The sequence below is a fragment of the Anolis carolinensis genome, chromosome 4 (genome assembly GCF_035594765.1).
Source record: "Anolis carolinensis isolate JA03-04 chromosome 4, rAnoCar3.1.pri, whole genome shotgun sequence".
NCBI classification, from domain to species: domain Eukaryota; kingdom Metazoa; phylum Chordata; class Lepidosauria; order Squamata; family Dactyloidae; genus Anolis; species Anolis carolinensis.
Window position 1 is genome coordinate 174,275,429 of NC_085844.1, and position 144,179 is coordinate 174,419,607.

Consider the following 144,179-nt stretch of genomic DNA (forward strand, 5'->3'; position numbering starts at 1 on the left):
ATTCCCCTATTGATGCAGGCCAGAATCCCATTGGCTTTTTTAGCAGCCGCATCACATTGTTGGCTCATGTTTAACTTGTTGTCCACGAGGACTCCAAGGTCTTTTTCGCACACACTGCTGTCAAGCCAGGCGTCCCCCATTCTGTATCTTTGATTTCCATTTTTTCTGCCGAAGTGAAGTATCTTGCATTTGTCCCTGTTGAACTTCATTTTGTTAGTTTTGGCCCATCTCTCTAGTCTGTCAAGATCGTTTTGAATTCTGCTCCTGTCTTCTGGAGTGTTAGCTATCCCTCCCAGTTTTGTGTCGTCTGCAAACTTGATGATCGTGCCTTCTAACCCTTCGTCTAAGTCGTTAATAAAGATGTTGAACAGAACCGGGCCCAGGACGGAGCCCTGCGGCACTCCACTTGTCACTTCTTTCCATGATGAAGACGACGCATTGGTGAGCACCCTTTGGGTTCGTTCGCTTAGCCAATTACAGATCCACCTAACCGTAGTTTTGTCTAGCCCACATTTTACTAGTTTGTTTGCCAGAAGGTCGTGGGGGACTTTGTCGAAGGCCTTACTGAAATCCAGGTACGCTACATCCACAGCATTCCCTGTATCGACCCAACTCGTAACTCTATCGAAAAAAGAGATCAGATTAGTCTGGCATGACTTGTTTTTGGTAAATCCGTGTTGACTATTAGCAATGACCGCATTTGTTTCTAAGTGTTCGCAGACCACTTCCTTAATGATCTTTTCCAGAATTTTGCCTGGTATTGATGTGAGGCTGACCGGACGGTAATTGTTTGGGTCGTTCTTTTTTCCCTTCTTGAAGATAGGGACCACATTCGCCCTCCTCCAATCTGCTGGGACTTCTCCCGTTCTCCAAGAACTCTCGAAGATAATTGCCAGTGGTTCTGAAATAACTTCCGCTAGTTCCTTCAGTACTCTTGGGTGTAGCTGATCTGGCCCTGGGGACTTGAATTCGTTTAGAGAGGCCAGGTGTTCCTGGACAACGTGTCTCCCTATTTGGGGTTGGATTTCCCCCAATCCTTCGTCCATTCCGTGTTGCTGAGGTTGAAGATGGCTTTCTTTTTCTGAGAAGACCGAGGCAAAGAAGGTATTGAGCAGTTCTGCCTTTTCCCTGTCCCCTGTCGCCATCACCCCATCTTCTCCTTGCAATGGCCCTATCGCCTCCTTTTTCTTCCTTTTTCTACCAACGTAAGCAAAAAAGCCTTTTTTGTTGTTTTTTATGTCCCTGGCAAGCCTGAGCTCATTTTGCGCTTTAGCCTTGCGAACCTTTTCCCTACAGGTGTTGGCTATTACCCATGTGACATTTTCTGTTCAAAATTGCCAGTCTTGAATTTTGTGCAGAGTTAAGTCTTGAATTACAGTAGAGTCTCACTTATCCAACACTCACTTATCCAACGTTCTGGATTATCCAACGCATTTTTGTAGTCAAAGTTTTCAAAACATCGTGATATTTTGGTGCTAAATTCGTAAATACAGTAATTAAAACATAACATTACTGCGTATTGAACTACTTTTTCTGTCAAAGTTGTTGTATAACATGATGTTTTGGTGCTTAATTTGTAAAATCATAACCTAATTTGATGTTTAATAGGCTTTTCCTTAATTCCTCCTTATTATCCAACATATTCACTTATCCAACGTTCTGCCAGCCCATTTATGTTGGATAAGTGAGACTCTACTGTACCAATATTATTTGAAAACGGTGCAATTTTTCTCAGTTAGAATGAAATTGCTAAAATTACTTATTGCTGCCTTTGAGAACAGAATTAGCAAAGGATTACAACCATTCAAAATTCTCCTCACAGTTTGCCAATTTTTTTTCTGCTCAGAGACAGCAGCCAGGGTTGTGAATGAGAGGTTGATGTTGATACTATAGTGACCTAGATTCTTTGAACTTGAGAAGGAGGGTATTTTTAAGGTCAGCCAGAGACATTTCTACTTCTTCAACAATAGTTAAATAAATGTCTTTGGTGTCTTACCTCCAAGCCCACTTGCTTTCCATAAACAAACAAAAAAGGAAGCTGCCACCCAGCTAGGCCTTTTAAATGGACCACATGCTAAGCACACAAATCTCCACATAGAAAAGCAAGCACAATTCTAGCATTACTGAAGAGCCATCTGTCAGTGTGCCCTCCAACAATTTGAGCTGTGTTCCTTACATAGCATTTGTGATCTCTCTCTCTTTAAAAAAAAACACATACACACACACACACACATATATAAACACACAGAGAGTTGAATATGATCCATGAAGGTCAGATACAAGGAAGGAAGGACTGATGAGTGAGATGAAAAATCATTGATTCTCAAAATGTATAGCAAGGAGATGTAGATGTTTGAGAAGGAGAGCACAAAATCTTATCTTACATTTTCTCTTACCTGCTTCTCAGAATAGGATATGCTAGTACCCTCACTGAATACAAAAACATCTGCAAATATTCTTATATTCAACAAGAAGTGATTTCTCAAAATACTCCATCAAAACAAAGGAAGAGCAATATTTTTTGTTTTTATATTTCAAAACTTTCTAAATTTTTACAAATAATTTTTGTATATCCCCCATACATCTTTCTGTAAAATGCAGCATTTCTGCCCAGAAAGATCTTTCATAACATATTTACAAACAGTAAATGTAAAACATTTTTTAAACAAGTGATAATACACAAAACCTATCGTAATCTCATCCAGTGTTCAATGTCTTCACTCTTGGGTGCAAGAATGATCGTAGTTAGGATTTAAATCCCTAATATGTATCTTCCCATGTAAAGCAAACAAATGTGTATTTTCTGCTGTGTCCATAGTGGAACACCCTCCGCAGCAACATTCAGCAGATTCCAACTCTCCTGGGCTTCAGGAAAGCCTTAAAGACATGGTTGTGTACGCAAGCATTTAATGAATGAGAACATCGATTTCACATGGTCTGGATTAAGACTTACGTATGAGGATTTTGGACGAATGGATTTTAACTTGGATATGTTTTAAGTTTTGTATAATATGTTTTTACTCTGCCATGTTATTTGTTTATATGAACTGCTGTTTTAGTGTATTGTTTTCAGGCATTGAATTTTTGCCTATTTATTGTAAGCCGTCTTGAGCCCCCTCAGGTGAGAAAGTTGGGGTAGAAATACTGTAAATAAATAAATAAATATGAAAATAAGATATTGGTTTTTGGGAGCCATATGACTAAATATGCTAGAAGGCCACGTGTTCCATCCATGTTTTTGTGCCTATTCATGCCCAAATCAAGCACTGGTACATGCATGTGTACCAGTGCTTGGAAAATATATCTATGTACATTACATGTCTCTGAGTCCAAGCCATGCTGTAAAAGAAATGGGAGTTAAGTAAATTCTCCAAGGCATGAAGTTACTATTAAATACTATTGCATTCCATGGCTTTACTGTGAGGTACAGATTAATGTCACCGCCCTCCATAGGCCAAATGACATTGTGGTGGGTGTTTCCACTCCTGACATCATTGGCTATTTGTTGGCTCATCACTGGCTCAAAAGCTGGGATCTGGTTTCATTCATGGAATCTCTTCCTCACAGGAAAAAAAATGAGGTGCAGATGAAACCCTAACCAATCTGGACAGCTTACTTCAGTCACATAGCTCACTTGGGAGCTGCCTAGAATTGTCAGATCTCATGGCCTGGACCTTGATCTCCTGTCCTCAGTTAGGGGAAGGAATCTCCGGGTGATAGCACTGCTTTGAAAATGGTGTGTACATGCATATGTGTATATTTTCCTTATTTGAGTGGCATATTGTACAACTATTACTGATGCTTAATGTATCACCAGAGACTTTCCCTTGTAACATCTCCTTTAAACGTTACCAGAGTCTGCCTCCTGTGGAATCACAAAGGGTCAACCTTAGTTTTGAACCTGGAAATCTGATGATCTGGTTTTAAAGTACACACATCAAAGCGAATATAGAGATATAGAAGCTCCAGATGAGATGTGTGGCTCCAAAAGCTAGCAGCAGAAAGTTCTTTCTTTAATTCTGGAGGTGGTCAGATTGAGTATAGAGACGTGAGAGTTCCCTTTTCTGTTGATAACTTTGGAAAATCAGCTTCTTGTCAATGTAAATATAACATAAAGCATGGAACAAAACAAGAAAAATGTCGGATAATGTAGCAAAATCCAAAGCGGCAATGCAAGGTAATTTTTTTCCTAAAACTTACTTTACCTGTATCATAACACAACTCATGTTAAGTTGAGCTGACTATCAGGTACTGAAAAAAAAACTTTAGAAACACCAGTTTAGATACATCTGTTCGTTTATCTAATGAAATGGGAAAAATACAGAAAAAATCATAGAGATAAGGAAAATACATAAATGTAATAACATTATTGTTTATCAGACAAAATGCAGTGGGAATGCTTTTGAAAATATAAGCTTCGGTTCTGCTCTACCAATGGTGATATAATTCCTGCATATACTACTAGTTGTTTCCAAATTAATTCTATCACAGAAGCCTACAAAAAGGTTCTTTTACAGGTATTCACATTTATCTCAGCCAGACCATGGCATAATAGGGCAAGGATAGTATGGTGTTCAGATCCAAAGGGCAAAAATAGTAATCACTTTTAAGAAAGAGAGAGAGAAAGAGAGAGAGAGAAAGGAGTAAAGGGAAAGGAAGGGAAAGAGAAAAGAAAACCCAAATCACTGGAAAGCTGAGGAATTTGGAACTTTTGAGTGGGTTGTGATCCTGTAGGAGAAAGATATTTCCATTCTTTTCTGTCTACACCAAGTAGGAACAATGCTGGATGCTTATGTGAACCAGCTGCTATCCGTTTTGAATATATGTTGTCATTCCTATGAATTTAAGTATGAAACAAGGACTGTATAATGCTGCGTAAATAAATAGAGGGTGACTAATCTTTCAGTCAGGAGGGCTGGAACCCTTTATTTACAATTCGAACCACAAAGGTAATATGAAGTTTGGCGTATTGGGAATAACATGATCTGACAACTATTGGTCCAAGGGAGCTTCTTTCTGCTCACTTGGCAAGTGTGGTATAAAAAGACCATGGCTAACCAGTGCCAGGTAAGGTGGGCTACACATATACCCAATGCATCAAACAATCTGCAAATGTCAAAGCAAACTGCAGTTTGGGAGGTTGATGAAAATAGGCAAAATTGAAAACTAAACATAGCCTGCTTGATTCCTTCCCGCTGAATTTCCCAGGAAGCATGGAGACAGCAAAGATGTAGCAATGAAGAGGACTGGCTAGACTATGGATTAGTCAGCTCCTATTTGATAGAAGAAGGAGCCCCGGTGGCGAAGTGTGTTAAAGCACTGAGCTGCTGAACTTGCAAACTGAAAGGTCCCAGGTTCAAATCCCGGGAGCGGAGTGAGTGCCTGCTGTTGCTCCAGCTTCTGCCAACCTAGCAGTTCGAAAACATGCCAATGTGAGTAGATCAATAGGTACCGCTCCAGTGGGAAGGTAACAGCGCTTCATGCAGTCATGCCGGCCACATGATCTTGGTGTCTACGGACAACGCCGGCTCTTCGGCTTAGAAATGGAGATGAGCACCAACCCCCAGAGTCAGACATGACTGGACTTTAACGTCAGGGAAAACCTTTACCTTTATTTGATAGAAGAGCTTCACTTTCAGAAGCCATTGCCAGAGGAATCCTGCTTTCAAAATCCTGCATTGCTCTCTTCTCTAATTTTTCTTTTTTTAAAAAAACAAAAACAAATGTTAAGAGCTTTAAGTGACGCTTAGGGTGAGAAAGGCTGAAAATAAATGAAATGCTGTTCTCAAATCCAAGCAAAAAATAAACAAAACCATAACATTAACATGCTTGTTGCTACTATTGGATATGTTTGGATTTAGATAGGGATCCTTTCCAGGTTGTGCTGATGTCAAAGTTTTAATTTATTGTTTTATTTTTTTAAAAAAAATTCTGGGCCCCCAGGGACCAAGGCTCAGCAAAGGTCAGGGTACTGGGAATTTTGGGCCATGTTGCCCTTTCTTCTCTTGACCACAAGGATGGAATATAAGCAAATTGCCCCTTCTTCTCCCAAGGCACAAGGATTGCGTATAAATAAATGAATATAATAGCAGCAGCAGCAGCAGCAACAACAAGTATATCAAAAAAAAATTTTTTTGGCATGACTTGTTTTTTAGAATCCTGTTTTTTAGAATCACAGCATTCCTTTCTAAATGATCTGTTCATATTATTTGTTTACCTATCCCAGAACCTTTCCTGGTACTGACATTAAGTTGACCAGCCAGCACTTGCTTAAGCCATGTTCCCTATACCCAATGATGCTTTTTCAGATGGAACTACATTAACCCTCCTTCAGTCTGTTTAGTATTTTCCTGTTTTCTAAGATATCTCAAAAATGATTGACAGTAGCTTTGAGATTACATCTGTAAATTCCTTTAGTACTCTTGCATGTGATTCTTATAGCCTTGGAGACTAGAATTCCTTTAGAGTAGCTAGGTATTCATTTACTAAAATGAACTGTAGAAAGTTATCATAATGAATTGAGCCTGTTGCAGAATTTACTATCAAACTTCCATTCATCCACAATGGTGGTGAACCCATAGCCCTCCATCATCCCTATTAGGGGTTCCAGCTAATGCTGGTGAGAGTTTGAGGATAACAACATTACTACACCAAAGAGTATGTTTTTTAAAATTATCCCTGATGTACTTCTTTCCAAAGGGGCCGTGGTGGCACAGTGGGTTTGACTGCTAAGCTGCAGAACTTGCTGACCGGAAGGTCAGTGGTTCGAATCTGCAGAATGGAGTGAGCTCCCATTGCTAAACCCAGCTTCTGCCAATCTAGCAGTTCGAAAACATGCAAATGTGATCAGATCAATAAGTACCACTTCGGCTGGAAGGTAAGGGCACTCCATGCAGTCATGCCAGCCATATGACTTAGGAGATGTCTACAGACAATACCAACTCTTTGGCTTAGAAATAGACTACAGATCTGTGTGATAAGGAGGGGCTGCTGGTGGATGATTTCGCCTGTCCAGGTAAATATCTCTAGGACAGGTCATGTGTTTTGAATTGAGCAACCTGGAGCCTGGCCCCAGTGGAGGCAGGAGGTCTTTCCTCCTTTGCCCCCATGGTCTATCTATTTTGCTTGGCAGCTGAAAGAGCAACTCACGAGGAGTCCAGCTTCTTCTCCTGGCTTGCCCAGTGGCACTTTTGAGTCCTTCAAGGAATGGTGAAGAATCTTTAAAAATGGTTTCAATATTTGTATATCATATTATTTTCTATGAAATTCACAATTTTTTTAAAAAAAGTGGCAAATAATCACACTACTGAGAAAGGCAAAACATATGCAAAAGAGCCCTAGTAATTTGTACATCTCCTCTCCTAGCCCTGGTCAGCCAACTGTGCTCACAGAGCCCAAAGGATTCTGCCCCAGATTTCTGAAGAAGGCAAGGAAAAAAGTCATCCTTTACCACCCCAGCTTGAACATTTATCATACAATATGGGCAGAGAGTTTAAAATCTCACATACTTTCCACACATTGTAATTCCAACATCTCTAGGTGCTATAATCCATTAGGTGACCAATCAGTCCTATCTCCTCCATTCATATATTATTATTATTATTACAAAAACTCTTTATATGTTCTACCTTTTTGCATTTAGAGAAGATTCCCAGGGAAACTGGCAAATCATGGCAAAACATGACCACAAAATTGCAGTGTATCTGTCTTTTCTACCCACAATGGGCACCTTCAATATTTTGTGGTTCTCCTGCCCTCAGTGTTATGTACATCCAGGAAGTCACTGACCATAAATCCTTTTATTTATTTTTTAAAACCCATTCATCCTCCACCTTCACTTTACAAATATACTTCTGTGTATGTCGGTTGTCCTATGTATATGAAGAAGCAAAGAAACAACTATATTTTTGTGTGTGTCTGCATAATACTGGGAGGTAACATGTTTGTATTATCTTCTTGTTGGGGAGCATTATTCGATACTAGCCTATCTGTGAATGTGTGGAAATACTACAATGTCTCTTCTCCCTTTTCTCCTTCAGTGGCAGCAAAGGCATTGAGCATATCTGGGTCTTCCTTCTAGGGCTGGCATGAATCACCAGATATGGATACCTCTAGTGCTTTATTATTCTCTGGAAAGGAACAAGTGCTGCCATCTTTTCTTTTTATGTCTAGGCTTGTGTGGAGTGTGGGTATCATTGCTACCATTTGCTCTTCCTCTGATGGAAAATAGTAGCGAGAGGAATCACACTACATTTTAGGACTGAAGGAAATCATCCTGTAACAGCATTTGTGCAGACACAGCTTCTCCAGTCATTCATATATTGCAGATTTGGGGAAAATGAAATACTTCTTTGTGTAAGGAAAGAGCATGCAATGGAACATCAATATATGGATGTTTCAATTCGAAATCCTTCCAATTCCAGTTGGAAAATAAGTATTAATAGCAAAATATATTGACACTTTGTAGGATTCTATTTTTCACTCACTTGGAGTTTACTCCATTACTTATATTTATTTTATCTTGGGGCACTTCCAGGCAGGCCCTATATTCCAGGATTTGATCCCAGGGTGCCTGTTTATTCCATATTATCTGGCAGTGCTTACTCATATAATCCTGTTTAAAGCAGAAAACCTGGAATCATATCCTGGGATATAGGGCTTGTCTGGAAAGGCCCTCAGTTACTAGCTTTGGGTTAGGCTGGCAACAACCTTTAATGTTTTAAGGGCACTCTGGATAAAACCCCGAGGGCTATTTGATTATATCAGGCACTATATCATCATTTCTTCACTCTTCCTGAACTTGATTGTTGCATATATAATCAAATTAACAATCAATACAAATAGTTGGAAGGGAAATTTTAGCAACTGTTATACGCTATTCCTGTGGCAGTTCAAATATTTTTCTGAGTGAATTGTTCAGGAGAGGCAAGGGCCTATTAGTTTTACAGAAAACATATTCCTAATGCAGATGTAAGATGCTAGAAATTGCTTATGCACACACACAACACAGAAACACATACACATTTATGGGTCAACACAGCTGCCTACATTTGTGGATTCGCCTTGAGAGTGTCACTATAGTGGCTGTACTTCTGCAATATGCTATACATTGGGCTAACTGTGTAGCAAGTTCGAAACTCCAATTAGTTCAAAATGTGGCAGCCAGATTGATACATTTAGGAATAATCATATTACACCTATATTAAAATCACTCCACAGGTTGCCAGTCAGTTTCCAGACAATGTACAAAGTGTTTGCTATAACCTTAAAAACTAAGGTTTCCTATGATATCATCTTCTCCCTTATAATCCCCGCCTACACACTCAGGTCTAGGTTGGCAATGGTCACCCAGAGGACATTTTTTTTCAGCTGCTTTTCCTATTGTACAGAGGAAGTGTCATCCAAATAGAGCAGAAGCATCCTGCCTCCATTGGAGCTAGCACAACATGGGAGGCCTCTCAGGTTGCGAGAAAAGCTCCCGGCGTCATTTTCATGCTGGTTGGGGGTGAAACCATCATGTGATGGTTGCCGTTCAGCTTCATCCCTGAAGAAGGATCTAAGCATCTTACGATGCTTTTTTTTTTTTTTTCATCAATGTGATGAGGTCCTTATACAAGAGACACTCAGAGGTGGGTCTGCAGATTTCTTCCTCTCATATATAGACTACAGGACCTATGGTAGAACATGCAGATCAAGAATAGGTCTCTTCAGCCACCTAAGAACCCATCCACAGGACCCCATGTCTGGAAGACCATCATCCTCAAACTACGAGGGATCGCCTAAGTAAGTAACAGGACCTAGTACTGGTTGGCAGTCTATCATCCAAGTACTAACCAGGGCTGATCCTGCTTAGCTTCCAAGATTAGGGAGGATATGGTAACTTTAAGTCAGGAGTGTCAAACTCATTTTCACTGAGTGCTATGTCAGTCTTATGGTTGCCTTCAAGGGGCTGCTGAATCCATGGATGGAGAATCTGTGGATACAGAAGGCCAGTTATATTTTTGTATACGTAGTGATTGGTGCTGTTTAGTTTTTACCCAGCTTGGATACCCAGATGTTATTGAATTACAACGTCTATCATTTTTATTATCCACCATACAGACTGGTTATAATGGAAACTGCAACCTAATAGCACTTGTGGCTCTGAAGTTGTGGAAATTTTAATGGATAAACACCATTATGTTGACTAAGCAGAACAAACTGCAATTTACCAGATGTTACTATATCTAACTCCCATCAGCTCTAGTCATGATGTTTAATGATGAGGAATACACGAGTTGTAGTGCAGCATCTGGAGGGCAACATACCATGGCATAGTGCACAGAATTCGGCCTTGTGTTTAATAGGTAAAAGTAAAGGTTTTCCCCTGACATTCAGTATAGTCGTATCCGACTCTGGAGGTTGGTGCTCATCTCCATTTCTAAGCCGAAGAGCTGGCATTGTCTGTAGACACCTCCAAGGTCATGTGGCCAGTATGACTGCATGGAATGTCATTACCTTCCTGCTGGAGCAGTACCTATTGCTCTACCCACATCTGCATGTTTTTGAACTGCTAGTTTGGCAGAAGCTGGGGCTAACTGTGGGAGCTCACCCCGCTCCCCAGATTCGAACTGGCGACCTTTTGGTCTGCAAGTTCAGAAGTTCAGTGGTTTAACCCACTGCACCACTGGGAGTTCCACAGTTTAATACATTTGCTCTGAGTTTAATACATTTGCTTTAAGGTATTTAGGCATAAGAGACTTGTCCAAATCTATTACAATCATTTCTTTTTCTCCATGAAAAGTGGCACCAGTTTTGAATGTCTTTTGGTTGGGTGGAATTTACTGCATCACTATGAGGAAAGGGAATTCTTTTTTCTGCTTTTTTCTTTCACACATCTCTCCATCAGTCTGCAGCCTCCTGACTACTCACATTGCTCAAAAAAGCCCTGCAAAAGAAGAGTTACCTCCTGAGGTGTTCCCCTGGGCCTGAAATGAAGTGTGGGAAGCTGGGGTGGCCACGGACCACTGGAGAGAGGAATGTACAATGAAAGGCAGGACATTGACAAACAGCCCTAGACTATTTAGGGGTCAAGCAAGAACCCACCAATCCATCCATGAGAATTTTGCCATCTCTTTCTGTTTTGATTTAAGTCCTCTCCAATGCAAGTTCTTTTCCAAAAAAAAAAATGAATGGTAGTTTGCAAAAATAAAAACCTGCTGAAGACATGTTTAGCACAGAATTAACTATCAATACAACCCCCTCCAAGTCTACTCAAAAACAAATCCCACCAAATTTTATTCTTAGGTAAGGGTGCTCTGGTTTGCAGCCTAACAACTGTTTACTTTTGTTTGACATTAAACCAAGCAGCTATTTTCATTAAATCTTACAGGCATCCACTGGGATTAGGTGGGGGTGGGAGCCTCTTATCATTGCCTAATTCCATGATTTTTGGAAACAGGAACTCCATATGTTTTCTCAATAAGCACTTCTCCTCCTGACAGGGCTCAATCTTTAATAAACACGGGCAAGAGTAACCTCTGGATGCTAGCCTGCAGCAGTGAAGTATGAAATTTTGAATTCTACGGGTCACTGTTTCAGCTGCAGCCAGATGTGGATAAAAGGCAATGGGTGTTTTATTGTTGTTTTCTCAAGAAACAGAGAAAGGTTTGTACTGAGACGTGTCAACTTTCTCCTTCTTGTGAACAGGCTTTGAACAAGAGAAAGGGGAAGGGGAGGGGGGAATCCAAGTAGCCAACATGTGGCTTGAATATGGCCATTTGCCATTTCAAAAGATGAAACTTTAAAAAAAAATATTTTGAATTTAAATATTCTTGTCTGCAGCTAATAAAATATATTTTGAGTCTAAATTGGATTTAGAAAAACACATAAAGCTGCTGCTAAATTCATGACAATCTGAGTGTTAACAACATGACTGACATTTCTAATTGGTTATGGGCTGGATTATATATTTATTTATTTTAGAGTATTTATACCTTGCTCTTTTATCGGGCTGGATTTGCTAGTCATGGTTATCTATTGTTTTATGGGAAAACCACTTTGAAATAATGACAATCAATAGAAAAAACAGCAGCTGTCTACTGCCTTCTTGTGTTCATGTTGTTAGTGATCTTGTTGGTACAGAGATGGTTACCTATTACCAATATCCTCTAACAAATAGAATACAGGTTTTTCATATTAATCTAATGAGGGATTGGATGGTGGTGGGGGCTCGTACGTCTCTGTGGCAAAAGCCTATGTTGGTGGTAGCAGTGCTTCTAGTAGAATTTCCATGTCAGACAAACACAACTAAAGGTGCCAGACGGCTACCATGGAGCAGTAGTAGTGAAGGATGATACTTGCAAAAGATATCTCAGGGACAATGGCTATGGCACCATTGATAACACTAGCTAGTATTTTGTAGGAGGAGGCACCAGGAAACCCATTTTGAATGTCATTTACCATTAAGATCTAATCATGAGAGAATCCAAAATAAAGTAAGAGATAGTGCCAGAATTTGGGACTCCCAGATTGGAAGGCACTCAGTGAACTATCAAAGAAAAGCAGAGGACAAGTATGAGTAATGCTGTGACAAATGATGCAATTGGATCAAACTGAAAGAACATTCAGTTGTTGGTATGGAAGACCAGTTTGAAGCTGCACATGAATGGATTCAGACAAAGAAGCCACAACCCTGAATTTGTTAGGTTGATGGGTTGATCTGGAGAGTGGTTATTCATTGGACCATTTTAAGTTGAAGTCAACATGACTATAGGCTCCTGAATATTAATGGACTGGAACTACCAGCATTTTATACTGTTTGCTATATTTGTTAGAGTTATAGTTCAACAACATCTAGAACATTGTAATTCTCTCACTCCCTTCCCCGTGTATTCTCCCCATTTCACCACGCTGATGAAATGGAGCCCCATGTTGACCATCACATTATCCAGGGCAACTTTTAGAGGGAGTCCTAATGGCACAAAGCATAGAAACACAAGGGAAGGCAGACTTGAAGGGGGAAGGATGTGAGATGGCAGAAGACAGACCTGAATGGGAGGGAACAGAGTAAGTATACCCACCTTACGTGTAATAATAATAATGTATTTATTTGACCAGTCATATGACCATTTCAAAGTACAACACAAATAAAAACATGGCAGAAAGGAGGGGAGGATAGGATCACCTTACATGTACTGTGTCAACATTCCTACAGCACTCTATGAGAATTTATTTTTGAACCTCCTAATGCACATGCATTGTTGTCAGGGTTATTATTGCCAATTGCAATGATGCTTCAAATCATGTGGTTTCCTCTGCATGTATTTCCAGTATTTACTATCATTTTTGTTGCTTTTTTAAAAAAAAATGTAGTTGCTGATTTTGTGGGGGTTTTTTTCCTGGTATTGTAGCTATAATATTGTGATCTGGTCTGATTTGGGAGGAGAGATATACAGATGATACCATGAGTTAACACATTGCATAACACCAACTCTAGTGACACCACTGATCATGTGAAATCTCTGGGCCAAAACCTAAAATCCTGAGAGCATCTACTGGTGATGCCATGATTTCATTAAATATTACACGTTAAGCAGTGGCCACACTTGCTCACAGCTTGGCATTCAAACACAGAGGTAGTGTTGGGGGTGATGGAGGTAGAACATGTTTTCCTAATTTAAAATTAAGTGCCTATTGCAGTATTTGATTAACCAACTATTCTTTACAAAGAATAGCAACCTGCATAGCCAACAAGAATGCTTTCTGCCTGTCTGGAGATTTGCATGAAGCTTTTTCTGATCCCCCAAAAAACTGGTTAAGTTGACTCCCTATCTGTTACTCAGGATGATCGAGTAAATTAATTTATTCTAGGTACAATTTTGGAACCTGGATTTTCTAGGGGCAGAACATGAGATTGCATGGGAACATGCAAAGCATATGGTATTCTATCGAGGTTAGGCAATCGTCTTCTGCTTGCTTCATTTAACTTGGGGTAGCATCTGAAATGAAGCATTTTGAATGTCCTTGTATTCATCAAATGCTACTCAATAGACACTGTAAAGTCAAACATAAACATGCTACAGGTTTGTCTTGCCATGCACTGTGAACACAAACATGGGAGAGCTGTTGCTTTTTAGGGAACAATATTTTACTAAGGATATTGGAGCCTTTCCCCAGGATTTCATCTTTGAATTCTTCAACTGCATCTGTATAAACTCTCCAGGTTGTGTTTATGAAATGTTCTATGATGACTGACATTTGAAAAGCAAAAAGCTTGTTTTACAAAAAACAGGCTGCAGAATAACTTTTATTTACAAAACAAATATAAACACACACAAAGTAGTATCTCATTGCTTTTTTAAACCAGTATCCAAACTTTATTCTTGCATTCTACCTTTTCATTCTTAATTTCTATATTATTCGTCTATACCACTCAAACACTAGACCAATGAAATAAACCTTCTGTTAGCTTGTAGAGTTTCTTAATTTTGAATGTATCCTGACAGGACTTTTTTCTTCCTCTTTCATTTTTATTGGTGGGAAGAGGACAACAAGGACAAACAATCTTGGAAAAGTTCCTTTTTTGTCTAGATTGCTAGTGAATTTTGACATTTGGAATCTCCACCCCCCACCCCCTGGCAAATAAATAGAACTTTTCCAAGCTTTTGAGAAAGCCCTCTCCACAATCCTGACAAGCAGTGGATTCTGAGATTTTACATGTTTGTACTGAAAAACCTCTTTAAATATAGCATCTCAAGAATGGTACATTTAGAATTTGTCTCAATTTGTCAGATTTCCTGTGGCCAATCAGAAGCATTATTACAGCAATTTCAAGAAACACTGAACTGCTAGGCTTCCTGATATAGTTCCAAACTAAACTCTTAATCTAGAATAGATTCTGGGTATTTAAAATAGGACTATGTAAACCTGAAATTTAGAGGGATCATCTGGATTAGTTTTTGGTTATTTGAAGTTGCAGCCCATTTTATCTCTTCTTTTGATGCAGTTTTGTAGTCATTTTTGTACCTCCAAAGATTTATTTATTTATTTATTTACAATATTTATATTCTGCCCTTCTCACCCCGAAGGGGACTCAGGGTGGATCACATTATATACATATAGGGCAAACATTCAATGCACATAGAACCGAGACAGACACAGAGGCAATTTGACCTTTTCCTGAGGGGATGTCCGATTCTGGCCACAGGGGGAGCAGCTGCTTCATCATCCACTGTGACAGCACTTCCTCATTCAAACGTTGTAAATTAGTTAAATTTGCCTCCCCACTTTATAAGTGGTACCTTATTTCCTACTTGATAGATGCAACTATCTTTCGAGTTGCTAGGTCACCAATGAGCAGGGGCTTTTTTTAAAAAAATTGACAGGTGCTCACCCCGCCACGGGCTGGCCTCGAACTCATGACCTCAAGATCAGAGTAATTTATTGCAGCAGGCTGCTCACCAGCCTGCGCCACAGCCCAACCCCAAAGATTCTTTAGATATGTGGAAATAAAACCCAGCCTTCCTGATGTCGTCCTTTTGCACACCTCAACTACTTTGTCTCTCTTTTTGGCTTTTCCTTCCCCTCCTTTGCTTTCAAATTCTATATGAAAATTGGATGTTGATATTTTAAAAAAATAAAACTCAAATGCTCTAGCGCAATAGAGCTACTTACAAAAAATCAAGCACTCTAGCACTAAAACACTAAATTAATGGTACATGGTGGGAACATGAGCCTTCTCAGTGGCTGCTCCAAAACATTGTAACTCCCTCTTCTAAAGAGACAGTGGTGCCCCCCATCCTTGTTCTTCCTCCATTGGCAGAACATTTGTGACATTGAACTTTCACAAACAGACTGACTATGCAATTCTGTTTTTAAGGTAGTATCCACATAGTCAACCATCTATGGTTTGCAAATATCCTTCTCCATAAAAAAATCCAAAAAGCAAACTTTGATTTTGTTCTTTTATATCAGGGACCATTTTACTGCACCATTATATATAATGGGACATGAGCACCTATAGATCTCGATATCCACTGAAGTCCTTGAATCAAACCCAAACAGATTCTATGGGTCACTACACAGCTTTTCAATAAATACCAACATTTTGATGTTTTTACTCCACAAACTGTTTAATTTATAATCTAATATTTGCACTTGTATTAATTGTTTTGTAGAGTTTTTAATGTGTACTGTTTAAAATATTTTGTTAGCCACCTTGGCCATTATTAGGGAAAGGCAATATATAAAAGAAGGAAGAGGAATTATTTTTAGTAGTTGGAAAACTTATTTTTTAAAAGAAAATAAATCTCAAATTCCCTGTATGAGTGGGGGAAAATTCACAATAGCGTATAGTACTGGGAGTAAAGTAAAGAAAAATAAAGAGAAAAGAAAATGGGGGAAATTGGTTTTAGCAGGTAAGAAACAGGAAATTCTCAAATGGAGCACGAAAGCATAAAACGTTAACACCATAGCTCACTACTACACATAGAAATCATTGCCGAAATACAAAACAAACTGGAATGTGACAATAGATGGCTTGTGAATTTGAAATAAACTGGAATGTATTAGGATAGGAGAAAGTGCCACATTCAGGAAGGGCTTAAATAGTGGTTCTCAATCTGTGGGTCCCCAGGTGGTTTGGCCTACAACTCCCACAAATCCTAGCCAATTTACCATCTGTTAGGATTTCTGGGAGTTGAAGGCCAAAACATCTGGGGACCTACAGGTTGAGAACCATTGGCTTCAAAGTTATGTAGTTGAAGGAAATTGTCACCAAATATAGTAGAACATGAAGCATGTTATTTGGATTTCAAAAATAGCACTAGCAAATTCAGCAATTAACACCTCAAATTCTCCACACATTTGACCAGTCCAGAGAAACCCAGAGAGTCTCATTGTGGCAACATGTGCACCCATATTAACTGTATTTTCTATTTTATTCATCTTTTTCCAATGTATACCTCAGATCTAGAGCTAATCTGAAGGTCACAAGTTCAAGTCATCTGAAGTTTCCTTGTGAAAACCTTTGACAGCCATGTACACCAGGGCTTCTTTTCACTATTTAGCACATTGCTGCCATGAGCTGGCCTTTGATGGGACACATCAGAGCCAATCTATAAATAAACAGAACCAAGTGAAGAGCACATGTAGACCATGAACTCTCCTGTTGCATCTTGCACTTTGCTCAGATATGTTAATTCAGCTTATCTCTGTAGGGATTGGTAATGGCGGAGCCTTCTTGCTTATTTTTATTTTGGAGATACTTGGCAAGAATTGGAACCAATTAAATACTGTTATTGAGTCTTAACCAAGGCTCTTCTCCATTAGACAACATCAACAGCAATGACATCCTTTGTAAGGGCTCAACTCATACAATGAGTAATCCGTTTTATCACTAGCCAGTTCAGTACAGTAGTTTACTCAGATGTTTAAATGTTAAGTTGTAGGGAGGTGGGGTGATACCCATATCCCTCCAAAGAAAACTTCTACTTTTTTCTTTCACTTTTTAGGATTGCAGAGAGTGAGATAGTGAAAACTGTTCACACTTGCTGTATGTCTTTCATATTTACTGTGTTTGCATTCTCTAGGTAACATTGCCTACTCCCATTTTTCAAATGCTGAACAGAAGTTTTAAGTTAATGCAATGCTAGAAACTTAGGAAATTTCATGGTGTGCATATGCAAAATTCTTATTTAAGAGGCGGTATCCTGATTTTGCTCCTCAGCTACACTTCTGTATGCAGATTTCAACTTAAACCCTTCTTAAGATTTGCAGGGGGGAAAGTAGAAGCCTTGGAGAGAATTTCATACACTTTAAATGTTATCAAATTTATTATGACCCAAGTGTTTAAAAACTGCAGTCCACTTCAGAGGTAGGAAGCATGCTATAATAAGTACATTGGAGTTTAGGATGCTACAATAACCTTTCTATCTTTTTTCAAAATACAGCACTTTTCTACACATTAACATGATCCAGTTTCTAGTATATAAACTTCTAAATGTCATGGAATGTGACTAAACAAGAAAGCATGTGTGTACGCATGAGAAAAATTCACAGATGTGTTGTATATGTACAAACTGCAGTCAATTACAATTGTGCAGTTTTCAGTTTTCCTTTTATGAAAGCCCTGGGACCAGGTGAGTTCTTCAAAACTCTGTTTTGAAAATGGCTTCAAAATAATGAGCTAATATTTCTGATCTAACAAACAGTTTTCAGTGCCTTCCAACCATATGATGCTCACTGGATATATGAAAAGGCACAGAAAGAGTAATATTTTTCAACGCAGTGTCCAACATATAGTATAACCTCCATATCAGGAGTCCCCAAACTAAAGCCCGTGGGCCGGATGTGGCCCTCCAAGGTCATTTATTTGGCCCCCACCCTTAGTTTTAGACTTAGGCTTGCCCAAACTCTGAAACGACTTGAAGGCACACAACAACAACAATCCTTGTTAACTTGACTATCTCATTGGCCAAAAGCAGGCCTATACTTCCCACTGAAATCCTGATAGGTTTATGTTGGTTAAATATTGTATTGTTCTTTCATTGTTATTGTTTTTTGCACTGCAAATAAGACATGTGCAGTATGCATAGGAATTTGTTCATTTTTTTCCAAATGATAATTCGGCCCCTCAACAGTTTGAAGGATTGTGGACTGGCCCTTTGTTTAAAAGCTTGAGGACCCCTGCTCTATATGTATGGAAACAGCAAACCATGGATAATAGAGAACCCTATTAAAATCAACAAATTCTGCCAAAAGTTACCATAGAGCTGCTCTGGAGGACTTAGAAAATTCCTAGAGAAGTATCCTAGCAGTGTCCAACTGCATTAATTCTGCAGTGTGGATGCATCCTAGGAGAGCTATGCTGGCAACCTAGACTTTAGCTCCCAAATCTGCTTAGAGCTGCAAAAGGGAACCATACGCAAATCACATGGAAAACTCACACATACTGGAAGGAATTCTGGGGACTAAATACTTCAAAGACAATCACCTCCCTTCCAAAAAAAAAAAAAAGGATTTAGAGACTGTGCCTGTAGGATTTTGGGGCTTGTAGTTTAAGGAGGGGTTTCAAATTCTCAGCAAGAGAAGTCCTTGCTGCACTGAATTACAAGCCCCAGAATTTTGCAAGTTTTAAAGTGGAACAGGAAAATCCTATCTGATCTTGAAAATTATGCAAGTTCAGTACTAGTTAATCTTTGAAGGAAAGACCCTCAATGGTATTTCAGGGGAAGGAATTGGAAAAAAATCACTTTGTGGGGCCCTGTTGGGCAACAGCTTCTGCCTCCTACCCTCCCTCTCCCTCTCCCTCCCAGCTGGGAAGAAGGCTGGGCTTTGAAAGGTTTGGCTTCATCTTTTGACTCTCCTCTCTCTTTCCCAGGGAAGGAAAGCAGCTCCATTTCTCCTTTGTTTCCCATGTTAAGAGACCGGGGAGAAATGGTCTTGGAGGGAAATGGGTGCAGTTTCTCCTCTGTTCTCAACTTGGGATACGAAGGAGAAATGACTTGGGGAGGGAAAGTGGTGTCTTTTCTCCTCAATCTCTCAGCTGGGAGACTAAGGAGAAAGGCTTGGGAGGGGAAGCCCCTGCTCCACCATCAGGCGGAGGCTGGCAAGGTTGCTAGTCTTAGCCTGATGGAGGGGCAACGGCACCTTTTGGCACACAATTATAATGTGCAATCCAATCTAATGCACATCTCAATTTTGGCTAAGCACTTAAGCCAAAAAGGATGCACATTAAGTTTGAGTAAATAAATATGGTATTTGTTGGATGTGAGTAGATGAAGCCATGAGTACTGATCCCGTGAGTATGGGGATCATATCATAATTATTGCTTACAAAAGACCCATGGAAAATGCTAGGTAGACTTACCAGATGATTTCCCCAGATTTTTTTAAATATAAGCTTTGCTAGATTTTTAAAAAAGTAAAATATTAGCCTTGTCAGATGCACGCAACACTCTATGGTAGATAACTAGTTGTAGTGTTGGACTACGATTTTGGGGAACAGATTTCAGATCCCTGCTTGGCTATGACACTCACTAAGCAACCTTGGGAAAGTCATACACTCCTAGGCTTTCAGCCTCATTACACGAGGAAATTTCAGCATCCTAGGATACTTCTGCCTCAGAGCCCCACACCACCTATCACATGGCATAGCCCCACCTCTACGGCTCACTTCGGGTAGCAGCATCCTCCAATGCTGCACTGCCAACATAGGAGCCTCCCTGTGTTCCATTAGGAACAATGGGAATATCACAGAGGGAAGCTGTGTGGTGACTATTCCCCATGTGTGATGGGGAATCAGTGCTGCCGGAAAGGTGGGGTGCAGGGTACCAGGATGCCCCCGCTGCCCCCTAATTTGCCACTGAGGCTAGCAAATCGATCCAGAGGACCTGGTCATCTTGCCAGACTACTCCAGAAAACATATAAATAAAGCATGGGCTTCCAATACTTTGAATGCTTTGAAATAAATTATAGTTTGCTCTCAGATTATATTCTGGGATTTCTAAAGACAGAGGGAATAAACTAGAGTACTAGATTATGGCATTAGAATAAACAAATCAAGAATCAAAGGTCCCTTTTCCTCCAACAACTCTCTCTTGCAGTGAAAGTAGGTGCACTATTGCAGTATTCAAAAACAATTAAGTCAGACATCCCCTTCCAAATTGGCTTGCCATGGTAAGCAAACTAATCCACAGATTCCTGACATCTTATCAAAGGCAAAATGTCTGACTGACCCCTCCAAGATAGGGTTTTTCAGACAGTTTTTCTTCTCTACTTAAAATAACCCGTTTGTTTCAACTCAAGCAAATATATGGTTAATTGCTTGCAATGTGATACATACATTCAAGTAGCACTTAAAAATAAACCAAGTGATACACAAACCTGCACAAGCAAATCTACCATATTATATGATATTTGATTACTGCACAAAATCCCATCATGGTTTTTGTGGGTCCCCAGAAGTTTTAAGTGTATATATAAAAAAGGCTTAATCCAAGAAAAATGACATGGAATCAGCAGTGAAGTCATTCATATATTTTTAGCTTTTGGTGGAGAGGGGCAAATGTATTATTCAAGTTTACAATTGATTAGTAGTGTGTAACAGTTTAATATGTATTGCAGTGACCATTGTAAAGTTAATTGCTGCAGCATGATTCAGTGTAGTTGGGGTTAAGGTTGGATGTCTCATTGTCAGCCAAGAGAAAGACTTCAAGTGTCTTTTCTTAATTTCCATATGACATTTAGCTATCAATGATATGATTGTTCCACTCCACTAGTTCTTTTTCTGTCTCAGTATGTTTGCTGTGCCAAGTGCTGGGGTGAAAAAAGAGCTTGCCAGTGTCCTTAAGGATTGCAGTTTTGTCAGGCAGAGCCATAGTCTGCGAGCCACTGGATCCAGCTGAATTTCCCAAAGCAAATTTGACTGGGTTTTTATTCTTCTTTCTACATTAAATAAACAAAAGAAATTGATAAGGCTGGGTTGGATAATCCTATGTTTTCCAACAATGGGGAAGGGAGGTAGATTCTTGAAAATGGATGTGCAATTTCACCAGGGTGGAGGCCACATTGAAGCATGCTACAACCCACTAGAAGTTACACTTCAGGTATTTTTGTGTAGGGAAAAGAACCTGTATCTATACTCAAAAATAAGTCTCCTGGGCTGGTTGTAGAGAACCTATGAGTGTATCTACACTACAGTTACACCTTTTGATGCTGTTTTAACTATCTTGGCTTCATCCTATGGTATCTTGGCACTTGTAGTTAAGAAACTTAGATTTTTCTTTTGTTGTAATTTTGGGTGGGACTAGAGATCTCTAGCAGATAATTCTAAGTACTTCAGACTACTAAAAAGACACAAATCTACGAATTGGAATCAAACTATTATACAGTAGAGTCTCACTTATCCAAGCTAAACTGGCCGGCAGAAGCTTGGATAAGCGAATAACTTGGATAATAAGGAGGGATTAAGGAAAAGCCTATTAAACATCAAATTAGGTTATGATTTTACAAATTAAGCATCAAAACTTCATGTTATACAACAAATTTGACAGAAAAAGTAGTTCAATACGCAGAAATGTTATGTTGTAATTACTGTATTTACGAATTTAGCACCAAAATATGACGATATATTGAAAACATTGACTACAAAAATGGCTTGGATTATCCAGAGGCTTGGATAAGCGAGGCTTGGATGAGTGAGACTCTACTGTAACTGTGCAGAATGGGGGCACTATTTGTTTCAAGTTCAGAACACAGATCATATAAGGCTCTTTGTTTCCTTCCAGACTCCAGCTTAGCAGAAAAAGAACATTTCAGAGTGAAGACCAAGTGGCTATTTAATTCAAAACCCTGAATCAGCCAATCATTTTCAAGTGGAACATGGAGACAAGACTGCCCTGTTTTTGTGCCCCAACATTTAGTAATCGGAGAAATATTGGAAGTTTAATGGGTGTTTTCTAAGTTTATAAATGCCTCTCCTTTGGCAAAATATGAAGGCAAGGTTCAGCACTATTTTTCTTTATTAACTTTTTCATTGAAAAGAAATACAGTCTATCCCTCCCCCCTTCCTTTTCCTGTGTAGTATTATCTACTAATCTCATCACGTAACAAACTTTATATTCAAAATTCTCCAGGCAGTTACTTAGCAACTCTTAAACCTGCCATTAAACTGTTTCCTTATGCTACCATAATCAGCTGTTTGAAGTCACAGAACAGTTTTGTTTTGGGGGAAGGGGACTGTAATGAACTTTGCTTCCATATGATTTTAGTGTTAATACATGTGGCAGGTTGCAAGCAACTACTGATGCACAATTTTGAAAGCATCAGATAAAACAAAATATATAAGCCGTCTTCATTCCTGAGAGCTTAGAAACTAGGGGAGGTAGGAATGTGATCTGGAAAATGTTAATGCTGCTCAGGCGCTTGGGTTTTAAATAACAGCAAGAGGATCTATTTTTTTTTAAACCAAAAAAGAAGCTTATTGCTGCCTGTGAAGGCTGTAAGCCCCTTTGCACCTTACTTGGGAGTAAGTGCCACTGAACATAGGTTTATTCCTGGCTCAACATGCATAGGATTGGGTTACCTGTGTTTTTTTTTCAAGAATGTAAGCAATGGAAAAGAGCTGTTGATGTTGGCTTGCTACCCAAGAGTTGGCTGCCCTCACAAGCCATTTGCCTCCCATTGCTGTCAAGGTTGGCTTATCAGGAGGTACACAAAGCAGCTTGTGGCATCTGGAAGATGAAGATATGGTTGTTTTTCTGGTGCAGACTAGCTTGGCTACCCCTTTGAAAGGGATCAGGGAGGTATCACCTATTTTGTAGCTTTGCCTTTAAGCTAAAATATGAACCCAAAAATGCTTCCCAAGTGAAAGACTTCAATCCTTTGGCACAGAAGAAGGGATGTGTGGCTTTATTGTTGCTAGGCATGTTACTGAAACTTAAGAAAAAGATTTCTAACTTTTATGCCCATGTGAAAATAGTTCTGTGCCAAGTTTGTAAAACTTACTGTTTTGAATGAGAACTATGATAATCCCTCAGCTAGATGGCCACTGAGTATTTTGAGAATTACTCTCCAAAAAGGAAAATTTACCAAACTCTGATCATGTGTCATAAAATTTTCTCTTCTCTTACACAGTTGTATTTATAGGTGGAATCCTGTGATTATAATAGTCTGGCATAACTATATTAGTATAAATGACTGTGCTAGGAGAGGGGAAAGTCATGAAAAAGAGGTTTAAATCTATATGAAGTTTGTATGGGTTTTACTAGTTTTCTTCTCCCTATGAGAAAATCATTCAAAAAATTCAAACCTCCAATTTTTTTTCAAATATACACTCGTTTTTCTGCACAAAAATGAAAATTTTTGCATATAAATGATGGCTGGGATCTTATTGATTATTCTCACTTAAAATAAACTTATTTGATTACCTGCTGAATGTCAGTGCATTGGTAAATCCCATTGATTCAGTAGGTCTACTCTAGGCAGAACTAGCAAATCATGCTGTTATTTTGAGGGCTTTTTTTGTTTTCTGTCTAGAAATTTTATTTTCTGCACAAATATTTTTCCAGGAAAATGGTGTTTGTCCAGAAAAATGCTGTTTCATACATTTTTCACACAAATTCTGTGTGAATGTCATTTGAAGCTTGAGAAATACCATCATTCAAAAACAAATGCATAATTTTCAAATCAACATTCATGCTTTTTCTGCATTAGCCAGCCAGTTTTTGAACAGAATCACAAACACAAACCAGAATCATATTCAGACAAAATTTAGATAAAATAGTTGAATTGGTAGTAGGAGCATACAAAATAGGGATGATATTAATTCTTGTCATTATCCAGGCTAAACGTTTATTTCTTTGTCGGGGCTAACTTGATATACTTGGCCATTCAATAGGACACAAAATGCAGCATGAGGTTGAAGTTGAAGCCAACTTGATAGCGGTTAACATAAATTCCTAATTTACTGCAGAAATTGGGAAAGCTACTCTTTTGGACTACATTTCCCATAGCCACTGCTGACTAGGAGATTTTGTCAACTATTGCATAAAAACAACTCTTTCAGGCTCTGATTCAATGTCAAAGATAATTTATTTAGCATTCCATAATGAAACTCCCCTAACCAGTTGACAGTGAAAGACAAACTCTGTAGTGTATAAACAAATGAGAGATGGTTGACACACCCTTTCAGTTCCTCAAGGCTCCATTACATGGGGCAAAAGCCCCCCCCTCCCCAAAACATGACTTGTTCAGATCACCTAATACTTTTGTTTTGGAAAAACCTGCAGAAATGTTTCCTTTACTGTCTCTTAAACTCACTGTGTTTTTTTTCTAAATATTTCAACTCAGTTTAATGAAGGCATTTTGATGTGGCTACTTCAAATCAAAACCAGGAGTGTTTTTCCTCTGTACATATCCCATAATATGCCCTGAACACCACTGATTCAGAACTATCTAAACAAATCTGTTTCTTTAACAGATGTTAACTTTTCCTCTGCAATTCTCCTTTTCCTCAACATTGTTTGTGTGGGAAAACATTCTTTGTATGGATCATCTAATTTGTTAAGAAACTGTTTTTAAAGGTTCTGCATGGAAGAAAAAACATGTGTAAAAGGCTCTGAAAACATAGCTTATGACTTTTTTTCCTTGTGAAATTTCAGAGGTGTTACAAATTTCCTGCCATGAATTCTTTCACATAAATGTACTTGGACCCGGGGCAACAGATTATAACATCTTTTCCACCATACAAAAGCAAGTTCCTTCTTGTATATATTGCCAGTAAAAGACTCACACCCAGCCCTATCCGTGTCAGCTTGGAAGCAAACTCTACAATGTTTAACTGGATGTATTCCTGTAAGTACTACACATATGCATACCGTTGTAGCCTTAGGCTACAAGATCACTCAGGGTTCATCAAATTAAGAAAGCTTCTTCCAGATAAACATGAAGTATAAATACCATCTGCTGTAGGCTATACAGTAAAACCCCTGTATCTACAATGGATATATTCCTGGACTCTACATAGACATGCAAAGTCAGGGATAACAGCGAACTCCATTGAAATGAAGGACCTCTGTGCCAAGAATACCATAGAGACATACTAGATGACATAAAAATGTCTAGAGAAGACATATTGGATCAGATGTGGATAAATGAAACCATGGATACTGGTTCTGTTTGAATATGGAATTGTACCATATTTCAGAGGAAGAAACTGGTAAAACTATTTCTTACGACCTCATCAGATGGGACAAATTGCTCATCGTACACCAGTTCATCTTCACTTTTGCCACAGAGCCCACCGGCTCCTATCCCACAATGTACATCTACTTCTGGTGGTGCTCTGTGGCAAAAGTGAAGAGGAACCAGCATATGCCACAGTGGCAGCAACACAGAAGGCTTCCAGTGGCAATAGTGGGGGAAACCGGGCAGTGGACGCTTCCCTCTGTGGGATGGGGTAAAGGGGAAGCTAGGCAAGGTGGGGTATGGCACAACAAATTCCCCACACCCCACACCAGGCCCCAATGGATTTTCTACAATCTGTGGCAAATCCTTTACTTAATGTGATAAGGTCCTTCATATTCCTTGTCTAAGATAATCCTATGAAAATCCTATGAAAATCATGTTCAGCATACGTTGACAGGTAATAGAATAATAGAATCACAGAGTCAGAAAACATCTCAAGGACTATCCAGCCCAAACCCCCACCATGCAGGAACACATAATCAAAGCATGCCCAAAAAGATGAGTTGAAGGCACATATACACAAAAAATGTACTGTATATACTCGAGTATAAGCCTAGTTTTTCAGCCCTCTTTTTAAGACTGAAAAAGCCCCCCTTGTCTTATACTCGGGTGAGGGTCCTGGTTGGCTTATATTTGGGTCAGCTTATACTTGAGAATATATGGTACATTTATTATTTTTCTCTATTATTATTGGTATTATTACATTTATTATTTTTCTCTATTATTGTTGCTATTACATTTATTTTACTCTATTATTATCATTATTATTATTAATACATTTATTATTTCACTCTGATCTTCTTCTTCTTCTTCTTCTTCTTCTTATTGCATTTATTATTTTACTCTATTATTACACGTATTATTTTCCTGTATTTATTATTATTATTATTACATGTATTATTTTACTCTATTATTATTAAAAGGATACATAAGCACATTTACGTTGAAGAAGATGAGAATAATGATTTGATCATAGTTGGACAGTCTTATCTTAAATTTGAGATTTATGTAAATATTCAAAAACATTTAACCTGCTGATACCTCAATTAATGTAATTTTATTGGTATCTATTTTTATTTCTGAAATTTACCACTCTTGGCTTATACTGGAGTCAATGTTTTCCCAGTTCTTTTTTTTTTTTTTGGTAAAATTGGGTGCCTCAGCTTATATTTGGGTTGGCTGATACTCGAGTATATACGGTATTACTTGCAGATGGATGTGAAGTACACTTGGGCAACCAATGCATGGCAACAACATGCCACTTGTTGAATACTTTACTTATCCCCATTTCCTTCTACTGCCATCAAGACAACAAATTTTGCAGTGAAAGCTCCAACTGCTCCTGGGAAGATCCTCTCTGAGATTGAACAAGAGCTAGGCACTCCTCCTGCAGCAGTCTTCCTGTTTCCAATTTTGTTCATTTTTAAGGAGCTACTGTGGTCCACAGTCTGTGCTTTGTGAAATGTTCCCCAGACAACACTCTGGCAGCTGCACTCAGAAGACAAGAATAAAAGGCAAAGCATTCACTTTTTTCTTCTTGTATTTGCCCCCCAGAACTGCTAAAAAGAACACTTTAAAAAAAATGCAGTGTAGTTTAACTGTGAGGGCCTTTCGACACAGCCATACAATGCAACTGCAAGTGGCATAAAAATATCAGTTCAAAGCTGTGTGGTATCCACATCAGGCTCCCCTAAGCCCGCTCTGTGGTGGGAGACCAGCCAGCCAGCCCAGATGTGCTGAAGCCGGTTTGACAGGTCCAGGGATCGGCTGCCATTCCTACCCTCCCTGCACCCCCATCCGAACAAAGAACTACAGAAAAGTCTGCCTTACCATTGTTGCAGGGCCTTTCCTTCCTGGATCTGCATCATTAAGCAGGGAGCAGGAAGTCCCTTCTCCTCCTCCAAAGCTCCCATCACATTCTACATGAGCCAGATTCAGGAAGGGAGTTAAGGCACACTTAATGCAGTACAAAGCAGACAACCTGTGAGCAGATCCTGGAATATAAGGACAGTGTAGAAGAGGCCTATCTTTAATGGCAGTGTAGTTTTCTTCCATATTATGATCACCTTGGTTTAATCCTATGGGTAGTCTGGGGGTCCATCTACACTGTCATTATAATGCAGATTGAACTGCATTATAAGGTCAGTGTAGACTTATATAATGCAGTTTAACTGTATTGAACTGAATTATATGATGATTGTATCGATCTACAATTCAATCTCAGATAGAGTAGATACACTTATTAATCAGCACAAGGGTAAACCTCATTGTGGTAATAAGTTGCTCTAAGTGAGACTAACCATAAGCTCTTCTTTCCCCTTGTTTACCTTGAGTCCATTTCAGTTGTTCTCTTGGTCTGCTTTAGATTCTAAGTTAGGGAGCAGTTATGCACTATATCAAACAGCAAGAACTGCTAAGAAAATTTTCATTGGAAAAATGTCCACCACACTCATATTTGACACTCTGTTATCCAATCATCTTCACCGCCACTACTGCTACTACTTCTGAGGGAATAAAACCCTCAGTTGAAAAAAAAAGCCCCAATCCTGTATGCAGAGAAACAAAACTAAACAAGCAAACCCTGTTAATTCTACATATATATTTTTCTTTTTCACATCTCATTTTTCAAGATCAGTCGCCCATGCACTTTAAAGATTCTGCCTGGCAAGCTGGTGTTTCTGCTCCACCATCTCTTTTGAAAGTAAATGCTTGAGCAAACACTCATGTGAGATGCTTTTCCAGAGTGGCATGCACCCTGACTGCCAAAAGGGCTTTAATGCATTCCCTTTGCTGTGGCTTTGAAATGATGTGTGGATAATACACATATGTGTTTCCCTCCTAAGTACTCTTTGTTTTTACTTCTTGAATTTGATTCAGCACAGCTGTAAACCAGAGTTTTACAGGTGCTTGCTGATCTTTATTAGATTATTCATAACTGTTTTTACTTTTTTTTAAAAAAAGAGGCAATTATAACCATGTGGAAAGGAGCGATTGTGATGACTGGAAGTTCTGCTGACACCTATTTCCAGGTTATAGTTGTCAGTGTTTTCACTCAAATTATACAAAGTGGCACAGGTATATTTGTAGTCTGCTGCTTCTAGATGTGAGAAGGGATATGCAAATGCCACCACCAGGCAAAGGAACCAAGAGGTAATTATTATTTGCCTGGAGCATAACAGAAAAAGTATGTCTCATTTCCATGAAATTAACCACAGAATAAATAATAACTTATTGCTCTTGCTACTGGTGATAAATGTCATTAAACTTTTCCTCCAGAGGTTCCATGTGAATAGACAACCAAACTGATCCTACATTTTCTCTAAGACACTGTAGCACACTTGTAAAGAAAGCATCATCAACCAAACAAGCTTACGTAGGGAGTTCCTTAAGAAAAGACTGTGAATGTGAAAGCATTTGTTTTAGTTTTAAATGGTATTCACTATCTTTTTGAGCAAAATTATTCAATATGTTATAGAAAGCTTATGAGAAACAAGAATAAAACACAAGCCTAATTTGCATGGCTCTGGTTTGCTTTTTTAATTAGTGCTAGGGTTTGATCAGCTAAATTTCTACTTTTAAAAAGAAGATTATATTTCTTTCTCTATGTTGCATTTTAACAGATTTCCTGCCTACTCAGTAGTTGGGAATCTTCACCAGTTTTTGGAATTATTGGTTATTTTTTTAAAGAAACATGCAAATATTATTTAACATCCCTTTGTTTAACCAGGAGGTTAAACCGCTGAGCTGCTGAACTTGCTGACCAAAAGATCAGCGATTCGAATCTGGGGAGTGGGGTGAGCTCCCGCTGTTAGCCCCAGCTTCTGTCAACCTAGTAGTTCGAAAACATGCAAATGTGAGTAGATCAATAGGTATTATTGTGGCGGGAAGATAAGAGTGCCCCATGCAGTCATAACAGCCACATGACCTTGGAGGTGTCTACAGATAACAGAGACTCTTCAGCTTCGAAATGGAGATGAGTACCAACCCCCAGAGTCGGACATGACTAGACTTAATGTCAGGGGAAAACCTTTATTGTTTACCTGTCTTAATAGGTTGTGGCTATTTCTCGCAATCTGGACACTACACTCTTTTTCATTCAACCTAGAAGTCCACTGGCTTTTTTTGGGGGGGGGGGGGTTACACAGCACATTGACTCATGTTTAGCTAATCATCTTCCAAATTATTTTCATATGTGTTGTCGAAACCAGAAACAATTTTCATATGTACTGGTTTCAAGCCAATTGTCACCCATTTTATATTTGTACATTTCATTTTTCCTGCCTAGCTTAAAACAATCACTGTTGAAATTAATTTTGTCAGTTTTGTCCCTGTTCTCTAAACTATCAAGAGCATTTTGAATTCCGATCCTGTCCTTTCACCATCAACTCTCCCTCCACACCCTTTGCTTGTCTACAATGGGAGGGGAGGTCTTCAAGGCCATTATCTGAGGTTACAGAATTTGATGTATCAAATTAAAACACTCAAGAAGTTCAAATGAATCTAACATTAGTGATTGAGTTCTACATTTCATTTGAAATTTTGCAGGCAGAATTTTAATTCCTTTACAATAAATTGGCAATTAACTCTTTTTTCCCTACTGACATTCAGTAGGATTTATGGGCTATTACTTTGTACACTGCTTTGACATATTCCTTGAATAAAGCACACAACATATGTGGATATGTATGCACCTTATTCAGTTATTACTCTCACTCTCTGTCTCTAGTGTGTGTGTGTGTGAGAGAGAGAGATAAATTCACAATTTTATAGGTTTCAGGTTGAACTGTTTGTTTTGTGTTGTCGAAGGCTTTCATGGCTGGGATCACAGCGTTGTGAGGTATGGAGAACTAAGCAACCTCTGAGGATGCCTGCTGTAGAAAACAGCCCAGAAAACATACAGCAACCCTGTTTGTTTTGTAACTCCAGAGTAGAAGGTATTTATTTCATTTTGTTGAGATATTGCTGAAAGCCTACACACCTATTTGCTTGCATTCTGTCTTTTCACATCAATCAGAACCAACAATTAAAAGAAGAAAAAGATTAAAAGAAAAAGAAAAAACTGGCACACTTTAATTAACATTTTCTATAATATCAAAGTCCAGCATCCGATTCTATGTGCCTGCTCTAGTTCAGATTAAGGACTGAGGTGTCATGGGAGTATACAAAAAGACATACCTTCTTTTGTTGTTGTTTCTTTGCCCTCAGGGCAGCCTTTGGCAACCCTATGAGGGAGAGACCTCCAAGAACCTGTGTCTCAATCTATCTGTAATGTGTTTCCACACTTATTTATTTATTTATTTATTTACAACATTTATATCCCACCCTTCTCACCCGAAGGGACTCAGGGCGGCTTACAAAAATTGGCAAAATTTAATGCCCTGAATACAATCATAAAAACAAAACAGTAACAGATATATTAATAACATTGTTAAAACACATTATAAAACCTTAAAAACGTATATATAATTAATTCCATTCGTCCGAGATCCTCATTCTTCATCCTTAAATCAGTCCTTAAACATTACAAATTTGAAGTGTGGTCTCTGTTCTCCTTGCCTTATCAAGCACAGGTAGAAATGAAAACAATTTTTCAACCAGACAACAATCTGAGAGGCACTAAAATCAGGTAAGGTTACCGTGTTTCCCCGAAAATAAGACAGTGTCTTATATTAATTTTTGCTCCCAAAAATGTGCTAGGTCTTATTTTCAGGGGATGTCTTATTTTTCCATGAAGAAGAATTCACATTTATTGTTGAACAAAAATTGAACATTTATTATATACTGTACAGTAGTTGTCATCACAAACCAGCATAACCAGACAAACTGTGAATCCTATCAAGAATTTCTTGTTACTACCATTATTTCTATGTACAACTGGTATGTACATTTACCAATCCTGCATGCACTGGTGTTCTGTTCGGTAGGCATGCTTCCAAACAAAAACTTTGCTAAGTCTTACTTTCGGGGAGGCCTTATATTTAGCAATTCAGCAAAACTTCTACTAGGTCTTATTTTTCGGGGATGTCTTATTTTTGGGGAAACAGGGTATGATATAGATATATTTTTGTTTTGTTTTTCTGTAAAAGAAAATGGCAAACATGCTAAATGATTGAAAAATAAACATTACAAAGTAACAGAAGAAGTGCTTATGGATAACCAGGATACTGGGAGTGTGGTGGGTGGAGATCAAAGACTTTATGAATGTATCATTCCTTGAGTGGGAAGTATGTCAACATCTCCAGAACCCTTACAACACTGACTTAAGGATGGATTACAATCTGTCGTCCCAAGAGAAGTAATTGCTTTGGTCTATTGCTGATTTGTCTATCTGTATTCTGTCTTAGCGGTGGGTGGTCAGGTGAGCATTTAAGGGTCCACTTGTGCAATGATGAATAAGCTTGTAAAAAGAGGATTGGGAACTTTGCATTCTTGCCTGATAGTGCACAGGCTCCATTGATAGCATTTCAAAAATGCGATTTCACCAATAGACATGTTCAAGTTCTGTTTCCTTCCTTTGATTTCTATCAGTCTGATAGATTGCTATCAGCAAGCCCTCTTCTGTTGCTATGAATGAGACACTGTTATTTGCCACAAGTCCTTACCATCCAGGAGATACTGAAGTTGATTTGAGAGCTGAATTATTTTCCTCCCACCAATCCCACTCAGAATTAATATTACTGAACAACTTGACAGATTACCTAAACTTGGGTACATTGATTTATTTCCTCCAAGAGTGTGGGTTAAAACCACATGGCCAGACTTCACGAATATTTCATTTAGGTATTCAGTGATATTTGGCATATTTTTATATATCCTTAATGTGCCAAATGTTGGAGAGTCACCTTTTTGCTTCTGTTTTCAATGCAATATGAATGACAGTACCTCCGGTTTTTCTGATTGATAATACTGAGTTCAATAGGCCAATTACTCATTCTTCAGAAATGTGTTACTTCTGGTGATCCTTCATCTTCACAGCACAATGTAAGCTTACTATTGCATGCATACATAGAATGATAAAATGTGGACATTTAAATAAGGGGTTTAAAAGTGTTGCATATCCTCTAGCATTTCACAGATGAAAACTGGAACCCATCTGGCCAAGCAACATCAGAGTGAGGTCATGATAGTGAAAGTTATTAATGGGAAATAACACATAAACTGGGAGAGGCTATAACAGTTTGTTTTTTGCAATATTACATTTTTCTCTTTTTTCCTCTTCTCTCCCCTTACTGATACATCTGTGTGCAGACCACATCTGTAGTTTGAACACAATTTACCGTAACTGAAGAAAGTTGAAGACAAAGGAGGAAAATGGGAAGAAGAAAGAGAAACTTGACATTTTAAAAAAGTGTGATGCTGGTTGGAAGGATAGTGTTGATATGTTAACTTCCATATGTGTAGATGGAATAATATATTGATTTACAGTCTGCATTGGCTCAGTTCCTATTGTATTTCTCTGAGGTTCGGGCTAAAGGTCTTAGCGCCAACATGAATCCATGAGACCAAACTTGAACTGTGACTGATAGAAGCCTTGACAACTAACTTACATTTACTTCTGTTGATGCTTTTGGAAGGATGCTTCTCTATATCTGGATAGGTTATATTTATGCCACATAATCAGAGCATGTGACTCAATTAGTAAAATAGAAAGGAAATGTACACAGTGATGGCACCTTGGAAAATATGATTTCTTTTTTTAAAAGTAGAGTTAAATAAATTTGGTAGGATTCCCCAGGGACAACAACCCCATAATTCTTTTGTATCCATATTTACAATTGTGACACCATTATCATGATTGAAAATATTCCTAAAATCCACCTTAAGAGCCAGTCAGCCATATCAAGCTAAGGAGTTCTGTGAGCCTATGAATGGGATGCTGAAGGATAAGACATCCAGCCTCCTCCCACCAGCAAACTGAAATAATTGCAAAGAACCCCACAGAGTGCTTTGTTTTTGAATATGAAATTATTACACAGGAATAAAACTATTGGAATTTTAAGCTAAAATGCACATTTGATGGATATTTTCGGAGTACTTTAAACAAAGAAAAGAAATGTGCTTTCTGATTCACATATTACTTTGGGAATTGTGAGTCAGATCTGTGAATTTTAAAAATCCAGACTAAACGAAATCCTACAGCATCCCTAACTGAAGATACAACTGAGACTGACTAGTTCTTGCATCTATACAAAAACATAAACAGAAGAGAGCAAAACCAGAAGCATTAACGAAACAGGAGACCAAATAATTGAGTCAAAGTGGATGTAGATGTTACAGAAAGTGACACAGGAAGAAACATGAACTTATGTTTTCAATCTTAACAGAGAGATGAGAATATTGAGTAAATCGTCTCTGTTTCATTCCTTTATTATTCCTCGAGACCTGTGTTTCAGTGCTCCTGAATTCTATTTTCACCTAGAAAATGACAAAAATTAATTGTGGAGTCCTAGCATATGATAATGACAATGAAGATGATGATGTATGATGATGATTTCTTACCCTTCTCTCCCCAAAACTCAAGGAAGGCTACAACTTAGATTAAAATACAATATATAACAAAAAAACCCACTTAAAATACAAAATTTTAAACCCATATATTGATAAACATTGTAAATAAAATAATATTTGACATCAGTGTTATTTTCATACATTGTTTTACTTTTGTATGTTGATAAAACACCAGAGAAAAAGAATTTTGAAGTACATTTGCTGCCAATTTCCACTGTACTCAACCCTCAGTGGTGAGGTGGGGAAAGAAAACTGTACTTTGACAAGTAGAAATACAATAATGCGTAGTAGAGCAACTTGCTATCACCTAGAGAAAGATGTGGAAGATGCTCATTAACAGCATTTTCTGTTGAATATCATGGAACTTGTAATTTCCAAACTATCTACATTTAAACTCCATGCCATAATCACTAGTGGCTTCAGGATGTAAATGTGGAGCAATATTAGAGGGAACCTATACAACATTGGTTTAAATACAATTAGAATAGGCTTATGGAGTCAGTGGGAATTTACTTAAAATTTATGTTTTATTTATTATATTTAAATATTATATCATACCATTTATATCCATAAGATTTGTCTATATTGACAAAAACATATTTGAAACAATGTTAAACAACATTAAGAACATTTTTAAAAAATTATATGTAGTATCAAACAAGAAAAAAAAACATATCCAAGGCAAGAACTTTACAGTTTTGGAGGTTCACTGGCCTGTTTTGATTGGTACTTATTCATTGGCCTGTTTTGATTGGTACTAACAAGTGGATATATTATTAAATGTATAATGTAATAGATAACTGAAGTTCTATTCTATCTCTAACACAAGGAAAAGAGTCTAAGGACACATCCAGAAGGAAGTACTGGAAATTACCAATTCTGTTTCTTTTTATTTTACTTGTATATTCTCAAGTCTGCATTCAAACTCTTTCTTGAAATATCTTGGATTTCTCTCACTCCCATAAACCCTGAATTGAGTGTATGAAATGAGGTGGAGGAAAATCAGATGTGGCTGAAGTAAGAAAATTCTGGCATTTTGTAACATATTACAAGAATTTTCATGCAAAAGATATGCTCTTTGGTATAGAAGCTAATTTTCAATGAGAACTAGATATCTTTATGGAATATATGTCTTCCACCTGAAGACAATTAGCATGGGAGAGCTAGGTATACCAGAACAGCAGAAATGAATGCTGTGAAAGAGATCAATAGTGAATGCAGTAATGAATTTCTCTAGGTTTTAATCTGAACTTCAATGTAGCTATCCAAGGTGCTGAATCTGGCCCATAACATAAGTTAACCTGCTGACAGAAGAGTAATTAGCAGTCTTATTATTTTTTTCAATCTAGGAGAATAATTTATGTCCTAAACAATTCTTTGCATAGGAGTGCCTTGCACAGGAACAATGTATAGACAAGTCATAGACAGCCTAAAAAGATGTAGGGAAGATGTGGCTCTCCAGGTTTTCTGGACTGCAAACTCCTGCTCACCATTGGCTGCATAGCCTAGTGGTGCTGGAGCTGCAATCTACAATGTCTGAAAGGTTTTCAACCTCCCTTTCACTTCACTATTGCATTTCAGTGTTTCAGTGATTTGTTGCAGGTATTAGGTGTTGGACTACATCTCTGGAGACAAGGGTTTGAATCCCTGCTCAGTCATGGAAAATGACCAGGTGATCTTGGGAAAGGCTCACACTCTCAGTTTACATGAAAGTAATGGCAAACCTCCTCTGACAAATCCTGCCAGAGAAAATTCATAATAAGATTGCCTTAGGTAAAGGTTTTCCCCTGACATTCAGTCCAGTCGTGTCTGACTCTGGAGGTTGGTGCTCATCTCCATTTCTAAGCCGAAGAGCCGGCATTGTCCGTAGACAACTTCAAGATTATATGGATGGCATGACTGCATGTAGTGCCATTACCTTCCCACTGGAGCGGTTCCTATTGATCTACTCACATTTGCATGTTTTCAAACTGCTAGTTTGGCAGAAGCTGAGGCTAACAGCATGAGCTCACCCTTCTCCCTGGATTCGAACTGCCGACCTTTCAGTCAGCAAGTTCAGCAGCTCAGCAGTTTAACCCGCTGTGTCACCGGGGGCTCCTTAAGATTGCCTTAGGGTGGGCATAAAAAGATTAAAAGCACACCACCATCACCACAGCAATAATATATCTGGCAGATGCTCCATCACCAATATTTTCAAAGGTGTGGCTGTATCTTTCAGCATGTAGTGGGAATGATCAAGAAGAAAGCATTTGTACCTGCCCCAAAGAATCATCAGTTTAAACATGGAAAAGATTTGATAAACTTTAGTAAGCACATTAGGGCAGCATTCTTGGAATTTAAGGGTTGCTGTTCTTTAAAACAAATACAAAACGTTTGCATAAAACTCAACTGATTCATTTCATTTCCTTACACAAAGGGCACTTGCTATTTGTCTTTTATTCATGTACATTTTGGGATTATATTCAGTACCTTTATCCAGCTTTTCTGAAAAGCACTCAGCATACTTACTTTCTAGTCTATTCCATGCCTATATTTGTTTTCAAACTGTTCTTCAGAATAGATATGTTTGCCAAACATTTAGTAATTCCTCTTTGCTAAAGGGCATATTGGAAAAAAGGAAAGCAATTACAACCTTTTCTTGTTTAAACAATTAAGAGAATTTCATACTTGTTATTTAGCAATGCAAAAAAATTAAAAAGAGGGTGTATTACTTCTTTGAGAGCTTGAGGGACAATGGAATTTAAATTGAAACAAGACTTCAGAATGAAATATATTACTTCCCTTTAGTTCAACACTGCACACATTAGGGTCAAAACAGGCCTTGTTTAAGTTTGTTTGTTTGTTTTTGATAGCTATTCAAGAATGTATGCTCCATGGATAAAATTATTTGCAAGAGATTCAGAGTGCAAAAAAGGAAGCATTTCTTCATGGAACATTTACTTGATATGTAGAACTTGTTGCCACAAGACATTGCAATGATCACTAGAATAGTACTGGGCTATTTGTATGTGGAGACTGTCAAATATTATGCTTCCATTTTGCAAGGGACTGTCACTATTTTTGTGGAAACAGGACCCAGCAGTATGTAGCAGCATGCATTTGTGGAGCTCTTCAGCAGTAGGATAGGTGAGCCCAAGAAAAGCAGTCCTCGGGAGCCAAGGCTGCTGCCCCTTCTTGCCTGTTGGAAGAGCTGTTTATCTTTCTCCTTCTCTTTCCTCTTCTTTATTCTTGCAGTGGCTCTCCCAGATTGAGGACAAATTAGGCCATGTACTGGTTAAATTATGAGGCCCCTAACTTGGACCCTGAAGAAGGTAGGCCCACTCCCTGTTTTGTGGCACACTTCTATAGACCATCAACTCTATTTTGTCTAGAATCGCTCCAGAACAGAACTTCAAATTTAGAATTGCACCACATAAACAAACTCCATCATAAGTTTATTTAGCAGAAAGATGGGCCTCCTTAGCCAATGTGGCCCTGTGCTTAAGCACACCTAAGCACAATGGTAAATCCGACACTGGTAAAGAGGACTGAATACCACTCTGCCATTGGGAAGTGACACCAGGGTATCCCCAGCAATTGTCTACCCTGAGAAATAGTGGGAACAGCAAGGGATTTCACATAGTTGCTGAATCTTGGAGTGCAATCATGGTGTGTGTGTGTGTGTGTGTGTGTGTGTGTGTGTGTGTGTGTGTGTGTGTGTGTAGATATGGGCATTGCCCTACCCACAAAAAGAATTTTGACCTGTCAATGAACTTTTCCTTCAGTCCTCAAATCTCTAAGATCATAGTAATTAACATGTTGGTTGAACATGTTTAGGCATCCAGAGGAAGGGGGCAGACAATAATATCCAATAAAAGTTTGTAGTATGAACAATTACCCGTGTCCTACTCCCTGCAACACTAAAGATGTGGGTATTGAAAGAAAGTGTCGTGGAGAGGGGGGAAAGATTATTTCTTAATCTTTAATCAAGGTAATTGCCTCACTTTGCTTCTTTTTATAAACTGCTTATTTGAGATGAGTAAAGAGTGGAATAAAAGGCTGACTTGGAAGAAGGCTATGGCTGTGGAGCAGAAGGGGGAGAAAGACAAACTGAAGACGTGGGAGGAAAGGATTCATAGCTGGGGCTCCTTCTAAAGACAATATGTAATGGTGTTGTCCCCAGTATTGCTTTTTATCCTCCTCCCTTCCTTTGTAGTAGCCCATGAAGGGATGACTCAGGGTTCCCACTCACTCCCTCTTCTTTTTCTTTCTTTCTGCCATGTCTCCACCATCTTGGCTATCACCTTGTTTGTGCTGTCAAAAGTAGTCTGCATGCGAAGAGTGGTGCTTTTCTTCCAGCTTCAAGGGTGGGTGGAGGTGAATCTGGATATTCCCGTATGATGGATATTTGCTATGGTAGTTTTGCACTTATTCTAAGAGAGATCCGAGTCCTTTTCTCATCCACCTCGCTGTTCTGTTTTGAGCCTTTAGAAATAAGACTGTAAGCTCTTTAGATACTGAAAAGTTGCATATTTGTTGTATTATAGCTCATTCCTGGTCCAACTGTTCTTCTAGCTTTCATAAACTAACAAGAGAAAATCTGGGGGGAAATGATCCATGCCTCTTCCATACTATTGTAACAAACCTGGTCTGGATAAAGAAATTTGTTTGTTGCAAATATTATACAATAAAATCCCTGGGACTGGTATCTATAGTTTCATCTATCCACATCTGACAAAATATGTCCTCTTTAGGCATTTTCTAGGTCCTCCAGCACAACTCTATGGTCAAAAGTCTTACATTCAGTAAGTTGTGCTAGTGCCCACAGTTTTGCATATTCACATGAAGTCCAGGAACACTCCTGGACTTATCCAGGGGTCATACTGTAGTACTTTTGTCCTGCTTGTTGATTTTAATGATTGTTTTTATTGATGTTGATGTTTTTTACTGGGATAATTGTTTTATTGCTTTGTTACTGTTATTTGTTTGTTTTACCGGGCCAGGCCCCATGTAAGCCACCCCGAGTCCCTTCGGGGAGATGGGGCGGGGTATAAAAATAAAGTTGTTGTTATTATTATTATTATTATTATTATTATTATTATTATTATTATTATTATTATTACTTTTGCCCAGAACTTTGCAGTCATGAAACAACAGAAAAATTTTCACCAGTTGAAATGGTTCATGCCTTTGCACTGAAGGAGAAGGGAGATGTAACCCTAGTTTATATTCAGATTTATTTATTTATTTTATTTATTTACAACATTTATACCCCGCCCTTCTCACCCGAGGGGACTCACAAAAATTGGCAAAATTTAATGCCCAAAATGTAATCATAAAAACAAAACAATATAAACAGATCCATTAATAACATTGTTAAAACGCATTATAAAAACCTTAAAAATGTATATATAATTAATTCCATTCATCCGAGATCCTCATGCTTCATCCTTAAATCAGGCCATGTCAACTTTGTCATTTACCCTCAATTTTTTAGTGAAAACCTTAATGTATGGACTTAGGACCTTAACACACATGCCACGGGAAATGTCTTTCAAATAGGTAACCTGTGGTTTAAGAAGGCTCCATGTGGACCTGATACATTCTGAATACATACAAACCCATCACACCTGTGGTTCTCTCCTTCCCATATCTAATTAAATATTGCACTTTGACTCATCACATGATAGAGGGATGACTCTTCCCAATCCATCCAATATTGCCCTGTGTCATTGTCTTCCCTTATTTTTGGATTTGGGCTTTTTTGTCTGATCTTTTGCAAACACCCAAGTTTGTAACCTCCATCCAATTGGAGAAAGGTAAAACATATTTTTGGTCCAGCGGAACTGTGCCATTCCCCACAATCTTTTACATCATTTCTATCAAAGCATACCCCCACCATCTGTTAAATTGTAGTAGTTGTTGTTGTTGCTGCTGCTGCTATTGTTGTTTCAAAAGGGAATCCCATGATCTGTTACATCACTTCTGGCAAGGCAAACCCCATGATCTGTTAACAGAGAGTGAACTGCAGGTGACTTGCAGACAGTTGCACCATCACATGTCAAAATTGCACCTCTGATATGCACAGCGATGAGTGAATATGATTTCCAATCCTTTTAACAAAAGGTACTGTCTGTAGATTATTTGCCTAATAGTGCCTACAGTTTACCTATGAAAAGGACTTTGCATCATGTGATAGACTCATAGGTGCCAGTAGGAAAAGGTGTCAGACACAGGGTAAGATACTGTAATTTTTAAAATTTATTTTCACTAGTTTTATCCAGAATGTATGGTTCAAATCCATCTAAAATTGATTAATGTTAGGGTTCACTGAGGCCAAGAAGACATATTAATTTTGGCAAAGTTCCATTGCTTTCAATAGGACTTAGTCAAGCCTGGCTTTAGTAGATAAGGGTGCCTACTTCTTGTTACAATGAGGACTGAAATTCTTATTCTAATAACATCCCAAGGGTCTTGCAAATTGTATATGGCCGATGGAAAATAAATGCTTTAGCTCAGCCCTGTTATTAATACACAAACAGTTCCTTAAGAGAAGATTTATTTCCCTGTTCTATTTGTAGAAATAGAAAAGTAATGTAGGAAATATGTTTTTAATAGTAATGTCACTGATAAATGTCAAGGAACAAAAAAATGGCCATTAAGCAAAGCAAGGGAAGATTGGAATGAACATCATTTGTCTATTGTCAATTTCTTTCAACTGGCTTGAGTTTACTAAAGATGGGGGGAGGGGAGTAAGAGACACTGCCTAATTCATTGCAGTTCAGGTAACAGTGAAAAATATTCACTGTCAGCAACAGTTCTATGAATAGATAATATTATTTTCTAAGAGCTGAGTTCCTATTTTCTGCACCATGCACAGCATCCTTGTCCTTTCTGTAGAATCTCCTTTCTTAAATAATTCACATATGTTTTGTGGGGGGTAGATTCAGTAATATTCCATCTGTTGTCCTTATAAGAAAAAGTCATGATTTACAGAGTCTGTTTCATTTTATTGGAGTCATTGCATTTTCTTCACCAGTTGCTACACAAGACATGGATCCATTATATCACTGATGGAGCAATATTGAAGGTCCTGTTGTAAAAGGATATCTAGAGAAGGTCATATTTGGAGAGGGATTAAAGAAAATATACAGAAGTTAAGTAATGCCTCATGTGAAACCCAGTAGCCTTCATTCACAGTACCTCAGTAACAAAGAAGAAAAGTTTGATGGCCTCAAGCTTAAATGTAAAGAATATATATGGGTGTATCATAAAAGCCTTCTGTTGTCTGGACCAGTCTCTTTTGTTTGAAAATGTCTGCTAAGTATCACGTCACCACAACCTCCTTTCTTACCCATTGTGAAATGCATATATGAACATATCATATAAATTGTTTGTTGTACATGGGTCTGTGTGGTCTGTGACATAACGACAGCTGAAACATCACCAAGAAACACCATGAAGAAACAGAGGTGGCCACTGCTACCCACTCAAGCAACTCTATGAGAGGTATTTACAAGCTTGCATTTCTCAAAGCATGGAGATAATTCATTACAAACCGTGCATTAGAATAATAGAATCATAGAGTTGGAAGATTCTAGGGACCATCCTGTCCAACCCCCTGCCATTCAGGAAAAATACAATCAAAGCACCCCTGGCAGCCATTCAGATTCTGCTTAAAAGTCTCCAAAGTAGGAGCCTCCACCACTCTCCAAGGCAGAGAGTGGAACAGCTCTTACAGTCAGGAAATTCTTCTTAACGTTCAGGTAGAATCTCCTTTCCTGTAATTTGAACCCATTGCTCCGAGTCCTAGTCTCCCAGGCAGCAGAAAACAAGCCTGCTCCCTCTTCCTCGTGACATCTTTTCACATATTTATACATGGCTATCATGTCTAGTCTCAACCTTCTCTTCTGCAGGCTAAACATTCGTTAAGCTGCTCTTCATAGGGATTCATGCTCTCCAGACCTTTAATCATTTTAGTTGCCCTCCTCTGGACATGTCCCATTACTTGTAATTATGATTGTTCCCAAATGACAGTAGTATCATTGTGTTCCATTATCATTAAAACTTTAAGAGGGATCAAACCTCTCTTTTTATGTTATAACTATAGCTGTCCCTCCACGTTGACAGTTTTGACTTTTGCAGATTATTCACAGATTTGATTTAAAATATTTAGGATTCTTTAGGTCCAATATGGTGTGATTCCATGGTTAACTCTAAGATGGAGGACTTAGAGATTTACAGAGAGAATAACTCTCTGGGAATCGCTAGGTCCTGCAATGTGATTCTATGTTCACCTTCCAGAAGAAGTTGATCTTAATGTTGTGCAAGAAATTCCTAGAGGTGTTATTTCAAGTAAAAAGAAAAAAAGCAATTTCTTTTTTATATATAGTTTTTCACTTTTACAGGGGTCCTATGCCCAGCAAATGTGAAGATATGATTATATAATTTTTAGATATATTCATAGATGCAGAAATGTGAATGGTGGAGGAGAAATACAACATAGTTCAAGTGACTTTTGCTCTTGGCTCCTGATGTTGCATCATGGTCTGTTATGGGTATTGAGCTTCATTGCTTTTGTAAGATGGGAAAATATAGTTACTTTTAAATGGTTTTAAACTGATTACTTTGGCCATGTACCATTAAAGTTATATCATAAGTCAAACTCAACCTTATGGCACATAACAACTCCTAGTACTTTGGAGCTTGGAGCTACAATGATATTCTAGCTCTGGAATATATTTGCTTCTTTTTGCTATCCCCTGCTAACAGAAGAATGACACCAACAAAATTGTATGTTCATATATTTCAGTTGGCAGAGAAGCCATAAAACAAAAACTCAGCACGCCTCCTTGCTAATAGGTGACCCTGAGGCCACACTAGGTTCACAATGACTTTCCAATCTGCTTTACAAGGTTTTGTCTATTTCCATCAGCACTGCCCCTTGGTCACTGTATTGTATTCTGTCAATTCTGACAGCTGCCAGAATTCCAGTCTAGGCCCACATGTTTCCTTATGATATCACATATGCAGGCTGAGTCCACATACACAGGAAAAGGAACAGTTCCCATGGAGGGGCACTTAAGTAATGGGATGCCCATCCCATAATTAATTGAGTAATAGTGTTCCCAATGACAGATCTGAGCAATCAGGGAGTGGGCATGTAACTTCCCTGCCAAAATAAAAAGGCAGCATTTAATGTGCACTGAGAATGATCTCAGAATGCCCATCTGAGTGCTTAGATCAAAGTTTATTACAGACATGGACTGAATGTAACATTTAAATAATTTGATTGACACTTCTCAAATCCAAAGCTTAATACCCCTAGTTTTTACTCTTTTCTGCCTAATTCTGCCTAATGATAATTATGATTTACAGAAATAGCACATCCCATTATCTCATTCAAGGGCTTGGTTAATCTTACAATAATTGCAATCTGGTCTGCTTTCACATCACACAATGTTATTACTTCAATTCCCACAGCATGTAGAATCCTGGGATTTATAGTTTAGAGTGGAGTGTTTAGAATTCCCAGCAAGAGACCTCTAATGCTTCCCCTAATTATAGGATACAGCCATGACCATTAAAATGGAGTCAAAACTTCTGTAATTGTGTGGCCCCCCCGGCTCTGGAACTCTCTCCCTAAGGAGATCAGGTTAGCTCCTTCTCTGCCCATTTTCTGCCGGGAATTGAAAACATAGTTGTTCCAGAGTGTGTTTGAATGAATAGGCCCAATAGAGCTGTCATTAGAATACTTCTTTATGTTTTAAAAGCATATAGCACTTTATCACTGTTACTCATTTCCATGATACAGCACTTTATGAAACCTGTCCCCGCTGGTTTGCTTTTAATTACTCTGATTTTATCCGCTTGGATTTTAATGTATTGTCCATTATTTTATTTTGTGTATTGTTGAAATGTTTTAAGTTTTTGTCAAATATGTTGTGTCGTTGTTTTGGGCTTGTCCCTGTTGTGAGCTGCCCCGAGTCCCTTCAGGGAGATGGGGCGGTATATAAAGATAAAGATGATGATAATGATGATGATGATGATGATGATGATGATTATTATTATTATTATTATTATTATTATTATTATTATTATTATTATGAAAGGGTCCCAGAGTTCAGCCTAAAAATAACCTATATTATATGATGTGTGTATTGTAACAGACTGTCTCACAACAAGCCTCAAAAGACATACATATTCAGCAAAGAAGTAACATGGAATCTTGCTTTTAGCAGTCCATGAAGAGGGTAAAACACCTACTTTTAGCAACTTTTAACTGCTTTGCTACTTTAGTTCCAGAATAAGGATTTTTACCTACAAATACTTCTCTCTTGTTTTCAGACTTTTCAGACTCCAACATAACAAGGAGACGGGCGAGTTGATATTGGTTGTGGCCTCATGGACAGCTCATGACCATAGGACTGTGTTAAAGTCAATGTTTGGACTGATTAGCTCTCTTTATTATCATTTTAGCAATCCGCTCCCTTAGAAAAGAAAGGTTGAGCAAATCAGCTGGTGAAAGGTACGTGCTTATTGCCACTATCATCATTTGGTTCTGAAAGCAAGTTTGAGCACAACCTTGAAGATGTGGCAAGACGTACGTGCATTTCTGCTCTCAGTAGACACAGAATGTCCTTCTTTGGTGAGCATGTATCCCATATTTCTTTTGCACTACAAAGTAAAACTCAGCTGAAGAGGAAAGTAAGAAAGAATAACATTTCACTTTCAGCACCAGATTGCAATATGGGAAGATGAAACTTCCCCATACGTTGTGTGGTCACTTGCTTAAAGTTGCCTTGATTCCTTGCTCGCTTATCCATGAGCCAGAGAAAAGATATGGCAATCCTTTCCTTCTCCTCACCAAGCAAAGTGAGTAATGACTCAACATTCCCTATGCTGTAATACACCCATCTGGAAAGGCCTTTAGGTGGACTTCTCCATAGCTCATACGTTTCTGGAAATATTATTTTTCTTTTTAATACTATGAGGAGAGGAGGCAAAATAGCCACGAAATGTATAATTCATAGCTAGTTAGGTTACAATTATGTCTGCCAGGAAAGCTATTAGCTGAGGAAGCCAACGATCTAGATGCTGCTGTTGCTGAGATAGAACAGTATTTGGTATCTGGGTTCTGCTCCAACCATGGCCTCAAACACCTGACATTTATGTGGAAATATATACAGGGAGCCCAGATGAAAAGGAAAAGCAAGCCATCCAGATTTGCCTGGTTAACTCCAGGGTGCTGGTTGCTTGGTGATGAATCAGCACAGGCATATTTGCTTCTCAGTTACATACTGTTGTGAAGCAGTGCTGGTAATCATTATTAACTTTACTGCTGAGAACCCCTACCGGCCTGGTGTACATGGACAAGATAAAATAAAAGCGAAAGGATGCCACAACTACTTTGCCTTTGTAATGTTTTCTAAACTTTCTATCTAGAATCAAGCCAGAAAACAGATGACATGAAAATATGAGTTGGATCATAATCTGAGCCAATGGCACTTTTTTAAGTTAAGGAAATTGTTGTTTAAGAAACGGCCAGAGTTACAGTTTTAAAAGATAAAAATGAAAGTGTTTTCATATATTAATTTCAGTGATGATTCTTTATTCTACAAAAGGCTGTGATATCCCCTCAATGCCTATCATACTTCAGATATAAAAATGCATTGACTGAAAAATCTATAATGCCTTCTACAAGGTGCTTCACTAAAGAAGTAAAATTTTATATGATCTGGTTGCATGAAGATTCACAACTGTTACACTACTCAGTTACTTTCCATTGCAGTTGCCGTTTCATAGTTTGGACAAGTAGAATACATTCAGTAATAGCCTTCAATATTTCTGAGGTATCCATGACAAAAAGCCTTGAACTCACAAACCTAATCATATGATCCTTAGGAATGATATAGATAATGATATCCCTAATATGAACTGATTCCAGTGCAGACTCATATTTAAATAACCTTGCCCCACTCTTGTCATCCATTCCTTTGCCTAATTGGGTCACTATTTAATTACCTTATTTATTCACTTGGATTATACATTTTGCACATGGAAAGGGAGAATTCATATGGCCTTATTAAAAGAGGAAAGTGGATGGGCAGATTGAGTAGGTAACGGAGTGATCAATGCCTTCTAATGGTTGAAAAGGTAGGATTCTAGCATATCCAAAGGACACAATTATAAAACTCTTGCAAAAAAGGATTCCTTGAATCCCACCATGGCAATACTGTATAATTGCTAGCCAGTATTCAGCATCCATTTTCTGGACAAAATACTGTAGTGTGCAGTAGCCTCACAGCTCCAATGTGCCATGCACCAGGACTATATTTGTAAGTATTCAGCTCAGCCGCCCTCCACCCAAAGCCCTGGAAATTCACCAAGGACAGCAGTCAATGGCTTAGGGACCACTAATTCTTTAGCAACCACCACCTTTAACACTACTGATCTAGATACATTTCAATCTAGGATGAGACTGTTTTATCATGGCTTTATTCCAGTGCTTCTCAACCTGTGCGTCCCCAGGTGTTTTGACCTGCAACTCCCAGAAATCCCAGCCAGCTTACCAGCTGTTAGGATTTCTGGGAGTTGAAGGCCAAAACATCTGGGGACCCACAGGTTGAGAACCACTGCTTTATTCCTTCTTGGAGTAATGATGAGCCCAAAATGTGGTACTGGGGGACTCCTTTTGGCACATTTTCTATTGACCTATAGATTCTGTCAGGTTTCTTTCTTAATTTCCCATAATACTGTATTTTACATATATGAAACTTTTGGATAGCATGTCTGATATTTAGGTATCTGATGTCACCTTAATTTCAACAGCACCAACTTCTATTTCTCCTTTCCATCTATTTCCAAGACAGCTTTTTCCATTTTAAACCAATGCCTTTCATCAATAACGGACTCACTGTGGATAAACATACGGAAATGTTCATGGAGAAAAGACAGATGGGCTTCTGGTCTGTTGGAAAGTAAATCAGGAAATAGCCTGTACTTAATGAGGGCTATGCTTCTCCTGAAGTGACAATTTTACATGTTGGATTCCTGGATTCGGTCCTGAGTCTAGACACTCAGGCTTCTGAACTGGCTGGGACTCAGGAGTGTATTTGCACAGTTAAGGCCACTTATGATTGTTCCTAGAGAAATCTGATCAGGGCATGGTGATGCCTTAGTTACATTCTGTTTGGATGATGGTAAGACGTTCTAAATTCATTCTGCCTTTGTCAAATGCTTTGCAACTTCGACTGGTCCAAAGAGCTGCAGCTGGTTACAGAGAGCACATGACTCTTTTGTTACAACAATTTCAGTAATTACCAATCTGTTCCCAGTCATAATTCAAGGTTCTAGGTATTATCTTTGCAGCTCGATTTCTGATTATTTGAGAGACTGTCATTTCTTGTAGACGTTTGCATGGACTTTGAGATCTCCAGGGAAGAACCTAGTAATAATCCTAGTAATACTTCCTTTATAGGCACATTTGGTAGGGATGTAGCAAAAGACCTTGCCAGTGATTGTGGAGTAGATTTTGCTTTTAAATGGGCTAGACAGTTCACATCCCTGTTGTTTTTTCATTAGCAAGTAAAGACTTTATTTTATTTCTATTTTTTCAAAAGTGTGATAAGTTTTCGGAAACTGACTTTTAATAGTATGTTGCACAATTTAGATTTCCTGTGTTTAATCAATATGTTCTTAATGATTTTAAAAATTCTGTTGGGAAACTGAACCAATGTTTTAACATAAATTATCAGTACACTGACTGAAGGATCCAAACAAAAGACACTCTGCACATTCTCAACTCCACTGCTCTTTTGCAGGCAGCTTTTACATGTGAAACAAACAAGCAAGTGATCTAAACTGATATGTAATCTCCCAGACTTGGATTTCAAAGCCTAGTCTTATCAGTTCTAGTTCAAAATAAACTTTGGAAAAATTCTTCTTCTCTGAGTGATGCTAGAGGAAGGGGAGGTAATTTCCCTTTAGCAGGTTGTAGCCATGGAAATGCACTGATATTCAATTGAATTTGTTCTGAAGAAGAGTTCAGGAAAGTAGTAACTTGAAGGAAGCTCTATTTGGTGCCAACAGTAATACAAAAAAAAAAGAAAAGCTATTTCATAGGGCAGAAATTTGGCTCAAAATATACTTAATGTAAAACATTCCATTAAATCTGACAATGTTTTCAACTTCCCTGAGCAGTTGAACAAATAACAGACTTTCCATTGTCTGAATTGTGATGGTTTGCTTCCTCAGTTGCAATGCATAGCATCCAGGATGATTGTTTTAGCACACCTCATTTTGATCTTTTAATTAGCAAAGGGACTCCTTGGTAGACTTGAAACAACCTGGTTCCATAAAGACGTCTGACCTTGCTTGCAACCTCAAAGCTTTTAATAGCTTAACTATTAGGTTTGCTTTTGGGAAACTCAGTCCATGTGCAAAATTTAGGCAGAAAAACATAACGCCACTACAATAATTTCCATCAGTCTACTTTTTTGCTCACTTAAATTAATTGGCAATCATTTGTAAAATTTTCAGAATGATGGTATTTGTGCTGATGGAGGAAATTAAGATGCCTGGAGATCCTGAAAGGTTAAAAGTCTTTGTGTGTGCATATGTCTTTCTCAATCTGACACATTCTCTCTAGATTAACTTGGTGTTGAGAAATGCTATGGATTGCAAACTGAACTGCTTGGTTATTTAATGAACATGAAACAGATAAAATGATCTCTAAATGCCGTTTTAAAGAAATCAAATAAATAAAAATTAAAAAGCCAGTTCAAACTGCCCCTGAAAGGTCAAGAGTTTTCTGCTACATCTCCAGGTGGCTTTCACTTTCTCCTATATCCTTGCTTAACCTCTGCTTTGTTAAAACGAAAGCAATAGAGAATTTGTTTTGGCAAAATGCCTTGGCAATAATACCTTGAAAGCTACAAAGGCCAATGAAAAGACACCCACAGACAGATTTAAGTGGGGTTTTGAAATAAGCCCCAAATAAGTATGTAAGAGTCTCCCCTAAGCTCTCCGTTATGGTTGTAAAGTGATGTTGCACAGCACTGCCCTTGCTGTTGGGTTGTATTGCCTATCCTGAAATTGCATTTGGAGATAGGACACCCCTCATATAGATCATATTGCTGCATGCAAAAGTGGGGGTTCTACTCCAAAACCTTTATCCAATTCTCCAGTGGCTGCTGCTGGTGGCTTTTATGTCAGGAGGTTAGTGCAACTACTCTGATGTTTTAAAAGCTACCCAAGGTGCTGAACTTTTGGGGGGCTAAGATACAAAGTCTGGAATTACACCCAGAATAGTTTTACTACCCTTCCCAATATGGCGACTTTGCCAAAACTTTGCAATGCTTGTATCATCCAGGATAGCTGTCCCAACAGCTAGACTCTGTTGAAGGGTTTAGAAAGAGAATACATCTATCTTGGTATTCTCTTAGCATAAAGTCTATGTGAAGATGGGGTTAGTGGAAAGCTCATGAAGGGGGCAATTAAACCCAATCATGCTAGCAATTAGAAGTGTCTCATATTATTGTAATTGACTCCAGGTTCTTTTAATTTCAAAAATAGCTAGGCTTATTCTAAGAATCTCAGGATATGGATCTGCTGGTAATTTATAGCAGTTTTAATTGAAACATTGCTATAGAGCTGTGGTTCTCAACCTGTGGGTCCCCAGATGTTTTGGCTTTCAACTCCCAGAAATCCTAACAGTGCTTCTCAACCTGGGGACCCACAGGTTGAGAACTACTGCGAAAGATCACTGGGATTAGAGCCATCCCTTCTGCTAGTTGAATGTCCTTCTGGTCTCAGAGGTCTAATGATGGATCAATATATCAACAGAAGCCAGCTAAAACTTGGTACAGGAGAACCAATTCCCACCCCCCTCTAAAAATCCCAACAACATCAAATAGAGATGGGGTGAGAAAAAGAAGAGCAAATTTATACCAGATCCAAGCCTCATTCAACCTATGATCACACAAAGCCAACACAAAGATTAAACCAGAGCAAGAGTAGTCCCAATTAATGTCCAATATCCCCAGGCTGTCAGGGTTTTCAATTGTAGGGCTAGTACCAAGAAGAATAAAACAACGTATTCAGTTTTTTAATGTTAACCCAAAATTTATTAAATCCCTCAATCCATTGAGTATATTTATGTTGGGACTAACAATAGGATTCAGGGCTTATCTTGATCAGGTGAGATTACACTCTTGGTCCATTTCTTAGTTATGGAACAATCTACCAGTTTATGATGCGAAAGAGTCCTATCTTTCCCATGTTAACCATTTTAAATTTCATTGTGGTTTATGAATATATATTTGTGAGTTTGAGGTTTTGATGGAATACAGGTGGAATGCAAAGGGGTCAAGAGTTGCAGACAATTTTTTCAGAACAGGAACAGTGTTTTTTCAGCTAGATCGTTTGGGTAACTGAAATGGTTTGAAAAGGGAATTACTTCACAATGAGACTTTCAAGTTCCAGTATTGGTTTTCATACATTAGCACTCAAGTCAATTCAAATATCAAAGATGAGTGTCTATGTATGTTTCTTCCATGGGATTATTCATGTTTGAAGTAAAACAGGAACATGGATTTGAAAACAGGAACACTGCCATATAATCCAGGTCAAAGCAGATACTCTGGATTTTATATGGCAGTGTAGAAAGGGTAACTGAAAGAACATTAATGATTTGAAAAGGGAATTAGTTGACACTGAGACTTTCAAGTTCCACTATTGATTTTCATACATTAGCACTCAAAAGTCACTTTAAAAAATCAAGGATGAGTGTGTATGTATGTTTCTTTCATGGGATTGTTCATGCTCACAGTAAAACAGTAACATGGATTTGAAAATAGGAACACTGCCATATAATCCAGGTCAAAGCAGATACTCTGGATTTTATATGCAAGGGACCTGAGTTCACATGGCAAAAGGTGTTTGTACTCAATTAAGCCCCCTTCTACACTGCCATATAAAATCCAGAGTATCGTCTTTGAACTGGATTATATGGCACTGTAGACTCAAATAATCCAGTTCAAAGAAGATAATGTGGATTATCTGCTTTAATAATTTGGATTATATGGCAGTGTAGAAGGGGCCTAACTGAAGAAGACTGAGGAGGAGTAGAGAGGCAGAATATTGTCCTTGCCAATAAACTGAGGCAGGAGCACCCGTCTAATCTGTATGTTCTTCTACAATAATACCCGTTGCCATCTCAAAACATGAAATGATTGATAGCTTGAATGTTTGTGCAGCGAAACATGCACTAAAAGTACATTACAACAGACTACCTTTGACCTCATTTTAGCAGAACTGGTTATTTTAAAAGAATCACTAGCAATGCTTGTAAAGTTTTATCTAGAGTGAAATACCTTCTTTTACTATGTTTTTAAGCTTAGCAGGTTTCTTGGGTGGCCAAATCTCCATCTTTATCTTGCCCATAGACATATTATTGCTTTGTTTTTATATGCACTGGCTCCATATACCTCTTCATCAAGGGGTGGATGTTTCACTTCACATATTGTTTACTTATTCAAAATGTGAGTACCGAAAGGGTAAATTTCACTTTGAGCAGAAAGAACACCTAAAAATAGACATCGCTGGAGAACAGTGGGAACACTCTGGATATTGATCACAAAATAAATGAGAAATCAAGATCAGCAGTCCTATATAGAATATATGGTTAGGCACCAGGGTCTATTCAAAATTTTTACTGCTTCTGGTAAAGCATAAATAATATATTTCCCCATTTATTGCTGGAAAACTGACTAGTAGTTGAGATGGGAAAGTCTCTCTGAATCCCAGGAGCATCAAGATGGTTGAGGGGACTCAAGGGCATGTTTTGGACAGAAGGGAACACTTAAGGAGCCCAATTGGGAGGCTGTCACTATTGTTCTTCAACATTTATTGAGATGATTGCTCTGCTGTACCTCATGATGATACAGTTAGATACACCTTACCACAGTGCCTGTGCCTTAGCAATCCTGACACATACTGTTTGAAAGTGACAAAATATTGTTCACTGACATAGCCTTTTCCCCCTTTTACATTTAATTGCTTTTTAAAAAAACATACCTGGATTGTGAGATACCATTTATTATAAGGATGCCCCCCTACTTGAGGGATGGAAAGCTTTTCCTTTTATGTAGACTGAGAAAGAGGGGTCTGGACTCCTTAAAACAGCAGGAATTTGCCTATCGTGTATTTTAAGAATATAGCCAATAAGTTCATTTTGTTCACAAATGCATGTTTAGGTTAACTCAAATCAATACCTTCATTTCTTATTTAAAACACACCCATGTTAATAGCAGTTTTCTGATTGTCACCTTCACATGTCATTAAATTTTGAGTATCTTTTATTGCCATTTTGGAAACACAAAATTGCTGTCTTAGCCTGTGATGTTGTGAGTTTCTGCGAAGTCTTGAACACAGTTACCCAACAGGAGTGTTCACTGTTGAAATTCTCCAGATACATGCATTTGACTTACTACAGGGCTATGCTCCATGGCCTCTGCTCTGAGTGAAAATGAGCTTCAGTTTAATTCATTGACTGATATTGTCAAGCGACCTTTGAACCTATACCAACCCCTGGAGCCTAAAAATTAGACTTTAGTCCTGATGGGCCCACAGTTTGACAGATGACCTGTTGTTTTTATCTTGAGCAGCAGCAGTAAAAGAGTGTTGGCAGATGGCATTTTAAAGCTAATATTTCTTACTGTGCATATGGGTGTATCTCAAACTCTGTTGTACCCTTCATCATTGCCCTAGATCTGAACTTAGTTTTAACATTAGGTTCAGTTTTTTTTCCTTGTACAATGCTCATAGACACTTAAGAGACTTTTGCGGGGATTATTTCTGTCCTTCATATTGCTTTTGATTCTTCATCCTTCAAATTCCAAGATGAGCTTACTATTAGGCAGTATGAGATGGGAACCTCAGGCAGCAGATTTGGAATGCCATGCATTTAATTTGTTTTGATAATCGGTCCACATATTGCACAAGGAATCTGTCCCAGGATCCTTCGTGTACTATGACCTTTGTGTGATCTAGAGCCCTATTTTTCTTAACTGAAATGAACTATGTCTTAGGCCTTCAGCTGAATTATATTGTAGAAATTCGCTGGAAATCTAGTGATGCCCAGATAAGGGTTTTCTATTGGCCTCCAATGCAATTCTGTGATTAAGTTCTGGTGGAAATTCCAGATAAAGTTGATCAGAGAATCATGCTGGAGGCCAGAAGGGAACATCACTAGGTCCTTCAGTCTGGTTCTATACTATTGAAAGCTCTGCACATATAACTGAGCTCATGTGATAAGCAGGCGTACTGTACTGTATTTTTACTTTGAAAGGGAAAAAAAGAGTTTGAAAGGTGTTCTTCCATATGTATTTTAAAAAGATGGTAGGTTTTAGAAACTATAAACTTTAACTCTATTGCAAGTACAACAGGGCATCCCTACTCAAACCTCAGTTGCTGTCACTGCTGCCAAATAAGTTAGAAATCCTTTCTTGAAGTGCCCATTGCGGCTCAGTCGTTTAGCCGTCTCTGACTCTTCGTGACCTCATGGACCAGTCCACGCCAGAGCTCCCTGTCGGCCGTCACCGCCCCCAGTTTCTTCAAGGTCAGGCCAGTCACTTCAAGGATACCGTCCATCCATCTTGCCCTTGGTTGGCCTCTCTTCCTTTTTCCTTCCATTTCCCCCAGCATTGTGATCTTTTCCAAGCTTTCCTGTCTCCTCATGATGTGGCCAAAATACTTCAGCTTTGCCTCTAATATCCTTTCCTCCAGTGAGCAGCCAGGCATTATTTCCTGGAGGATGGACTGGTTGGATCTTCTTGCGGTCCAAGGCACTCTCAGGATTTTCCTCCAGCACCAGAGTTCAAAAGCGTCTATCTTCCTTCGCTCAGCCTTCCTTATGGTCCAGCTCTTGCATCCATAGGTTACTATGGGGAATACCACTGCTTTGACTATGCAGACCTTCGTTGCCAGTGTAATGTCTCTGCTCTTCACTATTTTGTCAAGGTTGGCCATTGCTCTCCTCCCAAGAAGTAGACGTCTTCTGATTTCCTGGCTGCAGTCTGCATCTGCAGTGATCTTCGCGCCTAGAAATAGAAAGTCTGTCACTGCCTCCACGTTTTCTTCCTCTATTTGCCAGTTATCAATAGGTGTAGTTGCCATGATCTTGGTTTTCTTGACGTTTAACTGCAACCCAGCTTTTGCACTTTCTTCTTTCACCTTGGTGATAAGGCTCCTCAGCTTGTCCTCGCTTTTGGCCATCAGAGTGGTATCATCTGCATACCTAAGGTTGTTAATGTTTTTTCCAGCAATTTTAACTCTGGCCTTGGATTCCTCAAGCCCCGCATGTCACATGATGTGTTCTGCATACAAGTTGAATAGGGAGGGTGAAAGTATGCAACCCTGCCACACTCCTTTCCCAATCTTGAACCAGTCTGTTGTTCCGTGATCTGTTTTTACTGTGGCTACTTGTTCTTTATACAGATTTATCAGGAGACAGACAAGGTGACTTGGTATACCCATACCACCAAGAACATGCCATAGTTTATTATGATCCACACAGTCGAAGGCTTTAGAATAATCAATAAAGCAGAAGTAGATGTTTTTCTGAAACTCCCTGGCTTCCTCTATTATCCAGCAGATATTGGCAATTTGGTCTCTCGTTCCTCTGCCTTTTCTAAACCCAGCTTGGACATCTGGCAACTCTCGCTCCATGTATTGCTGGAGTCTGCCTTGCAGGATCTTGAGCATTACCTTACTGGCATGGGAAATAAGTGCCACTGTACGGAAGTTTGAGCATTCTTTAGCATTTTCCTTTTTTGGTATGGGGATATAAATTGATTTTTTCCAATCTGATGGCCAATCTTGTGTTTTCCATATTTGCTGGCATATGGCATGCATCACCTTGACAGCATCACCTTCCAAGATTTTAAACAGCTCAGCTGGGATCCCGTCGTCTCCTGCTGCCTTGTTATTAGCAATGCTTCTTAAGGCCCATTTAACCTCACTCTTCAGGATGTCTGGTTCTAATTCACTCACCACAGCGTCAAAGCTATCCTCTATATTATTATCCTTCCTATACAGATCTTCTGTATATTCTCACCACCTATTCTTGATCTCTTCAGCTTTTGTTAGGTCCCTGCCATCTTTGTTTTTGATCTTGCCCATTTTTGCCTGAAATTTGCCTCCGATGTTTCTGATTTTCTGGAAGAGATCTCTTGCCTTTCCTATCCTATTGTCTTCTTCCACTTCCATGCATTGCTTGTTCAAAAATAGTTCCTTGTCTCTCTTGGCTAACCTCTGGAATTGTGCATTTAATTGGGCGTATCTCCCCCTATCGCTGTTTCCTTTCGCCTTCCTTCTTGGAAGCCTTTGGGCTACTTACAGTGTCTCAACAGACAACCATCTTGCCTTTTTGGTTTTCTTTTTCTTTGGGACGTACTTTGTTGCTGCTTCCTGAACAATGTTGTGGACTTCTGTCCATAGTTCTTCTGGGACTCTATTTATTAAATCTAGTCCCTGAAATATATTCTTCACCTCCACTACATATTCACTGGGAATATTTGTGAGATCATATCTAATTGGTCTGTGTATTTTCCCCATTTTCTTTAGTCTGATTCTAAATTTTGTAATGAGAAGTTTGTGATCTGAACTACAGTCAGCTCCAGGTCTTGTTTTCACTGACTGGATGGGTGTCCGCTACCTTTGGCTGCAAAGGATGTAGTCAATCTGATTTCGGTGTTGACCATCTGGTGAAGTCCATGTGTAAAGCTGTCTTTTAGGTTGTTGGAAGAGAGTGTTTGTTATGCACATTGAGTTTTCCTGGCAAAATTCTATCAGCCTACATTCTGCTTCATTTTGTTGTCCCAGACCATGCTTGCCTGTGATCCCGGTTATCATTTGACTGCCCACCTTAGCATTCCAATCTCCTGTAATGACAATAATGTCTCTTTTTAGTGTGTTATCCACTAAGTGCTGCAGATCCTCGTAGAACCTATCTAATTCTGCTTCTTCAGCAGCTGTTGTTGTGACTGCGCCTTCGGGGATTATGGTTGATGGGGATGGAATTCGAAGAGGAAGAAAAAACCCTCGTGATGAGGGTTCACTGGAGGAGTTGTGCAGGAAGCGACTTAGAGAGCTATATGGGGGATCTTCTGAGGAAGATTCAGATGGGGAGATGGATGCTGAGGAACAGGTGGTGGCTGGGGAAGCGGGCACTGAATGGGCACAGCCACTGGAGATGTCTGGGGATATGGGGTCTATGGATACTTCTGAACCTGGGGTTTCTGCAGGAGCTGATCCCAATTGGGATGCGTGGAGAAGGGAGGATGGTTCTTTAAGTGTTCATGGGGCTAAGTGTGAGCAGGATGATTGGGACTCCGACGAATTGCTAGGTACTCCAGATCCACGAGCTCTAGCTGTGTGGAGCTCAGACTCTGAGTAGATTTGGGACACCTGGTGTTTGGGTGTGAGTGTTTGGTCACCCAGGAGGAAGGGGAATAAAATGGGAATGTTTGGCCACTGCACTTTGCGTGTGGCAAGGTGTTGCTGAGGCGCCATTGGGATCTCTGTGTTTCCATGAAGACCGGACTTGGACTATGATTTGAATCTGCTGTTATCACCTAGCTTGGCTTTCGCTGTGTCTTATCGTGGACCTGTTTTGGATGACTGCACCCTCTTCAGACCTTGGATCGGAATTTGACCTTGCTACTGCTTTCGCCCTGTGATTGATGACTACTATCGGCTTTTGACTCCTGGCTTGCTCTTTGGACACCGCTGTTATCTCCTGACCTGACCTTGGAATCCCGGACGACGTCTTTTCACCATCCTTTTGGAGCCTTCGGCTTTATCCACATTGTGGAAGCAGTCTGCTGCATTCTTAGTTTGTTTGTTTGTTTCCTGACCAATTTGGTGTTTCCTTTTGGGAACTGTTCCTTTGAAAACTACAGAGCCGGCTGGCAGGGCTTGGACTCAGAAAGTGCAGTTTGCACTAAGTTTGTTTAGCTTTGTTTTTACCTGCTTGTGTTGCTGAATTATATTTTTGTTTGAACTGCTCTTGAAGCACTGATAGTGAAGTGTTTCAAGGTTTTTTCTGTGTTAGCATTACTTTTTGGCTTATCTGCTGAATAAACTCTATTTTTGTTCGCTAATTGGCGTCTGACTCTTGACAGCTGTAGTTGGGGCATATGTTTGGATCATTGTGATGTTAAATGGCTTGCCTTTAACTCGAATTGAGATCATTCTATCATTTTTTGAGTTGTATCCAATCACTGCTTTCGCAACCTTATTATTAACTATGAAGGCTATTCCATTTCTTCGGTGTTCCTCTTGTCCACAGAAGTAGATCTGGTGGTCATCTTTTGTGAAGTGGCCCATTCCAGTCCATTTCAGTTCACTGACTCCCAGAATGTCTATCTTTAATCTTGACATCTCACCAATAACCATATCCAGTTTGCCCTGGCTCATAGATCTTACATCCCAGGTTCCTATAGTGTGTTGATCTCTAGAACACCGGATTTGTCTTTCACCTCCAGCACCGTCGGCCATTAGCCTTCCTTTCGGCTTTGAGCTAACTGCGTCATCACATCTGGGGCTACTTGGACTAGTTCTCTGCTCCTCCCCAGTAGTATTTTGACCATCTTCCGACCTGGGGGTCCTATCTTCCGATGGTATACTGACATTTCTCTGGTTGTACTGATCCATATAGTTTTCATGGCAAGAATACTGGGGTGGGTTGCCATTACCTTCCCCAGGGATCGTGCTTCGTCTGACCTCTCTGCCTGACCTTCCCATCTTGGGTGGCCCTGCACAGTATAGCTCATGGCTTCATTGAGGTACTCAAGCCCCAGCACCACATCAAGGTAACAATCCAAGCTGGAGCTTGAAGTACCCAGTTCTCCTTTACTCTCTTCTTCCTAACAGCTGGTAAACTGGCTGGGTTTCTGGAAATTGTAGGCCAAAAATCTGGGAACCCACAGTTTGAGAACCACTGCTCTAAGTGAAACTGAAATGTAAATGCACCCCACTATCATGAGGAAGCCTTTTCTGAAATCACCTGCCTGCCTGCAAGCTCAGTCTAACAACCTCATCAGACAGGGCTTGGGAAGCTTCCTAGAATGCTTCCCCACCAGTCCAGTGATGGATGGACAATTGGAGTGGAAGCCTCATATGATGTTTCCCTCCCAACACAGGAGCCTCCCCATATCATGGATCCTTGCCACTCAAGTGACACTTTCCACATGTGATGTGGAAAACATTGCTGCAAGGGAGTGACCCATGGGGCAACAGATTCACACCACTGCCCCTCTGTTTCTTCATCAAAGTCAGGTGAAATGGGATGTTTCGCCTAGCTCATGTGATAAGGTCATAAAACCCAAAGCAGAATAATCACAAAATGGAAGCCACGGATGGTAAGCATACTTACAGGTAACTGAGCTGTATATATATGTTAGGAATGTGTAAATTGTGCTTTGACTTCAGAGTGTGCACTGGGCTTTTCTGCAGTGTTGCTTTCAGCATAGGATTTCTAAGAGTGGGTGCATGAACTGTCTAACCTGTAAATCTTCAGCCAGAACTAAACAGGATACAGAAGGGTGGGGTAATATCCCTGAGAACTATACAGGATTTACACCCCACTGTGCTGAGGAAAGCTAAGCCTTCAATGGGTGGGGCACAAAAAAATTGGCAACATAGAAACAACGTACCTTTTTATAAAAGAAACTTAATGCCTAAATAAGTCCCATTATAAAAAACAGTCAATAAGCAAGAATTTAAAAAATTGAAGAGGGTGGTAAAGTATACTATCCCCTGAACTGCTTCTTGTCACTCTCACCATTTCACAACTTTGAAGGAGCAACTTTCATTGACACCCCCATCCATGGTTACCTTAGTAACGTCTTCCTTCCTGGATGTTAAACTATAGCCGTTCAGGCAACTAAAAAACCCAGGAGGGGCCTTGATTAAACAGGAAAGAGTAGACAGTTTAATGGCTGGCTTTGCAGCTCTGTTCCTCCATGGTTTACAGTAGTTGAGAGCAATAAAAAATCATAATGAATGTTTATTTTACAGCTAACATTTTTGTTGTTGTCTCGGCACATTACCAGAGGGCATAAAGATTTTGAAATTCAGTGTTTATTGGCACAGCACCTTAGAGCAATGCAATTGATGGGCAAAGATTATACTGTGAAGAAATTGGCCAAAATAGAAGAAAGGAAGGAAGGATAGAATCATAGAATCATAGAATCATAGAATAGTAGAGTTGGAAGAGACCTCATGGGCCATCTAGTCCAACCCCCCGCTAAGAAGCAGGAAATCGCATTCAAAGCACCCCCAACAGATGGCCATCCAGCCTCTGCTTAAAAGCTTCCAAAGAAGGAGCCTCCACCACAGTCTGGGGGAGAGAGTTCCACTGCCGAACAGCCCTCACTGTGAGGAAGTTCTTCCTGATGTTCAGGTGGAATCTCCTTTCCTGTAGTTTGAAGCCATTGTTTCGTGTCCTAGTCTGCAGGGCAGCAGAAAATAAGCTTGCTCCCTCCTCCCTATGACTTCCCCTCACGTATTTGTACATGGCTATCATGTCTCCTCTCAGCCTTCTCTTCTGCGGGCCAAACATGCCCAGCTCTTTAAGCCTCTCTTCATAGGGCTTGTTCTCCAGACCCTTAATCATTTTAGTCGCCCTCCTCTGGACGCTTTCCAGCTTGTCAACATCTCCCTTCATCTGCGGTGCCCAAAATTGGACACAGTATTCCAGGTGTGGTCTGACCAAGGCAGAATAGAGGGGGAGCATGACTTCCCTGGATCTAGACGCTATTCCCCTATTGATGCAGGCCAAAATCCCATTGGCTTTTTTAGCTGCCGCATCACATTGTAGGCTTAAGGTTAACTTGTTGTCCACGAGGACTCCAAGGTCTTTTTCGCACACACTGCTGTCAAGCCAGGAGAGAGAGAGAGAAGAGAGAGAGAGAGTAAATTCCTTGGGTAAGACTCCATTCCAGATATACAAACAGGTAGCCAGGAACCTAGAATTCATGCAGTGGTTTCAATGCTGGAACAGGAACTCTGGTCCAAAATTGAACCCAGAAGATCAGGATTCAGTTCCGTGCTTGGTCACAGGGGCCCCATTTACACTGTCATATAGTGCAGTTTAGAACTTAATTATATGAATCATAGAATCATAGAGTTGGAAAAGACTGCATGGGACATCTAGTCCAAACTCCTGCCATGCAGGAAAAGCACTTTCAAAGTCCTAGTTTCCAGGGCAGCAATAAAACAAGCTTGTCCCCTCTTCCTTGTGACATCCTTTCACATATAAAGATATGTGGCTATCATGTCTCTTCTCAACCTTCTCTTCTTCAGGCTTAACATATCCAACTTTTTAAGATGCTGCTCATAAGACATGGTCTCCAGATCTTTGATCATTTTAGTCACCCTCCTCTGGACACTTTCCAGCTTGTCAATATCTCTTTTACATTGTGGTGCCCAGAATTGGACACAGTATTCCAGGTGAGGTCTAACCAAAGCAAAATAGAGGGGTACCATAACTTCCCTCGATCTAGATATTCCTTCTGATGCAGCCCAAAATCCCATTAGCTTTTTTTTTAGCTGCAGCATCACATTGTTTGCTCATGTTCAACATGTTATCCACAAAGACTGCTGGATCCTTTTTCACACATACTGTTGATGAGCCAGGAGTCACCCATTCTGTATCTTAGCATTTCATTTTTAGTGCCTATGTGTAATATCTTATATTTGTCCTTGTTGAAATTTATTTTGTTAGTTTTGGCCCAACTCTTTAATCTGTTAAGATTGTTTTGAATTCTGATCTTGTCCTCTGGAGTATTAATTGTCCCTCCTAATTTGGTGTCATCTGCAAACTTGATAAGCATGCCCTCTAAACCGCTCAGTCATTAATAAGACATTATTAAGTTATTAATAAAGATACTGAACAGTACTGGGCCCACGACCAAACCCTGCAGCACTCCACTAGTCACTATTTTCCAGGATGAAGAGGAACCATTGATGAGCACTCTGGGTTTGGTCACTTAACCAATTACAGATCCACCTAATAGTAGTGTTGCCTAGCCCACATTTGACTAGTTTGTTTCCAAAAAGGTCATAGAGAACCTTGTTGAAGACCTGACTGAAATCAAGATATACTACATCAGCAGTAGTTGGAATTACTACTATATCTCTTCGTACTGCATGCTTGGTTATCTGTTCAAGGAAGGCTTCATCCAGTTCTTCAGTCTGGCTTGGAGGTCTGTAGTAGACCCCACAACTATATCTTTTTCTGTGTTCATTCCCTTCATTCTTCTCCAGATGCTCTCAACCTGCTTTCCAGGATTGAAGTCTTGCATCTTTGGGTAGTTTAGACTCATATAATGCAGTTCAATGCAGTAAAACCACATTATATGAGTCTACAGTGACCATACAATGCAGCTTCAAACTGCATTATCTAGCTGTGTAGATGGGATTTACGTGACTTTTGGCAAACAATCAGCCTCAGAGTAGAGCAATGGCAACCCCCTCTGAACAAATCTAGCCAATAGGTAGGCAATATATTCTGAACTTTTCACATTTACTTGATATAATCAGCCAAATGTTTGTCTGAAGGTTGCTAGTGCTTTCTGAGAAGACAGTATGGTGTAAGTTGTTTTTTTCTACTACAACTTCTAGAATCCTCAGATAGCAGAGCCAGAGGATAATTCCTTCAAAGTGTTTGTTGAAAATGAGAGTATGACATATTTAGCTGTATTTACCTATTCTTGCAGACTGAAAGGTCCCAGGTTCAAATCCGGGGAGCAGAGTGAGCACTCACTGTTAGCCCCAGCTTCTGCCAACCTAGCAGTTCTAAAACATGCAAATGTGAGTAGATCAATAGGTACTGCTCCAGCAGGAAGGTAACGGTGCTCCATGCAGTCATGCCAGCCACATGACCTTGGAGGTGTCTACAGACAAAGCCAGCTCTTCGGCTTAGAAATGGAGATGAGCACCAACTCCCAGAGTCGGACACGACTGGACTTAAAGTCAGGGGAAAACCTTTACCTTTACCTTTTACCTTACCTATTCTGCATATTGCTTGATCCTTTGTTAAAATTGCGATGGGTTTCTAAAACTCAATTTCTAGGGAAAAATAATTGGGGCCACACTCTGAAACCATAAAGTATAGAAATTTAAACCAATTTAAACAGGAACAGAGATTGGAAAAGAACTGCAAAAAAATCAACAAAGACAAGCAGCCACTCAAGAAGATTTAATTCCTTGTATCAATATGTACATTCTCTATAAAAAAAATCCACAAGCTTTTATTTTCGATAAATTGGTTTTCAAAAGTCTTCATGCAAGTGAAACAAACATAATAACAAACAAGACTGTCCCTATCCACAGGGGTATAATTTAAATAACATGACAGAAAGGGAAACTGCATGCTGCCTTTCCTAATGAAACATTGGGTGGATATTTTTGAGAGAGAATTCTCCACACAGACTAGTGCAATTTCTTTACATAGACCCCTTCTACACTTCCAGATAATCCAGGTTATCAAAGCAGAAAATCCACATTATCTGATTTGAACTGGATTATCCTAGTCTACACTGCCATATCCAGTTTAAAGTAGATAATGTGGATTTTATACAGCTGTTTAGAAACAACCATAGAGAGCTTCTGCAGTTGAGATGGCACATAAATAAATCACAATGGGTGATAAATAAATCACTGTAAAATCAATGCAGTTTTGACACCACTGAAATTGCCATAGCTTGATGCAACAGAATCAAAAGAGCTGTAGTTTTACAAGGTCTTCAGCCTTTTCTGTCAGTGAGGTGAGGCTGGTGCCTCACTAATCTACAACTTGTATGATTGCATATGTTGAGCCATGGCAGTTAAAGTGGTGTCAAACTACATGAATTATACAGTGTCAATGAGCTCAATTATGATTCTGATTTACCCTGTTTGCCAATTTTTCAGAGGAGATGATCATGGGATATTCCCATTGTGATTCAGAGTAATCCATACACTGAGTAGGGCAGCTACCATAACAACAAGCAAGACAGACCCACCAAAGAATATGCTATAGGCTAGTGGTCCTCAATCTTTTAAATAGAGGGACAGTTCACAGTCCCTTAGACTGTTTGAGTGGCAGCGCAGACTACAGTTTTGAAAAAGAAAACAACAATGAATTCCTATTCCTACTGCACATATTTTATTTGCAATGCAAAAAATAAATAAACAAAAGAATAATACAGTATTTAAAATGAAGAACAATTTTAACCAGCATAAACTTACCAGTATTTCAATGGGGAGGGTGGGCCTACATTTGGCTGATGAGAGAGTCAAGTTAATTAGGATTGTTGTTTTGTGTGCCTTCAAGTCATTTCAGACTTAGGGTGACCGTAAGTCTAAAGTTTAGGATGGGGACTGGGAAATGACCTTGGGGGGCCGTGTCCAGCCCATGAGCCTTAGTTTGAGGATCCCTGTTGTAAGCCATATTATTCCACCACTAGAAGCTAATTTGGTACTAGTGAACAATTATGCTGTGGGTCCACAGGCTTGGCTGTGAGGCAGAGCAATGTTGAATGTAGAGCCTGGAAAATAAACTTTTGGGGATTCCACTTCCACTACTTTGCAGTAATCTGTCCAGAACTTCCTTCCAGATAAATGTCTTTTATAAGCATCCAGAGCTGTGTGGTTATGCAAATAGGATTTTATACATTACCAGATGAGAGCAGGAATCTGGTACATAAGGTGTCGCTCCTTTTTAATTAAAGGTGTTTAAAATTCTAAGAACATCCTTGTGCTTTAAAAAGAATCTGACATGTCTCAATTAAAAGAATTAGGGAAAATTAGTTCATTAGTAGATACAGTCTCTAACCTAACCCTATTCTGTCTGTCTCCAGAATTCAGATTACAAACCAGTTTGGCTCTGGTCCAGCTCTGAGCCTTAACAAAAGCTTGATCTGTTCAAAAAAGCTGTGGAAGCTTTCAAGGCATGGAGATAAACACAATCGCCTACTAATTAGGTTTGGCTAGCATTTGTTGAAGGCATGGCATTACTACAAAAGATTTTCAGCTCTAAGAGATGACAATGTAATCCTTTAAGTCTTTGAAGCCACCTGAGCTCCATTTTAGTAACATCTGGAGAGGATGGTCAGAATATAAAAGCATCAGCATCCATCTAGCACCTTCCCGATTTGTTCAGGATGGCCTTTATTAATCCTCTGTCTTCCTACCTTCTTCAAAGGTGTTGTAATGTCCCAGGTAGGTGACATAAGTTTAGAGTTTTATGAAGTAGGTTGGGGAATTTTCAACACCAGAACACCAGAAAACTAAGAAAACAATGTTCATATCATGTTGTGAGCTTGGCCAACTTGTTTACCATAAATAGTCATGTTACCATGAGCACCATTTGCCTTGAACATGAGTTTCCACACTCTGCACTTTGTCTTGAAATGGGGATGGAAATCAACTAGAAACAATTTAATCTGGAGTTTCTGAATCTGGAGTTTCTGTTGATAGCCCCAACTGCAGGAGTGCAATTCCTGGATCATGCTATTAGGACACAAAACATCCCTGCCAAGCCCCTTCCCTCTATTTAGAAAAGCCCAGATTTTGGGACAGCGTTTGTCCTCAAATCATAAGAAAGCAGTGTTCCAACCCATCCTTCCCCCGCACCCCAGAACCATGAATTATTCTTGCTCTACTGAATGGCAAATGAGAGTGCCCCCCAGACCTCTATTTGCTCTCTTAAATACATGTAAACCATGGTCTGAGTAGTGAGAAGAGATACACATCCTCTCAGGTCACAAGGGCTCCTGGTCTTAGGCCACACTGTCACTTCATCCAATGTTCATGATTTCTTGCATTTCCTTCCAAGTAGTACTAAAGAAACTTTGCAAAACAAAACTAGTAATCTTTTCCTTTTGTCCATCCAGAAAAAAGAATACTGAGATAGCAGAATGGACTTGATATTTTTTAAAGCTCTAGATGTATATAATCCATGGCAGCCTCTTGGCATTTATATCAAGAAAGAGATGACTTTACAACAAAACATACCTTGAATTCATCACTGGAGTCTTCATAACACACAGTTGTTTTGCCCTTAATCCAGTTTTGCTCTGCACTAGTCAAAGTCAATGGGGGCTCTGGAGTTTGCAGGAGTATCCCTGGACTTTGAGACCATCTGGATAGAGGATCAGGTCTTTTTCAGTCCAATTCATTGTTGAAATGGACACTGCTGCTACTGAAGTCATCATTTTTATTCTAGGGTGATCTCCACAGAAGAAGGATCTTGATCATTCCTGTGTGGCCATTGCCACTCCACACTAAAGGCAAAATGGGCTACCTTTGTCTTCAACAAGAAGCAAGTGCTTGCTGTATACCTTCTTTGTTGGTTGTGCAGGTGCCCTGTTATATTCCCAGCAAATGTAACTGTGATGGCCACAGAAAGCTCAATGATTGGTAGGAAGCAGTGAATGACACAGAGGATGTGGGCCAATACAGGCTCAGCCTGACCAAATCATCTGTATACCAACGTGGTGCCACATAGAATGGCATAATGCTCTGGATTAGCCTGGTTTAAACATACTGGGATTTATTCCTAACTGTTAAAGGAGTTATCCAAAGTGCTGAACCTTAGTGCCAAAACAGATTTAGTCCCTTAGATAATTCTTTTAAATATTGGAAGAAAGATGAGAATGAATTCACCGCATGTTTTATGTGGATTAATCATAGTTTACAAAAAGGAAACAAGTGCAATGAGAAAGGGTTAGAGCTAAAACATTTCTTCCTTGTTTGCTATATTTTTCTATTTCCAAGTAGCCTTTTATGTGGGGAGACTATAGAAGTGCTAAAGTATACCTGAAGTGTAATGGAAACTTATTCTAACAGATTTGCACTTTAACATTTCTTAGCATTGTGTAACCTGTGCTTGCTCTATCTTGTTGAATAACAGTCAGAACAAAGGTAATAGAAACATCAATGCTGTTATCCAAAAAAATCTCTTATTCCATTTAAAATGTTAGTGCTGATTTTGGACTTGGAGAATTAGGAAAGATTTCCCATATAACCTCATTTGCAGATACCACATTACTCACCTTATATTATCGTACTGGAAACACATTGGCATAGCATGCTGTTTCAACTAACATCTCCTCTTCCCACAAATCACTAGCAATTACAACCTTAGTTGTCTCTTTCTGTTGATAGCTGTTCAAACTTTGTAAATGACCCACAATATTCAATTTACTTTTTGATTCAATAATTACTTTCTTGGTTAACACTTGTAATGGCACCACTGTTTCTTCTTTATCCTCTGCTTGTCTTTGCCCAGAAAGAGGCTTTTGACACAAACCTGGAAGGAGCTTCAAAGCCTTACTGTGGAAACACAAATCCACTTTTTTGTAGTTTAGAAATAGGTAATGTAGCAGTTGAAAGGTGAAGGGTACCGGAGCTCTTGTTTATTTCATCAAGAGTCAAAAGATGGGAAACATCTGCCACTTACACACCATGCAAGCCTTGAAAACAAAGAAGCCTCAACTTTAGTCCGGCTGAATAAGCAGTGGGATAAAAGCTAACGACAGGCTGCTTATTTAAAAGGATCATAATACAGAACAGTCATGTAGGGAAGCAAAGAGGATCCAAGAATAGGAATGTGAAGGAGGCGGCTGGGATTCTGTTTCATGCTTTCTTTTTAAGGGGCAAGTCTGGTCTTACTTGCGCAGTGGCATGCAGGAGGCAAGGAGACCCACTGTTACTAGTATAGCCCTCCAACCACCCCCTATAGATTTCGTACTAGACTGTCTTGTATTCACAATTTCCCTTGCAGTTTGAAACATCAGAATTTCTCATGTCTGAATGTTTCAACTACACTTGGTAATTCAAATACCAAATTTGGGGGCTCTATGTCTGTAACATTGCAAGGGCAAGCCCCCCCCCCCCACCTGCACCCAGAACAAATTTTGCCAAGAAAACCCTTTTTCTTTAAGGTTCCAAATATTGGAAACCACCTTAAAGCACGTGACAATAACGAGTGCAAATTGCATACCGGAAAGCATTTATGCTGATGCTTTTAAGTCTCGGCTGCTTGCTTCCATTAAAGTCTTCTTGTTTATTTCCAAGTAGGGAGATATTAGAAGGACAACTGTGTTATTTCAGATCCAAAGAAAACTATAAGTAATCAAAGTAACTATGTAACCTAGGAAAATAAATCATGCAGGGATGTACACTTTTGGATACTAGTGCAGGTAGTGAGCAGAAAATAATATTCTGTTTTGTTGTTCTATTGAGATGACAGATTTTTGAGAGCTTTTATCTGAAATGAAAGTCAAAACTAAAACACTAACATCCTTGGCTTTGAGACACTAATCTTGCAGACATGCTCATTTGTCTGGTGCTCCAAGCATTTTATATCCAACGCATTTGGCACTAAAACAGGAAATTAAAGGCTGTAACAAAGCACCTTTGGTCTTTAATTCATTTTTAAATAAAATCATTTGATACTTTGTTTTACAAAAAATCCACCGTATTTAGTAGGCAAGGCTAATAAGTGGTCCTGACTTCAGTTTGCACCATGATGCGCAATCCATATCAAGAAGGTGTACAGTGATATGCACATCTTTTTTCTTTTTTATTTCAGAGATGAATTATTCAGACAAAGCACTATTGAGAAGTGTGAAAAATCAAGACATCTTGAAACTTCCTGTAGGAGATTGTATACCTGGAAGACTAGAGAGGAACTAGAAAGCTTCTCATTCTGTGGGATTTTTGCCCTATATTATTGTTACAATGCACACATGCTCTGACACACAAATACTTATTGATCTCTCAAGTTGCTTAGAAGTCTATATAGGTTAGTTTTTCCAAGCAGCTGTGAACCATGGGAAAAATGAAAATTTAATTCTTTTTCCCCTGCTAAAGTTCCCACAAAAATGTTCCCTAAGAAACTGCTATTTGCATTTCAAGAATAGCTGTCATTGGATTGCAGGTGTTCTTTATATTCTGAACTAAGACTGGGCCAAGACATTTTACTTTCTGAGATAAAGGAACATCTGTTACATGCATAAACATCTCAATGAGCATTCATTACAATTGTAATGGGACATATATCTAGGCAGATGCTAAAATAGATACATGGTAGGCATTTCCTAGACATGTATCCTAGGTCCTCCTTTGTGACCCTGTGATATGCTTCCACCAGAAGTCATTCAGTAGGGTTCAATATTATCCACAAGTTTTGCTAACCACAATAAGTCCAAAAATGTATCCCTGGCAGATACTGTGTATGTGTCATACTGTAATAAGTAGCCTAAAAGATTATCAAATATCCTGGTTAGTATCCCATACCAATATTCTAAAATTCCAATACTTAATAATGCTTAAGTGGAGTTTTGATGTTAACTCCGCCTATTTGAATTTATCCACCATCACATATTGGGCACTCAGGTGGCCAGAAGATGATGGTAGAACCCCAGAGAGAATCCAGACTTGCTGACAAGTGGCAAGGACCCACAATCTAAAGATATAGGTTAGGCAACCATGCCTGTTTCAGGAGTACTGAAAACCAACCATGTAATTAAGAATAAAGTCCCACAAATATCCACAGTAGTACTAATTGAATAGTTTACAATTTGCTTTCCTTTTCAGAACACTCTAAATAAGCTGCCTAAAATGATGGCAGCAGCTTAGTAACAGAACTATTTATCTTCTGAAAATTCATTTTATGCCATGAAAAATATCCCAATTAATGAAGTTGATGTAATCAAAATTTCATTGATGTGAAGTGCAAGACAGAAAGGGTGAATAGAAATATTTCAGGCCGAATTGTTTTTTATATTTTATAAAACCTGCACATTTTAATCAGCTGAAACGTCTACTAAAACAAACCCTTCACTGTATTTTTAGGGGATATATATATTGGAGACAGCAGATGTAGTAGTTGGTATGTCTAAAGCTGTAAAAGTAAATTTACATGGTATGTCAAACATTATACATATGGAAGGAAAATCAACATTGCTTTGGGCCTGAAAAGATATATGTGCATTTCCTCAATGTCAGCAAAATGTGTCATTCACATAAGGTGTTTTGGGAAAGGGCATATCTGCCACAGACCATTCAGCCATGAACAAATGATTTACAAATGAAAGAAGGAGCCAGTGAGGTTTTAAGTGGTTTTAATTCGTGTTTCAAAAATTTACTAGCGAAGTACAACTTTGGGCTCATTAATTGGAATTACATCATGCATTTAAGCTTGATTATAGTACACCTGAGTGTTTGCTACCTATTTAGGATACGTTCAAATTTCACAAGTGAATTATATAAGCTTTGGTAAAATGAAGCAAGTCAGAATGGACTCAGCAGGATCTGTAGGTGTCTTGAGGTAAACTTTAGGTCTCAAACTTAGTTGCTTGTAATCTTTCTACTGCACAGTTTACACACCCACACATGAACACCAGTCCAAATATCTATAAGCAGGAAGTGGAAGAGGAAGTCCATGTCAGACAAGTCAAGCTCTGAGAAAGCTTTGGAAGTCTGGCTCTGCTTTGGTGCTAACTGCCAAGGCACACCCTCACTTCCTCTAACCATATAACCTCAGAGATTGTTCCAACACTGTATATAACCTCGTAGCTTGGTTCAACAAAGAAAAACGTGTGCAAAGCCCCGTAAAACAATCTGTAATGTGCAAAACCCACTTCAAGAATCCCATATGCACCAAACACACAGCAAATTGCATTTATTAGTTGCCAGAGTAGCGCAAATGCCCCCCTTCACCCACAGCTCTAAACTGCATGTTAGCTGTTTCCCTAAAGTGCTCTCCTCCATACCTACAAAATGTGCATGGTACAACCATGTTTTGGAAGACATCAGCAATGGGGCAAAAATTAGTTGGAGGAAACAAATGTGACTGGCTCTATTCATCCTTTAAGCCACTGCTTCTTAAACCATGGGTCCTGACCCCAAATGTGCTTCCCTCAATTCAGTTCTGAGGTCCCCAACAATTTGGCAACAGTAAAAGTTTTCTGAACCAGTGGATGCTTTAGACATTGTTTACAATGGACTCTGGAGAAGGTGCTTCAGCTGTACTTCATAAAAAAGAAAATCAGCCTGTTTAATAAGCCTTTCAAATGCTGTTTTGTTATCAGTAAATTTTTTATTATTATATCTATTTTATAGAATCATAGAATCATAGAATAGTAGAGTTGGAAGAGACCTCATGGGCCATCCAGTCCAACCCCCCGCGAAGAAGCAGGAAATTGCATTCAAAGCACCCCCGACATATGGCCATCCAGCCTCTGCTTAAAAGCCTCCAAAGAAGGAGCCTCCACCACAGTCCGGGGGAGAGAGTTCCACTGCCGAACAGCCCTCACTGTGAGGAAGTTCTTCCTGATGTTCAGGTGGAATCTCCTTTCCTGTAGTTTGAAGCCATTGTTCCGTGTCCTAGTCTGCAGGGCAGCAGAAAACAAGCTTGCTCCCTCCTCCCTGTGACTTCCCCTCACATATTTGTACATGGCTATCATGTCTCCTCTCAGCCTTCTCTTCTGCAGGCTAAACATGCCCAGCTCTTTAAGCCGCTCCTCATAGGGCTTGTTCTCCAGACCCTTAATCATTTTAGTCGCCCTCCTCTGGACGCTTTCCAGCTTGTCAACATCTCCCTTCAACTGTGGTGCCCAAAATTGGACACAGTATTCCAGGTGTGGTCTGACCAAGGCAGAATAGAGGGGGAGCATGACTTCCCTGGATCTAGACGCTATACCCTTATTTATGCAGGCCAGAATCCCGTTGGCTTTTTTAGCTGCCGCATCACATTGTTGGCTCATGTTTAACTTGTTGTCCACGAGGACTCTAAGGTCTTTTTCACACACACTGCTGTCAAGCCAGGCGTCCCCCATTCTGTATCTTTGATTTCCATTTTTTTCTGCCGAAGTGAAGTATCTTGCATTTGTCCCTGTTGAACTTCATTTTGTTAGTTTCAGCACATCTCTCTAGTCTGTCAAGATCGTTTTGAATTCTGCTCCTGTCTTCTGGAGTGTTGGCTATCCCTCCCAGTTTGGTGTCGTCTGCAAACTTGATGATCGTGCCTTCTAACCCTTCGTCTAAGTCGTTAATAAAGACGTTGAACAGAACATCTTATGTCCAGGGGCAGGTAAAGATTACTTGGGCTGAAAGGGGTTCCAAGTGGAAAAGTTTAAGAAGCTCTTTTTTAAAGCCATATCTGTACACATACCATAGCCATATGGAGAAAGCACCACAGGGAATTGGTACTAATTTACCATAGAAAGCCTATCATTTTAGGGTATTATAATCAACATCATTGTTTTGAGCACTTGCTGCTTACTGGCTCTCCTCACTGGATGGATTCTGCCAGACCGCTGAGAAGGAGCTTTTGGAGGAAAATGGGGAATCAATGGATGTGATCCTACATCCAGAAGGTGGAGCATGACACTCAGTTTGCATTGTTCAACAACCCTCCCGCTTCTCAAATGCAGCTTGCTAATGCCTGGAGCACTTTGCCATGACAGTGTCCTGTACAGGGGGGCAAGGAGCTGATCAATTAACATCTGGCTGCAGCTCAGTTGTTGAGCCATTCAGCCAGGGGGAGAAATTGAGGTTATCTTCCAATATCTCCACTGATTCTCTCCAGTGTGGATGCCATCAGCTTTTTTAACTTTCTATCCAGAGCTGCCTTTGGTGGAGGGGTAGATGGTGCATAAGGAGGTAGCAAATATCTGTTTTAATCCTGAGTCCCAGTCTAGGAAAAATGCATGACGACGATGGTGGTGGTGGTGGTGTGTTAACCAATATCCTAGCAGCTTCTTATTTAAAGAGATGTAACTGAGTACATTTCCCATCCTAGCCATGTCCACCTACAGAGACAGCAGCTGAATTCAGTCAGATAAGTTTGTTTTCACCACCATTACCCCTCCCCAGGCATGTAGCCGGGGGGGGGGGGGGCTTGAGGGGCTTCAGCCCCCCCCCCCCCAAATTCTCAGAGTGGTCTGCGAGAAGGCCTTACATTTATTATTTAAACTGTTACGTTTATTCATATCATGATCTGATCACCATGCTCAATATATCCCATATGCATGGGGTTATTGGGATAACGATACAAAAGGTTTGCTAGAATAGATCCTCTTCCACCCAGACTCAGCCTCTCCCCCAAGCAAAATCTCAGCAGCACCCCCCCCATCAAAATCCTGGCTATGGGCCTGCCCCTCCCGCTGACACACAAATCTGCAACAACAGGGGTTCTGCTTCTGGTTGTTTCAGCTGCTTAGCTTACTTGTGCCTGATTGCCAGTTAAATGGGCACTGTGTGGCTAGTTTGGCTGCTGGCTTCTAAGATGAATGGGTAACATTTACATAGGTTTCCAGTGAGACAATTGTCTTGCTGAATACAGATCAGTTATTGATCTATAACTGTAGACCAGGCATAGGCAAACTTTGACCCTCCAGATGTTTTGGACTTCAACTCCTACAATTCCTAAAAGCCTATGGCTGTTAGCAATTGTGGGAGTTGAAGTTCAAAACACCTGGAGGGCTGAAGTTTGCCCCTGCTTGCTGTAGACTGTGAATCTGTAACTGCAATATTGTATACACATTGTTATTGTAGTTGTTGCATGGAATGATATGATACTGCATAATGTGGTTAGTTTCAGCTTCTCCGCTATCTTGAAAATGGATGTCATTGTCTGTACAGTAGGCTTGATCGATCCACGAAAAATTTGATTCTAAACTCGTTTCAAAACTAGAGGGGGGCAGCTTTTCGTTTCTGATGGTATTTCCGAATTTGGCCCCCCAAAAATTTCGAAATTAACGAAAATTCGTTATTTTCTAAATTAATTCGTTAATGGCGGACGCGCATGCGCAATTCCCAAAAACAGCACAGAGGGAGAGGACTTTACAGGACTCTCCCACCCTCATTTTTTGAGTGATCTTCTTCAAACTTGGTACAGTGGTAGAACACATTTAACACTGATAGCTCACCAAAATTTGGAACGTTTCCCTTATCCTCTGATTTTTGGCGAATTTTCAAAGCTTTTATAATAAACCATTTTTTAATAATTGCAGAAATCTGTTCCTGCTTTGAAAGTCTTATTTCCTGTTAAATTGGGTTGTCTTTACTGTGAAAGTCATTGTTCTACTTCAGAAACTTTGTTTTTGTGGCTGAAACTTTGTTAAATTGGTGTGTGTGTGATATATACTGTGTATATAGTCCCTGCATAATGTGTGTGTGTGTGTGTGTGTATAGGTAAAGGTAAAGGTATCCCTTGACGTTAAGTTCAGTCATGTCTGACTCTGGGGGTTGGTGCTCATCTCCATTTCTAAGCCCAAGAGCCAGTGTTGTCCATAGACACCTCCAAGGTCATGTGGCTGGCATGACTACATGGAGTGCCATTACCTTCCCGCCAGAGCGGTACCTATTGATCTACTCACATTGGCATGTTTTCAAGCTGCTAGGTTGGCAGAAGCTGGAGCTAACAGCGGGCACTCACTCTGCTCCCGGGATTTGAACCTGGGACCTTTCGGTCTGCAAGTTCAGCAGCTCAGTGCTTTAACACACTTCGCCATCGGGGCTCATGTATATATAATATACATACACATACACACAATGTGGAGAATATGTGGAAAGGTAGATAGATAGATAAGTTGGGAGCCACAGCGAAGGCACCTTCCTGGGAGCAAGGTCTAATAATAATAATAATAATAATAATAATAATAATAATAATAAATCCCTTACAATATCCAAGATGGGTACCATTATTGGCAGAGAAAGCCAAGCTGTAGGAGTTGAAATCCAATCATTTATCCTCCCTATAGAATCAATTTTATATGCATTTTTAGCTACAGAAAAGCTAAAATCAGGACAGTAAAAGAACAACACCCAGAAAATGGGAATTCCAGACAGGAAACAATCAGGGCCAGCTAATACCTCCCAACAAAGGATTCCCCCAGGTAGGAAGCAGCCAGGCTTTGAAGCTGCAAGGCTATTCAATGCTAATCAAGGTGACCAATTGCAACATTCACACTTGCCTCCCACAGACAAGAGTTCTTTCTCCCACCCTGGACCTTCCACAGATATATAAACCCCACTTGCCTAGCTTCGCACAGACGTCAAAACCTCACCGCCGGGCCCCTCTCTGTCTCTCTCGGTCTCGGCTCCATCCGCCGCCTTCCCGCCTCAGAGAGACACCAGGCCTGAGCTGAGGCGAGGCGGCGGCGGCGGCCATTTCCCCCCTCCGTCTTCCTCCTCCTCCTCCTCGGCCTCCTTCCCCCTCGCCCCCTCCCATTGGCTGAGCCCGTGACGCCCCTTTTGCTGAGGGGCAAAAGGAAAGGGCCTGAATGGTTTGGGTGATTTGCAAAAGCTTTTTTTTCCTAACGAAGAAAACGACGACATAACGAAAAACGGCCTCTCGCGATTCGAAACCGCGATATCAGACGTGTGGACAACCAATGCTTCAAAATTGCTTCAAAACAAATGAAAATAACGAATTAATAACGGTTAACGGGGAAAACGAATTATTTGAGCAAGCCTACTGTACAGTATAGTGAAAGTGGATCATTGTTGTTTCCTTGGCTAGCTTGGAAGATACAATACATTCTTGAACTCAAGTACTAAAACTGAATACAGAATAGAAACTGTCCTTTCACATTTGATTATTTACTTTTTCCCATGGACTTATGAACATTACTTTCTGAATTCTTATTATACATACCACACAAACTGAACAAGGTGTCTGCATTGTGTAATGAGGATGCAATTTACCCAGTCATTTATTCTAACCCTTTTCAATATGGAATATGGGGGGGGGGGGGGGGGTTGTGTGCTTTGCGGTCATCATCCCGTAGCAGGGCTACGGCATGTTGAGCTGAGATTTTAACTTCTGAGGCAAATTGGCCTGGAAGAAAACAGAATTAATGTGGATTAATGTCCTACTTTGAATCAACACAATTCTATTTGATAAGATCATATTGTTAATTTTATGGAAGCAAGAGCAACTGTAAAAGGGGAAGAAAGTAAAGTGAAAAATCTACTAGCATTTTCTCAATGTGTCAGAGAGCAGTGTCATTTTTCTTTCCATTGGCTATTGCTTCCTTTTCCTTCACCACCCAAAATATCACAGGGTCCAGCACTAATGAATAAGGAACTGATACAAGTTCAGGGACCACCACTGCTGTAGTGGGCCCCAAATAGAAATTCTCCCTAAAATGTTCAGGGTGATTTTTCCCCCGTAAATGTAAACCACACATAAGCTGGCAGTTATATTTCATTAATTCATTTAATATGTTGTTAGGAACATATTTTTCCTACAAACCATGTGGTTGTGATATTTAGATATATGTGTGGCAGAATACTTTAGTAAGGGAAGATCCAGCAAATGGACTGCAGATAAAATGTTATGTGACTGCTTACCATCATATTCACCACACAATGGAAAGGCCAAACTTTCAACAGAGGTTCCATTTGTCAGGTTATCCAGAGCCTCCAGTCTAATTATGATTGCAATAAACTACCAGTTTAAAGTTTAAAAAGGAATTGCTCAGCTGTATGCTCTCATGTTTCATGCCTTAAACAGATGTGGCACAACTCAAAGAGGAGGTAGGATGAAGTAACTGATATGAAGCAAGAAGTTTGGTTTGGAAGATTTCATTCAAACATTTTGGCACATTGGTTTCCAGGATAAAGTAAGAAAAGCTCCTGTGGACACACCTTTCTTTCTCTACACCATTCAGTCTGTATATGAGTATCTAATGCTAAAGATCAGAATGCTGGGACTGTTAGTAGCCCAAAAATACTTGGCTGTTGTTCACTAGTAAAAACAAAATGTCAGGTCAATGTGAAACCTTTGGATGTGGATGGGAAAGTGTAGCCCTGGGACTATATGTGAGCCCCAAGGTTATTTTGGGTGTCCTGATTCCTACCAAACCTTTAAGCAAATATCATTTCTTCTGGCAAAAAAAGCAACAACAGATAATGACAAGTTGTTTCTTCTAGAATAGTATTTCTCCTTTTAGTTAGCTCTTCCTTTCCTAGCAGAGTTCAGCATATAAAAATACTGGCCAAAATCCTTCATCACATTCATAATAGCATTAACATAAGCATACCTAATTGATGGTTCCCCCAAACTTATCTTAAACTTATTGATGCCATTCTGGGCGATGGAGTATCAGGTGAGCTACTTCAGGATGATATGCCTAGCCCCCTCCTACATCTGGACCATTATTATTATTATTATTATTATTATTATTATTATTATTATTATTATTATTTGAAATACAACAAGATGAGTCCACAGCAGACACTCTGCTGGCTGTTGAATTGGATCACACATCAGACACTTCCCAAGTATCTAGGACTGTGTGATGTATCGGCGAATAATGCATGCAGATCCCAGTAAGGTGGCCTTCTTTCGCTGGCAGGTGGTAATTTGGTCAGTGCCGATTGTGTTTAAGTGCCAGCCAAGGTCTTTAGGCACTGCACCCAGTGTGCCGATCACCACTGTGACCACCTTGACTGGCTTGTGCTAGAGTCTTTTTAATTCGATCTTTAAATCCTCATATTGTACCAGCTTTTCCAGTTGTTTCTCCTCAATCCTGCTGTCACCTGGGATTATTATTATTATTATTATTATTATTATTATTATTATTATTATTCAGACAAAAAGACACAGAGAGGGTGTAAATTGAATTTTGCTTGGGAGGGAGTTCTAAAGCCTAGGAGCAGCCACTGGGAAGGTTCTATACTTTGATGGGATGGAGACAAAGCTTTCCATGGAAGATCATAAGACTCAGGCATGCACACGTGGGAAAGTATGGGTTTTTAAACATACAGAGCTTTATAGGTCAAAACTAGCACTTTGAGTTGTGCCTGTAAACAGATTGAAAATGGAGTTTTATGCCCCCTGTAACAAAGCCCCAGAATTCCTCAGCCCACTACTTCATTAACTTTCATGTAGGATAGATGATCTGGATAGTGTTCATGACTACCAACACTTAGAGAGTGTCACGGAAAGGAGACTTCTCATACCAGTGCAAAAACATAGACAACGGGTTTGAAATGGCCCCCATATGCCTATGACCTTTTCAATCTTCTACTGAAAAGTCATAAGCAATTGTATTTCTGTAAGGGGACAGGTTCAAGGTAGTATTATGAAGTATGACGATTTTTACTCTTTCCTGTGCGTCAACTACAGATACGAGCTGACCCTTTTCTTCCTTTTGCCTGAGAGACAAATTGTGAGAACACATCAGATTTTATCTCTGGTCTATGTTCATAACAGAAAAGAATAGAAAATATTGAACTGGAAATGAACTATTATTTCTTGTTCCATGCCACAGCCCTTTCCTTGAAAGGTCTTTTTGAAAAGGAAAATAAATTACACATAGTGCAACAAAAATATTTCCAGGATATTTGGAGTTATGCAATTACTTAAAATATAGTTGTATGTAGACTTCTATTAAACCAACTAAAATCAAATGGACTTTTAAAATCCTGTTGATTTCAGTGGTTTTTGTAAATATATACAACTAAATCTAAATTTAACCCACAAGGCATAATTAAATAGCCTTTCTGCTGCATTGGATCTAAAATGGAAAAATTATCATGATTTTGAAGTAAAGTCATCTTTAAAAGACTAGGGCCAAAACACACAACAACTTGTAAGATGGTGACCCATGTCCAGTGCCACCTCTGTCATTGGGTAGAGTAAGATTTTTATCCCAGGTGACATATGTCAGGTGGCAATGCTGGGTGTTTCCCAGACATTTCTGCTGAACTTTGTTTATTCTCGCTTGTTAACAGACAGTCATGTAACACGCTCTGTTTCTGAAGCTAGGCTGATGTCCTCAGGAAAGACCTGGGCAGAACTGTTGACAATAGGGTGACTTGGAGGTCTCTCATTAATAGGGTTTTGACACGTTGAAGTCAGTCCCCTTCTACACTGCTATATAAAATCAAAAGTATCTGCTTTGAACTGGATTATATAGCAGTGTGGGATATAGTGCAGTGTAGATCCAGCCATAGTCTGTTCAAATCAGGACTAGCAATTGAATCAAGGCCAATTTTTGATTAACTAGAGATTAGTGTGATCCAGTGAGAAAAATGTTACATCCCTATGTTCTTAAGAACAGCCAAGTCAAACATGACCATTTTCCATTACCAGTCAATATGATATCCTACTTCCTAAAACTAGTCCAGTATACCTGCAGCGATGCAACTCAACCATTAACTTTCCCTTTCAAGTCCCCTGCCACAACAGTAGAGAATACACTGCTTCTCTTTGACTAATACAAAAAGTTGTATTTTGAAAATTGCATAGCTTTCACCCCACCTCCTTTTACCCATGCAGAGAGAATATTTGGAATACTGTTGTTTGCAAAAGTACTGTGCATTTATTTCACTAGGTGAAAATACAGTGAGCTACCACTACCACTTACTTTACTAGGCAGTTGCAGAGTTGATCTGTAAAGTGACATTTCCATTTAATGTGGTTTCTGAAAAACTGTAAAATTTATTAGCCGTAACTAACACCCTCAAATCTCATTCTCTGCCCTTTTAAGTTTTTTTCAAAGCAAGGTGTTGTGGCCCTGAGTAGAAGCGTGTGGATGGAAAACATGTAACCTGAAACAAAATGTTCAGATTTATTTTCCTGCTATCATGACTGGGAACCTTCCCTACTATCTGATAAAGTGGTGCTTGGCAAATTTAGCAAATGTTACCATGTATGACTTTTCATTCTGGCATAAGTCATTGCGAGGATTTTGATTAAGTAGTAGCAGGGCGTTGTTCAAATAGGGATAATAAAGTTAAAGTCAAAATAAGGCATGGATTTTATGAATATTTTTGACCCTGAGATATGATATTCTATTTCCTTTTGGTGAGTTTCCACACTTTTTTCATCGGGAAAGAGGGAACTCCCCTATTGCCAAGCAACCAACCTGGCACTCCCTGGTTTCCATTTATATATACTTTAATAACTGGGGCAAAACAGTATAGGGACTGAGAATGGAAAAGCAATTTTTATTAGTCAGTTTTGTTTTCCAGTGTTATCTAGTTCACAGTCTACAAGAAGACTGATGAAAGTATATACACTCATTTTGGTTTACCACACTGGGGCTAAACCAGAAGTGGAAGATCACCCACCACACTTTTTACCTCTCCAAACTACAAGCAAATACTTGGACCCAACTGTAAAAATATTTAACTTTCAAAATTATGCACAAACACATTATAGTCAGTGGTAAAAATGGCAAAAATTTCAAGCAAATTGCATAAAAATTGGCATACATTAGGACAAGTGCATACCAAAATTAGTGGAAATGTCCATTTGAAAAGGAACAACGAAGTCACACAGCCAGATAACACCATCCCCTGAAAAAAGCATGTGAAGAATGGCAGGTGAGATTCAGAGAAATGCTATCATGTAAAAAATTGGCCAGGGTTCCTATTGAGGCAAAATGCCAATGTAACGTCCAGTTACAATAGAGGTTATACTTCTAATGCTCTTGACCAAGGAAGTACCGAGTGCTATCTTATTGAAGCAGTTCTGCATTTAGCCAAGAGTAGTGGACTAGGAAGAGGGGCTGACCAAGGATAAGATGGGTGGGTGGTATCCTTGAAGTGACTGGCTTGACCTTGAAGGAGCTGGGGATGGCGAGGGCTGACAGAGAGCTTTGGCGTGGGCTGGTCCATGAGGTCACGAAGAGTCGGAAGCAACTGAACAAATAAACAAGTGGGCTAGGGTCAAGGTCAAACAGAGTATAAGCATGACTTTAAGGAGCTACCAAAGCACCTACCAAATTCTCCATCATGGACTTATGATGACAGTCCCTTTGGAGATATCATGAGATAACCATTGCTGATTCACACACCTCCATAAGATGAAGCCTGTCAATAGCCCCTGATTGCTCCATGGTCCAGGACATACCAGATGCAGTGAAATCTGGGCTTTTCTGTAGGAGCATGCTGTCCACTCAATACATTCTACTTTCAAGAAGGAAATAATAAACAATGTAGATCCCTTTTATGGGGATCTACATTGATTTGCGTATCAAAACATGGGTGCTGTTTTCCATATGGCATTGTATTTTTGAATGATGAGCCCCTCAATTCTACAGGGGCCGGGCTGTGGCGCAGCTGGCTAGTAACCAGCTGCTATAAATCACTACTGACCGAGAGGTCATGAGTTCGAAGCTCGGGTCGGGTTAAGCCTCCGACCATAAAAAAAAAATAGCCCCGGCTTGCTGTTGACCTAGCAGCCCCGAAAGACAGTTGCATCTGTCAAGTAGGGAAAATTTAGGTACGCTTTATGCGGGAGGCTAATTTAACTAATCTACAACACCATAAAACTGCTCACGAGGAAAAGAAGAGGAAGAACAGCCACCAATGGACAGTGAAGCAACAGCTCCCCCTGTGGCCGGAATCGTGAAGCTGGAAAGATGTTAAAAATGCCTCTGTGTCTGTCTAAAACTGAATGTTGTCTGTCTGTTGGCATTGAATGTTTGCCATATATGTGTTCATTGTAATCCGCCCTGAGTCCCCTTCGGGGTGAGAAGGGCGGAATATAAATACTGTAAATAAATAAACTAATTATAGCCTTCTGCACAATGGCAGACACTAAGTGGCCCTTCTCTTACCACATTCAGAAAAGGACAGTGACAGGACTATGACCTCACAGTTCCATAGCACTGTGATATCACCATGTTCACTACATAATCTCTAGTTGCCTGGGGTAAAGCAGTGATTCATTCATTTAAACGAATGTCACACTGAAGCACCAGCAGACTGAGAAAACAACTGTTACTAACGGCGATGATAAGCAGAAAGCAGTTTAATTCCAGCAGGCAAAACTGAATCACCAAAATACAAATACTGGGTGCAACAGAATAAACCAACAAGGGTGCCTTAAAAGCTGGGAAAGTATCTTTTATAAAACTGCTCTCTTGGCCCAATGAATATGCTCCTTACTCCATGTCAAAGCATTTCTGTTATCTTGGTTTCCCACTGCTTCAGAGTACAGAATTAATCATTCAACAACCAGATTTACAAAAGTGTCAATATACTGACCACACTGCATTGTTCCACTTTAAGAATTTCCCATTTTGTGGCTTTGATGACAGGAAACAGAAGTGAATGTTATTCTACCATAGTGCTAAGAAAAGTGTGTAGTAACATTCAGTGTGATACATAGTTAGAGCCTAGAGACCAGTTCAGTACAGTCATCAATAAATTTTTAAAACCATAATTACTAAGTAAATGGTTGTCTCATGCTGCTTTATATTCAAAATGAAACTGAAAAGCATTTGTGTTTTTGAAAACAAAATGGTGAAATTGACTAGCACCAGAGAAATTACTATAGAAACCCATTAGATTTAGACTTATAAACTAAGATACTATATTGCAATTTTAAAAACAATCTATTGTATTGAAAAACAACATTCAAGCCTTTAAACAGTATATTAACTTTCTTAAGAGGTCAGTCACAAACACCCATTACAGTACAAAAAAATATATTCATTTTTAAAGGCATCACATGTTGTGGCTTTCTTGTAATTTTTCAATTCAGGATATCCCTGTGCAAAGTTCATTCACTTATTAATTATCATTACTATTACTATTACTATTATATTTATTTATATGCATGCCACTTTTTTTCTCTTAATTAGACTCAAAGTGGCAATTAATCTGCAAGGAGTGTTGTTGGACACAAATACATTCCACCTATCACATGTATTTAACTATGGATGTTCCAACGTTATAGAGCAAAAAGAAAGGAGTAGAATATATTCCAATGAATTGATAAAAAGTTTTTTTTCTGACTTTAAAGGCATCTGGACAAAATTCACAACATGATCTAAAATTTATTTAAGATGTGGCTCATTGGTAAGCATGTTTCATTAGAAATTAGCCCTTTTGACTTCAGTCGCCTTTTGTGAGATATTTAGCCTTCTTTGTCATAGAGCTCTGGTACCACAATAAACTGCAAATCCCAGGATTCTATAGCATTGGACTATGGTAGTTAAAGTAGTGTCAAACGGCTATAATTCTGCAGTGTAGCTACACCTCTCATCCCAGGTCAGCTTGTATTGAATTTAAGACTAAGGACCTCATCACACTGACTTCGGGTTACGTCCTTGGATGGTTCCAGGATATAGCCTGACAGTGCCCTTCACACAATGCAGAGCTACTTCCAGCAGGGCTTCGTCCTGGCTCCATCCTGAAAGCATATTAGGACATTGCCTACAATGAGGCCAGAAAAGGGGGAAGCCAGGCAGTGACATGTTTCCTCATGGATGGGGAAGCTGGAGATGTAGGGTGCAAGATGATGTTTTCCCCACTGATTTGCCACACTGCCCAGTGAATTACCCTGCTGTCACCCACATTAGGGACCTCAATGTGCTGAGTCCTAAATCAGAGGAAACTACAGAACATATATCCTTAAAGACTGCAATGCTATACACATTTGTCTAAGAGTAAGCTCCACCGTATTCAACAATCAGTTTGCATTATTATTAACTTCTCAGACTGATTTTTAAAATATAATAATTAAAATGAGTATAGATCTTTATCACATCCCCCCCCCCCAATGCCATTTCACCAGCAGTATGGCAAAACAGCAGGTGTGTGAGGTGACAGAGTCACACCGGGAAGCGTTGCCCAACTGGGGCAGAAGTGAGCTTACTCCATCGGAGCCAACACAACATGGGAGCCTCCCTGTGTTAACGGGGAAGCGTCCTAGGATGCTTCTACACCAGTTGGGGGTGGGGCGTATTCCAGAAGTTGTGGAATATTGTGTGATAGGCTGCATGCCCATTCATCCCTCAACTGGCTGGCTAGCATCCTAGGATGCTTAAATTGGTAAGTGTGATGAGGTCCTTTGTCATGTATGTTTTCTACCCACTTTCACATCTCAGAAGGTAATACAGATATTATATCTTAAAAATCAGCTGTTCCTCCAACAATCATAAAAGTCACCCACCTGAAATTTCTCTTTAGATCTCTTTATCTCACAAAATGGGGTCCCTTCTCATGGTGATGAACTTATCTAAATCCTCCAAGTAACTCATTTAAATGTTAATGAAGGAATGGTTGGTTAACCATTACAGGAGTTTTAGCATAGTAGTGTCTATTTGTCTGTGCATTTTTGTTTTTTGCCTTTGACTGTTGATATAGTCAGTGGACTATAAACAGATCTGAAGTCCAACCATATGAAGAAGCCAATTGACTCAAATGCTAGTTAATAAAATGAATCAAGGTGATGACTTTTATTTTCACTGAGTGCCTCTTCAGTTTCAACATGGATAGTATAATGTTACATAATTTTACAACCAACCATTCCTTCCTTAACATTTTCTGTCTGTTAATTGACAGTGGTTAACTTTTAGGAGGCTGAACATCATATGCATTTCATTTCTTTCAATATTAAATGTGGGTTAAAAAAATACATCATGGATCAGATTCCTTTCAAAACAATACTGGCTTTTTAGCAAATTTTAGATGGAGCAATTGCTGATCTTATCTTCACTGTTCACTGGATCTGAAAATCTCTAAAGAGAGAGACCAGAAGAAATTTGAGGCTACAAAAGCAACGAAGCAGAATTCCTTCCTATCCTCCCTTTCTCCAATTCTCAATAAAATATATTAAACTCTATACAACAATTTTAAGGTGGTTTCAAGTCTCTTAGCTTTCCAGGTGATATTTATAATAGTTCTTTTTAATATTAATCTTTGTAAAATCACTGAAATAGCCAGAAGTTTCACCTCACAAGTGATCAAAGCCGCCCTTGCCAAATCTTATGGAAAAACAAGATCAATTCTTGGCTGTGTATGGCTTGGGATGAAACTTAAATCACTGCTAAAACAAAGTGCTCTTCACACCTTATCTCACTCTTTGAGTTTTCATAGGAATCTAACACTCACAGGGGTGAATGAGAGAAAATATCCACATCACTCCCTATTCAGAACCTGTCAAATCTAGAAAAATCTATCAGGCACATAGGGAATAATATGTGGAGACCATGAAAGATATATAGAATAAGCCTTTAGGTAAACTAGCCATGATATTTAATATCCTTTCTCTTGACATTATAGGTGCAAAATGATTGATAACTGGAAATCACAAAATCAGTACAGACATACACGTCTCCCCACCCCTCGTGATTTAGTTCCTAAATACAGAGGTCAAATATTACTTTATATTACAGAGTTAATAATTACAATTCTCAGAAGCAGAAGTTGGAACATTACCTTTAACAAAAATCATTGCTCATTATTATTTAAACAATGATGTTCTAATGACACAAGTTTTAATGTTAATTTTTTAAAACCAGCTTCAAAAAGCTGTTCCATGGGTTTATCAAACTGATATCATTACTTCCATCCAAGCACTGATTAGAACTAATATGAGACATAATAAATCAGATGAGGGGGCAGCATAATTTGAATGAGCCATATGAAAAAGTAAGCAAGTGAGTACATAAAATAGCAGAATTCGTGGTTAGCTTTAGCTGATTGCAGCAAAGATATATACTTTTGAGAATGAAGCAAAGAAGAACTTCAAGTAGAGTTGAGCCAAGTTTCTTTGACTAGGGTTATAAAACTCAGTCAATTTCATTGTTACAGGGAAATCATTTTACCAATTTACTGCTCACTGCAAGAAACTCATTTTTTTCATGACAAGAGCCACTTGAGAAACTTCAAATCGCTTCTGGTGTGAGAGAATTGGCCATCTGCAAGGACGCTGCCCAGGGGACACCCAGATATTTTGATGCTTTTACCATCCTTGTGGGAGGCTTCTCTCATGTCCCTGCAAGGAGCTGGAGCTGGTAGAGGGAGCTGGTCCATGCTCTCCCCAGGTTGGATTCGAACCATCAACCTTCAGGTCAGCAACCCAACCTTCAAGTCATCAGTCCTGCCAGCACAAGGGTTTAACCCACTGCGCCACCGGGGGCTCCTAAGAAACTCTTTGAAAACTGCACAATGCCTATTCATAGCTTAGAACTTATTCTAAAGCCACATGGGTTTATCCCCCACCCCCATTTCAGAATACAGTGTTCCTCACTTATCGCGAGGGTTAGGTTTCAGGACCACGAGCAATAAATGAAAATCCGCAAAGCAGGGATGCTATATATTTATACATTATTTTAGTAGTTATACACTATTTTAAGTCTTTATCAACCAATCACATGTTGATAAATCGCCTCCTTCTCTTCCCATTGCCGCTTGGGCTTCTTTTCTCTCCCTTCAGCTTCTGCTTCCTCCCTTCCTTAGGCTGTAAACTGTAATTTTTATGATTTATAATATTCTTTTAGAGTTTATTTAAAAATCACGAAACAGCGAATCCGCAAAAAGCAAACCACGAAGTAGTGAGGGAACACTGTACAGCATTTTACTTCTGCTAAAAATTATATAGTTACATTGTGCTTTCAGTGGAAGCACAAGGATGAAAGTTGTATCTCTTGGTAAACTAATTGATTACTCCATCTCATACGCTCCTACAGAGGAAATCTAAACATATTCCATTGGAAGCATGGCTTAACTGCATTCAGGATATTAGGCTTTGCTTCTAGACAAATTTGAAACCAATAAGGCTTCCTCAAGCTTGGACAAACTCTGCTTCAAACCCAAACCAAACAAAAACCCCAAACTCTCTCAGGATGCTCTGAAGAGGATAACATCTTCAAAAGGTTTGTTTATTGGCATGAGCCAGGGCCCCACTCCCGGCAGCCAGTTAAGTCAAAAAGCTTCTGTCCAGACTGGTGAACTGCCAATAAATGCCAGGAACACATGTGAGGTTTGATGGTCTGTTTAGACATCTGACTTTCCCCAATGACAGATTGATGAAATAAAATGTCAAAAGTGTTGTCCTTTGAAGAACTCTTTTACCTTGCCATTTGAGAATGAAATTCCAAAGACAAGCCAGAGGCACTGAAAATAGGGCACTTTTTAAAGTAACAGTCATGTTGGCAATTGTGATGTCCCATTTCTTGGAAACCTGGAGGAAATAATAGAGTTACACAACTGCTTTCATTTGGTAGAAATAATTTCTAAATGAAAACATGATGAAGTCATAAGCCCGTACAGTGTAGGCATGGAAGTATTGGACCAGTTTCTTGCATGGCTGGGAGTTGGACTAGATGGCCCATGCGGTTTCTTTCAACTCTATGATTCTATGAATAAATTATAGTAGGAATTGTCTTACAATAGGGAGATTTCTCAATGTGATAAGGTGGTAGGATTCAGATCCTTGCTAAGTCATGGAAATCCATGGATTTGGATCTTGGCATGTTACACACTCTCAGCCTCAAGGGAAGGTAAAGGCAAAAGTCCCCTTTGAACAAATCTTGCCAAGAAAAACCCTTTATAGGGTAATCCATATTGTTATTTGAATCATTACTATGAGTTGGTTGTAACTGGAGTACACTATAAAAGTATAACGTCTTCCTATTATTACAGGTAGCATATCATTTTTTCCTGCAGTCACAGTAAACAGAGCATGCTGAAACAGACTGATTTTAATCCAGATGAACAGCTCTGCAGGGGAATGAAATAGATATCTTAAAATATTCTAGTTACTCTAGGGAACCAAAGAAAACACCAATATTGTGAAATAACTTATTCTCTGAACTTTTATATTTATGTCAACACATATGAAATGCAGCAAATGGAATGTTGCAGGTGATTTTTCAAAATGTAGTTTAAGTGAAACACACAAAGAAAAGAATTAATTTTTTGAAAAATTTATTGTTTGTACTTCTTAGGAGGGGAAATGTTATTGTCAATGTAGCCATGGAAGTGAAGGGTTATTTGAATGAATACTATGTGGGTTTAAATAATTGTTTGGCCATTGCATGGCATTTCCTGTGTTTCTTATGTGTTTCTTTATTTTTCTTTACTCACACATGCAAAATAACTCTTTTTCCTCTCTATTTTTCTCCTTGTCAGTTTTTTACTCTTTCAAAAAGCTTTTGCTAAAGTCGGTTTTAGTCCTTGGAAGCTTATCCCATGATAAACTTGGTAGTCTTTAATGTGCCACAGGATTTAACTGGTGTGATGGCAGTGCTAATTTCATATGTAATGTTTGCTGCGTGTTTCCTCCGTGTTCGAAGGCAACAGCATGTATGCAATAATCATAGCAACTCTATCAGATTGGCACAATATGGTTTCACAACCAGTAGTACATTGTAGCCATTCCATCAGGCAATAGCAGACAGAGTGTTGTGAAATAAACCCATTTGGTGTTTTGAGGAACCAGTTCCATTAGATTGGTTCCTTAGCACCCAGTCTGCCAGACTGCAGCAGATGGAGAGATGGAAAGCAGGAACATCCCATTGATTCTACTCAGAAAGCAGTGGCCATTTCAAACTACCTAATTATAGCACTATGATTCCACTTTTGTTGCAATTGCTCCATCCTATAAAATCCTGAGATTTGTAGTTTAGCAATGAGCCTTAAAAATTCTCAACCATCATGCCAGACACTATATGGGAGTTACAATTGAATTGTAGCACCATAGCTGCATTTGTGAAAGGATCCCAGTTACTCCAAGTTCCCCTCCACGAATTGATGAGAAAATCCATACAGATCTAGGGAAAAGTGGGTGGGAAACTATTCTATTGGTTCATGAAATAATTGCCCTTTAGGTTCTTATTATCGGTGAAGAATTTCTTTTCAAGTTGATGCTAATTAGAGTACCATGTTACTTTGCATATCATTTTAGTCTTTTAAAAAAAGATATTTAATGGAGGCATATTAGTAATAACCCACCCAATATCTGGAGGACGACCCATATTTACTATGATATGACAACCAATTTTAGCAATGCATGATTGAATGAGAAACAAATTATAACACTCTGTTGGCAGTTGTTTAACGTGAGCCCTACAGAAATGGAGTTTGGTGTATGTTCAGGATATGACACAACCTAAATTTTAAAATTAACTTATACATGTAAAAACTGTCCACAACATTTATTGTTTGTTTTCAACTTCTTTTACTAACATTTTACTTTTCTAGCCTTTACTAAATGTTTCCTTCTTACTAAACTTCATAGTACTCTGGAAATTAGAAATAGAAGAATCAACAGAAAACCACCCTGCATGCAAATGCAAACTCTTCATCTGTCTTTCCCCAGCATGTAATGCAGACTCACAGCATGAGGAAGACTGACACATAACAACCTTAGCAGCAGCTGTGCAAATAATATAATGTTGCACACTGTTAGTGTTTTGGGTTGCCCGTCTTGAACATCTTGATATCTGGGCTTGTTTAGCTAGAGCCTGAGGCAAGATAAGGAAAGGAAATAGATATATTGAAGCCATAGTCATATAACTGGGAACAGATTCTGCATCCTCAATAAAACAGTGAGCTGGAATTAAAAAATTGAATCCAAGTAGCATCTACAGTCATTATGTAAACTCACCATGGGAAAAGGACCATCTCAAATCATTTAGTGCTGTTATTGAAATTACATATGCTGTGTGTAGTAAAACAAAAGACAGGGCTCCTCAAACATTGGTGGAACTACACATAACCGTCTGCCTTTCTGTTATTTGGGGGGGGGGGGGTGTGGAGGGAGTACATATGTTCAAAAAGCTCAGGTATTGATTGCTTTACTACTTGAAAGGTTTTCAAGTCTGTGCTTTCAGTAATCCATAATGCTCTCAAGAAAGGATTTTGGGGTAGAGTTCTAGAGCCCCATGCAATCAAATGGAGAGGAAAGGCCTCAAAGGTAGCAGGGCTCTAACTGCACTGAAAATCAAGTGAAGTCTTGTGCCTAGGCTAAGTGCCAATATTCACTGCCCAGGCTTTAGATGATATTTTCTCTTTTTCTAGAGGCAATAGATAGACAATATAGATAGATAGATGATTGATTGATAGATAGGAACTATAATAAAATGGCAAAGAGACACTTCCATGAAAATTACATTACATAGATCTTCAAATGTTAAAATGTCCCTGCATGGCCCTGAAAAATTATACGGTTCAAAAAAACTACTGCAAAGAGCCATTTAAGCAATGTCTCATGGTTTTTCCCCCACCCTCCAAGTTTGTGCTGAAAATGAAGGAAGTCAAAATAAAGTAAGTGAAGCTGTGGTGATGGGTATATAGGTATTTCTTTGTATTTCAGAGGATGAAATAAAACAGAACAGAGAATATGCCTTGATCACATCCTATTTGGATTACTGTAACACACTCTACAAAGGGCTGCCTTTGGAAACTTCAGAAATTGTGGTCAAAACGTTGTGACCAGATGGCTGGCTGGTGCTGGTTATCAGAGGGGAAAACAAGCTTTGGTTCAGACCATCCAAAATGCAGTATTTTCTTCTTAAAGGCCTGCTTGAATTGAGATCTCTATTTTTCCCATCCCATTCTTAGGGAGTGTTCTCAAGCTGTGGAAATCTTCCCACAGGAATTGCATCTGCCCCAATCTGCTCTGTCTCCACCAAAAGGCAATTGTTTTGCTTGTTTAGGGCTTACTGTGGCAGAAGTACTTTTAACCGGCCATAGTATGCTTTTCCTTTATTTCTTTATTATGTTTTTAATGTGTTTTAAACTGTTTTAATTTAGTGTTCTCAATATAATTGTTTATTTAGAAAACCTTTTATTTCAAATTAATTTTTACTGTACTTTGTTTAAATTTATTTAAATAGAAATAAATAAAAAAGCTATCTTGTGTTGCATGTGCTTTGGATAGCATAGGAAAGGGTTAACACCCCTGTGGGGTTTGTTTTTCTGTCTGTGCCCCTGTTCAGAAGATTTTACTTCACTTTCTGTCCCTGTGAAAATTGGATTTTGAAAAAATTGGCTTTTTGTAGAAACAAGGATTGGCAAGAAAGCTTCAGTGGAGACATCTTTTCCACATAACTCTTTCAGGAGTGATTTTCCCTTCCTAGGGCTAGATTTGTCTCACTTCCTGTTGTCTCACCCTCGTTCTTAACTATGGATCTCATTACATGGACCTTGAGAAGCACTGAGAATGGTCTGTCTAGCAAAGGGAATCTACTATTAGATCCTAAATCATCCCATTTCAAGTTCTGTCTTCCCATCACATATGCTTCTCTTTTTGGGTTTTCTCCTGGTGTTGCCTATGTTAGGAAACAATCATATGGAGAATCCTTTTCTCTGCCCTCTCTGTTTTACATTTTTTTAATCAGGGAAAACTTTAATATCCAAAAGCCAAGTGTTACCTTGTCATCTCCAAAGCTCCTTACATTAAAGGAGACAGGTTTTAAAACTCTGCTTTCAATGGAATTCCTTGGCCTCCCCAAACCCCCGCATACCAGAAAAGGTGATATTTCCTCCCTTGTCACAGTTTTAAAACACTCTTTTCAATAGGATCTTCCCCTCTTCTGTTTGAATTCCTCCACTTGAGTAGACCAGCAGAATTTTAGCTCCACTTTTAACACTTTTTTCAATGGAAAATTCCTCCACTTTTAACACTTCTTTCAATTTGGTAGTATCCCTCTAGAGGAGATCAGAACATTTTAAAAACACTTCTTTCAATAGGACACACACTGTCTTTAAACCACTTTAAACAACAGAAGGATCATGGAGGGGCACTTCTGTGATGCCTCATGGGCCTCTGAGTCCTGACCCTAGCGCCATTATGGATCATGGTGATGAGGACATGGGATTTCTGCCATCTCAGCAAGAGTATGTGCCATTCCAGATGCCTTTTGTTGACAATTCTTGCCAAGAACTCATTAAAACAGACCTTGAACAAACTATTCCCAGCGCTTCTCCCCCTTTCGCGAGAAGGGAGTTTTTTGAGACTAGTCACTCAGAAAAAGCGCAAACAAGGAAAAGCGCCAGATTAGCAGCCAGACAGGGCACTAATTAACTTGTTTCTCCTGAGAGTTTTCAGGGAGGAATGCATCTGGATGAAGATGTGTTTCAGTTCTTTTCCCTTGGGAAAAGAAGCACTGGACACCTGTTTGTAAGAAAGATTTGAAGTTCTTTAAAAGCTTCCCGCACTGGCTAGCCCGCGCAGAGTCAACAAGTCAGCTCAAGGATTAACTTCGGTTCCAGCCAAGTGTGGACTGCGTTTGAGTCCGCTAACTCCAGTTTCATCGTGTCTTGCCTTGCCGTGTTCTTGACCCATCTCATCGTGTTCCCAGCCTTGTACCTTGTGCCAAGTATCCAGTCTTGTCTTCAATTTCCTACCTTGGACTTACTTTGAACCCTAGAAAAATCTTGGACGTTTCCCCCACTCAAACTGCTTGGAAGTTGAGTGTGTTTCGGTTTTGGATTATAAATTTGAACTCTAATATTATATACTGGACAATATATTACTGGACTATATTTGACCTTCTCTGAAAGGTCTATTGATGAACTTATTTTCCTATCTGGTTTTATCCTATTTACTCATTTCTTTAATAAAGATATTAGACTGTATTGGCCTCCGTGTGTTGGTTCTAGTGCTCTGCGGCCAGGGCGTGACAACTTCATAAAATGGAGTGTAATGGAGAAATCCACCACTTCCTATGGAACCTAGATTACTATTAATGAAAAAATACAATGATGGCAAGTGTTGAGGAATGCCCATCCCTCCACATCACTGAAATAATTCAACACTGGTGAATCTGTCAGATCCTATCACATGTTTTTTTTTGGGGGGGGGGGGGGGGTTGCATTAGTGAGAGTTCTGGTGCATGCCAGGAGTTCTGATTACTTGTTCTGAACTCTCTCCTTTCAGCATGCTTCTCCCCATTTCAAGGACAAAGGGCAATGGATGACAACCAGAAGTAGGCAAACATCATGTGATGGGCACCATACCTCTTTGTCCTTGAAATGGAGATGAAGTGTCCTTTGACAGGGAAAATGCTCCATATGATGAGGTCATATGAGTCATTTGCAAGTCTGATGTTTGTAATTCTGGGACATAAACATATACATATACTTCTAAGAGAATATGTGGAAATGCATGAGGAAGAGCAACAGGAAAGGTGAGTGTGTAAACAAAGAAAAATGTAAAGTTGTATGACCGTTTAGTTTGGTGTGAGGACAGATTAGCCTACTGGCAGCCACAGAATGCACACAGGCTGACCTGGATTAACCAAGGTAAGGTAGGCTATCTTGTCACTGCTTCTTGGCAAAAGAAAATAACTCTATTACTCACATCACAGTTTAATTTACTTCTTTTTCTATTGTGGAATTGCTCAAAGTTTCCCTTCATCTGCATGAGAATCTATGGATTTTTTTCTGTTTTAGCAATCCTAGCAAAGATCCATACAAAGAATTAATAAGTACTTAACAATATTTAAGTTGAGTCTATTTACCACAAGGGCTGTGCAAGACTTTTAAAAAGTGGTTATCAACAGGAGACAAAATTAATTAAGAACAGCCACTTGTATAACTATTTTATTTGCTGTTCCATTTCAAGTAACAACAGCAACAACAAAAGCAATTGGCACTTTTAACATTTATTTTTGTTTATTTTTCTTTGTTGTAAACAAACATGAAGGAGAAAAACAGATGTGAGAAATGTCCTAGCAACATGTCCCACTCTCCTAATGACATTTAAACCATGGAAGCTACTCATGTGCTGTATTTTTAGATCAGAAACCAGCAGCTCATGAGGGTGTGCCAGTGGCATGTTTGCAAAGCACATGTTTGAACATGGCAGATCATGCAACCTTAACTCTTGCTCTTGCGCCATATACTCTTGTACTATGACAGAAATATACATGTTGTTCAAATAGATGAAAATTTTATTCTTTTATGTGGTATAAATTGTCCCATGTCCAAAAATATTAATAAAAATATGTATGTTCCAGAAAAAACCAGAAAATACTTGTGCATGGATTCAGAGTGGTTGCTTCCCTTTGGCCAATCTGGTTTGTTCAACTTAGCCGGATGGCCGTAATGGTAAGGGCTCAGTCGTTACTTTTTTTGTCTGTAACAGGGCCACATGGCAGCCAATCACGGCTCCTCCTTGCCTATTTAGCACCACATGGTGCGTGGAGAGGCTGCTGTGTGCTGCTTGCCCGGGGCTTCCCTGTGAGCCCCAGGCGAGCAGACTCCCCTGAAAGGAAGATAGGAAAGGGTCCCAGGAAGGACGCTTCCTTAACCATCTCTCAAACTCAGGCTCCCTTGAAAGGAAGACAGGAAAAGATCCCAGGAATAGAAAGGAGAGCCTCGTAAGTTTCCCATTCCATCCAATGGGCCGGATCTTCCCAGATCTTTTGGTTACCTAGCCAAAAACAGATTTTTCCATTAGTTGTTTTTTGGGAGGCTCCCTAAAACAGATCTGGGTACCCATCATAATTTGGATACTGAAAATAGATCACCCTCCAGCCAAATTGCACAAGCCTACAAATTAGGCTTTATAGGGTGTGTTCTTTCTCATTCTGGTATAATTAGGAAACAACGGACCAATGGAAGAGTAAATTTGTCATTTTCTAATGACACCAGAATGGAAAATAATGGACCCTGCCAGAATGGCACACTTTCCTGACTTTTCCTGCAGGAATGGGGGTGCTGGAAGGGCAGGAAGGCACTGCCATCTCACCTTACTGGGCTATATGAGCTTGGGGAGAGCAGAATGGCTGTTTAATGCCATCTGGGTTTGTGCATGGTGATTCCAGGTGGCAATCTTACTGCAATAATACCAGCAAAGATCCGGCTCTTCCTGGAAAATCAGCATCTTTGCTGGGATTTTTTTTAACTCAGGGTCAAGCTGGAGTAAAAGGGTTACCCTGGGTTAACATGCAGTACCCTGGGTGCACCATATGGATTCCCCAGGCTAATGCACATACAACACTTGCATTTTATTGCAGTGTAGATGGGGCCCTTCTCTATTCATCCCCATATTTCAGCACTCATTTTTATTTACCAACCTACTCTGGACCTTTGTCCTTTAAATTATAACATATATATTCATGTATAAGTTGGCCTCAAGTGTAAATTGAAAGCAGATTTGGGGGCAATTAGTATGGATTGTAAAAAGAGCCATGAAGAAGTTGAGGTTCACTCTGCAGAAAGGGGAATGCTCCAGTGCCACCTCAGGGGGGCAGTCACCCCTGGCCACAATATTTTCCCACCAAGACATTCAAAGGAGAGAATGCTTCTGGAACATGGCCACACAGCCCGAAAGACATACAACAACCCCATTCAAAGGGCCTATCATCACTCTACTCAGAGGGGGTTGATGAGTTACAGAACAGTATTATCAAAAAAGGAACCATCCCATTCTCAACAGAGTGATGAAAGTTGAGAGCTAAGCCTTAATAAATCAACCTCTACTCTCTCACCACTCCTTTGAGGGGAAGATTGTGATAAAAAAAATTGGGAGAATGAAGCCTAGTGATTACTGCCAGGAGTTCTCAGATAATATACTGGGACAAGCCATACACAGAGGTCTGACACCTTTGACTACTCTGGAGGAGTTCTATACTTGTCTTTCTTGAGGATATGGGTCCTCAAGAACAACAAATCTTAGGACTCATCTATACTGGCCACTTAGATCAGTGTGACAACTGATCAATCCTGAAGCAGCTAATCACTGCATGGGGGCTGATCCAGATTGACCCAAGTGAATTCATGAACAAATCCTGCATATTGCTTCTGAGAGCTCAAATAGCTTCCCCACTGTAGATTATATGGCAATGTAGAACCATACAATCCAGTCCAAAGCAGATAATGTGGATTATCTGCTTTGATTATCTGGATTATATAGCAGTGTAAAGGGTCATAGATCCCCAAAATAAATCACAGGATTTGATCCCAGATTATCTTCATATCCCAGATTGTCTGGCAGCATACTCATGTAATCCAATTAAAAGCAGGTAATCTGGGATCAGAACCTGATATATAGAGCTTTGTAGATACAGCCTCAGGCCCCTCCTATATTGCCATATAATCCAGTTCAAAGCAGATAATCTGGATTTTATATGACAATGTAGAATGGATCAAAGGGCGCTTCCAGACATTTGGAAAAATCAAGCAGAAACAGGTGAAAATAACTTGCTTCTGGCTCGGTTTGGTGTCCAAAGCCCAAACTCGGAGGTGGCTACATGTCATTCCAGAGCAAATAAAGGTTGACCTGGGGAGCCATCCAGCCCCCCCTCCAGCCCCAATCTCACCCGTAAAACTTACAAGAGATGGCCAGACTGCCACAGAGCCTCTCCAGCAAGTCCCCCTGAGTGGAGGAAATGGCACATCAGAAGATGGGAGGAGTGAGGAAGGAAATCCATCCTCCATCTTCCCCCCTCCTGCCAGGACATCTCTGGTAAATTAGGGGGTCCAAATGGGGGGCTGGGAGAGAGGGGGTGGGCTCCCTCTCACATCTTTGGGCTCCAGGACCCAAAACTCCAAGATGGCTGTGTAGACTGACCCCCGAGATTGTGTGATGCGGTCCCGAGAGTCAATCCTTTATTTTTTTTAAAATCTTTATTAAAGTTTTATCATTTAAAAACAAAGGATGAAAAGATTATAAAATCATGAAAGATTTAGAAAAGAGAGACACGAAATAAGAAGGAGGGAGGATAGTCAGGGAAAGGGATTGAAAAGGGACGGGGAAGGGGATGATAAAAAGAGGGGAAGAAAGGTGCACAAAGAAAAACAAGATAAAAGTAATAGAGAGTGAGAAAGATCTAGTTTTATTTGATGTTGACTTCCCGGAACTCTTCGGGGGGGGGGGGGGTCGATCCTTTTCCTTGATCCATTATCATTTCTTGACTTTTTCTTCTCCTGTCTTCTTCCTATGTTCCTGATTCCTTGGATTGTATCCTCATATTCTTACTCCTTGTTGGTTTTTTAAAATATGTTTCTTACTGTTTCTAACTAATTTTCCTCATGTTTACACTTTGTTTGTTTTATATATTTATTTTTATATCAGTGTCTTGTAATTTTTTTGTTTAAAGTATTCTGTAACTCTACTCCAATCCATCTCTTTCATTGATATGCCTTTACTTTTAGATAGTAAGAAGGTAAGCCTGTCCATATTTCTTATGTCTTGAACTTTATTTAACCATTCCTTCTCATCCGCTATCTCATTTTTTTTCCAGAGTATGGTGTAACATATTCTTGCCATTGTTGTTAAGTAGAAAAGTAATTTATCTTTATTTCTGTCAATTTTTAAATCATATATACCTAATAAGAATAATTTCGATTTCATTGGTCTTGCTATTTCTAATATTTTTCTCTAACATGTATCTTAATTTTCTCCAATATTTCTTGGCCTTTTCACACGTCCACCACATATGGTAGTGGGATCCCTCATACTCTTCACATTTTCAACATTTATTTCCATCTGAAGGCCATCTTATACCAATTTTCTTTTAAATCTATTGCATAACTGTATTTTAATTTTCTTTCCCATATTTTTTTGCCATTCCTCCATTTTTATGCTCCTGCCTATGTTCTCTCTCCATCTTACCATATATGACTTTTCACCCTTTTCTGTTTCCCATTCCAATAATTGTTTATAAATTTTTGTTATTACTTTTCTGTTTGATTACATAATTTTATCCCAAAATTGGTTTGGATCTGCAAACCATATTTTTTATCTCTTTTAAAATGTTCATTAATCTGCCAGTATTGGAACCAAGAGATGTTTTTATCCAATTTATTCATTTCTTGTTGTGTTTTTAATATCTAATTTCCATTTTTTTGTTAGTAAATCTTTGTATTTTAGCCAATTTTGCCGTCCTAATGTTCTTCTTTGGGAGGCCTCTAATGGTGATATGCATAGAGGTCTTTTTTCGTATAGTTTTCTTTTGTATTTTCCCCATATTTTAAGAATTGTTGACCTTATAAAATGGTTTCCAAAAACATTTTTATACATTTAAACATTTTTTATACATTTTTTCTCATACCAGAGATGTGAGTGCCATCCTAGTTGCAGATCTATCCCTTCCAGATTCAGGATTTTACTGTTTTCTAATTTAGCCCATTCTTTTGACCATAATAATATAGCTGCCTCAAAATACAATCTCTTTCTTTCATCGATCATATATTTTCTTTTTATTCTGGCTTTCTTTCTTTGCCAAATAAATTTCATTATATGTTTGTTCCACTCTTTTAATATTTTTTGTTCCTAATTATCGGTAAATTCTGGAACAGAAATAACATTTTTGGTAGAATATTCATCTTAATACATGCAATTCTGTCCAGTAATGATAATTTCAAGGTTTTTTTTTCCAATTTTTCAAGTCGTTATTTATCTCTTTCCATTTTGATGTATAATTGTTTTGTAATAATTGCCAATTTTTGTGTGTTAATGTAATCCCTAGATATCCAATCCTAGATATCCAACTTGTTGTCCACAAGGACTCCAAGATCTTTTTCACACGTACTGCTATTGAGCCAGGTGTCCCCCATTCTGTATCTTTGCATTCCATTTTTTTCTGCCTAAGTGGAGTATCTTGCATTTGTCCCTGTTGAACTTCATTTTGTTAGTTTCAGCCCATCTCTCTAGTCTGTCAAGATCGTTTGAATTCTGCTCCTGTCTTCTGGAGTGTTGGCTATTCCTCCCAGTTTGGTGTCATCTGCAAACTTGATGATCGTGCCTTCTAACCCTTCATCTAAGTCGTTAATAAAGATGTTGAACAGAACCGGGCCCAGGACGCAGCCCTGCGTCACTCCACTTGTGACTTCTTTCCAAGATGAAGAAGACGCATTGGTGAGCACCCTTTGGGTTCATTCACTTAACCAATTACAGATCCACCTAACCATAGTTTTGCCTAGCCCAAATTTGACTAGCTTGTTTGCCAGAAGGTCATGGGGGACCTTGTCGAAGACCATATGGAAATCCAGATAGGCTACATCCACGGCATTCCCCACATCTACCCAGCTTGTAACTCTATCGAAAAAAGAGATCAGATTAGTCTGGCATGACTTGTTTTTGGTAATTCCATGTTGACTATTAGCAATAACCGCATTTGTTTCTGTTTGCAGACCACTTCCTTAATGATCTTTTCCAGAATCCTGCCTGGTATTGACGTGAGGCTGACTGGAGGGTAATTGTTTGGGTCGTCCTTTTTTCCCTTCTTGAAGATAGGGACCACCTTCGCCCTCCTCCAATTTGCTGGGACTTCTCCCGTTCTCCAAGAACTCTCAAAAATGATTGCTAGTGGTTCCGAAATAACTTCCACTTGTTCCTTCAATACTCTTGGGTGTAGCAAGGCAGATCTCACATTAATGGCCTGTCTGGAAGGGTCCTGAGAAGCATTCAATCCAGGATTTGATCTCAGTTTAGCTTTATGTGAAGTTTTAGGCAATACTCAGATGTGGGGCATTATGAAAAGCAATGGGACATTGAGATTGCATCCTGTCTATTTGCTGAGTGTTTCCTTTCAGAATTTACTTTCAAGCATTCTTAGGGGTTCTGGGATTTAGGGACAAAATTTCCAAACCATAAACAGTGGCATGCAGGGAGATCTGGGCCCTGACATCCTTCAATTTCAAATGTAACCTATCCACTGGTGCTAACTTAGCCCCAAAGAAGGAATCTACAGTGTAAGGTTCAGAATGGTGGATGTGGGAAAAGGAAACAAAAACACCATTAGATCATTGATGAGGTCCTATAAAGCCATGGAGTTAAAGAGTGTTTCCTACAGGAAGTGGCTTCATATAAAAGGAGACGTAACCTATATATAATTCTCCCCAGGTTTTTGGAGTGAGACAATATATTTGCAGCTGCAGTGTACTGAGGATTCCCTGTGCTGCACACAGTCTCTCCTTTGAGGCTACACACATAGGTTTCTCAATAGTCTCCATTGTAAGATTCTGGCTCCTTGGTTTCCGCTGTTATTACTGATACACTGAGTGCCTAAACCTCAACAATCGCTCAGATGGCTATTATAAAAAAATAAAAACTGCCCAGAGATCCAGAGCAAATGTACTAATCATTGATTTATTTCCTTTCCGGACTTCACATGGCAGGTTTCCAAATGAGAAACCACGGATCACTGTTTCTCATTCTGAACTCATCCGATTACTTATCCATGAGCTGTATTCCTCACCCACCCCTGCCCTGTTCAAAGAGTACTGGGTGCAGATTTCTGAACCAATTAGCTATGTATTTTCTGTGGAAGTGAATTAGGATATTATCGAGGCCCCTTCTACATTGCCATATAAAATCCAGATTATCTGCTTTGATAATATGGATTATATGGCAGTGTAGAAAGGGCCTGAATGTTCTCATCTTGGTTAGTCTGAAATATAATTTATCATAAAGTTTGGAGCAAGACTTGTGCATCTAGGACTAACCATGATGGGAAAGTTGAATAAGGCTGTTTATTTATGTTTTCTACTGAAAACATATGGCAGATCTAAACAAAAATGAGATGTGTTTCATTGTATTCTCTGCCATTTTTGTAATCTGCCTTGAGTCCTAGCCTGTGAGGAAGGTGGGCTATATATATATAATGATGGATGCATATGAGAATAATTATTATTTTCTCTTCTAAACTTAAAAATCATTATGCTTTAAGTTTTTATGGAACTATCTTTAAAAAGTCCCATTTTTTTTAAACGGTTCTCCTTTTTTTGCTCATTTTTTAAAAGCAGGACAATTTTTCTGCAAATGCAAGTGAACCTGTTCAAAAATGCCAAGAAAATATGAAGGGAGCTGCCATCACTTTGTTTTCTGAATTTTGGCTGCTTCCATAAAATGTATGACTCTATAACACACTGGAAATTATTGCTTGCTGCTATAAAGACCAAGATGAACATACACGTGTTTAAAGAGTTGATGGATTATTGAAGAACTCATTTTATTTTAAAGGCGCCATGTTAAAATATCTCTCCAAATTTCAGTCATTAGGGTTTTTTAAAGTCACAACTTAGTATTTTATGTAACACCATTTTAAAGCATAAAAATTGAAAAATTCTTGCTTTCTTCAGTGACCACTAATGATTTTTAAATCAATGGCAGAGTGAATCTGTCTTGTGTTTTAGACCAGTTTTATAGGACCCATCCAAAATGCTGAGCCTTCTCTTCAAAATAGCTCCAATCCCCAGCATACTGGGGAAAAGGTGATGTCCTCTATGCCAATTTTCTCAGAGACTTCAGCCCAGCCATCCATTAGAACTGCAGGTAGGACTTATCAAAGTAGAGATCCATTTCTAGTCCCTCAAGAATACTATGAGCTCTTCTCTACCAACACTCAATCAATGGATCAAGAATAGAGAATTCTTTAAATGAAATGAGTCTCGGCATTTATGCTTTAGGTTTACTCTGACTCATGGCAACCCTTACCGTATTGTTTTCTTGGCAAAGTTTATTTGGGGAAAAAATTGCCTTTTCTTCTAAGGCTGTGCCTTGCCCATGGCCAGATAGTGGGTTTCCATGGCTGAGCATAGAATGTAATCTGGATCTCACAGAGTCCCAAAGACTATTTTAAATCAATAATGTGGAGTAAAATAATTACCTTCTGGCAGTTCATGGGGACCTTCATTGATCAATGGGAGAGGAAATACAGAGAAAACAAAGTGCATTGATAAAATGTGTGAGTAGCAGCATTTCACCACATCTCTGGGCTGCTCTTGATAATAATCACACTAGTTATTAAATGCAAATGATAAGAAGATACAAGATTTAACTGTAATTAGCTCCCCAGATTAAATAATATAATGATTATCAAAATTTGGTATTATTTATCAGTGTAAAAAAACTTCCATGGCAAGGTTGGCTATTGTAGCCACACATTGCAGCTGTTTAGTTGTAGTCTTCAGACATTTGCTTTAACAAGGGGCTAATAGAATTCACACCTGCCAGCGAAATCCTGCTGGATGTTAAAGAAAGACTGTTTAAATATTTCTTAGGTAGATCAGCAAACTGAGCTCTCAGCTTTGTGGAAATGCAGATGTTTACATTGACTCAATATACTAACATGTAAGTAAACAATAAGTGTTAGTCACACAATTTAAGTAGGGGAAGTGTCTATTACATTTGTCACACAAACACAAAAGAGTTACTGGCCACACAAATCAGGGGCAATCCTCTGACTGACTAATGTGTCTCATCTCGAGGCTCGTAATTCCTATCTAATATATCTCATCTTGAGGCACATCCTGCATTCCTTGTGCATTCCAAGTAATGTAAAATCTTCTGTGTTTGGCTTTGCTGTATTTGAAAATGCTCCAAATGCGGTATCTGTTTCCCTCACTGCAAGGTTTTGGGAGACACTGGCCTAAAATAGAGGTTGAAATGCTGTTCAATTGTAACTCCAGTTCATTATAACCAAGGGTGAAGGTTTCTGGGAGTTGTAGTTCAACAACTTCTAGAGCGCCATTTGATTCCCATTTCTAACATAAATCATACTCTTCACTCTCAGCTAGAATAAGGGCTTCATCAGACGGAGATACATAAGTTGGGAGACAGCAGGGAATAAGCGAGACAGCAGGGCAAATCCATGGGGAAGCGTCCCACATCACCCACTTACCATCCCACAGTGTTTCCTGTCTGCCCCTGGCTTAGTCAATGAGAACATGAGTTGTCATCCATACTGCTGAGATGCTGCTGAAATGGAGCCAGGACAGAATCCCGCAGGAGGAAGCCCTACATCATGTGATGGGCTCTGGTGGGCTCCGTCCTGGCCATGCCTTGGCAGCATCCTAGGATGGGGGGAAAAGCCCAGTGCAATGAGGTCATGAGTCAACTCTACACCAATAAACCTAGCTTTACAAACAGAGTGAACACACTGACATCAAAAGCAACTTGGTAAGTCAACATTTCTGTAAATTTTATTGAGTACTCAAACTGACTATAATCCTTTCTAACAATAGGATTCAGGCATGGGTGAAAGAGACAGTACTGCAAAAAGTTTATATAAGGTCTGATAGGAATTAATGCAGATAAATATGGAGAAGGCATGAGACATCAGATTGTCAACAGCATGAAATGGCAGAAAATTGTTAGTTAATTATTTTGCTATTATTGAATTTTTAGTGTCAAGAACAAGACACACTTCCTTGCTAAAATTGTGGACTAGAATTATTTACTTTCCTTTTGGTCCTAGGTATCTTGACTGAAATGGGGGGGGGGGGGGTGTCCCTTCCTGTATGCTTCAGGGGCCCTCCCACACAGCCATATAACCCAGAATATCAAGGCAGATAACCCACAATATCTGCTTTGAATTGGGTTATCTAAGTCCACACTGCCATATACTCTATCAGTTCCTTTCATCACTGAGGTCTTCTGGAGGCTGCTTGTTCCAACCAGCCAAAACCCGATTGTCATCCAGAAGACCTTTTTATCAGCTCCAGATCTGACAGCTAAATGAGCTACCAGAATTTAAGACACAATTAAAGGCTCTTCTGGCAGGTCTACCCATTAAACTTTGAACAGTAAGTTTTGGATTTGTATTCTATTGCTGCTGTATTTTCATCTTTGTACCTTGGTGTATGTATTTTACAGTGGTATGTTTTGATATGCAATGGTTGAATGAAAAATAATGCATCCACCTTCATAACTCCTCAATAGATGGCAGTACTGGTATGCGGCAGGTACTGGCTTGTTCAGTAGACTCTCCTCTAGAGTTCCATTTGGCAGGAAGCCTTAGCATTGAACAGTTGTGTTGTTAAAGTGCAAAGTATGGAACCCTGCGCAGACAATCCGTCAATGTGACTTAAGCAACGTGCAGTCATTGAATTCTTGACAGCAGGAGGTGTCACCCCAAAGGAGATTCATCAGAGAATGTAAGCTGTTTATGGTGATTGTTTTGATGTGAGTACTGTGCATCATTGGGCAAGTAAGTTTAAAGATGTTGAGGTAGGAACATCTGACTCGTGTGACAAACAAAGAGTTGGATGTCCTGTGACAGCAACCGCCAAATTTCACAAGCAAATGGTTGACAGATTGATTGAGGACGATCGTCGTATCACTCAGAGAGAAATTTCAAGCATAACTGGCATTTCACAATAATGTGTGGGTCACATTATTGCTTTGCTTGGCTATCAGAAGATCTGTGCACGATGGATACTATGAGACGCTGATTGCAGAAACAGAGTGTCGACTTCTTCTGTGATGGCTTCAGAAAACTTGTTCATTGTTGGCAGAAATGTATCCAATTGTCTGGTGATTATGTAGAAAAGTGAATAGTGGTAGTTAAAGTGCACATTCTAAGGCTTATTTCTGTGTTTGATTTATTAAAATATTCCCATCCAAACCCAAGTAACGAAGGTGGAGGCATTACTTTTCATCCAACCCTTGTATGTATTGTCTTGAATTTATTTTATGTTTATGTATTTTCACTGTATTATATCTCACCCTGAGCTGTGAGGAGAGGCAGTTAACAAATTATTGTTGTTGTTGTCGTCGTCATCACCATCTTGCTCATCCTTCCCTTTCTTCTCTGTGCTTAACTGCCATCTTCACAAGAGCACAGTGTACAGCTCTTTCATGGGCATTAGGGGGATATATATTGTGGCCCATGTTTGTATTATGCTAAGGGAATTATGCATGCCCATGTATACATGTAAACACACTCATTAGATATGTACCAAGATAGCTGCCTGAGTGTTTGGATTTTGCACAGGATCATCTCTATGGGTATTATCAGAGTAAGTGACTGCTATTGGGATGAAGAGAATACATACAGGTTTGCTGCTGCAGGTCTTAGGTAAGTCCTATTCAAATCAATGGAATTCACATCTGAGAAGAAATGCATATAATGGACTGTCTGACATTCTTTCCATGTCTTAGTAGGGGAATGTGTACATAGAAGAGCCATAGAGTGGGCTAGAGTTTCTCATTTTACTCAGGCTGCATGGGAAGGAGCTACTGTGCCTTTCATGTTTTGGCAAGATAAACTTGAGTTCAAGCCTTAAAAATGTGTCTGAAGTGATCCAGACTTATTCTCCCTGCATACTGGACCTCTCGGTCTTAGATTTGGCATGCACATCTCATTCAAAATTCACCACAGCAAGCCTTTCCAACATGAGTGTTTTATGATAGAACCAGCTGCTGTGGTCCTTAATCCTCCAGTTGGTACCAGAATGTTACATCAGAATCCAGCACTTTACTTAAAGAAACAACATTTCAGTAACAAACGCATTGTTATGTTATATCCTTTAAACTTTATCTTTGGCAATGTAGCCAAGGAAGAGAAGCCATAACAGTTCTCATCTCTCAAACCTGCCGCCAATGCAGGATCAAGGTTAAACTAAAAATAGAGAACTCTGGGGATTTAAAGGCTAGCAAAAGAAATTATATAGCTATGTGCACATATCCAAACCTTAACCAAGCATATAAATACATCTGAGTTGTATGAAATGCCTTTATGGCAGCCTTCTTTTGACAACCAAATACAAACTGTAGCAAATAGAAGTGCTTGTCCAAGAATTTTATTTTATTTTTCTCTTGCTGTTTCTAGCTTTGCCAAGCATTTCATTTTCTGTTACACTCTCTCTATCCATTTCCCACACTGTCACACACCGAATCCAGGCACATTTTGAGTCAAAGATGCTGTGCCAGAGTAAACCAGGGAGAATTGGGTCTTCAATAGCTCCAAAAGTCTTCTTTCTGGGGAGGAGTGGAAATTGCCAATATGTGCATGTCAACACTTCATCTACAGTCAGTTACAGAACACTTTATTCACTATATTTATCTATATCTTATTTACCAAGATAATGGATTAAAAATAAGCCCAGACAGCTGTTCTTTTCTATGAAAAGAACAAAGAGAGTACAAATGTTTTGAGGCATCAACAAGGGAAACTACCTTGGGAAATTAGAGAGAAATTGAAGGCCCATGAACTGTCAGAAACATGTAAAGTAGTAATATTTTACATTTCATTGACGGACACCTCTACACATATTTATTCTGAAACCACATGGAAGATTGTTAGGATAGTGATTTGTATAAATAGATCCCCAAAAGCAACCTTAGGTACCATATCAAATTTTTAAATACATGGCAGGAAAAACATATTGCTGCATTAAAAAAAAACAAATCACGCATTTGTCCATATTTAGACACAACTGCAGAATGACTGCAGTAATGAAAAAGTCATTTTACAGGGCAGAAACCTCTGTTCAAATTCTCAATAAGGAAAGGTTGTACAAATTGTTTTTGTCAGCATTCTGACTCTTAAAAGAATGTTGCAAGTATTAAATGGAATGTGGAATGCTCAGATTTTTTTATAGAAAAGTCTTACAAATTGAATAAATAAATGCAGCTATTGTAATCTGTACTCATAAGCTATGGTCCTACATTCAGTGCAAATTGTCATAGTTTACTCATGGAGGTCCATGTCCCTGCTGCCCCCTAGAAAGTAGTTTTAAAGAGCCAATGTCTAATGCCATGACTGTTTACTGATAAGGGAGAAATACCCATGGCATATCCGACTGCAGTTGGCAATCAGGGAAGACAGCTAAAGTCATCCTTTCCTATCTTTTGTGTCTCTTTGAAGATCATAGAGAGCTTTGTCATATGGAGCTGAATTAGTGGTTGACCCTTTCCCTGCTCTGACCACAGACTCTGGCTCTTTAAAGCTAGTGAATGCTTCCTTTGTAGTAATTACAAAAATATTCTATGTACATGTAATCTGGGATTACAAACGCATATTTCACCAACAAAATTTCACTAGTAGTTTCTCAGACAGGATATGCATGATGTTTGGTCCTTCTAAACCTAATGGTTACTGCGGAGGGATCCGAGCTTCTAATAATGTATTTACTACAGGCTGTATCTCTCCTCTACAACACATAGCGTCAAGTGATTGTTCGTGACATATGGTGTTTTATATGGTTGAGCTGGTGGTATTGTCTATATTTGTTTATATCTATATATCTATCATTAATATCTAATATTGGAATCCTATGTCACTTTCTATTTAACATAACTTTACATATGCCTAGCTAAGTAGTAAGGATATTGAGTAGCCCCATTAGTGAATTGTGAAGATGTGTGTTAGGACACTAGAAAGATTGGACAATGCACATTAGTGTGTGTTGTGCATTGGTCCTATTCGTGGGGTCTTCTATGTAGTAATGTAACAGCAGCTCTCTACTGGATATGGACTTTATGAAACTACCCAATTCTAACTTCTACATATGTAAATCCACTTATAAAGATGTAGCTTCTATACAGGATTCTAGCCAATATCAAATTATTTTGACTTTGCTAAAGATATGAATGAAGCATATATCTGAAAGTTAATCCCAACAATCCTTAACATTTGTGTTAATGCAAGTTTACATGCAAAATCAACCAACGTTAGCAATTCTGCCCACCTCCAAAATGAAGTATCTCTAGCAAAAACTATACAAATCTTGTTTGTTCAGGAGTTACTCAATGTAATTGATTGATCAGCTCCAAAAACTTATTGTGGTCTTCGTTTTGGTCCTGTTGGTCAACACACAGAGTTTAGTGACTCTTTGATCAAGTATGAAGCATAACAGACAAATAAAAGAGACAGACAAATGACAGACGCCAACATATTTTAAAAGTTGTGGTAAAGATGGCACAAAATGATCTTAACAAAAGCAAAAGCAAGAATGCTTTCTCTCAGAGAACATTATATTGAGAGAATACAACGTTGACATATGTGAGTTTGATTCTGAAGAAAAGAAATAAGAGGGAAGGACAGGAACACAACATATGTTAGATAGCCATGAGATATATCAAGCTGTTCCAAAAACGTGTAAATTTTTCACATAGAAATGGGTCAGAACAGGGATGAATTAGCTCTTCTTGCTCCTGATATACACACCATTTTTGCCATCGGTATTACAGGATGACTTTGCAAAATGAAGTTTTCTATATTCTTTTTTTATCTGTGGGATACAGGAAAGTACATGTCAAGGTGAGTTGACCTCTACATATGATGATGAAAAATGGTGATGCAGGACTGGAGTAAAAATAGCATACTTGTCCCTGTTGACCTTCCTCACATGTAGCGATTATATGTTTTAAGAATGCCTGAATAATGCTATAGTGTTGTGCATTTCCTGCTTGGCTTGAAACAAGTCCTTTGTTTGTTGAGAGCTGTATTTTCCTAGACTTTCTAGTATATTTAATGTCTTCCATTCTTGAATAAAGAAGCAGTAGATACAGACTTTGCCCTACCATTCTGTCATCACAGTTTCAGGCTGTCTGTGTTAATGCACTATGCACTGACAGCAGAAAACACCAAGGGAAAACCAGAAAGTGCTGGGGGGGGGGGGGGGGGGTTGGGGGGGAGAGATTCCAAATAGGAAACCAAAAGCATTTGTGTACACTAATCAATATAATATTCTGAGAAACATAAAAGACAAATGAATGACAAAAGTTTATACGCAAGACATGATGCTGGATATTAGACCATGTAATACTATAAATATTTGTGTATGTGTGAGTATGTTGATTGTATGACATAGGCAGCAGATAAAAAGACACCGTCCTACTGGAGCCCATAGGTGATAATGTCACACAGTCTAATATAATATTACTAGCTTTGCCCGGCCACGCGTTGCTGTGGCTTATGGGAATCCTTTGTTGGCCAGATGGAATCGCAGTGAATAGCCTTGCAGTCTCAAAGCCTGGCCGTTTTCTGGAGTAGCTAGAGCTTTTTGTTGTATGAATGTAGAAGCATGGATGAGGGGATGTGCTGCCAAGTTTGGTGTTTCTGGGATGTGTAGTTTTGTTGTTTTGTCCTAGGCCGAAATTTCATTACTCTTTTATATATATAGATGTAGTACCATACAATGTTAATGTGTATATCAAACCAATTATATAAATAAATGTTGATATTGTTGTTCGTTAAGTAAAATGTGCATTAAAATTTATCCAGAGTGTGACTATACTATATATTTTTACAGCAGATAAAACAACTGAGGAAAGGAAGTAGGAAAACAAGGGTTAACAGGTGAGTGATTATGAGAAAATCCAAGTTCTTATATTCAGTTACAGGCATAACAAAAGTTAAAGAATTAAAATGAGGATCTTAAATCTGAGTGGAAACACATAGTTTTCTATTGAAAGGCCCTACCATTTGCTGGTTATCTTTGATTCACTATAAAGGTTTACTTCTAGAAAATCACCGGCTGGAAATTGCAGACTTTATTGACATAGGAGTGGACATACAGTCCATATTCCTTTCAAATGTTGTAGTATCTATCACACAGAAAAATGAACAATCTTCTGATTTATGTAGTTGACAGGAATTTTTTATGGACTTCCACAAGGATGCAATTAAGCTCAAAACCCAAAATACCAGCTGATAATGAGTTACACATTTGTATCTGAGTGCAAGGCTGATGTGAAGTGGACATATGTTCCTCTTGGCAAAGCAAGTGTGATATCTTAACACTGATTTGCTGGCAGTTACTGATTTTGATGCAAGTCATTCTTCTTCTTTGTACATAGTAAGCAATGAAGGTATGGAAGCGATAAATTGAATACTAAAAATGCCAAGGAAAATAACCACCATTTGTTTTCCACTCAGATTGGCTTGAAAATTACAAAATGTGTAAGTCGAAAGCGATTCTGTGAAAAGGACTATTTAGTGGGACAGAGTAGATCTCAGTTTTAACCCCAAGGATTTTTAATAGAGGATTTGGGTTTATAAGTCTGAGGGTGCATTCAGACAGCCCCTTAGAAGCAAGAGTTCCTGCTTCTACAAGTGGGGTGTCAAGATGATGTCTCACAAAAAAGTGATTACATTTGCCACAAAGCAGAAAAATCCTGCTTTGTAGTGAATTACTTTGATAGCGGATTCGATGTGCGCCTTTTTCAAAGGCATGGATCGAACCCACTAGTTCTGGACTTCTTCCCCACTTTATACTGGGATAGCAAACACAGACTAGTGAAGGTTTTTTTTCTCTTAAAATTATTTTTGTGATGTCAGAGCAACACTGCTTCTTCAAGCTGTTTGTGGAAATATTGTTTTATTACTATAGTCTTTAAAAGACAGCTGCTTCTGTTTTATAATTTACGGGGCACTTTTAGTTTGAAATGTGCTTTGTAGATTTTTTTTAATAAAGATCTTGGAGCATGAGATAAAACCTTACACTCATATGAGAAACATCATGAACAGTTGGAATATTCATTAAAAAGACTACTTTTCTTGTTGGAACCAAAAATATAAATGTGTGCCAGTAGCAGTTCTGTGTTTTCTAAATCTACTATAAGAAGGGCAGGTTTTCTTTGTCACTGGTGACACTATCAAAGCAACCTGAAGTAGTAAGCCACCATCATGAGCTTCAGTGTGCATTGTAGTAAAGTTCTGGACCACTTAAAAATTCCCTGTTGGCAATGAAATTCATTTAAGGGCATTATTACATCATGCTATTCTACTGCCGTAGGGGACCATCAATCCTGTTTTTGCCTCAGCCTTATCACACAATGTCTGTGCTCTCCAGGCACTGTTGCATTGCCGGGACATAGAAAATGTGAAGGGCTTTTTCTACACTGAAAATAATGCATTCATTATCCCCCTTTGGAGCCTCCGGTGGCTCAGTGTGTTAAAGCACTGAGCTGCTGAACTTGCCGATTGAAAGGCTGGCAGTTCAAATCTGGGGAGCGGAGTGAGCGCCTGCTGTTAGCTCCAGCTTCTGCCAACCTAGCAGTTCGAAAATGTGAGTAGATCAATAGGTACAGGAAAATAACAGCGTTCCATGCAGTCATGCCAGCCACATGACCCTGGAGGTGTCTACGGACAATGCCGGCTCTTTGGCTTAGAAATGGAGATGAGTACCAACCCCCAGAGTTGGACACTGGACTTAACGTCAGGGGAAACCTTTACCTTTACCTATCCCTCTTTATCACAACAATTCAGTAACCAGTAGTGGATGATGGGCAATGGAGTGTGGGGAAGGAGAGAGAAAGAAAGGGGGATCAAATCTGGATGCAGCTTCATTGGGAAGTTGGGAAGGGGAGCAAGAAGGAAGGAGTTTCAAACTTGGGTGTTGCTTTGATGAGGAGGAAGTGGCAGAAAGAGGAGTGTAAAGTCATGCTGAGGCTTAGACTGGAAGGTGGAGAAGGGGGTGAGGGACTGCTGCTGTGATAGACAGCTGGGGCAACAGAAAGACTGAGGGTGAGAAGATAGGGCTAATTAAATGGTAGTTACAAATTTGTGAATAATCAAATTTATGAAAGTGAATCCACAAATGTGGATGGCTGACTTTGACTGTAAAATTGCAGCTCTTCCTGTACACCTCCTCCACCCTTAGGATAGTGCATCTTTGTACAGCAATGAATGTTAGGTAAGGACCTACCTTATGCTGAGCAGAAACACGAAAAGTTAGTTTTTAGACAACAATTCTCAGAATCTTGGAATGAGGTCCAAAACAAGCATATTTCTAAGTTCATATCCAGAGCATACAACTATTCATTGTAACTCTATAGTAACTGCATCTCTTCAGCCTGCCCCTCTACCCCCAGCAAAATGGTGGATCTTGAAAGCCAAAGAAATGACAAAGAACATTGACTCTAAAATCAAACAGAGAGTCATTTATAAGAGATTTGCACAGGTTCGCGGGGCAATGTTATGTCTGCATTTCACCATCTAAAGAGAGATGAGAGATTGTTTTGAGAGAGAATGTTTTGTTTTCTAGCAACTATCCCACACTAAATTGTTCCTGTTTTCTCGCCATCTTCTCATGCCGGCACAACAGATGCTTTCCTCTACTCTCTCTCCCCCCTCCCTTCTGCCCATGGGATAAGACTCGTAAGACTCGCATGGTTAAAGCAGGAGAAGAGGTAAATCTCAACAGCTATGGCCTTCAAAAGGTCTTATATAGAATTACCAATGTCTTGACAATGAGAAAGCATTTGAGAGAGCTACTGTCTAATGGATACATTATCCAAACAAAGCAGCTGATGGACAAAGTCTGACCCCCTCTTAGAAGCAAAAGGACTGATATGCAGTTCTGCAACAGACTGTGTTTGAGACCCAAAAGAGTGGTTTTTGTGGACTGTGGGTTTATCCCCCATGATCCTGAGCTTATATTTCAGTTCCCAAAGTCAAAATGACAAGTGCAGCGTGAAAATGCTTCCATAACAGAGTCACAGAAATAGGCATGTGACTGCCAGGACAAATAAAATGAGAAATATATATGATGTAACTGGTAGGGTAAACCCTCCCCATCTTCACTTCCAAAGACGCTTTTAAACAATACACTCTCCTCTTCCAGATGATTTTAATAAATCCAGGCACATACGTTGTAACCCTTTGCTGCAGTACAATATGAATAACCAAATAAAATATCTCTCCAGATTCAAGATTTACTGTTTCAAATGGGAAAAGGCCAACCAGATGACATCATTCTACTTCGAATAAGAGTTTCTGCCAAGTTCAGTATTACAAAAATTGAGATCATTTTCTTTTTTAATGCAGTGCACACATGCTGCTTCCAATAGAGTTTTTGCTTTGTTTAAATTAAGTTATATAGATTTCACTATATAAATAAATAAAGTCAATAAATTTGTCTAATGCTGGAAACAAAAGGCTTTGTCTTCTCTTCATTTGAAACCATGTATTCAAGTGGGAATTAACTTGTGTGCCTTGTAAATAAATGGTTAAGACTTGCAGAACTATGTAACCATTGCTCACAAAGAGAATGAATGCTCAGTCTCCTTAGACTTTTTTTTTTTTTAAAAAAAAGATGTTCAAATATGCAGTAGATCTACCAGCCGCTTAAAATCCTATCCTTCCATATACATTTTTTAAGCATCGGTTTTAAACCACAAGTGAGCTGATGCATTCATCTTATACCCCCTGGAAACTAGTCCACTTTCATGTTAGGGTCAATGGGTGTTTCCCATGGCTAAGACCAGTGGACCAATGCTCCCAGTCTTAGCAGATGGTTTTGTAGCCAAGTAATTGCCTGCTCTTACTATGCAGCATAAAAAAGAAATGAAAGTTGAGAAAATTAAGGCAGTCAACCTTGTTTTTCTCCATTTACAGAGTACACCGTTTTTCATACTAATGAAACCATTGCAAGCATTATAATGGCAAGACTCAGCATTAAGGAAAATGGAAATGCATTATTGTAAAAGTTCCACTTTGAGATAGGCCATATGTTTTAATGTTGAATGCAGCCAAAATGATACAATCCTTGATAGACTGGGATCATGCAGTGACTGAGGCAGAAATCTTAACAAAAGTTGGAATGGATCCGATTGCAAACAAATGTAAAAAGAAGGCTGGGAAATGAGAATCAAGGAATGAAGGGGGCATTTCACATACTACAGCAGTGTACATTTTGCCATGCAAATGTTGAGGGGCTTAAACCTCTAAAGCGGCCACTTGAATTCACTCCATGTGGAAGTTATCTCTGCAATGCAAAGCCATCAATATGGAATGACTCACTATGCAAAGAAGCAACACAAATTCATCATGTTTTTGACAACATTGCAGAAAGTGGGCTTCTCAGTAGATCATTCCCATCCAAACAATTCATAATTTTGAAGTCAGCCTCCAGAATGTATACCTTTGTTTTATAGTACTTAGCCTTGTGCCAGTTCCAGATAACAGCCTGGCAGTTAAAAGGTGTGCTGGCCTTCCTTGTTATAGGGAAGCACTACTTCAGAGTGCTGTCTGTTTTGCTCCTTTCTGTTTAAATTATAATGTTTTTACTGGTTTCACCTCTGTCAAGACCTTTGTTCTGTTGTACTTGGTCTCTGAATCAGAGAGACCAAGTACAAGAACTCTATCCACTTGCACAATACTGCCAGAATATAACTATATTTGGTTAGGGACATTTTTTATTTCCCCTTATTTTAAAACTCAAGAGAAAGGATTCAAATCAAAAAGGTATATCTTTTTATTGAGCTGGATATGCCCCCATCCTTGGAATCAGTACAGTACTGCTGCCTACTGATAACTGCTCTAAACAGTGAGGATTTTCATGGTGATGAAAGAGTATGATGAAGTCAAGGATGGAAAGTCCATTCATTTGCCTGTTTTCTTCTATTTCTACATTAATATGTAATAACAAATCTTGAATATCCATATCCATATAGAATGTTGTAGCAAAATGTTTAATTGTATGAGAGATTTTAAAACTTATTGTTAAAATTAGAACATGGCTTACCTTGCAGGGTTGGTGTGTGAACTGCCATTTTGTAATCCTTGGAATGTAACAATAGGGGAGGAGCTAATTTACATAGCAGTGACCGGATTAGTCATATGTAAATGAGCGTGTGCCAGAGTTTAAAAGTGGAGTTGGCATTTGGCAGAGCAGTTGAACATTCAAAAGTTAGTTAGGCTGGAGAAAGTTAACTGTTAGGACAGGATAGTCAGATTACCAGTAAAGATAGGTTAAGGAATGTGTTAATCGAATATTTTTGCTGGAATAACTAATATAATAAGTTGAGAATAGTCAAAGTTCTGCCCCTGCAAAGTAAAAGGTTCTCTGTTGTGTTTGCAAGACTGTGTAAGAGAAAGTAATACTGTAACATTGTATTTCAACTAAGAAAGCAAAGTTCCAATGTAACCAACACGCTTCTGTGCCAGACAACAATAAAATATACTTTGTTACTGTTTCATTCAAGCAAAAGACTGTGACTCTAAAACACTGGGTGAGAGTTAAAGAGAAGTTTTTCCTCTTGTATGAAGAAACCCCTGTGAAGAGGGACTTCTATATATTCATTGGTGACAGAGGTGGGATGACAAGATTACCCCCTGTCTGATACTTTTAAAAAAAAGAAAAGAAAAAGGTTCATCATCCCAAATGTCTATTTAACTTTGCATTTTTGAATGTACTTCCCATAAAACATGCATGTATCTTAATCTTGGTAGTTTTCTTTTGACTTCACGCCCTCATCACAGGAAGGTTGATTCAAATACTAGGATAAAGGAAAATCTATAACAGCGATATGCTTTCAACTTTCAATGTGGACTCACCAGTTGCATCAAAATGCTTTGGGACCAACATAATCCACATTCAAAGTTTTTTTTTGTTATGTAAAAGCAGCCAGTGGGAAAGCTTGAAAACCTCTGATATGTAGGGTTTGTAAAAGAGCTGATATGGTGGAGTGGTTTGAGTATTGGACTCACAGGATTCTGGGAGATCAGAGTTGAAATCCCTTCTTAGCCATGAAAATCCACTAGCTGAGCTTGGGCAAGTCTCATTCTCTCTGCCTCGGAGGGAGGCAAAGGCAAACAAAAATCTGGCAAATCTTAGCAAGAAAGTCCTCATTATGGAGTCATCTTAGAGTTGCCATAAATTAGACACCCAACAACATTCTTTCCATAGAGAGCAAGAGTACTGTACTGATTTGAGCATTGGGCCATGATTCTAGGGAACAGGGTTCAGGTCTCCAATTAGTCATGGAAATCCACAGGGTGATCTTGGGCAAATCACACACTCTTAATCTCAGAAAGACAAAAGCAAGCCTCTTTTGAACAAACATTGCCAAGAAAACCCCATGTTAGGTTCACTTTAACTTGGAAACATTCTTGTTGGACTATAGTGCCAACAAGAATGGCCGGTTCTAAATAATCATTTGCACTTCTTCTGACAGTTTTCTAGCATGAAAAGGTGAAAAAAAATCAGCTCCACTACTGAATTGGATATTCCGTCACAAACTGTGATGTTGTGGAGCTGTACTGCCCACATGTCCTCGCTGAGGAAAGTATGGCATGGATGAGAACATTTTTGGTGGCTGGAAAACATCTTGAAAACTCATCATATATTTAAGAAATACTCTGACTTTTTTTCAAGGTGAAAGCTAAATGATTACATATATTTTACATACTTAATGAAACTTAGCAGATGAATAAACACTTAGGATATGTTCTGAACTGTGCACATATTTTGATCTTCACAGTGCACCTGCCACACATTTTTGGTGCAATGTTATTCACTATGTGCCATCACAAAAAAAGTTGCAGTTCTGAAGGGCAAAACCTTTTTTTATTTGTTGAGTATCTTTGCTTAACATAGAATCATAAAATAATAGAATTCAGATTAGTTTGGTTTCTGGCCACTTATGTGCCTAAACATGCTTCCAGGTGATGAGGCTCTCCACCTTCAAAACTGTCACTTTTCAGGTGATTGACGCCATGATGGAGCGGGTGAGGTTAGGACATCTCCTTTCTCTCTTCTTGATTTTCTGCATGCCTGGTTAATGCTGTAGCTACTTCTGCTTCACAAAATCTGTTCAGACTTAAAGGAGAGGTCTGCACAAGTAACCACTCCCTAAAATGGTTTCTGCAAACTACAGATAATACACTGCACAACAGAACTGAATGCAAGCAACACAGCACATTGTGAAAGGATTTTTACTCTGACCAATCAGCATCCAGATATTTGCTTGGAGGGGAAAAAATCTTCACCTACCTATAGAAAGAAGGCCACCAATCTAGCCTCTCTGACAAGGGAGTAGCAGAACCTGAGAGTAGCTACTGGGAAGGATCCTTTCCTCTCATCAGCTGTATCTTTGAGGGTGATAGGACAAAGAGGAGACCCCTACCAGTGAAGATCTTAGCACATGGGAAGGCTCATAAGAGAGAATAGAGTCATTAGATAATCTGGTCCTGAATCATATAGGGGTCAGGACTAGGGGTCCTCAAACTTTTTAAGCAGAGTGCTGGTTCATAATCTCTCAGACTATGGGTGGGATGGGGACTGTAGTTAGAAAAAAACCATGAATTCCTATGCACACTTCATATAACTTATTTGTAGTGCGAAAAAATAATAATGAAAGAACAATGCAATATTTAAAATGAAGAACAATTTTAACCAACATAAACTTACCAGTATTTCAGTGGGAAGTGTGGGTCTGCTTTTGGCTGATGAGATCGTCAAGTTATTTGTTGTTGGGTGCCTTCAAGTCATTTCAAAATTAGGGTGACCTTAAAACTAACATTAAAATCAGGGGATGGGTAAATGACCTTGGAGGGAGCTTGGGGACCTCTGCTATATGGCTTTCTGGGTCATAACCATGACTCTGAATTGTACCCGGGAATAGCCAGTGGAGCTATTGCAACAAGAGGCAGGATTCTGAGGAAGGTTCAGTAGGCGCCTCTGACACTGGATTCTGAGCCCTGATGATAACATCGGCTAGTGAGATGCACTTTGCTCTTTCCTGGGATTTTACCTAAAGATTTCTAGTCTATCAACCCTCTTATGTGCCTGCCCAATTAATAAAGTCATCCTTGTTGTCTTTAGAAGTCCAAGTTCCCAGAAGTAAGACTCTGCAGTTACTTAAAAGAGCCTTTTACTGCCTTGAAGTTCCTTCCCTGTCCAATGTTCTAGTCTTTCCAGACAACACAAAACTTGGAATGAAAAATCCATGCTAAGTCCAGGACATTTTAGAAAACATGAGTTGGTTCACAGAATGGATCTGTTATAAACCCTAGAATTCTCAGCAGGTATTATATGGGTGTCTAGACCCACAACCGTGCACAATAGTGAAACAGGTTGCTTCTCAGTATCAGCTCCCAGGAGAGATCTGCCTGGCATTATCCTCATCATAGCATTTTAATGGTATTTGTACATTTACATTGTCTGTTAAGCACAATACAACTATTTAAAATAAATGAAGTGGACAGAATCAAAATCCTCCTGCTAATTGGCACACCAATGTTGCCTCAAGGAATGCCAATCAGCCCCCCCCCCCTAATCTGTTGAGTGTGGTGTCTGTGAAGGCTGCAGGCAGACAAGGAGCGGAAAACATGAGAGGCTAGAAGAGGGGCAACCTTTAATATCCATCCTCATTTAGTGACTGCAAATAAATTTCATTCCCTAGAGCTCTGGAAACTTTGAGGGCTTAGCCATAAACTTTATTTACCCCTTGCATCCTGACAGGGGAAAGAAAGCTGAAGTAATCTCATCTGTTTTATTTCAAATGGCTTTCAATCAGGTCTTCAAATTAAAAGGGAAGCCAGAGAACTTTGAAGGAAAATATGTAACTTCATGCTCGTTTCTTCAGTATTGCTTTTTCAGCCAGATATTTCATAGGAGCCTTGGAACCAGCCAGTGATTTGCCCCCTGCTGATGTGTTAATGCTCAGGATGAGTGTTCCAACTTAAAAAAAAAAAAAAAGACATCCCATGAGGTACTTCTCTGAAGGTCAAAGCTGTAAAAATTGCTTACATTCTAAGTTTAGACAAATTATCATTATTACATTTCAGACATCATGTTCTGTTGCCCTAGCTTGAACTTTTATAGGCAACCTTGTTTAAATAGATGGTTTGGATCTGCAAGTGTCCAACTAAAACATGTAATGTGGTCATGAAATGTTTCGCCTAGTTATGAAGAATGTCAAAGGGGAACTTGGAGAATGTTCTCCACTGAGGTTGCCCCTCCCAAATTGGATGCCTGGAAATATGTAAAAAATATCGCTGTTACTCACTGTGTGTTAATGTATATATTTTGACCTATTTTGTGAACTCTTCTAAAAATTTGGAACCATGAACATTGCTTTCTCTAGTAGTGCTCTTTCAGAATGTATTAGTCATCCACACAATTTATTGACCCTTTCTTCTTCTCCCAATTTAAATTACTATGAGTTTTCCAGATAGCAAAATTTGCACATTTATAGTCACCAATTGATAGTTTGTATATTTGACAACTGCTTGTTTTTGAGGTTTTGTCACATCCAGTCTATTACCTACAGCCAGTTTGTCTACTCTTTTCAATCTCTTTCAATATTCTCAGTCTGTTACATAATGTATTCTATTATAGACAAATATTCTTAGTAAAGCCACATACTAAGAAGACTAAGGTCCCTTCTATACTGCTATATAATCTGGATTATCAAAGCACATACCCACATTATCTGCTTTGAGCTGGGTTATATGAGTCTACCCTGCCATATATTCTAATTTCAAGCAGATCATCTGGATTTATATGGCAGTGTAGAAGGTGCCTAAACTTGTTTCCTTTCTCTTCTAGCCTCTTTGGGCTGGTATGCAACTGGTTATTGCTCAGCTTCTGCCTTCCCAATTTGATTGCTTGAAAAATCCAGTATTACATTTCACATTTCTTAAAGCAGCAGGCAACCCATCAGGTAATTCTCTTATTGCAAGCCATATAGCAAATTTGGACATTCCTTGATTGCCCTTTAGTGCTCTCAATACCTTCAGTGGATCTCTGAAGAACTTCTAGGTGCTTAGTTACACTGGAAATGGAATGGATTTTGTTTATAACAACCATAAATCAGTCAGTAGCCTTTATTTCGGTCAACAAACCATTGGCTAGAATCAAGTTACAGTACAATGATGGAATACAGCATTTGAGCAATTTATGACATTGCATTTGGCTTATGGTTAATAACAAGTATGTCCAATCTCTATTGGTTATTTGACTATCTTTATAATCTAAAGCAAAAACTGATTACAGATTAGTAAACCATCCCCTAGATACTCTTTGTTATACTCATTCCTTGATTGCCTTTTAGTGCTCTCAATACCTTCAGTGGATCTCTGAAGAACTTCTAGGTGCTTAGTTACACTGGAAATGGAATGGATTTTGTTTATAACAATCATAAATCACCAAATTATTAAGCAGGTATTATGACCAGAGTATAAAAAGGATCATGGTTACTTATAAAACAGATGCCATGGAAGTCAAAACTGTCTGGTGCCTGCCTGCCTTTTAAGTTCTACTTCTGAGAGTTAGAATTATACAACTCACCAAAGTGCATAGGTTGTTAGCAACAATGGGACAAGGAGGAGAGGAATGGATGAGCAACTATTTTGCAGAATTGGACAATTGTGATATCATTGTAGTTATCTAGGTCTTCTCCATCAGAAGATTAAATGATCAATGGGGCACAAATGATAAAATGAAGCATGAATGGAGAGTGAAAGGGAGAAATGTGTCAAGAGGATGGCCCCTCAAGCCAAGCCTGACCAAGACTGCCTTCCAATTGGAAATCGATGTCTTCACTGCAAAAGAATATGGACATTAAGAATAGGTCTCTACAATCACACATACACACCGCCCAGTCCCTACACAATCATACTCAACCACGAGGGATTGCTGATGCTGATGATGTTAAATAATTAAGCCCTAAAGAATATTTAAGAAAGGTATTGTCCTTGAAAGAGTAATAAAGGCTTCCTGAAATCGCTCCTGTGCACATTTACTTGAGAATTGTTGCTATGTGACTTCTGATACATGTTTCTTGGAAAGATTTGTTAGAGACAGTTTGCCATTGCCTTTCTCTGTGGCCAAAAGTGTGTACCTTGCTCCAAGATCACCCACTGGATTTGGATGGCCAAGCAGCAACTTGAACATTGCTCTACCAAAGTCATAGTGAAGGACTAAACTACTATAGCCCTTACATTATATATGGGACAGTTTTATGCTACGTCATAGCTCAATACTATGGAATTGTGAGAACTGTAGTCTTTCAAGGTCTTTAGCCTTCTCTGTGAAAGAATGTTGGTGCCTCACTAAAGTACAAGCCATGGGATTCTATAGCATTGAGCCATGGCAGATATAGGACCTTTTCATGGTGAAAGGGAAGGCATGTGGGGTGGCTCATGGTGCCATGCCTACCTTCCCTTCTCCCATCTTCACATGGAGGGGACAAGAGAGGCTGCTTTGGTACCATTTCCCTCCCCTCATCAGATGGCAGAAAGGGCAGCAACTCGCATTTCCCCTCTGCCCTTTCTGCCATCACACAGGGAAATTGAAGGGAAAGGGTTGGTAGCTCCATCGGAGCTACCCAAACTACACTTTCTTCCCCATAGTGAGGAGGAAAGTCTCCTCCACTTTGGGAGAAATACGGGTGGAGCCTGCTGTGCTTTATGTGATGGTACACAGCAGACCCCATCCTTGCTGCTATTAAAAGCAGCAAAACAGGGCAAAAATGTCCCGTGTTCATAGTGGTACCAAACTGCATTAATTCTGCAGTGTGGATGTGCCCTAAGCTCCATGTGGAGAGCACTTCTATGTAGACAGATTTAAATTTATGAATGTTTCATTTATAACAAGTGAGAAAAGTACTGAACTGTCTCACTGCAATTAGCCAAACTGATAACAATCTGCCTTCTAATGTTGACACACCCCACTCACACAATTTTGAAAACCGTTCTGACATTTTTGATCAACAGTGTTTTATGTTTTAAGCCTGGCTAGTAGGAATGAGAGGTGGGCCTTCTCCATGGTTGCTCCTTCCCTCTGGAACTGCCTTTCTATGGAAATTAGAAAAGCCTCTTCTTTCCTCTCCTTTAAGAAACAATTAAAAACCTATTTTTGCACATTAGTCTATGGAGAGGAAGATGACTATTATGGATTCTACCTTGTCTGATGATGCTGACAGTAATTGCCTTAACTTATTGGAGAGCCACATTTTTACACTTTTATATTTTTATGCAGATTTTAACTGCTTAATCTATTATTTATGAGGCCTGACTGATTAGATGTTTTAGCCAATGTTGTTTTATTTGTGTATTTCTAATCTGTATATTTTAATTGGTTTGTTTGTTTGTCTTATCTTGTCACTGTACATGGCATTGAATATTTGCCACATGGTTTTTTGGAAGCCACCCTGAGTCCCCTTGGGGAGAGAGGGCAGATTAAAAATAAAGTATTATTATTATTATTATTATTATTATTATTATTATTATTATTATTATTATTATATACATATAGTAGAATCTCAGTTAACCAGCAGCCATGGGGATTTGTAGATACTGGTTGCTTGAGAGTTGCTGTTAAAAATAGGCCATACTATACCACATCAGAAACTCTGCATTGACTTGACTGTATTGAAATACAGTAATTAAAAGCAAATTAAGACAAATAAGGACAGACTTAATGTAACTCAGTTTATTGCATTTTAAAAACTGATTTTACTGTATTGTAAAAAATTATTTTATTTTATATTTATTACTTTGATTTTTGCTGGTTGCTTGAAAGTTCTGGGTATTTGAGTTCTTGTTAACTGAGGACCCATCCACACAAGACCCAAAATGCAGGCCCTCTCAGACTTTTAACTGAGGCACCCAAACAACGCCTCAGGTAAAAACGAATTAATTTGAAACAAAGCAGAAAATCCCTGCCTTGTCCCAAATTCATTAGGTACTGGATTAGATCCAGTATGGACCCTGTCTGGACTGCCCCCTCAGTAGTCTTGGGACTACTGAAACAGCCCAGAAAAATACATGGCTGTCATTACACTGCTGCCGGAGGTCTCCTGGCATGTAGAAATGATGCACCAGAAGAAGGGGGTGATAACAAAATCACTCCTCCCCCCCCCCCCCTGCACCAGGAGACCTCCAGCAGCAGTGTAATGGTAGCTGGGTAAGTTATTTTATTTTTAAAAGGTTTTTGGGATGGTAGTTTGGGTGTTTTGGTGCCCTTCCAGAAGGTTCTGGGAGGGCATCTAGACACCCACTGCAGATAGTGTGGGCTTTGGGAGCCGGTGTGCGGACTAAAGCCCACCCCGACCTGAGTTTTTTTAACCTGGGTCAGTGCGGACTTTGCTGCTGTCTGGAACTGGCCTGAGATTCTACTGTAAAACCCTCAGAATTATGTTTGATCTTCTACAATCTAATCTTAAACCAGTGAGAAAAGATTACTATTATCCACTCTCACATATAAACACACAACAAGATATAGATTGTCTCCCTTCACTTATAGGTAGTTTTGAGTCCAGTAGCTGTTCAGTTTAATCTGCATTTTTGTACCTATAATGTAAGGTTTTTCCCATCTATTTATTTTTAACACTTATCTGGGGATTTCCATCTCTTTGTAAAGGCAACTAATTTAGGCTGCAGCTTTAGGCAGTTACTGAACAAGATAATCAAGCAAGTTTGGAATTTCCACTCACTGAAGACACAGAAGCCTTTGAAAGAAAGAGCGAGATGGCAGATGTCAGGATACTTTCAGTATCAGATTCTTGTTTCTGGGCAGAATATAAGAATAGGTGACTCCTGCAGTTTTTTTGATTCTAAGGAGAAGAGACAGATTCAGATGGATGAGACCATCTTTGATTCATTTTAAGACACCTTAAATAAAGCAGGAAAAGACTTGGATACAGACATATGGTTAGTCTAATGAAACATGAAACCATTCCAAATGTATTCCGATGTTCATCCAAAACTTGATGAAAATATGTAATGGAGTCATGTGGGGGTAAATGGAAGCACTTTTCTTTCATTCTTTTAGTTCCCCCTTGTTTGTCAAAATCATTGTGACTCACCATCAAATTAATCAACTTCTTAGATCTGTATGACTACTTTATATTGGCATCATGATTCATATCCTTTTTAAATGATATTTTTAAAAGAAATTTCAGGGACACTTTTAGATGACACACTCCAATTAGGACCACTTGTGGTTAGCTGCTCAATGTGTTCGTTCTCTCTCTCTCTCTCTCTCTCTCTCTCTCTCTCTCTCTCTCTCCCCTCCCCCCTCCCTCTCTCTATATAATATATAACACAATTTTGACTTTCTATGAAGACCAAAAACAAGACCAAAAAAAGCTTTAGTTATATTTCTGAGAAGGGTGCAGTATTACAAGAATTTTTAATGACAACCTAGCGACTCATAATTAAGACATTTGGCCTTGGAACATTGCTACTTCTTTTCCACTGTACTTCTGAAACTATTTTCTTAAGAAGCATTTTCACTAGTTCCACTCCTCATGTCACAAGGAGTCTACTGGAGCAAGGTGTATAAATCATTTCTCAATAAGAAGCTGTCTGCTTATAGAGATAATTTCTTACCTTTGCAAACTGATGTCTCTTGTCTCTTCCCTTATAAAGCTTTTCTGGAGTTCCTTTATCTTACCCTTGGGTCTCCAGATCAGGTTCTAAAGTCATGATCCTGTATAATGATCACATTGGTTTTGGCCAGTTTATTTAACTGCCTCTCCCATGGCATCACAATGACAGTTTTTTTTATTTACTCATGACATTGGAAAGTGGCTTTATGGATCAGACAAAGAGTATGTGTTGTATGCAGAAGATCTTGGGTCAGCTCCCTTGCATCTTTACTTTTTAAAAGACCAGAAAACTCTTTTGGAGAAACATTGGAGAGTCAATACCTGTCAGAGAACTTGACCAGGGTCCACTTTAACCAGGAACCACTCTCCAGCATTAAGATCAAAAGGATTTCACATCAGTTTTTGGTCAATTTTAGATTCGGTTTGGTTATTTGGATAGACCAGCAATTTTTCATCCTTTTCCCTCAACAGACCTTTGAGATTTGGAAGAGGAGAGATGACTAGATGAGGGAGATTATGGAGAATGGCAGAAAGTCCCTTTGATTCTTCCCTGCAAATGCTTCCAACTCTTGAAGTCATGTTACTTTGGCAAACATGGGTAACTTGTATTTATGTGTAGCATGTAGTTCTGTCCTATAAAGGGTGTGCAAATTTTTCATGTCATTGTAAGTCGTATCAAATTAGTTAAATTCATATTTACAACATAATATTCAACATGGCCTGCACCAAAAAACTTAAGAATTGAAACGTACCCAAAACATTTCCGTTTGAATTTTGTAAACTTCGGAAGCCTCCCAAAATCAGTATCATTTTCAGCACAAGCAAGCAAAGCAAAGCCAAAAAGGCTGCCTTTCCTCTTTAAATTAATGGTTTTTCACTATTAGGAAAGGGAAATAGCAGAGAGAAAGCAGAGCTGTGAAAGAGACTAAGAAAGCACAGCATTCTGGGAAATATAGTTTGGGAAGGCAAGGAACCCTATGCCAGTGAATTCAAAAGGCCCTAAACTACATTTCCCAGAATTCTGCTCAGCATCAGAAAGCCTCAATCAGGATAGGGGAGAGATTTGCCCTTTTGTAGCAATTGAATCTGCAAAGAGGAGGACTGACTGATACTTCTGTAAGTAAATCTTTGTGCTGAGCTGGGAAGAAATCCCTAAATGGAAGTTCTATTGGTTAATATGAGAGACATTCAAAGAAATAGCTGCTGCGGCTTTTAATTTTCTTTGTCAAAACGTTAAAAAAATCCCTAAAATCAGTAGATGTATGAATATTTCTGAAAAGAATAGAAAATTCAAGGAGATAGCTCTTTTAGTTTTTTAAAAAAAATGTTTATAAAAACTTTGAAAATTCCCCCAAATTCCCCAAAAAATCTGTGGATAATTGAAATAATCTGAAACTTGATGGGCTAACAGTGGTAAATGTGTTCTATCATTGTAGCATGTTTCACCTCAATAGCTGTAAAAATGAGGGAGAAAGGAGTCCTTGAATTTTCCCTACTTGCTCAATTACTATGAAAAAGTAACGAAATTTTGTTACTCTTGTTATACTAAGGAAATGTTCACTAACAACATTTTAGAAACACCTTTAAAAATGAAACGCCAACCCCCTAATTTCGTAATGAATGTTGAAACTTTTTTTCATCAATCTCACAGCCCTGTGTCCTGTATATGAATCCCAAAGGTGTTCCTCACATGGAACTAAATTCTAAGCTGCAACCCAAAGCACTGGTCCATTTGCAACCCTTTGGTGGAATTTCTGGGAAAGAAAGCAACAATTGTAGCTAATGGACACAAATGTAGTACTGATCCCTGGCACACTGGAGGACTAAATTCCTGGCCTCTCACATTAGATAGCTTGAGATGCATTGATATACACGATTCTTCTCAATCTCACATACTACACAGTTAAGAATCTTTTCATGTTTGTTATTCTGTTCTATGAATGCAAACTGAAAATGGTTTCTGCAGAGGGAAAACAAAACTCTAGCAGCATTCAGTATAGATAGAATTTTTTATGCCATCCCCAGCTCCTCTGTGTATACTTCCATCAACAGGATGACTGAATGCACATACACCCACAGAGATGGGATTTGAGGTCTAAAATGATGGGTTTAGATACCCATGTGAGTATTCTGGAGCCAGAGAGCCAAAGACACAACATCATCTCAGTGACTCTGACTACAATTCCTTATTTCATGATTCTGATTTGGTTGCAAAACTTCAGTTCCAATCTGTAAACACAACAAATCATTACGTGAAAACCTAGTTGTAATGATACCACAAGTGTTTGGGAGGCTCAACTCCCATGTTGATTTTCTAGGAATAAAAATATTGTTTTCAACAATTGTCTGAACTCAAATTGTTTTATTAATTAAACATTTTGCATAGTTGGGTAATCTTGCCATTCATGGTTTTGCTGACTCAGCAGACAGTAAAGCCCTGCTTCACCCGATAAAACACAAATCCCTTTTGTTGGCATGAAAAGGTCACAACTTCATTGGTTAGGACTGAAAAAATTTGGACACAAAATGGGTCTGGATCCAAGCATCGGTCACCCAGTGGGACTCAGTTTACATTGCCTGCATTCTGAATATATCCAGAATAACAGCCACAGGAATTCAAATAGGCCCCCAATGTGATTCCCCTGTCACCTAGAAATAGGAAAAAACCACCTCCCTTCCTTAACATGGCCCCAGCTATTAAGGGACTACAAAAGCCTGATGTTCACATAGGCACCTTCTCCCCCTCAACTGGATCCAGATAAAGCAATATTGCTCAAAAACACAAAACACCATACAGTAATTGAAAGAAGGAGTGAATGGGGACAAAGTTCCAGTAAAAGGTAAGGAGAAGTGTCTAAACCTAGCTTATATGCTCTCTTGCTTCATTTTCTTTGAACCTTCCTGAATATGATTGAAACCAGGAAGAGGAAAAACTGAAGAAAGTGATATCTACCCTATTCCGCCAACTTCTGAGAGCTGTCACAGGTTTCTCTGGTAAACCAGAAGCTCTGCTCTTGCAATAGTTTGTTTCTTGTGTCAAACAGCACTCTAATTCAAGCCGGGCCGGGCTGTGGCGCAGCTAGTTAATAGCCATCTGCAATAAATCAATACTGACCGAAAAGTCATGAGTTCAAAACCAGCCTGTGTCGGAGTGAGCACCCAACCATAAAAAAATAACCCAACTTGTTGGTAACCTAAGCAACCCAAATACATAGACATCTATCAAGTAGGAAAATTTAGGTACCACTTATGCGGGGAGGCTAATTAATTAATTTACAACACCATAAAAATCATCCAGCAACATGCAGAAAGTAATGAGGAAGCAATCCATCAAAGGACTGGATATCACAGTGGATGATGAAGCAGCAGCTCCCCCTGTGGCCGGAATCAAGCATATCCTCAAGAAGCCTGGAAGCTAGAGAAAGTGAAATAGCCTCTCTCTGTCTGTATGTCTAATGGCATTGAATGTTTGCCATGTATGTGTACATTGTGATCTGCCTTGAATCCCCTTTGGGGTGAGAAGGGCGGAATATAAATACTGTAAATAAATAAATAATTCATACATTCTTAAAAGTATGGGAATTCAAGAGTTGTATTTTTTTGAAAGCTCGTGTCAATTTTCAATAATCTATATATAACTTTTAAATGAAGTCTTGAGTGTTTAATCATCTGGTCTGAAATTTTGCCCAGTGTCAACATCAAAGTCAAATTTTATATGCCCAAATTGAATTCTAAAACAACTGCGTAGTTCATATACCAGGTCAGCTACGAAAATGCAAAGGCAATACCTTCTCTGAACAAATCTTGCTGTGACGAATTTCCCTTAGGGTTGCCATAAGTCACAAAGAAATTGTAGAATCACAACAAATCTGTTAATTTTATCCCCACTGTCTTGCTTGCTTCTTTGTCCCTTATGTTTTAATTCTCAGTGGTTAGCTTATACACTCTGCAGAATTTTAGCAATCTGATACCACATTAACTGCCATAGTTCAATGCTATGGAATTCTGGGGGTTTTGTGGTAGTTTTGTGACATGTTTACCCTTTTCTTTCAGAGAGTACCGGTGCCACAATAAACTCCCAGGATTCCATAGAATTGAACTTTGGCAGATAAAGTGGTATCAACTTGCTATAATTCTGCAGTGAGGATGAACATCTTGCTTTCTCTATAGGACCGCTTTTATGCATGTGATTATTGCACATTTTTATAGAGTTGCTATATCTGCAGGTATTCTGAGACATGTGAATTAACACTAAGCAAATAAAATTGGGCAACCCACATAAACAAGCTGGGATTATGGACATCAACTGTACCCTGTACTTCTCCCATGTCAAAACGATTTGAATTTCATGGGAAAAAGGAAAGACACAACAGCGGATATTGACTGAAACCATGAAATATAAGAGTGGAACAAAACTTTAGCTAAAATACCACCAAAAATGTAGTATTTACAGAAGCCAGTAACTAATCTGCTATTTTTGCTTGAGAAAGCCTATTTGGTAAATATGAGATGACATTAAAGACATACAAGAAATTAAATGAACACCCAGTAAGAGGCTCTTTTTAGCCTCATTTGGATTAATAATCCCTTTTCTTTGTGCTTACCCCACGGGGCTGGAACAAGCTCAATCATTGTTTTAAAAGGGCATTTTCTGAAAACAAATGAAAAACCCTCACTTCCTTTTGGCTTAAGTGTTCATTTCTTCTGTATCCAACATTCATGCCAAGCTGGAGAAATTGTGTGTGTGTGTGTGTGTTTTAATATATAAATTCTTGTGGCCTACTTACATGGCAATGCTCTTTCCCCATTTGGAGAGAAACAATATCTGGGTAATTTTTCACAAGTATTGCATACAGAAGATGTTAACTTCCTTCATTGGAGTCACCAGTTAAACACTGCTCAAGGGTTATGTGTTGTTATATTTGTGGGAAAGGCAGGGCACTTATAATAGAGATGGAAACACATAGGTTTGAACTGGATCCCATGTGGTAATCTCACATGTTTCAGTTATATTATTATTATTATTATTATTATTATTATTATTATTTTATTATGACACAGCAAACAAGATAGATATGCTGGATTATTATTATTATTATTATTATTATTATTATTATTATTATTATGTGAACCTCGTAGGATAAAAAGGCTACAGTTTTGAAATTGCAGAACACATGCTTTCTATTCATTTAGAAACTTTTGCTAACAGGGCTTTTAAAAGAGCTATCATGAGCTATGAGAATTGTGAGCTATGAGAGTATCTTCCATGAGAGTGAGTTGGAGCCTCCGGTGGCCTAAGGGATAAAGGCCTTGTGACTTGAAGGTTGGGTTGCTGACCTGAAGGCTGCCAGGTTTGAATCCCATCCGGGGAGAGCACGGATGAGCTCTCTCTATCAGCTCCAGCTCCATGCGGGGACATGAGAAGCCTCCCACAAGGATGGTAAAAACATCAAAACATCCGGGCAATCCCCTGGGCAACGTCCTTGCAGACGGCCAATTCTCTCACTCCAGAAGCAACTCCGGTTGCTCCTGACAATGAGGAAAAAAAATGAGAGTGAGTATCTTCCATGAGCAGGAGGAGGTCCAAGGTAATTTTCAAGTATAGGCGAACAGAAATTTTGCCCCCCCCCCCCCCACACACACACACACACATACACCAATCACTGAAAAATAAAAGCGTTGATTCTGGTCATGACAACACACAAATTATTATTATTATTATATTATTATTATTATTATTATTATTAAGATCCAAAGGAGCAGGGTGTGAAAATAGGATCCCAGGCCAGGCTTTTGATGTTAAACTGGATTATATGAGTCCACGCTGCCACATAATCTGGGATAACAGAAAATTTGTGATTGGATCCTGGGATATAGGTCCCGTCTGGAAGGGCCCGAAGTGGCATATAAACTTTGGCAAGCTGGCATTCCTTCTGCATGATACAGCAGGCAAAAATGCAAATCATGGGTCAGTTGAGCAACATGACAAGGAGGCAAAGAGAGAAGACCCTTGCACACAGCCATATAACCCAGAATATCTGCTTTGAACTGGATTATCTGAGTCCACACCTGCCAGATAATCCAGCTCAAAGCAGAAAATGTGGGATTTTATTCAGCTATGTGTGGAAGGGGCCAGAGGGAGGACCCTTACAGAGCCCTGCATCCCATAATAACTGCTTTGAACTGGATTATCCAGTTCCAGATAATCCAGCTCAAAGCAGAAAATGTGGGATTTTATTCAGCTATGTGTAGAAGGGGCCAGAGGGAGGACCCTTACAGAGCCCTGCATCCCATAATAACTGCTTTGAACTGGATTATCTGAGTCTACACTGCCAGATATTCCAGCTCAAAGCAGAAAATGTGAGATTTTATTCAGCTATGTGTAGAAGGGGCCAGAGAAAGAACCCTTACAGAGCCCTGTATCCCAGAATATCTGCTTTGAACTGGATTATCTGAGTCTACACTGCCAGATATTCCAGCTCAAAGCAGAAAATGTGAGATTTTATTTAGCTATGTGTAGAAGGGGCCAGAGGGAGGACCCTTACAGAGCCCTGCATCCCAGAATAACTGCTTTGAACTGGATTATCAGAGTCCACACTGCCAGGTATTCCAGCTCAAAGCGGAAAATGTGGGATTTTATTCAGCTATGTGTGGAAGGGGCCAGAGGGAGGACCCTTACAGAGCCCTGCATCCCAGAATAACTGCTTTGAACTGGATTATCTGAGTCTACACTGCCAGATATTCCAGCTCAAAGCAGAAAATGTGAGATTTTATTCAGTTATGTGTGGAAGGGGCCAGAGAGAGAACCCTAGATAACTCAGTTCAAAGCAGATATTGTGAGATTTTCTGCCTTGATATTCTGGGTTATATGGCTGTGTGGAACAGCCCTGATGGTCCTTTCAAACAGCCATATAACCCAGAATATCAAGGCAGATAATGCTCATTATCTGCTTTGAACTGGATTATATGGCAGTGTGGACACAGATAACTCAGTTGAAAGCAGATATATCAAGGCAGATAATCCACATTATCTGCTTTGAACTGGATTATATTGCAGTGTGGAGTCAGATAACCCAGTGCAGAGAGAGTGGGAGAAGAGAGCCATGGAGATAAATAGCAAAGATAATAGGCTTCTTGTTGAAGAAGAATCACTCAATGTGTTGTATCCAGAACAAAATAATAGAGTTGGTATATCTAGATATGTGTATTAATGAAATAAAAATAAATCTCTTGTTTGCACTTGTGTGTCTTGTACCATTAATCTGTGTTGGGTAATGTTTCACGTATTTTAAATTTGTTTTAATGATTCCTTTGTAGGTTTAATTCTATTTTAATGCTTATTGGTATACAGTATACATTAATAGTAATATCAAAAATAAAATATAGTAACCTAACAATAATGCTAATTAGCACAACTTCTAGTTTTTAACACATTTTCTAAATTGTTGCTATTTTAATGGATATTCTCTGCTTTGGAGCATTTTTAGAGGGGAAAAGGTGACATACAGAATAAATAAATATAAGTAAAAGGTAAAGGTTTTCTCCTGATATTAAATCTAGTTGTGTCCAACTCTGTGGGTTGGTGCTTATCTCCATTTCTAAGCTGAAGAGCCAGCATTGTCCATAGACACCTCCAAGGTCATGTGGCCGACATGACTGCATGGATCACCATAACCTTCCTGCCAGAGCAGTATCTATTGATCTACTCACATTTGCATGTATTCAAACTGCTAGGAAACCCGATAGGTTTCCTAAGGAGTCGTAAGATCCTAGTATGGGAGAAAGCTGAACCCTAGGAACCACACAGTCAACAGGTGGCCATCAGGCTTTTGCTTTAAAGCAAGCATGGGCAAACTTGGACCTTCCCTCCTTCCCTACCGGCTGTTACAAATTGTGAGAGTTGGAAGTCCAAAACACCTGGAGGGCTGAAGTTGGCCCATGCCTGCTTTCAAGCCTCCAGAGAAGGAGGCCCCACTGTCAACTCGAGAGAGAGAGAGAGAGAGAGAGAGAGAGAGAGAGAGAGAGAGAGAGAGAGATGGGGGGGGAGGGGAAGAGGAGCTGGCAGTCCTGCAGAAGGCTTTTTCCAGCTCCTTTGCCGGCTTTCCTTCATGCATATAACAAATATTCACCTAAAAATCCCATGACATGAAATAGAAACGGAGGGCTGGAGCATTCTCTCCTGATGTTTCACCCATATCTATAGCAGGCATCCTCAGAGGTTGTGAGGTCTGTTGGAAACTAGGCAAGTGGAGTTTATATATCTGTGGAATGATGTCCAGGGAAGGAGAAAGAACTCTTTTCTGCTTGAGGCAAGTGTGAACGTTGCAATTGGCCAGCTTGATTAGCATTAAATAGTCTTGCAGCTCCAAAGCCTGGCTGCTTCCTGCCTGGGGGAATCCTTTGTTGGGGGGTGTTAGCTGTCCCTGATTGTTTTGTGTCTAGAATTCCTATCTTCTGAGTGTTGTTCTTTATTTACTTTATTTATTTAGAGTTTTTTTAAATACTGGTTGATTATTATTTCCAATAACCCCCACAATTCCTAATGTTGCCATTGGCCACCTTGATGAGCATTGAATAGCCTTGCAGAGGGCTCAGCTGGGAAGGGAAGGGAGGGGGCGGCGCAGGATGCATATAGATGCACCCCTCAGGTAGGGGGCAGGGAAAGTGGTGCCAAACTGCCTCGGAGCCTGCATGTAGATGCACCTGAGGGGCACCAGGCAGTGGGAGGGGGGCTGGATGGCAGGGGGAGGAGGGAAAGTGAGGCAGAGGTGGAGCGGGAACCCCAGGAAGCTCCAGTTTTCCTGGAGGCCCTTGGTTACTGTTTAACCCCTCCCCCCTACTCACGTTTCAGCAGTAAATGGATCCGATGAGTCCAGGGCCCCGGTTCTCTTGGCCCGGCTGCCATTGAGCCCAGGGCTGCCCTCTTCCCTCCAGGCAGAAGGCAAGGGGAAAGGGCCGGCGGTGCTTGTGGCCTTCCCTTCAAACAGGCCTCATTTGCAGCCCTGGCCTCGAGTAGGGGCGGGGCCACGGGGGCGGGGCCGCATGGCACAGGGGCAGGCCAGGCTGCGTGGCCCCGCCCCTGCACGGCCCCGCCCCCCGCAGGAAGGCCTGGAAAGGAGGAAGAGGAAGTGGGGGCTGGTGCCATCCTCCCAGGACCTCAATGGCGCCTCCAGACGATGGCGCCACAGGCAAATGCCTCCCCTGCCTGGTGGGTGGACCGGCTCTGTCCATGAGAGTGGGCTGGTGAACCCATTCTGATTTTTAGTTCAAACTCTAAGAAGCCATTCAAGGTGCTGAAGCTGATCACCAAACTAGTTTTAGGACCTTGGATAACTTTTTCAGCAGATTATATCTAAGAATGAATTCACCATTCCATTCACATAGAAGACACTATGTGTACTACAGCCTTGGAATAAACCACCATATTCTAATACAGGGATGGGCATAGACAGCCCAATTATGTCATCCCTGAAAAAGCCTCAGCAGTTTCCTAAGGCATCCCAGTTTAATTTTTCAATAAATATATATTCAGTGTATTATGGAGACAGTTTCCATCCCCAGAAACCCCCAACACAGGAAAACATGTGCATATTTCCCCACCTCCACAAACACCCAAGATCCCTGTATTACTCCCTTTTCCTGTACACTCCTTCCCAAATTACAACAGGGTGCTAGTTAAAATAAATTTTGTGAGGTTTTTTTTTTTTTTGGAAGGAGATGCATAACTTTTGTGCCCCCCCCCCCCCCGATATTGATTCAGTAGAGAATTATTTTACCAAAAATAATGATTAAATGCCTTAATGTTTAATGTTTTAATGTTTTATAGTTACGTTTGATGGTTTGTATAGTTTTAAATGATTTAATTTATGTAATATTTCCTTTATATGGATGTGAGGCATTGAATCTTTGCCATTTATTGTCATGTGAACTGCTTTCAGTCCCCCCAGGGGTGGGGAAAGTGGTATATAAATGAAATAAATAAATAAAACAGTGAAACATTCATCTGAAGTATCATTCAAGGAACTGAAATTGATATTTTTGTTTGTTTGCAAGGGCAAACATTTTCAAAACATTGATTAGACTCATTCAACATCAAATTGTTCTCAAGAACTCCAATCCATGTAGATGAAAAACTCATTAGTTTCGCTTCTCATATGATAGTAAATATGTGGCTTATCATATTCTGGACATATTAATGATCATATATGGCTTATCATATAATGAAAGAACTAACTGGTTCCTCTATTACATATGTTTTTTGTCCTGCCTCCTTTCCTACATAGCTAGATTTGCAAACTCTGCCTTAAAATATCTGGCTCCGTGTTGATAGGGCCATGCTGTCCTTGTTTTGGGCTAACTCACAATCCAACATCATGTTCTTATAACTGATAAGAGTCTTTAATGTATCACTTCCTGACATGTCATGAATGTCTAGAAACATGTCTAAATATTGGCTGAACTTAAAATCCTATCATTGAATCACTAAGGATAATGAGGGCAGGGTGTTGATTCTTCCATCTCTTTCTAGTAGTCATTGGAATGCATATTTGACCCACCATTCAATAAAAATGCAAATAAAAACATCAATGTGTGACTCATTCTGTGCACAGGAAATATTGTGTAAATGATATGGGATTAATTCCAAAATTCTCTTCTGAAGATCTCATTTTTTGGGAGGATTGACCCAAATACCAATGTAATGACATTTCAGGTCATTCTTTAAAGCAATTGCACATTCATTTTGAAATATATTAATGACTGCTAAAATTAAATTAAAGGCAGCTGGGAACTTGGGATGAGAAAAGATAAAAACTAGGGATTTTATTTTCATGTACCTGTGAACATCACTGGGTAAAATTTAAGAGAATACCATTCATTAGTGTATAGATGAATTAATCTGAAGGTTTGTTCTAAGCTGGAAAGATAGGTTAAAGAGTATGGATCTCTGGTGAGTCTGTGGTTGTGGTTTTGGGGAAGGAATGTTGCCCAAAGTTCATAAATGGTCGATGCTGCACATAATGTTTTTCAAAAATATATTTCCAATATTTGAATTTATGAACACCGAATCTATGGCTATAGAGAACCAACTGCATATGCATCACAATATCTGATCATTGTATGACTTATAACGTAAGTAATAATAATAAAATAATAATAATAAACTTTATTTATATCCCACCGCCATCTCCCCAAAGGGACTCAGGGAGGCTTACAATGGCACTCCAGGGTGCAAATATAACATACAACAGGTAGAAAATGGTACATAAGTGTAAAACAAGTCACCTAAATTATAACAACCCCTGTCAACACATATAACATAAAATCAAAATAATATAATTTTTAAAACATCAATAGATAAAACTAGTTCATTGGCTCCAGGGAGCACTGAGCAGCTTTTCATATGAAAAGGACATAAATGCTCTGATCAGGAGGCTCAGCAGAGCTAGAGTTCTTCTACCATTGACATGAATTTTGTCCATAGAAAACCATATCTAACTAGCATGTGCAAAAGGCTAGATTTTCTATCAATATTTAGATAAACTTTGTTTCAACTTGGTCTTCAGGATTTTTACCACAGTAATTGTTTGGAAAACAGAACCACGTACAGTACCAGGAACATCTGAAAATAGACATGGAATATTATAAAACTTGATTTCAAAAGAATGTGTGCAGTAATTATTCAGAGCTGCATTAAATTACAAAAAATTGAGAAAAGCTGTGACCTAAATTCTCTCTCCTTCCTCCCTTTTTCCCTCCCTCCCATTTTTCCCTTTCTCTCTCTCTCTCTCTCTCTCTCTCTCTCCCCCCCCCCCCCCCCCCTCTCAATATAGTTTGTTTTTCATTTCAGGGATTTTTTTTTTCAAAAGTGCTTGTGCTGTTCTTTCTAACATGCATTTCTTGTTGGTACAGTTTTTATCTTTGCAAAACTGTTCTTCTTTATCAGCAAGTTGCTGGAAATAGTTAAACATTTCATAAATATATGTGAAAAGGCAAGGGTGCGATTTCCTCCCACTTTTCCAGGAAAAAAAAGGGAAGTATATGTAATCTAGCAAAAAGTTATTAATAGGGTAGAACTTCCAAACTGGAGCGTGCTTTTATCTGAGGGTGCATATACACAGTAGAATTGGTGCAGCCTGAAATCATTGTAATTGCCTTGGCTCAATGTTATGAAATAATATTATAAAATATCAGGGAAGCAATTCCCACTGAAAAACAGGCTGTTGAACACATCTTCTGCTTCTTAGGGCAGTGGAAGCCCTGTTGGGAAAAATATTAGGTTTGCAACATTGATATTAGGTTCTGTATAAATATTTCAAGGTAACTGGTAGAGCTGAACACTCTTCTAATCTAACCAAAATATTGTGATGTTTACAACAACAAAAAGAAACATAGCATGTATTTTGTGGAAGGTCAGTTATCCCAGCATGGTTTTATTACACAAGTCAGGCAAACTGCATTGCAGCTGGACCACCTCCTTTTGGTGATTGTCTCTCTATCACACAACGCTATGTGCATCCCGCTGATGGTCTGCCTCCCCAGCCGACCAACCCACCCACTTTGATTGTCATGTCCCTAGTTATAGACAAGTAAAATCCATCAATAGCTCCCAATCGTCTTGTCATCTGCCGTAGTGTAATGGTCTTTTCCATTTCCGTGCTGGTGGGTCAGCAATATAGTGATGCCAGGGGGCAACATTTTGCTTCTCTTCCTCTCACTGTTCCCAAGCTGGCTGTTTTCTTTTTCACTTATATTTTATAGTAATATTTGCCTTTTTGTTTTTAAATGCTGGAACTGCCCTGATCTTAAAAATTAAGGTACAGCAGTAGTGTGGAAAGGTGCGGTTATGAGAATGTGCGAGAGTGCACTCATGGGACTACAGATTGTCAAACTGGTGCTTGTGTGATTGTAGTCCTTAGTTAATTTTTAAAAAGCATAACAATTAAGTTCTGCTTAAGAAGCCATTTTGTAGGTGCCACAGATGGGAAGCAGGCCTAGGCTTCAAAGCTTAGATAGATGGCTACTTCTGTAGTAGTATCTTAATTTGGAACTCTCCCTGGTCATAATTGTGTAATATCTTCTTTGTGATCTTTCAATTGCTTGGTGAAATCTGTCTTGTTTCCCTGGGTTTTACTTGGCATCTTTATTTATTTAATGTATCTCCTGCCTTTCCTCCAAGATGACATTCAAATAATGTAGCTTAGTGAACTGTAGTGTAACATTTTGTACCTTTCCCCGTTTGTCTAGTTGGGTGATATGGGATTCATATGCTTTTTGTATCTTGAATGATGTCTTATCTGTATCACCACTGGGAAGCTACCTCATCAGTAGATGGTAATGTAATTATTTGTGACACCACTAATCTCTGGAATCTTTCCCACTCAGTCATAGCACTATGATTGCACTCCAACTGCCATGGCAACATCCAATGCACTCCTAGGATGAGCAGTTCAGAGAATGGTATTTCAGAATTATCTTCCAAGGACCTCTAGTTCCTCACCAAACTGCAAAACACAGGGGTTCATAAGATGCAACCATAGGAGTGACAATGGAATCAGAGTGCTATAATTATGCTGGGTGAAATGGTGTTCCCCTATAGTTGTATTTGCTGCTTCTGCAGTTAGATTTTGGCTATTTGATTAGCATTTGCATTATTATGACAGAACCAGAAGATTCCCGTGTTAGTGAATCTTAATGTTTTTACATTATGGCTACAGTTGTTGCTTCCCACGGTGATGACAGTATGAGACAGCTATAGTTTAGGCATTAGAAAGGCTGTCATTTTAGAACCACAGACTATTTGTCCCACAATATGGAGAGAAACAAACCATTGTATTTTAGATTCATCAGGATTTTAAAAAGAATGTATTTTAAAAGTATTTTAAAAGAATGAGAAAACAAGGAGGAAAGGTTACCCTCCACTATCTGAGGACTGTAAGTGCTCTTAGCAAATAGCTGGAAATTCTCAAGGGGAACTCCCTGAAACCCAGGTTATAGTTGTGGTTATCCTGAAATGAAAGAGGGAATGGGGACGAACAGCTAGTGAATTCCCCACTATGGGATATCAAAACTACTCTTAATTTTACCACCCTCCTCGCACATCTCCTCTGCATTGAATGAAAATCTTGCTAGGGCTGAATTAAATTAAGATCTCAGAGGTTTCTGTTCAACTTGAAGCAGCTGGTTATCTCTGGTAAATGGGGGTCTTAACTGCCATTTGTGTATATTATTTAGGGGCCACTTACTTTTACAAGCATGGAAGGCTTCAGAAGAAGGAAAAAAGTTCAATTACATTAGTTGTTATGTACTAATTGTATTAATGGTTATAACAATAAAACTGATATGTCTGAATTCAATGGGCTGTGGATAGGATGATTCCGTGATCCCTTTACCACCTTAAATATTAGTAAATTAAACTTGAAAACCAGCTCTTCATGGGTAGCTTTACCATTCATAATGGTGATGGTGATGATGAATTAGGATCACTTTTTTAAAAATCCCAGTTAGTGCTGCGATATCCTAATCAAGTGCAGACAGGCAAATTCTGGGTCTCTGGGAGTCATCTTGCCCCCTTCTGCACTAACTCTGCTGCCGCTTAATTTAATGAGTCCCCAGTTTTTGTATTAGAACCTCTAGATTGTCACTCCCAGTTTCTAAATAAGTCTTTTAAGGCTCAAATAGTCCTGGGATTCCCAAGAGAAACTTGTTTAAATGACAAATCATAACTCTCAAGGCTACTGGTAGTATGATTAACCCTTGTGAGAGGGGATTTGGGGTGGGAGATGCTAGGGATCAGAGGGGGCCTAGGAGGTTGCAACTATAGGCCCTGAACGGCTTAAAAATAGGCAGTACTTTAAGCCCTACTTCATCCTTTTCTCCTTTTTCTCTGCTACTTTCCCCATCCACTTTCCATGCATCATCCTTCCGTGTTCCAAGTTCAGTTCACCTCCAATGGATTGCCCATTCTTCATATCAAGTTCAGAATTCATTCCTAGACTTTATATTCAAGACATGCCCATATTTCTGACTGGGAAGTGCAGCAATCATTGAATATTCAGGGAGTAAATTAGTGGGCACAATGTTGCCTCAGATCAACATGTGTCTCCAAGGTGATCTTTGTGACCCTCAAACCCTTCAGGTTCCCTGAATTAACTTTTTTTCTAGCAAAACAAACAAATAAGTAAAAATGCACTTCTGCCAGCTTTTATGAGTGTCTCTCCCATTCACAGTTAAGCAGTCCAATATAATTTTAGCTCACATGGTTTAACTCGAATTTTTAGCTTGATTAGTTCTCTACTGTAGCCATCTTAGACCCCATATTGAAGGAAAGATGAAATTTGAATCAAATTAATCAATAGTTAAGTATCTATAATATAGCTCTCAAGAAGAGAATTCTAAGGATCCCGCCAAACCAAACCCAGGATTTATGAGGATAGAACCATGATGGTTAAAATGGTATCAAACCATTATGAATGTGCAGTTATTCACTTTCAGTTAGATTGTGGGGCCCTCTATGCTGTTTAACATCAAGATATATCTGCTTTTTATTTTTTATTTTTTTGTAAACCATCAATCCACTGCTGGCCACTATTGCTATAATATTTTTGCTTTCTCCCCTCCTCTATCTTTAACCATCTACTCTTATATGGTAGGTCTTTAAAATATTAAGATGATAAGGATGTAGCATGGATAATATCAATGTCCATTAGCATGGACAAATGACCAAAGTTTTGGCAAGAGAAGTGTAGTTCTGCAGCTTGTACTGTTCATTTATTGGCAGGAAATTAGAAACAATTAGATCTGTGTAAGGGGACCAGAGGGAAAGCTATTAATCCACATGGTCAAGCAACAGGAAAGCTCCAGTGAGAGAGTTAGGTGTAGCTCCGTTTGTGTGTTTTACAGGTATGGCACAGTTTTTAAAAAAAATATAGAGAGCATATGGTTTTGGTAACAATCAACTGCAATGGCTAAAAACAGATTTCCCTATATAATTGTAATACTCTTGATAACAATTTTCCATGGTTATTAGAAGGCTGAAATGTGTCTCTCTGTACACGATTTCTGATCTTTTTATGGGCACTATTGTTTTCCAGAAGGAAAAATAAATCCTACAAGATTGTAAGCTGGATAAAAAAGAGGAGAAAAATCATTAGTTCTCCAAACCTTGATCACTGAGGCTGCAACCCTATACTCTGTTACCTGGAACTAAGCCCCTTTGAACTAACTGGGACTTAATTCTGAATAAACAGGTACGGTTGATGTTTTACGTGATATAAATTATTCACAATGAAACACCTTTAAGTAATAGCTGCAAGTGTGGCTACAAAATGAAAAAAAAAGAGTTGGATACTCATAAAATAAAATCTAATTGAAAAGCTGATGCTAAAATAAATGTGTTAGTCTTAAAGATACCAGAAGGCATGACCTCCAACACACACTGCATTAATTTTGTATTCTAAGGACCTTGTTACACAGCCCAGCTGGTCCATTCTGTCTCGCTTGCTTTTGCAGGCAAAAGGGAAGGCACGCAGGGCGACTCGTGGCACCCCACACACCCTCCCTCTTCCCCTCATTACACATGGAGGATGGGAAAGGGTGCATTGGTACCCTTTTCCACCCCATCACATGACAGAAATGGCAGCAACATGCAGCAACACACAGCAACATGCATTGCCCTGCACCCTTTCTGTCATCACATGGGCTTTTGGGGCCAAAAGTGTGGGTAGCTTCCTCAGAGCTGCTCGCATGACACTTTCCTCCCTGTAGTGGTGGGCAAAACACTTTCTGATGCTTTGCCTCCACTTTGGGAGGAAAGTGGGTGGAGCCTGCTGTGCGCTGTGTAATGGTGCATGGCAGGATCTCTCAAAGCCGCTCATGAAGGTAGCAAAATGGGGCATTTTTGTCCCATGTGAAGGGGTCCCTAAATCATCGTAGAAGAGAGTATCTAGTGTACAACTTCTTAAACTATGGGCCCCAACCCAAAAGGGGGTCCCTTAACTCAATACTGGGGTCACAAAAATTGGCAACAGTAAAAGTTTTCTGAATGTCTGTTTTATACATTTACATGAATCTGTTAGCAACAATGTGCAGTGTTTACAGTGGACTCTGCAGAAGATGCTTCATATGTACTTCCGATGCTGCTTAGCAAGCCTTGTAAGTGCTGATTTATAACCAGGATTGATTGTTACACCTATTTTATATACACCTAAACCCTGGGGTCATGTTAAAATTTCATGGGAGGAAAGCGGTCACAAATAAATCATTGAGTGGAAAGGGGTCATAAGTGTAAAAATTTTAAGAAACCCCAATCTAGAAAACACTATTCAATATTCAACAAAGCACTTCTTCCACAGCAAAATAAGTATTGTAGCCAAATATGTGTGGTGAACTAGTGATAACTATGTATGTATATAATATTTTGTAACTAGCCAAGAGCAATGCTTGCTTCATATGGAAGTAACTCTGGGTGAATAAAAAGCCTGTTCTCTTCCCAAAACCAAATCAAACTGTGGATACATCTACAATGTAGAATTAACACAATTTGACACCACTTAACTGCCATGACTCAGTGCTATGAGAGTTGTAATTTTTTCAGGTCTTTAGCCTTCTCTGCCAAAGAGCATTAAAGTCTCACCAAATTACAAGTCCCAGGATTTCGTAGCCTTGAACCATGACAGTTTAACTGGTATCAAACAGCATTCATTCTGCATTATATACAGTATGTAGACTAGATTTAATTCTAATACAGTGATAGGAAACTGTTGGGGGTTGGGAGAAAAACCCACATCCCACCCCAAAGTTTAGCAGATTACTTATGACAGTAGATTATGCATTTGTTGTTGCTGCCTACTTTCAAGTCTTTTCTGATTTATGGTGACACCAGATTATGTATTTGTTTTATTGGATTGTGCCTTCAAATCCTTCCAAATTTATAACAACCTTAATGCAAAGCTATCACAAGGTTTTCATGGCAAGATTTATTAATTTTTTTCTGAGACTTGGAGAATATGACTTGTCTAATATCATCAGTGGGATTACACTCCCTTTTCCATTATAGCTCCATCATTCCATTTTAACTATGATGTCTGCATTCTATGGAATCTTGGGATTTAAAAGTGAGGAGCTAGAGCTGTCTGGCGGAGAGTTCTAAATGCCCATTGATGAAATGCAGATCCTAGGATTCCACAGGATGAAACCATGGCAGTTAAAGGGGAATCATAGTAATCAAGAGCAGGGTCTTCCTTGAAAATCATATGGTCTCTAGGCAGGCTCATATGAGAAGATACCATTTGTCACATAGCTAGGACTTAAGTCAAGTTCATCCAACTTGTACCCCAGAATGCCTATAAATGTAGCCCAATGCAAAACTATAAACTTACTTAAACCATAAATATATTTTTTTTCTTTTAATTCGATTGCCCAGTTCTCAAGCACAAACTTTGTACATTACAATGGAATGGAATAATCAGAGTTTGCTATATTGCAGTATTATCTGTAATTCACATTATAATTATAAACAGTTTAGCTAGAAGATCTGCTCCACAATTTTAAAAGGCCCTCCAAATGAGACTGCATATAATTAGGATTATTATGTGAGGACTTTTTTTGTTTCTCTGTGGTGGTGGATATAACAAAATTGATCTCTTTTTGCTCATCAGTTACTGTTAGTGTTAGCGTACTTTATGTGTGTCCAAAGACAATTCTTCTTTCAGTGTTAATCAAGGAAACCAACAGATTGGACATACTGGACCTAAGCCATAGAGAACTTTATAAGTCATTACCAGCCTGCTGAATTTTGTCCAGAAATGGCTAGTGGAGCTGTTGGAGCAGAGAAGTTGTATAATCGCGGTGACTAGCCACAGTTAACTGTTGACCTCTAATCTAAAACCTCTCAAAGTATGCATGATGAAAAAGACAGCTTTGAAACTGGTGGACAATCCATTATTGTATAACTACCTCATGCCACTGAGGATTGCACCACTTCCTAGTTGCATACAAGTCCACCCCACTGAAATCAATGTGCCAAGTTAGGACATGTTTTAAAAATTATATAAACTCAGAGAGCAGTAAAACATTCATTTGATCACATATGAGTTAAGAAGAGAGACTAGGTAAAGAAGGAAGAACATCAAAGACACATCCCAAGAGGAAGAGATTAGAAGTCAACAAATACCCTTGTTTGTCTCATCCCTTATGTCCCCCCCCCCTGTTTTTTCTTTCTTCTTTTCTTTATGTTCTTATTCCTACTTTCCTAAAATTGAAATGTTCCACCACTTTTGATGTAAAGGGGGAAAAATCACTTATTATTTTTATTTCATTCTCTTTTTCTTCTTTTTGTTTTTTTATTTCCCTTTTTATTTCCATGATCTTATTCTAAATAAAAATGATTTTTAAAAAGACTAAATAAAGTTACATTAAATCTAAGATCTAGCATCATGAATGTGCCAGAAGGTCCTTTTAAAAAATGACCTTTTGCTATAATTCTAGTCACTTTTATCTTAGGAGGAGAAATCAATCTGACTCCTGTGTGTAAGCTACAGTCTAGACCCAATGTTTACAGTACGCTAACCCACATTGGCACCACAAGTTTGGCAGAGGATGTCTTTAAATGCTAATTCCGCAGCTTTGTTTTCCAGCTTCTCCATAGACTCTGCCACTAAAAATAAGTTCTAAATTAAAGAAATACTACTAGGAGGGAGGTTCAGTTATTTTAAGGGTGGTCTCCTGATATGATTGCCCAAAATCTACAAAGCTCTAATATAATCAGTCCCAGATTATCACAGAAAAGTATCATTATTTTGTTTCATATCTCTTCCTTCTGCTCTCTTCCAACAATGCAAAAGCCTCATTCATGTTCAATATGTGAAATAGCTAGTGAATTAACAGGCTTAGTGTCTTATTGCTTGGGTGTTCTTTGTTTTCTGCCTATATACTGTGAGATCATTTACTTTGCCAGGCTTTTCATTGAATATAGCTAAGTCAATGAAAACTGATTTTGAGGACCAGGGTGCAAAGAGTTTTTCTTGTGTTCTACTACAAGAAAAAATAAGTTGGCAATTAGCTTTGTTGGCTCCAAGTGTCCACTTCCTATTTTTATATGATTATTTTGGCAATTAGCTAAGAGAAGCCTGAAATCATTTTGGGAGAGTTTCTTTTAAGATAATCTCTAACTGAAAAACAATTAAGAGAGAAAAGAATAAATGTAGACATCTCTCACACAAGCATAGCTCAAATATACAACTTTTTTGTTTTCTAAAGAGCATAACTATAGATAATGTAGAGATTGGGTTGTGATATGCATTCATGCTCCTTTTATCTGATGCTGAGAAATACCCATGGAAAGAATATATACACCCCAAAAATGTTTCAGAAGATTGCTTTCAGCTGCCACCAAAAATATGGAGACAGATTGCCACCCACTGACACCAATATATGGAGGATTCGAACTCGTTACCACCACTAATGCAGCCACCAATGTTATATTCAGGAGCCTTCTCTATGTTAGGATATTTAGAGAGTCACATGAGATACTTTGTGTGAGGAAAAACAAGAAGTTGTTGTTTATTTTTTCTTAAACAGTAAGGATGTGTAGCAGTTTCAATAACAAGTTAGGCTTTTCTCTTACAAAGGATGGTTTTATAACTTGAATTCTGTGGAAATATGTTCCTTCATACAGGAAATACAAACAGGGCATTTTAAACCTTTAAATCCACTTCTCCTGGCATTTAACACCAGCACTCTAAATTATAGAGTATCAATATAGTTATCAGTCTTTCTTCCCTGAAGGCTTTTAACTATATACCTCAAAGAGGTATCTCTCTAACAACACAGTTCCCAAGACTATCTCTATCTTCACACTCCAAACACCAACCAACCCCCTAACGGAATGAATAATTCTCTGGCTGCATAGTTCCAACTGTCACTTTGGCTCCACCCATCTCCAGTTGCTAAGCAACTCTCCCCATTTACATCAGCCAATCAGACTGCACTTCCAGTAATGGCTGCCTGATTGTGCTCTTCCCCCTTGCTCTGCTTAGATTTTGCAAGCAAGGCCTGAAGCTACCCGTACACCTGCCTTGTAAGGCACACATGCCAAAATACAAAAGGTCTTTGAAAACTCAAAAGTTTACAAAGACTATCTTGCAGAAGAAAGAAAATAGCGAAAATTACTCATTACTTCCTTTGAGAATGAAATGAGCAAAGAACTATATCCTTAATGAGAAATGACAGATCAACAATCACGTTTTTAAGAGAAGATTAACTGTGTCTTTCTAAATCTTATTCCACATCTGTTATTATGCTTCAGAACAAAAAGCTGAAGACTCTCCATAATACCTAATATGTAAAGCCCCAGACCCACTGTCAGTTTGCCCAGACTCATTGTGTCTTCCTTAGTTATGAAT